The 144,179-nt window shown below is 45.3% G+C and overlaps 2 protein-coding genes across 8 annotated transcripts; one reads left to right on the forward strand and one right to left on the reverse strand.

The window, feature by feature from the left end:
• Positions 1–7,757: 7,757 nt before the first annotated feature.
• MELK (maternal embryonic leucine zipper kinase) lies at positions 7,758–74,991 on the reverse strand. Of its 7 annotated transcripts, XM_055143304.1 has the most exons (17): positions 74,934–74,991; positions 73,769–73,854; positions 73,244–73,360; positions 67,656–67,799; positions 65,190–65,258; positions 61,893–61,985; positions 60,574–60,672; positions 47,237–47,305; positions 45,376–45,474; positions 37,660–37,746; positions 30,524–30,655; positions 26,677–26,799; positions 22,860–23,091; positions 19,349–19,442; positions 18,212–18,380; positions 11,416–11,519; positions 7,758–7,935 (listed from the first exon to the last, which is right to left on the reverse strand). In XM_055143304.1, exons 1-17 carry the CDS (start codon positions 74,989–74,991, stop codon positions 7,758–7,760), a joined length of 1,953 nt encoding a protein of 650 aa, XP_054999279.1. The 7 variants fall into 7 exon arrangements, with proteins under 7 accessions (XP_054999279.1, XP_054999300.1, XP_004600299.2 ...); XM_055143325.1 differs by lacking the exon at positions 67,656–67,799; XM_004600242.2 differs by lacking the exon at positions 26,677–26,799.
• Positions 71,887–72,372, forward strand: LOC129405804 (28S ribosomal protein S18c, mitochondrial-like). Its single transcript, XM_055143353.1, has one exon. It carries the CDS (start codon positions 71,887–71,889, stop codon positions 72,313–72,315), a length of 429 nt encoding a protein of 142 aa, XP_054999328.1. The 3' UTR covers positions 72,316–72,372.
• Positions 74,992–144,179: the final 69,188 nt, after the last annotated feature.

Below are 144,179 nucleotides of genomic sequence, written 5' to 3' on the forward strand. Positions count from 1 at the left end.
CGTGTAGGGAAAGGATCTAGGTACTTCCTGAGCAAGCACGTGCCTTCCCAGACCATCAGGAAGCAAGTTGAGCCTCATGTCAGGCTCAGCCCTGCTTTTGTGGCAGCCACATCTTGGGTCTACGATACCCAGGGAGCCTGCCCAAGTTGGTCAATCCCTCACACTCACAGCTTCTGTGTCCTGAACATGTCTTGTCATCACCTTTCTGTGGGGGCCATGCTTACGGGAGCTCTGTCTCATGCCTTAACCCACTGCCCATGTCACCCACTTATCACCACCCCTTTGATCCTGACACACTTATCTGAGTGCCCCCATTTCTAATAGGGGAGGGGGTTAAGTGAACCCCCTCCCCTATTTTCATTTTCTTTTAAGTAGTTCATTTTTGCAAAGCTCAGGGAACAATTTCCAAGAGGCAGCATGACATATGATGACATAGGGACAAGGTTATGCAGCGCCCAGCACATGAGACCATCGGAGCACCCGTAAGTGAAGAATGCTTGTCGCCATGGAACCTCAATGATTTAAAAGGGACAATGACGATGGGAAACCGTCAAGGTCCCCGCTAAATCCGGCAAAGCTAGGCAATTGGGGGGAGGGGGCCTTCCCACGCCAGGGGACCCTTTGGTCTTTAGCGACATCATTATCTGTGGGTTATTATCATCACTACAAATACTAATACACTTTTATTAAGCACTGGCAATGACCCAGGGCAAGTGAGTCTAAGTTCATATTATATCCATTTTCATTATCAAGAGAAAAGTGGAGAAGGAACAAAGGACTATAATGTGAAATTCTAAAGTAGGAAAAATGAAAAAAGGTTAATTAAAAAGAAAACCCTCAGAGTAAAGAGAAGGGCTCCAACTGTTGGTGGTCAGAGCCATGAGGAATGGGGGAACTTGTCACCCTGTACTTGTCCCCATGATTTCTTTCCCTCTCTTCCTCTAAAAAAAGGACCCTCTCCATTAAAGGACTTGGCAGGGACAGGCTGGCAGGGCGAGAGGGGTAGATATTTATCTCAAGGCCCTTTTTGACTCTGAAATCTGGAAGATCACTGTAGGTTCATTCCTAGAGCTAGCCCCAAATACATTAAAATATAAAAATAACATATCAAGCCCCGAGACATCCTCTTCACAGATTTAATTTTCCGTTTCAAACTCTAAAAGTTCCCCACTGTCACCTCTGCGTCCCCTGGCCTTCTGCATGGTGACTGCCTCTTAGCGCACAGGTAAGCAATTTCCTCTTAACAACCTGACGTCTTGGACCATCTCCCATGGAAGGACACGCACCTCTTGTACAACTCTGTGCGTTGACACTGAAAATGCTTCCCCAGGCAAATTCTTCCTTCCCATCAGGGGAAGGCCTGAGGCTCTTTTGGAGTCTTAGAGCCAGGCTGGGAATAATGAGCAGGAAGCAGATAACAGCACAAACCAAAGCACAGAGAAAGGACAGCGTGGCCAGTGTCTTTCAGTGCATGCTGATGCCATGGTGTGGTGGTTTACCCTATTGGCACCACTGACCTTGGCAAAAGTCGAGGGGGCATAGTGTCAAGGATTCCAAACTTGTGGCTTTCAAGATGCCAAACATGTACCCTTTTAGCTATTCTCACACCCCTTGGCTAATGCCATTAATCCAAAACATTGGCAAAGTCAACCAGTAGGAACTGTGTGTGTGTGTGTGTGTGTGTGTGTGTGTGTGTGTGTTTGCCTGTGTGTGTCATGTGAATTGAAACAAGCCTGGGGACAGGTAGTGGGTCATAAAACAGACCAAACTGAGTTTCGGGGTCCAGACCCAGGACTCATCCTTGCTCAAGTATGTTATCTTGTAGAACAGATGCAAAAGCCTTTGCTGCTCTGAGGAAGATGTATGTATTGTGCCTCGAAGGTGGGCTAGGAGGTCAGAGTCGAGGCCCTCCTCACAGACTGAGACATAGAAGCCTCTTGGGGAGCTGCTTCAGTGTGAGAATCACCAGGAAAGGGAACCCAATCCCCACACGTGAACATCTATGCATCTTGGGCTGCCCGATGCACTTTTCATTGGTGGTCAGCTCATAAATGTTTTCTTTCCTAGGCTGGAGAGACAGTCAGCAAGTAAGTTATTAGTGGTTAAACCAAGTTTAATTCCTGGTACCTTGTGGTCCCCTGAACGTTTCCAGGAATAAGCCTCCTCTCCAGGAAACCCACACCTCTTCACTAAAATATAAATAAATGGACCAAGTGGGTAATTAACTTGTGGGAGCATCAGATTGAGCAGTGGAAGGGCAAGAGGTGGATTACAGATAAGCTTTGTGTTCTGACAAAACCACTCTGCATATAGACCAGTCAGCAGGAAAACCATGTGAGTTCATCTTCTGGGTCTGCCTATGCTCTGAGGCTATGAGTTGCATGTGATTTACTTGGGGCGGACGGGGGGGGGGGGGGGGGAGACCACATCCATTGATGCTAGATGGACTTTTTGATCCCATAGTGCCAGGGATCTCAGCACAGAGCTCCTCCATGCAACATGTGCTCCAGTCTTCAGAGCCATCTTCCTGGCCCCACATTGCACACATCTGGCAATTCTTACAACCAAGAAGGGCAGTATATTTCCTATCTTACAGCTGAGAGACTCATGGCTTCAGAGGGCAAGCAAGTGCTTAAACTTTCCCTAGTAGGAAGTAACTGGTTGTTTTTTTAAAATTTTTTTACAATAACTACATTTCACACATCTTACAAATTTAGACATGTCAATAGTCCCAAAGTCCCTTTCGCGTCCAGGTTCCTTTCTATTCATGTGGCCCTTAGTGCTGCCAGTGCTGCTGCTATTATTGCTAGCATTCCTGTGCTTCCAGGTGCTACAACATGGCCCAGATTCAACCTGCCAATTTCTAGAACCAGCCGTTTCTCTGATTGCGTATACTGCAGAATGGGATTAGAAATGATCTATGGGAGATGGAGGGTTTCCGCCTCCTCACACACCACCGAACTAGTCAGCTGCTCAGGCACAAAGTGAGCCCAGACCACAGACTCCAGCACAGTGATTCATCCTGAACTTGGGCCTTGGGCAGTGCCAGGCCCGCTGAACCCCAGGTCCTCACTCTGTCTCTGCTAGACCCACGCATCTCTGCAGCCACCTGCCTAGACATAAGGGTTCCATACAGCATGGGTTGAGGGGTGGGGTGGACCTTTCTTTTCAGGTGCTCTTATAAGCTGCTTCCTAAACTCATATGATCCCCAGTCCTTGACGTTTCAGGCTTGCTTTCCCAAAACTTCCCTTAGTTTCTTTTACCATTTCCCCACCAACAACACCAGGGTTTGTGCATCCCGAAGACCCACTTGGTGACAGGACAGACCCCTCCAAGGCTCAGCAATGAAACTTTGAGGGTTACCCAGCTCCATTCCCCACCTTCCCGCTTCTCTAAGCCCCAGGACAAACTCAGAAGCAGCCTAGGAACTTTTTAATAGTGTATTATTGACACAGTAACCTTCAGGTTCTGGCTTGATGTCACTCCAGATGCTTCTGGAAGCTGAAAGTCTTTCCATTCTGATTGTGTTACTAGGCTGTGTTCTCCTTATTCTAAAGAAAACAGTTCTAACTTGTTCTCTTGGCATAGAAGAATCTCATCACAGACTCAAATATAGTACATAAGGTCTGAATTGGTGAGAATTTCCAACATCTTCACCAGTTTGTGTAAGATTGTGCCATAAAAGCATTTTATTTAGTATCATATATAATATCATGCTAGGTGCTTTCATGTCAGGATCGAGGAATTACCTTTCCTTCCTGCACTGACTTCGCAATGTATCACATCTAGTTCTAATCTGAGACACTAATAAGTTGGATGATCTTAAAGTTAGCCTATCTGAGCCTTGTTCTCTTGAAAAAACGGAAGGCTTATTTGTTGAGGAGTCAGTGTAAAGTTTGAACGATTCGCTATGAACAGTCTACCTGAAAACACTGGCCAACCAGGATCTAAGTCAAAGGTGAGCAATTTTTTTTTCCTATAAAGGCTCAGGAAATAAATATTTTATGCTTTGCAGGCTCCACCACCTCATGTCAAGATGTCTCAGCTTGGCCGCTTTATCACAAAGGCACAAATAGCCTACATCACTGGAATACGGCTCTGTTTCAAGATCTTACCAAAAAAAAAAAAGCTGGTGTTAGAGTGGAGTATTCAACTAGGAGACAGAGAAAGGGCTGAAAGGTAAAGTGATATGCATGAAACCCTAGTGCAATAGTACTGTAAACCAGTGTCAAAAGTCCTTTAATATACATAAAATTTTCTTAATATATTTAATATATTAAAAGTCTCTCATTGAGGCAGGTGGGTGGGTAGGACGGAAATGGGGGTGGGGAGGAGGCAGCAGGGGGTGCAACTGGTGGAAGGAAGTGAACACTGAGGGGATTGGTGCTGAAACACTATTTCTAAAACTCAATCATGAATAGCTTTGAAATCTGCAGAGGGATAGAATAGTGATTCTCTTGTTATTTTTTAAAAAAATGCATTAAAGGGTATAATTCTCACAGTGAAGATTTTACCATGAAGTGGAAAAGATTTTGTCATAGAGTGAGATCATTATGTGAAGTCTTTTTTTTTCTTTCTTTTTTCAGTTGTATTAGTATTACTTAAAAGTCATTAATTTCTTGGGGGCCAAAGTGATAGTCCAGTGGGTAGGTCTCTTGCTTTGCACACAGCCAATCCAGGTTTGATTCCTGAGCCCAGCCAGGAAAAATTCCTGATTACAGAACTAGGAGTAAGCCCTGAACACAGCTGGGTATGGCCCCCAAACGAAAACAAGAGATACATCAAGGAAGTGGAAATATTGGGTCCAAGAGATAGTACAGAAGGGAGGGCGCTCGCCTTGTATGTGGCCAAGTTAGGTTTGATCTTCAGCATCACATATGGCTCTCGAGCCCCGCTAGGAGAGATCCCCGCACAGAGCCATGAGTAAGCCCTGAGCACCACCAAGTATGGCCCAAACTACTCCCCAAAAGTTAAAAGATAATGCCACAAACTCAGAAAATATCTGCAATTTAGCCAGGGATTTAGTTCAGTGGTAGAACACTTGCCTTGTATGCAGCCAGATCATCTAAAATCTGGCGCCACATGTGGTCCCACAGCACCACCGGGAGTGACCCGTAGTAAGCACTGCCAGGTGTAGCCCTGGTAGCCCCCAACACTGTTGGGTCCATGCAACACCACATCACTGTGCCCACACTGCCAAGCCGTATGTGCCAAGTATCACCATATGTGGTCTCCAGGACCTCGAAGTACTACTTGGAAGCCCTACCTCCAATAAAATCATACACACACACACTGAACAAAGGATTTGAACAATTTTTTTCTCCAAAAATGACAAATGTCCGATCAACACAAAAAGATAATGAGAAGTGAATCAAGCGACAGAGACCCCACTTCACATCCACTAGGATGGCTAAAAGGTGAAAGGCAGTAACAGAAGTCAGCATGTAGGGGGGGAAAAATCAGATCCCTCAGACATCTGTTAGGATAATAACGTGGCAAAAGGTTGGGCATCACCTCAAAATGTTTAAGGACTAAACAAGTTCACTCCAAGGTAAATGCACAAGAGCACTGGAAATAAATGTCCACAATAAAGCTCAGTACACAAATGTGCAGCTCACTAATTGCAACTGCCCAGACATAGAAACAATCCCAATGCCCATCAAGTGATGAACGGGAAACTGAGATGCGACACAGCCACACACGGAACATTTTTCAGCTGTGAAATGGGATAAAGCGTTGATACAGGCGACACCATGATGTATCCTGGAAACATTATGCTATGGGAAAGCTGCCAGCTGCAAATGACTGCACAGTGCATGATCCCACATATTTGCAAAGTCCAGAACACCAAATCCAGAGACAGAAAGGAGATCAATGGTTGCCAGGGGCTCTGAGGTAGGACACTGGCAGGACAACAAAAGGGCATAATTTTCTTTCTGAAGTGGGAAAAATGTTCTAAATAGATTGGTGAGGGGGTACGTACACACACACACACACACACACACACACACGATATGCTACAAACCACTGCATCAATCCCTTAATTGTTTTCAGTGCTCTTTGTTATGTTCTCCCTCCTCTCCTTCTTCTGCTGCTGCCGCCATGATTGGAGGTTGCGGTGCTCACTCACTGCGTGCACATGCTTGGTTGTGGTCGGAGACTCACTCTGTTGTGTGCCAGGGAACCCAAGAGCAGAGCTGTGCGCCAGGGTCCGGGAATGTGGGGTGGTGCTAGGCTTGCGAGGCCAAGTGTTTTGCCATGAGCGATACAGCTGTTCCCGTGACCCTGCCTTAAACCCCCCTCAAGGATGTAAAGTATATGGCATGGGAATTCTGTCTTAAAAAGGCCATTATAAGGAAGCGGGATATGGCCCAGCCAGAAGAGCACTTGCCCTGCGAGTGTGAAGTCTGGGTTTGATTTCTGGCCCTGCCCAAACGAACAACAGTAAAAGACTATTATTAAAAAAAAAAAATCCCGACAGCGTTTGTCAAAACACTTAGTGTAAGTATTTCGAGTTCTTTCATCACTTATGTCCAGTTAAACTGCTAACACTCTTTTCATTATCCCTTGCACCATCTTTCACCTTCTCCCTCTACCTAATCATGCCCCTTTATAACTCCATGACTTTATATGCATAGCTTAGGGTCAGGAATGACATACCCTTTCTTCTCTATCAAACTCATTTATCCTCTAAGGCTAAATACCTTAAAAAAACAACATCCCTTAGCACCCCCCACCGCCAATGCTAAGGGATGTTTTTTCATGCTGAGAACACCTTCTATGCTATCAAACCTGGCTTAAGTATATGCCCTGCTAGTGGAGTGAATTTTCTCAGTTTCCTAGGTGGTATCATTGTCAGCCCCAAGACCTAACGCTTGTAAGCACTTAGTAAGTGTTCACTGAATAAATGAATAACAAACCCTCCTTTAGTACTGGCTAGAAGGAGTACTATTTTTTTCTCCAACTAGTTTAATTGGTAAAATCCATACAAATCTAACTTGAGTTCTGGCCTTTAGAGACCAATAAATTGAAATAAAAATACAAATTCGGGGCCACTGTGGAGACTTAAGGAAAATTACCATAAAGTAACATTTCATGGGGGTTCAGAGTTCAGATACTTATCATTGTTGACCGAACACACTTACGGAAGTCAATATTCTTTTATTCAACATATTAAATGTGCTGTTTAACTCTGGTAACCACAGCTGTGACTTAGTTAACGATCTCAATAAATCCTACTTAAATCAGAGACAGGAAAAAATTATGCAAATGAATTCTTATCTGTTTTTCTGCCCAAGGCATATTTGATAACAGATAAAACATACTCCAAATAGTCTCTACTTAATAGTCAGGGAGCCATTTGAGGTTTTATTTGGATCAAAATCAAATACAAAGACGAGAAGCCTGCTATATCCACAAATGATTTTATTTCAGAAAGAAATGACACATTAAAAGGAGACATAGTTAAGAGCTTACATTCACATATGGGAGTGAATCTAGGAAAGTCAACAGTTATTAATATAGAAAAGCCACGTGATTAAAAAAGACAGTGAGAGATAACGACAGGCAGGCTTGCCTTAGAGTCACCCACAAAACACTATCTTTTGTTTAAAAAAACAAAAAGATATCAGTGTTCCAGACAGTTCTTAAAGAAGAGTTGGTGGTTCCAATGGACTTTTAAAATCAAACCTATTCCCATCGTCTTGTGTAGATTGTATTGCAGCCGTGCTCTGGCAGAATGGAAATCACCCATCAATTATACCTTGCAGCTAGATAGGATGTCTTCCACTAATCTCTTGTAAACCCAGGCATCACCCTTAAGCCTCTGCCTCCTGATACCCACCACATCGAGTTTTTGAAGCTGGCACACTTCTAGTTCAAACTGCATTGTCACTTTGCCAAAATCTGACTGTGTTTGACACTTCAGTGTATAGCTGTGAAAAACAAGATAAGAAGCCAGTTAGCGAGAGAACCATGAATATTCTGTATTACAGGAGAGACTGCTAAGCCTGCTCGAGGCGGGTGGAGAAAATGAACCATTATTTCACATTAAGTAATATCGTACTGCTTATAGTTTCCAAATGACCTGGCTATGCTTTAGTGATGGAGTATGACTGGTGTTTCCTTGGAAGCTGAACTAGGATCTGAAGAAAAATAAGCATGAAAAGGCTTTACCAGAATTTTCCCTTGCTCCAAGGAAAAGCCCTTCTTTCACAGTTACGCATGCCATTCATGCGCAAGAAATCTTCTGGCATTCTCTATGCAACTCTTTCAACAGTATAATCCGGGAACATTAAGCCATTTCCACAGCGCTCACAACAAAGAGAAGCACTGGGAAGATTAAGAATATGTTTTGCATGCACCTCATCAGAAACTTGTCTTTCGTACAGATAAAGAGGAAGCCCTGGTCTAACAGAAGGACATGTTTCCCAGGCAATTCTAAGTGGTTAAGTGGCTGTGATCATTACAACACACTGCAGCAGAATTACAGACGCAAGACAAGCAGAGGGAGAGGCGCATTCTCCTGGCTGAAACATATTTGTAATTAGAAGTGGTAACAGGAAGAAAGGCCCACTCTAAACCAGGCTTAATGTCTCTTAAGAAACAGATATTTTATTTGTTTGGCTTTGGGGCCACACCCAGCAGTGCTCAGGACTTGTTCCTGGCTTTGAGCTCAGGGATCACTCCTAACAAGTTCAGGGGACCATATTGGACGCCGGGGATCAAACCCGGGTCAGCCGCGTGCAAGGTATGTGACTTCCCCGCTGTACTGTCTCTCTGGCTCCAAAACAGATATGTTCTTAAAAGTTACTTAAACTGATTCTATGCAAATCAGATTAGTGAATTTTGCATTTTAATCTTACTTGTCTTACTCATCCTTTTTTGGTTTTTGGGTTGTGGTGCTCAGGGCTCACTCCTAGATCTGTATTCAGGGATCACCTCGGTTGGTGTTCAGGAAACCATATTCGGTGGCAAAAGAGGAGAGAGGGAGGGAGAGAAGAAAAATGCCTGCTATAGAGGCGGGGGTGGGGGAGGGAGGGAAACTGGGGACATTAGTCGTGGGAAATGTACACTGGTTCCAACACCAGTGTTGGAACATTATATGGGGTTCATAACCCCAATCATGAACAACTTTGTAACTGTATCTTTTTTTTCTTTTTTTTGATTTTGGGGTCACACCCAGAGATGCGCAGGAGTTACTCCTGGCTCATGCACTCAGGAACTACTCCTGGCGGTGCTGGGGAGAACCATATGGGATGCTGGGAATCGAACCCAGGTTGGCCATGTGCAAGGCAAATGTCCTACCCGCTGTGCTATCACTCCAGCCCCCTGTAACTATATCTTACTGTGATTCCATTTTTAAAAATTAATTAATTAAAAAAACTTTATAAATTAAAGAAAAGAAAAGAAAAGAAAAACAAGCAGTCAACACCAGAAATGGCAGACGTATTCTGAGTTAAGGGCTCTGGTGTGAAGATGAAGCAACAAACTAGCCATATGGATAAAAATATGAATTCTCGGGGCTGGAGTGATATAGCACAGCAGGTAGGGTGTTTGCCTTGCACGCGGCTGACCCGGGTTCTAATCCCAGCATCCCATATGGTCCCCTGAGCACTGCCAGGAGTAATTCCTGAGTGAAGAGCCAGGAGTAACCCCTGTGCATCGCCGGGTATGACCCAAAAACCAAAAAAAAAAAAAAAAAAAAAAGAATTCTCCCTAATTAAAGAAGGATAACCAGATAACCAGAATCTGGCTGAGTCTGGCCACATCACACTGCTGTGAACAATTTTTCAGTTTTTGTTCTTAAAAATTAGTGCTGTTCTGCTTTGTTCCCAAGAAAGTGAAAACAGACCAGGGATAGAGAGAGGCTCAACAGACGGAGGGCCCAACTTTGCATTCGGAAGGCCCAGGCTCAATCCCCCGCACTGTATGCTCCCCCAAACACCACTAGGTGTGGTTCTCCTCTTCTCCCAAGAGGAAAAAGGAATTGACTTAGGGGGGCTAGGAAAATCGTGGTCCAGGAGGTAAGGAGCTTGCCTTGTGCAGGGGGAACTCTGTTCCACCCTGGTCTTTCTGTGCTGAGCCAGAAACATTCTCTGAGCACAGCTGGGTGTGGCTCCCAAACAAAAACCAACCAACCAAACCAGCAAACAAAAACAGGGACAGTAAACAGAAAAAGAGAATCAATCTGGGTAGAGACCTCTGGTCAATATGAAGTTTAAGAGTAAATCGCCTGGGCTGAGAGACAGTACAGCAGGTGGGCTTCTTGCCCTGCATGTGGCTTATCCAGGTACAATCCCTGGCACAGCATATGGCCCCTGTGCCCCATCAGGAAAGATCCTTGAGCACTGCCTGGTATGTTCCAAATTCCCCACCCCTCTTGCCTGAAACCAAAAAAAAAAAAAAAAAAAGGTTGAGGCCAGAGAGATAATAATACCGGGATTAGGGTGTTTGCCTTGCATGCAACTGACCAGGGTTTGATTCCTGGTACTACATACGGTCCCCCAAACCAGGCCAGGAGTGATACCTGAGCAAATATTTACATACTTGTGTTAAGTGTATTAGCAGCGGCTGTTCATAGATACTTTAGTAATAGTTTTAAAAAGACATAGCTAAGCGAATTGCTTAGAATTATGAACATGCCAGATAACCCAAGCAGGTTTGGCCTCTGAGGCCAGGAGAACAGAATCACGTCTGTAGAGATGGCGGTTCACCCAGCAGAGAAGTGTGCAGGTGAAGGAACCCCTAAGGTGCTGAAAACCTAATCTTATAGGCAGCAAGACATAAAGAGAATGGTTCTATATAAACCTTGATCTGTTGGAGGTGCCTCATAATTTTAGATAGCAATGAACACATAAGGTCACAAAGAATGTCAAAATAGAGGATTTTTTTCAAAAATTGGGTGAGGTCCATATTCTCATATTTTGCAAAGTCTAACCCTGAAAGCTGTGACGATGTGGATACTTAACCAAACTTCTAAAAAAAAAAAAAACAAGTAAATGATGGTCATGCCATTACACGACCACAGATGCTTTGGTGGAAGAAATAAATTTTTTCCAAAGAGGACAGGGTGTACATCCACACCACTGTTGACAAAATATTACCTTAACCATAATAAATTTTTTTTTTTTTTGCTTTTTGGGTCACACCCGGCAATGCACAGGGGTCACTCCTGGCTCATGAACTCAGGAATTACTCCTGGCGGTGCTCGGGGGACCATATGGGATGCTGGGATTCGAACCCGGGTCGGCCACGTGCAAGGTAAAATGCCGTACCCGCTGTGCTATCACTCCAGCCCCCAACCATAATAAGTTTTAAAAATATGTAAGAAAGAGAAGGAACTCAATCCACATCTTTTTCAACATTCAAAAGGTATCAAGTAATAAAGGAGACAGTGTGTAAGTGCTTCTTACCCTTTTTGTACAAAGTCAACATGCTTCTTTGGAAGAACAGACATTATTTCATTCAAGAGTTGGTCTGGATTCACTAATTTGGTGGTAGTCACGTTGTAATGGAGCTTAAGGAAAGAGGAGAGAGATATAAATATTCACATCAAAACAAAGACTGTCCCACCTGCTGGGGAATGCCCAAATGCCTCAACAGAGCACCATTTCTGGTGCCTTCAGGCTTCCTGACATCTCAAAATTGCCCTGTGCCTTTGGCCGGACACCAACAACTTGGGACCAACTTTACCAAAAAATTAAACGGCCAAAAGTTAGGTATGTGGGAGCCAGGCCCACAAACCACCTCCAGCTCAGCTATACAAACTCATTTACTGGCCTTATTTCAGAGAAAGAGATAAAAAGCCACAATTAATCTCAAACCTGTACATGGCTGAACACACTGTGGTAAACTGGAGGGAGGTGGGTTGGCCTGGTGGCCCGCCCAAGCAGAGCCCCCAGCAGCCACTTGCTTGCACAATCCAAAATTGCCATCATACCCCTGGCCTGAATTCACTAACTCAGGATGTGCCTCACTAAGATATAATCTGTTGAAAATTCTGGTAAATGGGTTTTGTGACTGAAATCTCCAGGCTTTCTCAGAGTTGGGATGGGCTACCTGCCCTCACTTCCCAATACTCATGGAAGCACTGACAGTCACCCCCACGAACCAACTCCAGTGCCAACATGTAAGCTCTATTACTGACCTTGTTCCAGAGACCCCTAAATAAATCTAGAAAGAGATCAAAAGCTGCAGTCAAACTTAAACCCACGCATGGCTGAACAAACCGGGGTAAATTGGAGGGGGGCGGGTTGGTCTGTGCCCACCCAGGCAGAGTCCCCGGCAGTTGCTTCCTTCCACAATCCAAAACTGCCGCCATAGCCCCGGCCTGACTACACTAACTCAGGACAGAGCTCACCAAGAGATAATCTGTTGAAAATTTTGGTATGTGAGTTTTGTGACTGAAATCTCCAGGCTTTCTTGGGGGTCAGGATGGGCTACCTCCCCCCAATCTCCCTGTACTTCCAGAAGCCTTGGCAGTCACATCCACACCCCAAAGCTTTCACCCAATTGCAAGGCTATTCCAGTCGTACTGTCCCAATAAATATACTGAATGCCCTGAACAAACACAATCACCTCTTAGTACCTTATTAAAACCCATAATGTACAAAAGGAAAAGGAGAGAGTAAGAAGCAAAATGTCTCCGACAGAAGGAGGCTGGGGGTGGGGGTGGTATGTTGGGGGACAGTGGGAGGGAAACAGGGAACATTGGTGGTGGGAAATGTGCACTGGTGGAGGGATGGGTATTGGATCATTGTGCAACTGAAACTCAATTAGGAACAGCTTTGTAATGGTCTATCTCACAAATAGCCAATTAAAATTTTTTTTAAAAAAAGTAATGTGGAGTTCATGGCCACTTTAATCAGCTTAATCAATGGCTGAATAAATAGCAGCATTCCAACACTGAAAAAAAAAAACAAAAACAGAGCACCATTTCAGGGAAAGGAATGAAAGAACGTGAAACCAGCTCTTGGCAATCAGAATCACTGTGCCACTGGGGAAGCTTGGAGGCAGTGTTGGTCTGTAACCACGTCCGCCGTGTCCTCGCTGTGGGACTTGCTCTCTCTGGCCGTGGGCTAGGCGTGGAACGCAGGGCCTCCCACGGGGAGAGTGCTCTGCACCACTCAGTGACATCCCGGCCTTTCCTTCTGCTTCTCACACTTTCATTCCCTTTTCCCAGCAATATTTTACTGAATACTAAATGCCATCCATTTGCGCTGTACCTGCTTCTTCCTAGAGCGTGACAAAGACATTAGCATTACCGAAGTAGGAACTAAAATGGTAAAACCAAGGCCTTGAGACATCGGTCAGGGGTCTCTTCATCTTTTGATTAGTTAAAAGAATGCTATCGAGTTCAGGGGGTGGTTTTATGACAGTTAGGAGGGCACATGATAGTAAGTGCTCCCTTACAAATTAAGGTCAAAATATCTTTCTCTCATTGACATAGTTCTCAAGGATAATTTAATTCCTAATTTTTATCCATCTCTTTATCCAATCAACAGCTATTACTGAAGCTTGCTGTATCTGGCACTGTTTATAGGAAACCTCTGAAAATAGACAAAAATCCCTTCCCTCCTAGCAGTGCCTTCACGGTCCAGCAAAAGTATCATTTCTTTCAGATTTGAGATATTTTTCTAAATAACAGAGAGTTGGAAAAGACCCAACTACCTTATTTTTGAGATTAAGAAGTCAGACCAAAGGAGAGAAATAAATTTAAGGCAGGGCTTCAGAAGTGTGTGACTGGAACTACAGCTGGAGATATGTAAGATAACTCTGGAAGGCATATGGATATTTTTATTTTAGTATTTATATCTGTTTCAATCTGATTTAGAAAAAGCATAACAAAAACTAATCATATAGTTTCCTTAAGTTAAAAAAAAATCACTTGATTATGGCAACAATTTTCCAGGTCTCCATACAATACAATACAAATACCAATTAACTCTGTACTAAATATGTACAGTTTGAAGCATGCCAATTATGCCTTGACAAAAACATTTTCAAGAGTCAACATAAGGGCCAGAGTGAAAGGTGTTTGCCTTGCACATAGCTGACCTGTGTCTGATCCCCAACATCCCCAAGCACTGTCATGAATGATTCCTGAGTGCAGAGCCAGGAGTAAGCCCTGAGAACCAGCAGGTGTGGCCCCTCAATAAACAGAAAAGTCAACATAAAAAATGCCAGATAAATAATAGTGCAATTGAAGCACTGCTATGAAGGAATGTTAAATGATGGGAGTTCCCGGATGCCAAACTCAAGTGATAAATGGATCAGGCAACATGGCTATAATGGGATCCTCGTGACTCCAATATCTTCCACCAAATAGCTTTGTCACATGACTAATACACTGAACATTACCAAATCACCGATGTGATTTCTTTTGTAAACATACGTTCCTCTCTATATAAAGATAATTCAACTCCATGGGATTTGCTACCTTTAAAAACCAGCCATCCGGTCTCCAGGCTCGGATCTCTGGTGCCTACTCAGCCAAGTCCATGCCCTGTTGAAAGGCCCAGTGCTCCACCCAAACCCAAAGTCCACTGGCATATAAATGGCCCAGCTGCAGCACCATACTGCTGAATCATCCTGGTTCCACAGCTCCTGGAGCATGTGACCACATAGGCGACATCTCCAAATTTTGTAGCACTGACAGCCCAGTAAATTAGATGGAAAGCTGTGTAGAAGCCCACTAAGCTCAATGAATAAAAACAGTAACACGGAAGACTCAGCTAGCACCAAAAAGCTGGGTAAATTCTCAGACTTTAGTAACACCATATATGTTGTAGCAAGCAATATAAAATAATTATTTTGTGCCTGCTAAGGGGAAAGGCTGGGAGTAGGGGTGGGGTAACTGGGTAACAAAGGGACACTGGAGAAGGGGAGGTCACACTAGTGGTGGGATTGGTGTTGGAGCACTGAATGCCTAAAATGGCTGTACTATGAAAAACTTTGTAAATCATAATGCTTAGTTTCAAACATTAAAATAAATAAATAAATAAATAAATAAATAAAAACCAAGGATGGGGTGAGGTTGGAGAGATAGTACACTAGATAAGGTCTTGTATGTGGCCAACCTGGGATTGATCCCCAGAACCCCATATGGTCCTTGGGGCCCTGCCAGGAGTGATTCCTGACCACAGAGCCAGGTTTGGACCAAAACCAAAAAATAACAAAAAGGAGCTGGAGCGATAGCACAGCAGGTAGGACGTTTGCCTTGCATGTGGCCAGTTGACCCAGGTTTGATTGCCGGCATCCCATATGGTCCCCTGAGCACCGTCAGGAGTAATTCCTGAGTGTATGAGCCAGGAGTAACCCCTGTGCATTGCCAGGTGTGACCCCGAAACAAAAAAAAAAAAAAAGAAAAAGGAAGAATGGAAGGAAGGAAGGGAAGGAAAAATAAAAACCAAGGTGGCAGAGGGGTACTGGGGATGTGGCTCAGTAGTGATGCTTGCCCTGCATGTATGACGCCCTGAGTTTGATCCCCAACACTGCAAAGACAACAGCTAAAGTGGGGTCTGAGGTCTGACTGAAAGGGTTGGAGCATGTTCACTGCATACGCGGGGCCTAGAATCGGGTTCCTGGCACTGCATGCTAAACCCTCGCCAGCAGCTGAGCATGCGTGTAACCCAGTCACTCCAAGGACAAGATAGGCGAAGGGGGACATTCTTGAAAAGGAAACAAAATGAAAATACCATCACCAATAATGTGTGACACTTTCTGTTAAGTTTCTAGGATATTTTTATATTAAAAAGTAGGGGGGAAAAGGCTAATTTCCTAAAGCAAGTCTTTCAGTTCTGCAAAAACTTAAAAATTCCAAGTGAGACCAATTTTCATATCTCAGGTTTGCAGTAATTATAACAGTAGCTCTGGGGTTACAAAGCTCAACACTGATAACTATAATGATACCTGATTTTAGGACACCTTAAATTAATAAAGCATCTCATAGGCAAAGTAGCATCTCCTAAAGGTAGTCATGTGTACATCTTAGTTTTACAGGCCATTATCCTGAGTTTTTACAAATAAAGGGAGGATACTAGGGGGTTGGAGTGATAGTACAGTGGGCAGGATGCTCGCCTTGCAAGCAGCCAATCCAGGTTTACTCCCTGGTACCCCATTTTGCTCCTCAAGCACTATTAGGAGTGATCTCTGAGCACAGAGGGTATGGCCCCAAATCCAAAGTTGAGGGGGAGGTAGGGATGGAGAAAGGAAAAGAAAAAAGAAGGCTTGGGGCTGGAGTGATAGCACAGCGGGTAGGGCATTTGCCTTGCACGCTGCCGACCCGAGTTTGAATCCCAGCATCCCATATGGTCCCCTGGGCACTGCCAGGGGTGGTTCCTGAGTGCACAGCCAGGAGTAATCCCTGTGCATCTCCAGGTGCGACCCCCCACCCCAAAAAAAAGCAAAAAAAAAATAAGAAAAAAGAAGGCTTATCAGGCTACCCAATATAAAATCAAGGCTAGAATCCATGTCTTCTCATTCTTACCCTGTTGGCTTTTCTCCTACATTCTAAAAGTACTGAGAGGGTACAGAGAAAGGCTACCAATACCACAGCAAAATGCACTCAGGTTCTAAACAACTCAATGGTAAACATCTTTCAATCATTTTCCCTCAGTATTTTGTAGTTGATGAGTTTCTCAGTAATAGATAGATGTGGAAAGGTCTCCTTAATTTTATTTATAAAGGAATGTAATTCAAGGAAATAGCACTACAGTTTTTTTAAATATCAGTGCAGTGTTGGAATACTTCGTAACTGTCACCAGCTAGAGAAATATCAGAATACTGACAGTAGGTGTCCAGCAAGTAGGCGCGTGCAACCCAGAACTTCTCGGCGCAGTCCAGAGATGAACAAGGCAGCAAGTACTAATGGGTACTTAAACGGGGCACCAGCAGGCACTCAGAAACATCCCCTGGAAGCACCCTCCATGCGACAACTCAGCACTTTCTTTCCCAAACTTGCCCACACTGACTCAAAACAAGTCTCTGTGCCCAACTTAAACACAGACCAGCTGGAACCCGGGGATGAGACTCTCCGCTCCCCCTGCCTCCTCGGGGCCCCGCCTCTTGGAGCATGTCAGCACACAGCCTGACACTTTGCTGCTCTGTGAGCACCAAGGGCAGGGCAGGTCCTACTCGCCTCTCACTCTCACCCCTGCCCTTCTTCCAACTGAAACACCACGTCGGAATGTCTACGAGAATCCTTGAGAGCGGGAAGAAAGCATTTTAAATTGACTATTGGGCCAGAGCGGGGAGGGTGTTTGCCTTGCTTGTGGCTGACCTGGGTTGGATCCCCAGCATCCTATACGATCCCCCCCAAGCACCACCAGGAGTAATTCCTGAGTGCAGAGCCAGGAGTAACCCCTGAGCATCACCGGGTGTGAATAAAATTGACTATTAACTTCTGTTCCGCTGCAAACACATGCTCCACACTGACAGACTCATCGTTCATACTTGATCTCAATCAAAATGCCGAGAGGCAATGACATAGTTGACTTTTTAAAGCATATTAAGCCTAGCAAATAAAATCCTAACCTCCTAGGGGGCCCTTAAGGACCTCCTGCCTCCCTCCCAACCCACGACTTACTCACACATCACACTCGGGAGTTTAGATGGACTTTGTGCACAAATATTTACTGAGAGCTTACAGAAGTCTCCATGGATTTCTTCTTTGAGCCAGAGATGAGACAGCTAAGCTCAAATCTCGTCCTTAAGGCAGCGCTCAGTTAGCAGCTCCTAGATGGCCCAGGTCTGTCCCCTCTCCACAGACTTGGGCTTCATCCTCTACAGACCCTGAATATTCCAACTCCAGTTCTATCTACTCCTGAAGGAAGTGACTGTACCTACTTTACTTCCGTCTCCTCAAAACTCACTACTCAATAAAAAATATGGGGATGTTAGTGCAAACTAAACGAATAAATGAAAAATACCATTTCTTTATTCGGTACTTTTTCTTTTCTTTTGTTTTCTGGGCCACGCCTGACTACCTGGTTCTACACTCAGGGATCACCCCAGGCAGGACTGGGGGACTGGATGCGGGGCTGATGCTAGGGATCTAATCTGGTTTGGTCGCAAGCAAGGCAAGTGCCCTACTCCTCTATTATCTCTCTGGCCCATTGGTACTTTTCTTTAAAAAAAGAAAACCCAACCAAGAGCATCCCAGTGCAGCTGGCTTCCACAGTCCTTGCACCGGAAGTGGCCGCAGCTCACCTTGCGGCGTCTCAGTCCATCTTTGGTGGTGCCCTTCTTTTTGCTCCTGGTAAGCACGGTGATGACCTTATCCAATCCTCTCTCCAGGCTCCCGAACACTTTGGCTCCTTTTCTTTTTGGAGTGTCCTCTATGTGTATCTGGTTGAGATCCAGTTCCACTGAACGGCACCTGGAGCAGAGCACGATGAACGCCACGATTAGACAGTAAGTCCCTGCCCTGCTGGGCCCCTCACAGGTGGGGGTGAGTAGGCAGGGGGATGATAGGACTCGACAGAGCACCCCCCAAGCAGGGTCAAACTGGCTCCCTTCTGAGGGGGCAGCAAGCTGTCTCCCCAAGGAGCGCAGCCCTTACCCCTGCCCACTGCCACCGGCAACACCTTTTCCTCCCGAGCTTATTTTTATGTTAGATGACAGAAAGGCTGAAAGGCTACAAAGAACACTGAAGAACATCCCATCGGCTGTAACCGTGGGTAAACCTTTGCCACATCTGCTTTCTCTGTGCACACAGACCTAATCCAGTAAATGCCTGCATGCCTTTGTGGGGCATTATGAAAGTGAGCCGCGTAAGATACACTCCCCTGCCACAGTTCAGTATACATACCCAATGAGTACGAACACATTCCTATATTCTCACAATACCATATAGGTATTGCCACTAAGAGTAATGCCACAGCATCAGTGAATACCCTGTTTATATTATAATTCCCCCAACTGTCCTCAAAATGGATTCTGCTTAAAAAAAAAACCAAAAAAACCCAAAACACAGCTATGCAAGACAATGGAGGTTTAGTATTTCATGCAAGAGCTGTGAAATACGATTTTGTGTCTTGAACATGTGAGGGGCTCTTATCTCTCAGCAACCATCTCCGCACTGCTGGCAGAGAGGAGGGAGGGCGGGGGCTCGCAGAGGGCACAGGCAGAGCTGGGCTGGGCCCAATGGCCAGCCCGCCAGCCTAAAGGTGTATTTCCCTGTTTCACCCCAGGAGGAAAGTGGCAGTAACAGATCCTCCTCGGACAGACAGATATTCATGCCTTTAGGGTCTGAAACAGTCTATGGGATGGTTTTCCTTAACTGGGGGAAAAGGAAATCCGATTCGATATACTGATGATCCAGGAGTCCGAGACGTGAACACTTACCGCCTCTCCGGGCTAATGACTCCAGTTATTAACTTCTCCGCTCCTGAATCGAGTGGCGTTTTAGCTGGGGGTTCTTTCAGGCACTGGTTTCTAGCTATTAGGAAAATGACAATCACACACCACAGAAAGCTGACATGCCCTGGCTTCAAACTTCCTATCAACAACGCCTACATTCACCCCATCCATTGCCACAGAATTACAGTAATCACTTAGCCCTTGTGGCTAAGACTCTTTATTCTTTTTTGGCTATTGAGCCATACCCAGTGCTGCTCAGGACTCACTCCTGGCTCAGAAATCATTTCTGGCCAGGGCTTAGGGATCATTTCTGGCCAGGGATCGGGAGACCATATGGGGTGCTGGGGATCTAGGCCTTGTGCAAGATGAATGCCTTAACCCTTGTACTCTTTGACTGGAAATCTCAGTCACCTGCAGGTGAGTGCTTTAACCCCTATAATATCTCTTTGGCCCGCAGCTCTAATTCCGTAAGAACTGTTTCACAAATGCATGATTCATGGATGCAAAGTGATGTGTGGTCCTTTTCTCTTTGTTGCAAAGCTGAGGGAATGCTTATAATTTTATTATAAACATCTCGACAAATTTAAACAGATCCAATATATTGATTCTCCCTTCTGACAAGTTTTTTTTTTCCTTTCTTTAGTTCTTTACTTCTTGAAACAAATTTTATTTTATTTATTTTTTTTTATTTTAATTTATTTATTTTTAATTAGAGAATCACCGTGAGGGTACAGTTACAGATTTATACACTTTTGTGCTTATACTTCCCTCATACAAAGTTTGGGAACCCATCCCTTCACCAGTGCCCATTCTCCACCACCCGTAAACCCAGTGTCCCTGCCACCCTCCCCAATCCCATCTCCCCCCCACCCCACCCTGCCACTGTGGCAAGGCATTCCCTTCTGTTTTCTCTCTCTAATTAGCTGTTGTGGTTTGCAATAAAGGTGTTGAGTGGCCGCTGTGCTCAGTCTCTAGCCCTCATTCAGCCGCAACTCCCTTCCCCCACATGGCCTTCGACTACAATGTAGTTGGTGATCGCTTCTCTGAGTTGACCTTTCCCCGGAACGTGAGGCCAGCCTCGAAGCCATGGAGTCAACCTCCTGGTACTTATTTCTACAGTTCTTGGATGTTAGTCTCCCACTCTGTTAAGTTTTAATCCAGAATTTTAAGCTTACTCTCTGAAAGGTACCATTATGCACAGAGTTTGTGAAAACTTGAATTCTCAAATCTGGTAGCACTAATTAGTTAACTTTTGGCTCGTGATTAAAAAAAAATCACGAGTATTATTCCCCTTAGAGATAATAATACTGTTTTTTGGGGGGGTTGTTTTTGACTTTCATTATTGGGACCACACCCAGAGATGCTCAAGGGTTACTCCTAACTCTGCATCAGAACTTACTCCTGGAGGGGCTCAGAGGACCATGTGGGATGCCAAGGATCGAACCCAGTTGAGCCACATGCAAAGCAAGCAGCCTACCCGCTGTACTATTGCTCTGGCCCCAGTATTGGCTTTATAATAAATATAATATCAAGTTGTAACAGAGAAATCAAGGGCTTATTTTGTGTGTAACTGTTCAGCTTTAGTCTCCCCGATTCCACAAGAACAAGAAAGTAAGATCAATCAAAATATCTGTGAAAACAGTTTTCATCTTTGTGTACTGAGTCTATCTACTCCACGGTTACACTTTGACAAATTATCACTGTCTGCATAGCCAAGGATTCAGAAAAATGAAATTAATGCCTATGTCAAAAATGACACAGAGCAAAAGTAAAATGCAAAGTGCTAATGGAAGCTATCAATCGGGCCTTCAACCACTTGCTACTGTAGGCGGCTCTAATGTTTCAAGAAAAATGGCCAATAACAGATTTTGGCCGTTTTGGCAATATAATTTTTCTTATAGGGACAAGATATCAATAATAGAAGGGCCTACAGACATCATAGACTTAAAAAAAAAAAGTCCCTGAATTGTGCAGCAGTAAGGCCCACCATTTCCAATTTTTTTCACTTCAGCTGGTTGTGAGAATCAGTCATGGCAGTGTTGGGGCCACAAGAGCCGCACCCGGAGGTGCTGGGAGCCTGAGCTGGAGGCCTCGTCCATGCACCACCATTGGACTCCCAGGCCCAGTGATTTCCCTGTCTAACCCCCAAAGGCCAGCGGATGCTATTGCTGTCTTAAGAGAAAGAGCAGGCGACTGGTTCAGCCCTTCTGGAAAACAATATGGACGATTCTCAAAAAATTAGATATTGAGCTCCCATTTGACCCAGCAATACCACTGCTGGGAATATATCCCAGAGAGGCAAAAAAGTATAATCGAAACGACATCTGCACACGTATGCTCATCGCAGCACTATTTACAATAGTCAGAATCTGAAAAAAACCCGAATGTCCTAGAACGGATGACTGGTTGAGGAAACTTTGGTACATCTATACAATGGAATACTATGCAGCTGTTAGAAAAAAGGAGGTCATGAATTTTTTATTTAAGTGGATCGGCATGAAAAGTTTCATGCTGAGTGAAATGAGTCAGAATGAGAGAGACAGACATAGAAAGATTGCACTCATCTATGGTATATAGAATAACAGAGTGGGAGACTAACACCTAAGAATTGTAGAAACAAGTACCAGGAGGTCGACTCCATGGCTTGGAGGCTGGCCTCACATTCTGGGGAAAGAGCAATTCAGAGAAGGGGTCACCAACTCTAATGTAGTCGAAGGCCATGCGGGAGAAGGGAGTTGCGGGCTGAATGAGGGCTAGAGACTGAGCACAGTGGCCACTCAACACCTTTATTGCAAACCACAATAGCTAATTAGAGGGAGAGAACAGAAGGGAATGCCCTGCCACAGTGGCAGGGTAGGGTGGGGGGAGATGGGATTGGGGAGGATGGGAGGGATGCTGGGTTTACTGGTGGTGGAGTATGGGCACTGGTGAAGGGATGGGTTCCCGAACTTTGTATGAGGGAAGCATAAGCACAAAAGTGTATAAGTCCATAACTGTACCCTCATGGTGATTCATTAATTAAAAATAAATTTATTTAAAAAAAAAAACAGAAAAAAAAAGAGAAAGAGCAGGGATGGGGGTGGGGGGTGGGTAGCTCTGAGGCCAGATGGCACTGGCCAAGGGCAGCATCCCAGGCTGCTTCTCCAGCATCGCATACTCCCCTGGCACTCCAGGGAACCCCAGCACTACTGCAGAAGTTCCCCACAAAAAACAAAAGAGGAAAAAGGACAAATGGGTTAAGTTTTGATATTCTCTGAAGATATAATTTAACTTCATAAATGTGAAATGTGAAAAGTATTAAGAAAAATTAGAAATTGAATTTTTTCATTTAACTAATGCAAATAACATAATTTTTTTTTAAAAAAATGCAGCCTGGCTTTCACGAATTCCTGAGAGCAACGTGAGTAATTTCTAATCTGAAATATGTCTCTACAGCATGAAAAGATGAGCGGAATTTGAAGGTATTCTACCTCTGCTTAATCCACATTGCAAATACCTTTTGAGGGTGTAGTGTATCGATTTGGTGTAGTGAGTATTTCTCTTCTGTGTTGGCTCTTATTAACTGGAGTCTTTGGCTCAGGAAATATAAAGCACTCATCATCCTTTACAGCAGACTTAGGAGTGTAAACATTCTCTTTGTTCTTTACTTTATTGGCAGATGCTCTGCATAATACTGGAGTTAATGATTTAGATTCCACACCATTTGATTCTGTCCAATGCTTGGCAAACTGGAAAAAAAAGTTACTGGATAAAGCATACTGAGGAAGCAAAAAAAAGTCAATTTCTTTGCAATTCACCTTAATTATTTAAAAATAACCTTGCACCGTTTTTATTAAAATAAAACAGTATCAAGAAGAATATTATTGGAAATGCTGAAAATATGAAAATGTACACTTTTTCTTTAGTATATATAGATCATTTTAGTCTGTTTTACTGATGGTTCATTTTATTTGGGGGGGGTCACACCTGGCTATGCACAGGGGTTACTCCTGGTTCTGCACTCAGGAATCACCCCTGGCGGTGCTCAGGGGACCATATGGGATGCTGGGAATCGAACCCAGGTCAGCCATGTGCAAGGCAAACACCCTACCCGCTGTGCTACTGTTCCAGCCCCTGATGTTTCATTTTCAACATTTTTTTAGGCCAAGCATTTAATCAAACACACCAAGTCTTAGTCAATGTTGAAAATTACCACCAGAAAAATAGAAAATGACAAACACCCATCTAAGAACTATTTCCCATAGCTGGATTGCCTTGATTTGTCTCTAATGTGTACCAAAAAAATAACTTTAGTCAACAATTAGGGGTGGGGCACTCAAATATCTTAACAGAATCGAACAGAAAAAAATTGGGGAGAGGGATTGGCCAAACCCAGTGGTGCTCAGGGACTATTACTGGCTCCGGACTCAGGAGTCACCCCTGGTGGTGCTCAAGGGACCATATGGGGTGTCAAGGACCGAATGGGGGTCTCTCTCCTGCATGCAAGTGCCTTAACTCTTGTTCTAAATCTCAGGCCCCTTAGAAAATATTTTTAATCCTTCTGAACTTAACTTGGCCTTGTAAAGAGGGAAGGAAAACACCCATAGGCCAAACGGAGGAGAATCCAGAGACGCAGCCAAAGCAGAAAGCAACGCCCACTCTGACGGTCTCCCAGCTCTCAGAGAACCTGATGTGAGGGTTTGGCAGCCAGAAAACCTACACGGGACCACCACACAAGGTATAGTCAGAGTCTCCTAAGAGGCCAGGAGTGGCTACAACTAAATAGAAAAAGTGAATTCAATGTAAATCTGTCCTGCAAGGGAATTGCTGACCGAACTGTCCATCTTGACCTTGACCCCGGAGCAGAAAGAGAGGATACCTGTAATGAATTGTGAGCAACCCCAGGACAATCCTGCGTAGGACTGAGCCCAGTTTCCCAACCCCTGCAGGACACCGCCCCCCCCCCAATCCCCGACCATGCGCTGTATCTCAGGAGAAAGACAGACACAAATACAATTCCTATCTGAAAGAAAGTTTCAATCTTATAACTCAAACTCTCAATCTTAGTACAAATCTCACAGAAATCCTAGAGATCCAAGAAAAAGAGTCTGTTGACTCTTTTTCATATACATGTGCCAGAGTTCTCTGGCCTTCAAAATCCCCCACTTGGATGGAAATACATTTTAGGGGGCTGGAGACATAGTATAGAGGTTAGGGTTCTTACCTTGCACACAGCCACCTAGAGTTCAATTCCTGGTACCCTGAGCACCACCAGGAATCATCCCTGAGTAAGTCAGGAGAGGCTGAAGAGATGATACAGTGGGTAGGGCACTCGCCCTGCATGCACTGGACTGGGTTCATTCCCAAGTACCCCATATGGTTCCCAGAGTCTACTCAAAGTGATCCCTGAGCACAGAACCAGGAATAAACCCTGAGCACAGTGGGTGTAGCCCAAAACCTATCACCGTATCACTGTCATCCCATTGCTCATCAATTTGCTCGAGCGGTAGTCTCACAATGGAGACGTTACTGGTGCCTGCTCTGGTAGCCCAAAACTCTTAAGTGCATAAATGAAAATTTAAAAATAGAGGTCAAAGGTATGTCTCACGGGACAAAGCAAATGACCCTGGGTTTGATGTCCTCGCCTCACGCCCAAGCACTGGATATGGCCCTGATGGGGCCCAAGCAGTACCAGGAGTGGCACTCACAATTAAAGGGTGAAATAAAAGCTTCCAAGTCAAGAGTCCCAAGATGTGGCTTGTGTGGGAGAGGACATCACATGCTTTACATAGGTGAGGCCCAAGTTTGATAACAAAACCAAAGCTAAAGTCCCTAAATGTGCTCAGCCTGTATGTACCCTGCTGTCCAGAGAATAACAACTGAGCAAGTAGCGTGGAGGATGGAGGACGCCTGCCTGTGATGGCTGTGACTTTTCACACCGGCCAAGAGCACCTGAGTAATTGCAATGAAGACTTTGGACTCGGTCTAGGCAGCGGTCCTGCGCAACAGTGGGCACTGTCTCTGAGGTGGTCTCTCAGAGTTGAAGAAGGGGGCACTTGGTGGGGATCCCTCAGAGCAAAGTGGAGGGAAGGCATGCCATCAAGATCTCAACCAATTCTAGGAATGATAAACAGATATGCGGAGAGAGACACAGGCTGTGCTTCTGAGTTGGCAGAAAGGAGTAAGGAGAGACAGGACAGCAGAGGGGGCACTTGCCTTGCACGAGGCCGACCCTGGTTCCATCATGGCACCATATATGGTCCCCAAGCAACACCTGGAGGGGTCCAAGTGCCCCCATTCCCCATCACTCACTCACTCACTCACACACACACAAACACCACACACACACACCCCCCACCCCCACCCCCCAAAGGGACACAAGGAAAATCTAGGATGGGCTTGTGGGGTCACAAAAGAACTCTTCTTGGTCTTGCTGCGAGCACCTGTCAAAGCAGGTGTATATGAAAATGATGGGATTTATTTATAGGTATTTTTAAAAATGGGCTAGAGCAATAGTACAGAGGCTAGGGCATTTGCCTTGCATGCAGCCGACCCAGGTTCGATTCCTCCGCCCCTCTTGGAGAGCCTGGGAAGCTACTGAGAGTATCCCGCCCGCATGGCAGAGCCTGGCAAGTTACCCGTGACATATTCAATATGCCAAAATCAGTAACAAGTCTCACAATGGAGACGTTACTGGTGCCTGCTCGAGCAAATCGATGAGCAATGGGATGACAGTGACAGTGATACAGTGATTTTTAAAAGCAAAATTTTAAAAAAGGGGGCAATAAAGTGATACTCCAAAATAGGATCTTGGCTTTTTTTGTTCACCTTGGAGGTAATTTTGGCTTCCCTTTCATTCATATGCCAACAGTTCCTCACTAATGTTTCCGTAGTTTAGAAATTCATCCCGTTTTACAAAGGTGGTGGTTAAACAATGATAGGGCCAGATATCCAAACCACGTGCAACACTGAAATCAAGAGACCCAAACTTTAACAACTGAACTTTAAAAGGTGCCAATCAAGAGGGCCGGCTGCAGGGGGATGGAGGTGGGAGGATATGGAAGGGAACCAGGGAACGCTGGTGGAGGGAGGTTGACATTGGCGGGGCAATTAGTGCTGCAATACTATGCCTAAAACTCAGCTATGAGTAAGTTTGTAAACTTTGTAAACGGTGCTTTAATTAAAAAAAATGAAAAGTTAAATAAAATAAATCAGTCTTTAAAAAAAAATTCATTTAATTTATAAGGACACACCTGTATCTCATGTTAGTGCAGAGACGAGTTAGGAATTGAGAACCGCCTTAACTGCATTAAGTGGTAATAAAAATAACCGACCTGTGGGGTCTGAGGAGTAGCCACACCTGCTGACGAACCGTCTTCGCACCACTCAGAGTCGATCAAACCACTCACGCGATTCTCATCACTAGTGCTCATATCTTCCAGACTCAGATTCTTCGACTATTCAAAAACAGAAGAACTTAGAGACAACAGAACGTGATTCAATTTTTAAATCAGTACATTCCGGGGCCAGGGCAAGGCCCTGGAAGCAGAAACAAACGAGATATAGTATAACACAGGAGCTCCTCCTTTGCAGAAAGCAGCAGCAAGCCAGGGGCTGGCCAGACAGTGCCATAGGGAAGGCGCCTGCCTTGCTCACGACTGACCTGGGTTCAATCCCCAGCACCCTATGTGGTCCCCTGCTTCGATCCTCAGCACCCTATAAAGTTCCCTGAGCCCACCAGGAGTGATCACTGAGCACAAAACCAGGAGTAAGCCCTGAGCACCATGAGGCGTTAAGCAAACCAACCATAAAATAGGAAGTCAAAATAACTGGTGGGAGGGGAGGCTCACACACGGCCGTACTATGGGGCTGCTCCCAGCTCAGGGATCTCTCCTGGGGGTGCTGGAGAGACGATGTGGTACTGGGGATTGTACCTAGGCTTCCTCCATGCAAAGCATACATTTAGCTCACTGGACTTTCCAACCCAAGTGAAAAAATTTAACACAGGGCTGGAGGTGTAGCTCAGTAAGAGAGCACTTACCCTGCATGTCCTAGATTTGGTTGCTGGTGTCAAAAAAAAAAAAAAAAGAAAGAAAGAAAGAAAAGAAACACCCCATTGTCAACAGCGGTGCCTTCTCTGTCCCAACTGCCCTCTCCCACAGTGCCTGAGGCGGGCTTCCAGCCACGGACCAATCCTCCTGGTCCTTGTTTCTACTGTTCTCGGGTGTTAGTCTTATACTGTGCTGTTTTTTTATAACCCACAAATGACTGCTGCACAGACCCCATGTGGTACCTGGGGGTGGCACCAGGGACCAAACTGGAAGGCAGGCACCTCCACAGCAATAAACCTGCTGGCTGGACGTGGCATTCCAAGCTCTCGAAGTTCTTGCAAGCACCTCCCCTTCCATCTCCCTCTCCTTCCCCACACCGCTCCCCTTCTTGAACGCCTCCTTTTAACCAAAGAAGTCTGACCATGGTCAACAGAGTTTGCTGGGCACATCTGCACGCTTGACCATTTGCTAATTCCACTTGTCCTGGCTTGAATACCCCAAGCCTCTCCCAGTTTCCCTAAGCTTCAGAGTTCTGGCTATGATCAGCTGTAGTAAATGCCACTCCCATCCTCAAGTCCCTTGGGCACACCTCTGGCCCTTGGCTGACCCGAAGCAGGATGTAGCCACGGCTCTCTCTATTCCCTGTCTCGGTTCAGCCACTGGAAAACAAGTGCCACATTTTATGCAGCTGTTTCCCAAGAACCCAGGACCTGGAAAAGCCAATGGCCATGATAAAGTGTTCGTTTAGGACCTAGATCAGGCTGGGTTGTTCTGCTAAAAGTGCCACCACTGAGAGTTCAGAATTACTTATTTTCTTATGAGAAAGACCCCAGAGTAAGAGTCTTACAGAGACTGAGTGGCTTGCTTCAAGTCTCAATGAGGTGCATAAGATCCAATCAGTTATTTCTATAAAACCATTAACATGCTGATGCTGGTATGTGCCACTCATCATTTTACACTTGACAGTAGCTCAATTAACACAGATCGCAGTACTGTGATCAACATGGTAGACAAACCTCTCAGTTTATGATAAAAAAAAATGGATTCGGGGCTGGAGCAATAGCACAGTGGGTAGAGTGTTTGCCTTGCATGTAGCCAACCCAGGTTCGATTCTCAGCATCCCACTGGGTCCCCTGTGCATTGCCGGGTGTGACCCAAAAAAAGCAAAAAAAAAAAAAAAAAAAAAGGATTCAGGGGCTAGAGATCGATTAAGGTGCTTGCCTTGCAAGCACTGGAACCCTGCACGTGGTTCCCCAAGCACCACCAGGAGGGACCCCTGTGCACAGAGTCAGGAGTGAGTCCTGAGCACTGCCAGGGGTGGCCCAGAACAGAGCAGTAGTTTAGCTGTCTCAAAAGCTTATGGCCGCAATCTACAGAATGGGAAAGGATAGTCACCCAATACCCATCTGATAAAGGGTTGATATGAAGGGTATATAAAGCACTGGTTGAACTCTACAAGAAGAAAACATCCAACCCCATCAGAAAATGGGCCGAAGAAATGAACAGAAACTTTTCCAAGGAAGAGATACGAATGGCTTAAAGGCACATGAAAAAATGCTCTGCATCACTAATCATCAGGGAGATGCAGATCAAAACAACCATGAGATACCACCTCACACCACAGAGAATGACACACATCCAAAAGAACAAAAGCAACCGCTGTTGGAGAGGATGTGGGGAGAAAGGGACCCTTCTACACTGCTGGTGGGAATGCCGGCTGATCCAGCCCCTTTGGAAAACAACATGAATGCTTCTCAAAAAATTAGAAATTGAGCTTCCATTTAATCCAGCAATACCACTTCTGGGAATATATCCTGGAGAAACAAAAAAGTATAGTCAAAATGACATCTGCACTTATATGTTCATCGCGGCACTGTTTACAATAGCCAGAATCTGGAAAAAACCCAAGTGCCCGAGAACAGATGACTGGTAAAAGAAACTTTGGTACATCTATACAATGGAATACTATGCAGCCGTTAGAAAAGATGAAGTCATGAACTTTGCATATAAGTGGATCAATATGGAAAATATTATGCTAATTGAAATGAGCCAGAAAGAGAGGGACAGACATAGAAAGATTGCACTCATCTGTGGAACATAAAATAACAGAGTAGGAGACTAATACCCAAGAATAGTAGTATATAATACCAGGAGGCTGGCTCCATAGCTTGGAAGCTGGCCTCACACGCTGGGGGAAAGTCATCCCAGATAGAGAAGGGAACACCAAGTAAAATGTGACTGGAGATCCCACGCGGGAAGGGAAATGCGTGCTGAAAATAGACTAGAGACTGAACACGATGGTCACTCAATGCCCCTGTTGCAAACCACAACACCCAAAAGGAGAGAGAGAGAGAACAAACTGGAATGCCCTGCCACAGAGGCAGGGTGGAGTGGAGGGGGATGGGATTGGGGGGGTGGGAGGGATACTGGGTTCATTGGTGGTAGAGAATGGACACTGGTGGAGGGATGGGCTCTCAAACATTGCATGTGGGGAAAAACAAGCACGAAAATGTGTGAATCTGTAACTGTACCCTCACTGTGACTCACTAATTAAAAAAATTTTTTTAAAATAAATAAATAAAAATAAAATGAAATAAAGTTGAAAATGCAAAAAAGTGTTTAAAAAAATGTTATAAATTATATGGAAATCCAGAAGAGTAAAATAAAAATCTTTCCATCACAATGAGAGAAAAAAAAAAAAAAAGCTTATGGCCGCAAGTTCAATTCCCTGGCACTGCCATCTGTGCTTGAGTGTCATCCTGGAAAAAGCAACACTCAACCTCCCAGAGTCGGGTGCGTGGAAGCACTGCACAGGTGAGACCCGGTCACCACAGAAGGCATGCACACCAGCCCCTAGGCCCGCTATCCTGCCCATGTCTGCCTGTCATTCTCTCTCTCTGTGTCTCTCCCCCCGCTCTTTTTTAGGTTCCTGGGTTAACACTCCAAATTTAAAGAGTTCAAGTGCAGAATTCCTTGTTTTCCTCAGCAAAAACATTAAACCATCAACTGGCTTGCCCCTGGCTCCTTGTCACCAGCAAGGAGAACTTGCTCTGTGGTGGGTGTGCCCATCGGTCAGGGTAACAGGCGGGAACAGCAGCGAAACACACAAGCGCTTGCTTCGAGCACTTACTCGGATGCCCGTGGATGGGGTGGTGCTGGACTGTTCACAGGAAAAAGAAGGACGCCTCAAGCGAACCGGCTTCCCACGAGCCTTCTTGGCTAGCAGCAGAAGGTAAGTAGCTGTGAGGTGATCATACTGCCACTGAAAGGGAAATCAGCCCGTTAGGATTCAGGTTGTTTTTAAATGATGTTCTTTCTTGAATCATTTTTTCCCCTCAATACAAGAGACATTGAGGCTATTTTAATTTTTAAGCTATACAAGGCTATACTGAAAAATATGAATTCCCCACACCACCCACGTCTTCTACCCTTGCCCCCAGGAAGAACAACTTTTAGACACATTTAGCTCTTTCTTCTGTATTTATAAATGAATGGCTTTGTGATGCTTGAATTTTTTTTCCAGCTTCAGATACTATCTATAGATTTCCTTGTATAGAAAAAAAGATTTCAGCCTGATCACATATTGTATTGCACTGCACTGTAGCACTGTCGTCTAGTTGTTCATCGATTTGCTCGAGTGGGCACCAGTAACATCTCCATTGTGAGACTTCTTGTTACTGTTTTGGCATATCGAATATGCCACGGGTATCTCAGCCGTGTGGGCGGGATACTCTCGGTAGCTTGCCGGGTTCTCCAAGAGGGATGAAGGAATCGAACCAGGGTCGGCCATGTGCAAGGCAAACGCCCTACCCACTGTGCTATCACTCTAGTCCTCGTTCGCATATTGTTTTAAATGTATTAATTCTACTACACACCTTCCTTCCCTGCATCGTACTATAGTTTTAATCATAATTTTTAAATGAAATCATGTACATCATCATGACTGTATAACAGTATCCACAGCTAAGTAATGGCACGTCTGGATTATACCACTGGTGAGCCAGCAAGATAGCTCCAAGGGTGAGAGCACAGGTTTTTGCATGGGAGAGCTCAGGGCTTTATCCCCAGCACTGCATAGACACCCTACCCACCCACCCCCGACAATGCAGGGAGTGTTCCTGAGCACTGCCAAGTGTGGTCCCCAAACCAAAAGATGATGAGCTTTCCCAAACCAAAAGATGCTGTTTTTGACACTTCTCCTGCTCTGTCTCATCTGAGTGGCTTTACTTGTTTCTTCCCTCCAGCCCCAGCCATTTGTTTGGATCCCTGCCTTCCGCGATAAAGGCTTCCCTTACACAGCTGGCTGTTTCTCTGTGAAAGTGAAGAGTTCCACACTGCTCACTGGCACCTGCTGTGCCCCTTGGGATGTGCTGTTATACCGCGTCCAGGGAGGGACCCGAGCTCCTCAGATGACTTCCTCTAACAGGTGAACCTTAAAATCACCCACACCTCCAAGAGTATAAGCCCTCACGTGGCTCCAGCCGTGCCAGAATGGTCTGGAGCAGGGGATGTGAGTACGGCTCGCTCCTCCACAGAAAGAGCACGTGCATCAGAGACCCTGTCGCCAACTCTGGGCAGTGCCTGCAGCAGGAGAGCCTCCAGCCTGGCGTTTCCTGCTTCCACCAGGGCTGGCCACCGGCTCAGAACACAAGGGAGAGGAAGAGGGCCTCGTGGTTTCACTGCACCCCTCAGCCTGGCAACTGCCTGTCCTCCTTCCCACCCAGCTCAGCATCCTGCCTCAGAGGTTCCGAGGGCCTCTGATTCCTGAGCCTTCCGGGGCTTCGAGACCCTCAGCAATTGCTCACTGCCTTTCCCCCACGGTAGCATGCACTTGGCTTTCTGCTTTCTCCCTTGGCCACAACGTTCTGTAAGCTGCCACTGATCTACGTACACAGTTTTCCTGACTGCCAAAGCAGTGTGGACATTCATTCTGCCTCATCATTCTCTTCATTTCTTGGAATGTTTTACCCATTTATTCCTTAGTTATTATTTTAGTAGTTTTATAAACTGTGGATGTAACAAAAAACATCAAGTATTTTTTGATCCACGAAACACTGAATCGACAGCTTCTAAATAACATATTCTTAAGACTCAGATTCTCAGGCCAGAGAGATCAGCAGGGGGGTGGAGGTGCATGTCCTGGTTGAGGCAGCTGCTGGCTCAATCCCCAGCACCACACAGTCTCCGACCACGGTGACGTGCAGCCCTAGGAGCCTCGAGCACTAGAGGGTGGTCCAGGCAACCCCCAGTGCCAGAGGGCCTGAGCAGCACTGCATCCTCAGACCCTCCCACAAAATTCTAGCCACAAATCACCAGGAGGGGCCCTTGGTCCCCCAGGCCCATATTAAAATGCATTAATTCTGAGTAATATCTGACACTGTGCATCTCTTCATGAAATGCATGCTCCAGAGGTCTACCAACACTTGTTTTTCTTACCAAATTTTATCAGTTAATGTGTGTGTGTGTGTTGTTTTGTTTGGGGACCATACCAGACAGTGCTCAAGGATCACTCCTGGCTGTGCTCAGAGAACCATATGGGGTGCTGGGGATCGAACCTGGGTTGGCTGTATGCAAAGCAAATACCCTACCCACTGTACCATCACTCTGACCAAATCAGTTGTTTTCTCAGTTAATAATTTTAGATAACACAACCATAATATAGACTTTGAAATCACATAACAGATTGGGCCAGAGAGATAGTACAGCAGATAGGGTGCTTGCCTTGCATGCAGCCAACTCAGGTTCGATCCCTGGCACTACCCAATATCCCTGAATGTAGAGGGAGAGGGAGGGGAAGGAAGGAGGGAGAGGGAAGGAGGAGGGGGAAGAAGGAATGAGGGGGAGGAGAAGGGAGGGGGAAGAAGAGGGAAGGGAAGGAGGAATGAGGGGGAGGAGGAGAATGGAGGGGGAAGAAGAGGGAGGGGATGGAGGAATGAGGGGGAGGAGGGGAAAGGAAGGAGGGCGAGGAGGTAGGAGTGAGAGGAGAAGGGAGAAGGAGGAAGGAGGAGGAAGGAGGGGGCGGAGGAAGAAGGGGGAGGAGGATGGAGGAGGAAGAGGATCCCAGATTGCAGCTTAGAATCAGTCCAGTCCGTGAAGTTTCTGCTGCCAGAACACATGGGAGTTTGCCCTGTGGGGGTGGGAGCGTCTGCCTTGATCTGAATTCAGCCTTGATCTGAGTTGGTTTCCATGGGATCCCCAGTAAGGACCCCTAAGGGATGGCCAGCTGCTCTTCCAATCAGGTCACTCAGAGCTGGGAGAACAGCGGAGAGGAAGGAAGGCAACAGCTGGAAGCTCCCGCCTCATGTGGCAGCCCCAGAAGACGGACAGCAATGCTGCTCCACCTCTGCACACCTGTCACCTGTCAGCACACTAGCCTGTGCACCTTGAGTCGCAGCAAGGTGGCGGATCAGTAGTTCTCAACCTTTCTCCCCGCTCCAGTCGCCCCCTCCCACTGCTGGAGATGGAAATCAGGAACTTACACATACAAAGCAAGTGCTCTACTGCTGAATCCACACCCGTGGCTTTCGATCATTCTACACCTGAGGGACAGTGATTAAAAAGACCACCAGGCTCTAGGTGAGGGAGCTCAAAAAAGCAACATGTAGGAAAGTGGCTTTGAGGGCTCGTGTATATAGTATGAGGACCCCTTGGCTGAGTGGGCATGAAAAGTGTCTCTTTCTCTTGTACAAAACAGCACCATGCCAGGAAGGACCGTGCCAAGCTGTCCTGTCGAATCAGCCCCCAAGGGAAAGATGGAGCTCCCAAAGCTCCAAGTCACAGCTGATCTCAAAGCTAGCTATCCTAAGGTTCTCTCTAATTTTTTTGGGGGGAGGATGGAGGTTGGGGCCATACTTGGTAGTTGCTCAGAAGTCACTCGTGGTGGTACTCAAGGGACTCTATGCGATGCTAGAGCTCAAACGGGGGCCAGCCACACACAAGGCAAGTATTTTAACCCCTCTCTGACCTACGTACAGTTCTCTTCTTCTCTACATGCGAGTGCCTGGGCCCCTATAATATCAAAGATTCCCTCACCCAGGATTTCACATCCTCACGCTATGATAATTCACCCGGAAAATTCTTTGTTGTTCTGTGCAGTGTGAAATATTTAGCCGCATCTCTGACCTCTATAGATGCCATGGCACACATACATCCTAGTTGTGGCAACCCTAAAAAGTTCTAGGGGGCCAAGCACCCCAGTGGAGAACCCCTGATTCAGAGCCACACTCGCCAAGCACTCTTAAGTCAGGCTCTGATTCACTCTCAGGTGGGTCCTAAGAGTATCACTCGTGGCAGTGCTCGGGGGACCGTATGGGATGCCGGGGATGAAACCTGTGTCTGCTACATGAAAGGCAAGCGCCCTCCCTGCTGGACTATCGCTCCAGCCTCAGTGTCTACATTTCTAACAAGCACAGAAAGAATCTAGAGCAATCCTTCTCGAGCCCTGACTAAGGCTTGAGGGTCTGCACTCACTCGCTAGCGACTTCTGACAAATTCTGATGGTGAAGTCAGAACTCAGTGAAGATAAACTGCAATCTCTGGGGGTGGGACCCAAGTGTTAGGAGGAATTTTAAGTTCCCAGGCAGGTTCAGTGTTAGCCAAGGGTAAGGATATCTTAGATCTAGAATTCCACTTGTCTGAGCGTGGGAAGTCAGTATGACCTTGAAGGAGGAGAAAAGAGAACAGAAAGGGAAAAGGACTCCCTTGCCTCAGCGTTCCTGCCATTGGTCTGGCGAGCCTTCGGAATTACTGAGATCTTCAGAGATGTAGACACCAGAAGCCAACCTCTATCATGCTCTGTGATCTCTTTTGCTGTCTCTATCAGAAGGAAACAATTTCTGGTTTCCGAGATTTTTTTCACTTATAAATTTGAAAATTGTATAGAGAAACCACATAAAAGTTTTTTTTTTCCTTGAATTCTGTACTTGTGACTTTTAAAATTTGACATTTAAAAGTCTTTTAAGTCTCCTGATACTTGGAGTTTGTTGTGTTTCCCACCCCGCCCCCCCGCCCCCACCCTTGGCTGAAAGAACATGCTGTCTGGGATGTGCTTTGAAATAACCTCATTATAAAGGCTGATTAGTGGCCAGAGAGATGGGCAGGGCACTCGCCTTGGACATGGTCAACCCAGGTTCAATCCCTGTATCCCATATGTTCCCGGAGCACTGCCAGGGGTGATCCTTGAGCACAGAGCCAGGAATAAGTCCTGAGCACTGAAGCCCCAACACAGACTCAGACACACACACACACACACACACACACACACACACACACTCACACACTCACTGGCATATAGGTGAAAGTACTGATAAAAGCTAAATTGGACAATAAGTTGGTGAAGGATCACTGTTTCTCCCGTTCCATGTGTGTTTGAAAATGTCTCTAATAAAAATGCAAAAAGAGAGGTCACAGTGATAGTAGAGTGGGAAGGACAGTTGCCTTTTACACAGCTGACCTGCTTTGATCCTGGCACCACATATGGCCCACCAAGCCCCACTCCCTGAGCACAGAGCCAGGAGTAAGAACTGAGCACCACCAGATGTGGCCCAAACACAAACAAAATGTAAAAAGAAAGATCTACCTAAAGAAAAAGATTTATTGTCATTGTCATCCCATTGCTCATCGATTTGTTCAAGTGGGCACCAGTAATGTCTCCATCGTGAGATTTGTTGTTACTGTATTTGGCATATCGAATACGCCATGGGTAGCTTGCCAGGCTCTGCTGTGCGGGCGAAAAACTCTTGGTAGCTTGCCAGGCTCTCCGAGAGGGGCAGAGGAATTGAACCCAGGTTGGCACCTTAAAAAATAACTGGGGGCACACCAGAGGGATAGTGCAGCGGGTAAGGCACTCGCCTTGCACACAGCCAACCTGGGTTCAATCTTCAGCTTCCCCCGAGCACCACCAGGAATAATTCTTGAGTGCAGACCCAAGAGCAATCCCTGAGCATTGCCAGGCATGGCCCCAAACAAACAAACAGAAAAGTTGGAGGGAGCGGGGATTGGGAGCTATGTCCCACAGTGATCCAGGCTAACTTACTCCTGGCTGTGCTCAGGGGTCACTTCTGGTGGGGGTTGGGGGACCATAAGTGGTGCCAGTGGTCAAACTTGGATCAGCAACATACAAAGCAAGCACCTTGTCTTTTGTGCTACCTCTCCAACCCCTAGAACTTATTTTTTAAGTTATATAAAACTTTATCTCTCATTATAAGAGACTTAAAACCTGGCACATATTACAGCAATTTCCAATTCTTTCCAATTCCTTTAAAAGCATTATCCAGAATGCAATTATCAGAACGCTGTCTAGCCTTCGCTTATGAAAGGATTCAAAAGAATTCCTTTAGGGACTGTGGAGGTAAAGCACCAACTCTGCATGCTAGAGACTCTGGGTTCAAATCAGGCATCTCTTCGTACCCACCCAAAACTCAAAGGATTCCTTTAGAGCTCCTCCTTACTGAAAAGAATTATGGCTTGACCTTGTATGTTAGAAAGGAGGGAAGAAAGTCACAAACACAAATATAAACCTTAAGTGGAAGGAGACAGGGTGTAAAACCCTGCCCATCAGACTGCAGCTATGAGTGTGTTCTCTAGATAGAGAGAGAAAGAGTCTGATCTCGAGATTCCGCATCTGAGGGAGCGTAAATGATCCCACACTGGAAATCACAATGACCCTTTCGCTGTATTTGGTCCGTGCGTGCAGGGCTGACGTGATGCCTCAGAGCTGCTTTCAGTAAGAACACTGCTTAGTGGTTTCCTGATTTCTACAGTAGGATCCAAGGTCCATGACACAGAATTCACAGCAGTCAAAATTGGAACTCTGTCCATTCTAGAGACTGGTATGCTCTGCTTTTATTATTTATTTATTAACTCTAATTCTCTTTAATCAATGTCATTTTGAGTTGGGGAGCAGATCCAATGGTGGTACTCAGGGATTACTCCTGGCAGAACTGGGGACTGGGGGAGGGTGCCATATGCAAATGCCGGGGATAGAAGTGGACTTGGCCCCATGCATAGCAACAGCCCTTACCTACTGTACTATCTATGCAGCCACTCAATGTCATTTTTTAAAAAGGGTCTCCAACAGACATCAGAGAAGAGCTAAGAGAAATTCACGCATAAATAAGGATGGTATTTAAAATAAAGGATGGTATCATGTAAACACACATGATAAAAACCCGAGGTCTGGAAAATGCCCTACTATTCTTAATGACTGACGAAATCCAGAACAAGGAAATGAGATCCTGCTCTCAAATTCACAATGTTATTTCTTACCAGTGAAACTAAACCCTCCATCATCTGCCTGGTGTTTCTGTGATGTACAGAAAGTTCCGTTATGCAGTCTTCATCAAGGTGAATAAGCTACAAAAACAAACAGCAGCAGAAAAAGATAAAGTTCATTAGCACAAAAATTCCATTCTTAAAATTTTAAATGAATATCATTACCTTGTTAAATCAAACATCAATATGCAAAAACAACCCGAGCTGTCAAACTCTCAGATAAACATCCTCCCTGAGTTTTTTTATATCCGCAGATGACAAAAAGCATTTCAGGAAAATGAGCTCTTCCCCCACCCCTCACATCTGTAGCATCACCTGGTCCATCTTTTTTTTTTTTTTTTTTCCAATTTTGTATCTTGACATTTGTTTTGTTTTCTTTCTTTTCAAATTTTTTTTAACTTAGTCACTGTGAAATTACAGACATTCATGACTGGGTTCCAGGCATACAATGCTTCAACGCCCATCTCTTCACTAGAGCCCACTGTGCTCCACCAATGCACCCCACACTCCCATTGTCTCCTACCCACCTTCTATGAAAGGTGCTTTTTTTTTTTTTTTGCTTTTTGGGTAACATCCAGCGATGCTCAGGGCTTATTCCTGGCTCTGCACTCAAAAATTACTCCTGGTGGTGCTCAGGAGACCATATGGGATGCTAGGGATCAAACCCAAATAGAGGCCTAGCAGCCAAAAACCTCATGGTTGAACTCCACAGGCTCAGGATGCCTCATCCAGGAATGAATGTGTTGAAAAACTCAGATATGCGGGATTTGTGACTGAAATCTCCAGGCTCATGGAGTCCAGGATGGGCTACCTTCCCCATCTCCCTGTTCTTCTGGGAACCTGGCAGTAACACCCATCAACTGCCTCTGGTGCCATTTAAGTTCATTAAGGGCCATGATTCAGAGACTCACAAATCTTGGAGGAGAGCAACATCCCTCCGGACCCCGAAGTCACCATCCAGTTAAAAATTTAACTCCAGCTGTTTCACCCCACTCAAAATTTTAGAATTCCTGGGTCATCTCATACACTACACCACTGATACATCAGGAGTAGCACACCACACTGGATGAGATGTAAAGTAGAAGGCAACCAATTTTGATTAAGAAAATATTAACACACAAGGCTCAACCTGTAACAACATGTCAGTAATCTCTTATACAAGGGTTTAATGACTCCAGGATGAGACACAACAATCTTCACACACTTTCTTCTAAGGAAACCATTTTTTCTGATCAATTTTAGCAAATTATTCATAACAAGCAATGCAAAATAAATTTTTTAGGGCATGCTATTGGGGCAGGCTTGGGTGATGGTTGAGAAAATTGGAAGAACTGGTGGTGGGAAGGTGTAATGGTGACGGAATTGGTGTTGGAATATTGAATGTAATAAATCATCGTGAACAACTTTATAAAAATAAAAAAAAATAAATGATTGAAAAAAAAGTTCTGAGCTTTGGAAGGAGGCAGACTGAGGTCTGAATGTGCACATGTTCCTACACCTCTTGGAGCCTCAGTTTCATGCCTGGTGGCAGGGAGGCGGTACGTACCTGCAGTACACAAAACGTACATGCTGGGCCTGGACAAACTCTGCATATGCAGGCCCTCCCCAGAGACAGCAAACTATTTCTACTGATGGGCATGATTCTATTTCCTCTTTGGGATAGGAGTCTTTCATGAACGAGAACACCCTTAGGATGGAAAAGCTGCTTCTTTCACCCCCACGAAAGGATCAATGATTGTGACCATCCTGGTCCTTCCTTTAGACCACAGGGTTCAGGGTGATGCCACTGGCCCTCGGGGCAGGGAGTTTGGACACAAAGACAATGTCAGAAGAGGTTGGCCCCACACAAGAGAAAGCAGCGCGAGGAGCCGCCCTTCTTCTGGACACTGCACTAGGAACAAGGGGCCCTGAAAAGCCTCTTTGCTGCCATGGAAAGAGCGGCACAGTGCAGACAGTGACCCTCACGACTGGCTGGCTGGCCCGGGCACAACCTGTGACTTGTGGAGAATGCAAGACTCCAGGACTTATGTTAATGGGACAACGAAGTCCATAGGCCTAGGATGAGTTTTCCTGCCGGGAATGTGGCTCAGTGGTAGAACACTTGATTCGTAGGCTTGAGGCTCTGGATTTGAAGGCCCACGCATTGGGGGAATAAAAAACAAAACAAAACTGCTTTTATTTTGTTGCTTTGACTTTGGCTTTTGTCAAAACCTGAGATCCTGGATTCTATATGGTCTCAAGCCCAGAAACTCAGACACTTTATACCTTCTTACCCTCACTTTCATCTTATTGTAATCCATGCTCAAGAAAGAAGGGTAAGGGGCCGGAGTGATAGCACAGCGGGTAGGGCGTTTGCCTTGCACGTGGTCGACACGGGTCCAATCCCCAGCATCCCATATGGTAACCCAAGCACTGCCAGGAGCAATTCCTGAGTGCAAAGCCAGGAGTAACCCCTGAGCATTGCTGGGTGTGACCCAAAAAGTCAAAAAAAAAAAAAAAAGAAGGGTAAGATTCCTCCCCAACTATTTCACTCTCTTAAAAAAGGAAAAAAGGCAGGTTGCAGAAAACTCCACCTCGTTCCTACATTCCTGCTTTGTACCTCTATCAAAAGATGCATAGAGGAGGAGCCAGAGTGACAGGACGGCAGGCGGGGCCCTTGTCTTGCATGTGGCCCCTGGCATCACGTATCTTTCCCTGAGCACAAAGCCAGGAGTAAACCCCAAGCACCACTCGGTATGGCCCAAATCCAAACCGAAAAAGCCACACAAAGTGCCGGGCAGAAAGAGGAGGCCATGCTCTGCAGGAGGCAGGCCTGGCCTGACCCCTGCTCTGACACCCTGGGCAAAGAGGCAGGAGTAGGCCATAGCACCTCCCCCCAGAACAAACGAATAAAATAGAATAAAGTTTACAGGACAGTGCATGTCTTTTAAAGCTATTTTTCCTAAGCACACTATCCACATTTACTGAGGTATAATCTGGCATACCCTATTCTAGAACAGTAAGTACTCAGCAATCTTTATACCGAGAGAGAAGGGAAATGATACACTGTTGGAAAACTGGAAGCTACTCTGTATCTTGTCCTGATTAAAAGCAACTTCTTTGACTCTGCTGTCAGAGACCTTCTTCCTTAGCATGTGTGCAATGCCAGCAGCAGAGCACGGAGCCTAAGAGGGAAGCCTGCAAAGTCTCCCACACATGGAGAAACGATGACCCCCAATGGCGGAACACAGAATAGACTCGCCAGTCCCCACTTGGGGGGTGCAGACTCCCCACCCCGCACCTGAAGCGCACAGACACGCCACCACCCATATGGAGAACAGACTCCCATCCTCTGCGGCCCTGCTCCCCACGGCACGCTGGGGCCTCAGGCCCTCGGGCTGGAGCTGTGAAAATTAAACTGTCGTTCTAAATGCATTCATTGGAGCGTTAATAAGGTGTTATACAGGGTCTAGAGGACACTGAGGGAGAAACTTTAAAAACGGAGTCACAGGAGCTTTAGGAGGGATTTCAACACGGGTCTGAAGACCCAAGCAGCATATCACCGAGGAGCAAAAACCAATGCTATTTCCCCAGATGGTGCGGCCACTGAGGAGAGAATTTCTGTTTACTAGTATGATCATTCTGGAAAGTAAACACCTCACAGCCATACCAAGTGCCGTTACCCTGGGGATGTCTGAGCCACACCTCCAAGCTATTCTGCTGATCCATGCTCAGGTCCCACTCGACTGCAGAAGCTGTAAAAGTGGGTTATCAGAAAACATGACCCAGTGATCTGGAAAGGCATAGCCTCTAAAGTATCCAAGTATTTATTCTGCCACATGTCTGTATGGGGGTACTTTCATATATGTCAACCGAAACACTTCAAAACGTAAATGCAGAAGCAGATGAGGACCAGGTGTCTTCTTCCATGAAACCAGATTTTAAAGAAATTGGCAGATATAAACCAATGCCATGCTTCTCATTAGATTTATTTTTTTTAATAGCAATTTTTCAGGGCCAGAGATAATTCAGTGGGTAGGTTGCTTGCCGTGCACATGACCCCACTTCATTCAATCCCTGTTACCACATTTGGTTCTCCCAGCCCAATCAGGAGTGACACCTGAGCAAGGAGCCAGGAGCAAGCCCCAAAGATTGCCAAACATCAAAAACACATGCACCTCCCCCCACTTCCAAAACAAAAAAATTCTTGGCCAGCACAGTCCACAATGGCCAAGTGAGCACAAACACTTCTACACACCAATGTCTGACAGTGGCCTTAAGAAGAAACATGGACTCCATTATGAGCTGAATGACTATTTTCCTCAAAGATTACGGACAAACTACAGTTATTTAGACTTGGATACCTGGCAGGCATTTATCACTTGGAAGGAAAAAAAAAAAAAAAAAAAGGACAGTATTTGCTATTTGCTCCCTGTCCTATGAACTGGTCTTGCAAGCAAAAACTGGAACTTTGAAAAACAGGTCTGAGGGTCTGGAGCAATAGCACAGCGGGTAGGGCATTTGCCTTGCACTCAGCCCACCTAGGCTCAATCCCTGGCATCCCATATGGTCCCCCAAGCACCACCATGAGTAATTCCTGAGTGCAGAGCCAGGAGTAACCCCTGAGCATCACTGGGTGTGACCCAAAAAGCCAAAAAAAGAAAAAGAAAAACAGGTCTCTGCTGCTATGGGCTTGACAGCATCCCAAGAGGTAAAAACTTTCTGATGTGATTAAGTGATTTTTAAGGATGGTGACTTTAAAATAATATGTAACAGAACCTGCATTGCAAACCATAATGCCCATAAGAACAGAAGATAGAGACGGAGACAGAGAAAGAGAGAAGAAAAGTGCCTGGGGTGAGGGGGGTGGAGGTGAGGCAAGAGGGAAACTGGAGACATTGGTGGTGGAAATGTACACTGGTGAAAGGATGGGTATTGGAGCATCCCTATGACTAAAAATCAATCGTGCAAAAAAAAAAAGTGTATAATAAAGGTGTTACCATTCAGAAGACCTCACATAACTCATTAAGCAATTTTTCCAAATGATCAACACAGATGGCTATGTGGGGGAAAGTGCCAATGGAAAAAACAATGGATTCTCATTGAATACGGGGCAAATATGATTCATTCATTCATTCATTCATTCATTCATTATCTCAGATCCCATGTGCAACATGCCAGAAAACTACCACTGGTCAAGTTTCCATAGAATATCAAGGAATACCTTGATTACATGAGAAATTATTAAAATCCTTATTCCCAGTTCTACTAATGTACCTGCATGAGGGAGCATTTTCTTCATGTGTTGATTTCCATCGAAGCAGCCTATTGGAGCTGGAGAGATACTACAGGGAGCGAAGTCCTGCATGAGGCTGATGTAGCCATAAGCCTGATTTGTTCCCTGATACCACTTGGGATCGATCCCTGAGCACCACTCTTGCGCAGAGAACCAAGACTACCCCCTGGTACTTTTGCATATGGCCAAAGACCAAAACATCATCATTGAAGCAGAAAGAAAGCAGAAACAGGGGTCTAAGAGTCTTCTATTAAATCAGAATGTAAAGAATTTGCAAACTTTGGCTCTTCTCACTGAATTTACTTTCAAATAGTTATTTTTCATAAAAGTATTGACAGGGCTGAAGCAATAGCTCAACCGGCTAAGAGCATGTTTTGGGTGCTAGAGGCCCAGGTCCAGTGCTGAACTGTCCAGGGGAAACACCCAAGCACTGAGCCCAGCCATGCCCATGAGCATTACTGCTACCATCAAAACTCTAAGCAAACAAAAAAAAATAATATTTGGAATTTTACATAGTAATTTACTACTATGTTTAAGTGAATTAGTAAATCTGAAGGTCACCACAAAAGTCTTCAGACATATAAACATTTGAAAGCTGCTGAAATCTCATCACCACTCTGGGAAACAGAACTGGATGAACCTACATTTTATAGCTGAATAAATAGGTTCACATAACTGAGTAACTTGTTCATGATTTCCAGAGCACTGTTCACAATCCTGAATACACATGAGAAACACTGGGGAACTTATAAAAAGATCAATGCCCAGGAAGGATAGTATAGGGGTAGGGCACGTGCCTTGCACACAGCAAACCTCAGTTGGATCCCGCGCACCATATATGGTCCCTAAGCACAGCCATGAGTGATCCCTGAGCACAGAGCAAGGAAAGAGCCCTGAGGACCACTAGATGTGGCTACAAAAACCAACTTAAAAAAAAAAACAAAAAAAAACAAGTTTCAGAGATATAGATCAACAGACCAAGGACATGACTTGCATGCAGGCGGCCCAGTCTGATCCCATGAATACTTCTGGGAGAACCTCTGAGCACAAAGCTAGAAGTAGCCCCCAAGCACCACTGGTGTCCCCATGTACATGCACACAAAAAAGGAACAGACCCTGAGCAACACCAGGGCTTCTCCCAAAACAAAAGTCTGTATCTCCATTAAGGGCTATGGAGATAGCGTAAAAGGCTGGGGTATGCTGGAGTCACCGGTTCACATGACCAGATCCCCCAATTACCAATAAAGCAAACTCTCAACCGCCAGAGTAACCAAAGCAGCAACTCAGTGTGTGTGTGTGTGTGTGTGTGCGCGCGCGCACGTGCACATTCATTAAATGTATATAAATCAAAATCTATATATCTTCATTAAATATCTTGACACAGGGTACATGCAGGCTTTCTTTCTCCTAAAGGACCCAATGGCTCTGCAGCTGAATTCAGAATCACTGTCAGGGTGCTTGGGGGAGGGCTATAGCCCATGCCCAGCTTGCAAAGGCCCCAAGTTTGATTCCCAGCACTGCCTGGTCCCTGGGCATCACTGGATGTAGCCCTGGTGAGTCCCTGCAACCCAGGGCTGTGCAGCAAACCAGCAGGTTCTCTCAATCAGTCTGAATAAGGCCGACGATGGCCCCCAAGCTCCCTAAACACTGTTGGCAAGTCCCAGACCTCCTCCCACCCCCACAAAAGAAAAAAAAAAGAAAGAAAGCAGAAACCACTGTCCTTGAGCTGAAGAGGCGACAAGTCTCCTATCATTAGCCTACAAGCTTCAAAACACCAATCTGGTGAGTAAACCTACAAATATATATGTCCTTCATATTTAAAATCACATCCAAAAATTATTCGACTGAATTTTATTTTACTTACGGTATTCTTTTTTTCATGTAAATGAGAATAAGCATTTTATTATATTGGTTTTTTTAGCACAGCGGTAGGACATTCGCCTTTCACGCAGCTGACCCATGTTCGATTCCTCCACCCCTCTTGGAGAGCCCGGCAAGCTACCCATGGCATATTGTATATGCCCAAAACAGTAACAATAAGTCTCACAATGAGAGACATTACTGGTGCCCGTTCGAGCAAATCGATGAGCAATGGGATGACAGTGACAGTGACAGGTTTTTTTTAAATTTATTAGTGAATCACCATGAGGTACAGTTACAAACTTACGAACTTTCATGTTTACATTTCAGTCACACCGTGATCGTTTACATCCCTCCACCAGTGCCCATTCTCCTCCAACAATGTTCCCAGTATCCCTCCCACCACCCCCACCCCCACCCCCCCACCCTGCCTCTGCGACAGGGCAAGTAGAAGATGTTGAGAGGACCCATTCGGGTTGAAAGATGCGTGCCGAAAGTAGACTACAGACCAAACAAGATGGCCATTTCAATACTTCTATGGCAAACTACAACACCCAAAAGGAGAGAGTACTTACGGTATTCTTGCTTTGCCATTCCACGGGGCAATTGTAATCTTGCATGATCCAGGGATGGCTCAACAGATTCCTCATGGAAATTCGTTTCTTTGGGTCCACCTAGTGGCCATTAAGAAGTAGCTCGAGATTAACATTTTATATAGACAACACAGAACTGCCCTCCCCTTAACTCAAAATTCATCAGAACACATGTAAACTTTATCATCTCAAAAATGCTGTGAAAGACCTTAAAACGGCCTTGGAATAAATTCTTTAGAGGAGAGGGGGGGGGGCGCGAGATTTTAAAAAAGCTACAGCAACCAACAACAGGCTTAGAAGATAAATGTTTGACAAACACCAACTTCATTGGTATGGACATTATTCATGAGTTCAGTCAATCTATTGTATGATGTAATAGTCTTTTGCTGGAAAACCTATTCACAGGAAATATTCACCAATTTAATATTCAAGCAGCCACAATGCAGGGCTTTCTTACTGCACATGCAATCTGGACCTCCAAGGAGCTCACCGTCACAGGAGCACCATGAAAAGCACACCTTTTCCGCTTGTAATTTTCAAGGGTGAGGAGAGAAAAATTAATCAACAGATATTAAATTTGGGGGAGCTTAGAAGAAAAGAGAAGATGTTGTCAATCTTTGTATGGAAATTTGTTGGTCTGGCCCTACTTAATCAAGGTGGGAGAGCCCGTGGCAAAATCTGAATAAAAGCAGAGATGACCTAACAGATAGAAAAACTAAATAAACAATAAAAAATAACAACAACCAGGGGCTGGGGAGAAAGTATGGTGGGTAAGGCGTTGGCCTTGTTTGAAGTAACCTGGACCTGGGTTCATTGGGGCATCTGATAAGATCCCCTCAGGCAACACCAGGAGTAATTCCTGAGTGCAGAGCCAGGAGTAACCCCTGAGCATCACTGAGTGTGGCCCAAAAAAAGACAGCATTAATAAGATTCTCATTATTACCAAAGCCCTTCCTGCTAATTCCATCTTCTCCTCCTAACTGCACACAAGTGAAGCCAAGGTCAGAATCCCTTGTGGCTGATCAGGGTGGGGCTGGATGCTGTTTGCACGTGGTCATTGGGAGCGTGGAGTGCTTGCATTCAGCACTCCTCTCTTCCACCTCTGAGGCATCCTATTAAGTCTGTGATTCTTAAAAAAGTGGTCCCAAGACTAGAAGCAGCAGCATCTGGGAGTTTGCTAGCTATGGAAATTTCTAATCCTGCCCAGAGCTATTCATCAGATTCTCTTGGGGTGAGCAACCTGTGTTTTAACAATCCATCAGGCAAAACTGAGCTATGCTAGAGTTTGAGAACCACTATGGTATACCATTCAGGCTCACTCAATTCAGCTCACTGAAGCACTTATTTGGGTCTCATAAGCCAAATGGAACAACAGAAGACACTGGGGGGAAAAAGCCTTGGTCTGGGAGTAGAGTTCAATAGTGCACATAAGTTTTGCATATTTAAGGTCCTAGGTTCAATACCTAGCATTCAAAAATAAGTAAAAATTAAAAATTGTAAAAGTATTTAGAGCATAACTAAGAAGGCATCTAGCAGAGGATATTTGCAGAGTAGATACAAAGAATGGAATCTGGTGAGTTGTTAAAATATTGTTGTACATGAGCATTTGAAAGTTGGGTCAGGAGCCAGAGAGAGAGAGAGAGCCAGGGAATAAGGTGTTCACCGTGCATGCAACCAATCCTGGTTTGATCCTAGCAACACTGAGCAGAGCCAGGAATAGCCCGAGTGCGGCTTGGTTGTGGCCCCAGAAAAGTGCCTGGTGGCCTCCAAGAACTACTGGGCCAAACAATCATACTGTAGCTAATTCGTCCAAATGAATAAGTAAATAAATACCAAAGTTTACCTGTAGCATTTGTTGAAGAAGCAGAATACTACTGGGAGAGAGCCATTTAGGAACCTCGTACTTTCCTCTCTACAAATAAAAAACATGCAGACATTTAGGTTAAATCAACATTGACACAAACTTCTAAGGTAGCACCATGCTAAATTCAATTTTAAAGGCTTCATCAATCATAAGATTTGGTGACTATATTAGTAATCTAGGAAATCCAGTTTGCTGCTACGAAGCTGGATCTGGAGAGTATCATGCTGAGTCAAGATACCCAGAAGGAGAGGGACAGACAGAATGAGGTCTCTCACATGTAGGATATAAAGAAACATGCTAGAGGGGTAACAAATGCCCAAAGGTGACAGCAACTGAGAACAGATTAAATAGTAAGTGCATACTGCAGTCAATTTTTGCATGGCTGAGGCAAATTTTACCTTGCTGCTCTCTCATCCAGTACCGTGCAAGAGGCTCCTCCTTATCTTCCAGGTGCCACTATGGCCCCCTTCCCAGTCCAGGCTCTACTTGCCACCGCAATGTTCTCAGACTCACCTGCAACGCCCCTGTGTGCATCCCCTCCCCAAGAATGATTCCCCCGAATAGCAGCTCTAGCTGATGCCATCATCATCTTCTGGTCCCCTCCTGTGTATCCCTGTCACCTCTTCCTCAGTTCCCTCAAATCATTCTTACCTCCCCCCACACATCATTTTCTTTCTAGTCCTTAACTGTGTGTCTCATGTTACACATTTATTTATTTTTGTTTCTTTTCTGCCTTACTACCTGAGACTAAGCCCTCCAAGACTTTGTTCCATTCACCTCTGAGGTGACAGTACACGCGTACGGCAACTTGCCTTTCGTGCAGTCAATCCCAGTTGGATCCTCAGCACTGCATACAGTCCCCTGAGCACTGCCAAGAGCAACCCCTGAGTCCTACACTCATTTCAATGTAGATTATTCTGCCTTTTACCAGTTCAAGGGACTTGTAGCAGGCGCCTCCATGGCCCTGACCTGTTTGCTAGGAGCAGAGCTTCTAGACACAAGTTGCATAGATGAATCAGGATCTAGGGCATCCTAGTCCTGTGGTTGACCAATTTAGTCTGGCCTTGGTTTTCTTGTCCTAATTGAAACAGAGAGCACAGCGGGCAGGGCGTTTGCCTTGCACGCAGCCGACCCAGGTTCAATTCTTCCATCCCTCTCAGAGAGCCCGACAAGCTACCAAGATTATTTCGCCCCCATGGCAGAGCCCGGTAAGCTACCCGTGGTATATTCAATATGCCAAAAACAGTAACAAGTCTCACAATGGAGATGTTATTGGTGCCCGTTCAAACAAATTGGTGAGCAACGGGATGACAGTGACACAGTGAACTGAAAGAACAGTATGATTCCAGAAGCTGGTGATAGGATTCAATGATGCCACAAAGCACTGAGCCAGGCACACAAGAACTGATAATATATTAGCTTCTGCTGCTGATGCTGGCTTTAAAACAAGAGAGATGGCACAAGAGACAGGAGTACAAGCTTCCCATGCAGAAGGCCTAGGTTCAATGTCTGGTACCTGGGGGCCGGAGCGATAGCACAGCGGGTAGGGCGTTTGCCTTGCACACGGCCGACCCGGGTTCAATCCTCGGCATCCCATATGGTCCCCCAAGCACCGCCAGGAGTAATTCCGGAGTGCAAAGCCAGGAGTAACCCCTGAGCATCGCTGGGTGTGACCCAAAAAGCAAAAAAAAAAAAAAAAAATCAATGTCTGGTACCCCATGGTCCCACCGCATTGAGAGGAATGAGCACTAAGCCTGGAGCAGCCCCTGAGCAGCCAAGGGGGGAGAGCAAGAGATAGAGGCAACAAGACACTCAGCAGAATATTTTATACATAAAAGATGATAAAAGTGTCTCCAGTCTGAAATAAACAGGACAGGAATGAGCAAAAAGTAGTAAAGTGAAGGTGGGTATGTTGGCCCAAGCCAGGCATGCCTGAGTGCTAAGGGCGCAGTGTAGGAAGGAAAGCTCGAGTCATTCTGAAGACAGCCACCTGGCCCCAACATCTCCTCCAAAGAACACACCATCCGTTCACATCACCCCCTGAAACATGCTGCTCACACACCCTGCCGGGCCAGGACAGCCGTGCAGGGTGCCAGCCTCAGTCCCAAGGCCCCATCACTACAGTCTCAGCTTCCTTCTTTGCACCAAGACAATGACAGGAAGGGAGAGGAGGGCCAGTTCTACAGTTCACTTCACCCAGCCCTTATCTGTACCCAGTTCTCTAAAAATGGTTCTTTAGAAAGAGACATGGGGTCACAGAGAAAGCATAGTGGTTAGGGCACTCTCCTTGTCTGCCTGGGTTCATTCCCCAACACCCTATATGGTCCCCCTAACACCGCCAAGATGGTCTCTGAGCACAGAGCCAGGAACCTGAGCAAACCTGAGTGTGGTCCCAAAATCAAAAAATAAAACACACAAAATATGCGCGCACTTATCCTGTGCAGCAGTAGGGACTATTAGCCACATTACACAGATGAGGAAATTGGGTTTCAGCCATGGAAATAAATTACATGTTCAGTATCATAGGGCACTGGGTCTCAGCTATAGCAATTTTATCTCCCAGGAGACATCTGGCAGTATCTGTAGGCACACCTTAAGATATACAACAGAATGATTTGAAATATAAATGTTTATATAAAAATGTATAGATATAGGGCTGGAGTGATAGCACAGCAGGTAGGGCATTTGCCTTGCACGCGGCCGACCCAGGTTCGATTCCCAGCATCCCATATGGTCCCCTGAGCATGGCCAGGGATAATTCCTGCAGAGCCAGGAGTGACCCTGAACATCGCTGGGTGTGATCCAAAAAACAAACAAACAAAAAAAAAGTATAAATATGTTTATAAATGAATAAACATATATATATTTGTATATACACACAACCATATAGTTACCACAAGTTTAACATCCATCACCACATACAATTACAACACTTTTTTTTCTTGTGATGAGACCCCTTAAGACCTCTTTGTAAGTGGGGATATTTTTGATTGTCATAATTTGGAAATTACTACTAGAGTCACAGCCAGGAATACTGGCAACTACAATGAATGGGCAGACCAAAGACAGGATATGGAGAAATAAACCTTTCTTCTTTTATCGCTCTCTCACCTCCTTGGGTCAGGGATAGAAACCAAGGCCTCACACATGAGTGTTCTACCACTGAGTCCTAACTTCAGTCCATGTTCTTCTGCTGCACCGTGCCGAGAAGTCTAAGACAGCAGAGACAAGGGCTCCTAATTTAAATACTCAAAGTAGAGCCTCTGCCATGTAACCGGTAGCTCAGCTTCACAGCTAATCTTGGGAGACGCAAAGCATATGAAACACGCAGGTACCCTGGCCTCTGGGCGGAAAACTCAGGGTGGGGGTTGAGAATCATCCCAATTCTACAGATCCTGAGGCTCTCAGAAAGCGGTGCTTGACATCTCCAAATTCCACAAGACTGAGAGCCCAGCAGAAGCACAACAAATTAGAGCGGGAAAGTAGCACAGAAGCCCACTAGCTCAAAACAGCAACACGAAGGGTTCAACTAGCAACCATCTGCTCACTAAATCCTCAGATGATGACTTTAATTACACCATTGTGAGATATAACAATTTTCACAAATTTTCTTCTATCATCTTTTGGTAATTCCACTTACCACTTTGTTAGAACAAGCAATATCAGATCAATTATTTTGTGCCTGCCAAGGGGTAGCCTTGGGGGAGTGGGGTGAAGGGGCAGGGGAGGCAGTCAACTGGGGACTGTGACGGAAGGAAGGTCACACTGGTGGTGAGATTGGTGCCGGAACACTGAATACCTGAAACGACGGCTTTATTAACAACTCTGTAAACTACGGCGTTAAAAGCTTTAAAATATATAAATACTGAAAGAATTATCGGGGGAATAAACAGAAAAGATCTCGAAAAACAATTCTGGTGGGGGAAAAGCATTTTCACAAAAGGTCCTGCTTAGGAGCTGGAGTGATAGTACAGTGGGAGGGCACTTGCCTTGCACGTGGCCAATCCAGGTTTGATCCTCAGCATCCCGTATGGTCCCCCAAGCACCGCCAGGAGTAATTTCCGAGTGCAGAGCCAGGAGTAACCCCTGTGCATGGCCGGGTATGACCCAAAAAGGAAAAAACAAAAGGTCCTATTTCAACCAGGATGAACCCCTTGAACCTGGCTTCTGCTCTGCCTTTGGAGAATTCTTGTTTATAAAGGGATGACTACCTTGCAGAGGAGAGCAAGACCTGGATAGCCGAGGGAGAATTCTTGTTTATAAAGGGATGACTACCTTGCAGAGGAGAGCAAGACCTGGATAGCCGAGGGAGACACCAAGGGGTTGCGGGAAGGAGCAGAGATCTGTGGGCTAAGCATGACAACCCTGGAAGTTGCCGAGGGTTCGAATTTGATCGCTTTCCACCTGGAGCTCTGAAAGGCAGGTGATCTTACCAACACGTAATCGCAGGGCTGCAGTCAATTCTGTAATTGCAAAATACAATCTCATAAAGAGATAATGTGCTCATTTTCTTTAAAATTATAAATTGTACTTGTTAGGAAACAATTTTTACTTCCAAGCTACTCAACTCTCGTTTCCTGAATTATTTACACTTCCCTCACACTTCCATACTCCCAGAACGAGAGACCAGTCATGCTTGTTTTAGAACGCAGTGATGGCAAATGGATACAGGTGACATTAATAAGATTAATAATCTATTAGGAATCGTGCTGGAAACTGCAGCTGAGCATTCTGGTTACAAACAGCCAACAAAAGCCAGCAATAAATGAGGTCAGCCTCGTCAACAGGAGTTACAAACTCTGGGCCAAACACTGCTGGGCTTTCCCATCAAACCAAAGCAGAAGAAGAAAAAAAACACCGACACAGTGTTATTCCCAAATGAGGAATTTTAGAACACTCAAGGCAAAGATACATACTGCATGCAAGTGATACGACACCATAATTAGATTCAACCAGCAGACTGTATTACACTGCGACTCGGAACAATAGTTCTGAGCCAAGATTACAATAAATTTCAAAATCTATAATGTGTGAAATTAAATTCCACAATAATGCATAAAAGTCCTAATTTGAATCAATTTTCAACTTGCAAATACATGAAAAACTAAAAATGAAATTCAGAGTAGGAGAAACAAAGAATACACAGTATTAGTAAATAATATTAATTAGGAGAGGCTAAATCTCTGCTGAACAAGAATTACACATTTTATACATATTCATTCCACTGCAAACTATTTGACTTGCCAAAAATATCAAAACTTGGATATAGCATTTACTTTTATATTCTTTTAAGGTAATCCTCTCCTATAAAGGATTAATCCTGCAGCTACTAGTGCACTAAGATAAATAAAGCAGACAACACTGGAGCTTATATATTGGTTCATTCCCCTCACGTTAACAAAACACATTAAAGGGCAGGGTGTAGCTCACTCCTGTAGCTCAGTGGCTTGTAAGCTCAATGGCTCGTAAGTATGAGGCCCTGGGTTCAATCCTCAGCAATGCCGCAAAAAAATAGTAAGAGCATTAATGCCATGTCTAACTTGAACATGAACTTCAAGAAGCAAGTGAAGGAAAATCAACAACATAGAAGGTTAGGTCCAGGGATGGCAAGATAGTACGGTGAATACGAAGCTTGCCTTGCATACAGCCAACCCATGTTCAATCTCTGGCATCCCACTCAGTCCCCCAAGCATTGCCAGGAGTGATTCCTGAGTGTAGAGCCAGAATGTGTGGCCACATCACAGGATGTGGCCCAAAAAAAAAAAAAAAATTAAAAAAAAAAAAAGTAGTAGTAGTTCAGGTCTAGAGAGAAGAAAAAAAAAAAATTCAGCAAAGTTTATGGCCAAACCAGGAAGTGAGGCACACTTGGCTATAACATAGTTCACTTTCAGTAGGGTATTCTCACTTAATCCACAGGTTATCACCTATGGCATCTTTGCATATAAGATTACAAAAATCTCTGATATACATCAATATCCTGAACACTTAGGGGTGGTCCTATTTTCAGTTTTTCAATGGAAAGTGTGGAGTAGGAAATATCTTTTAAATGTACAAGGAGGGATGATGCCAGCAGGGACAGCTTATATTTATTACATGAGAACAGAATCAAGATGCACAGTTTCATCAAGGGAGGAATAATGAATGTGCATAAACAAACACCAAAGAAATCAGCCAGTCAGAGCTGGAGCAGACATTTGGATGTAACGTTTGACTACCACGATGCTCTAGCAAGGCTGATGAAGAAAGGAAGGACCCCCTCCACAGTGCTCTACCTAAAGTAAGAGAAGCTGAGAGTCTGGTGAGATCTGAGTATGCTCCGAAGTTAATAATGGACATGAGAATCTTGGGATGGAAGTCACTTTTTTCCCTGGGGAGCTTATAATTCTCTCATTTGTTTGGTTTTAGCTTGGGGGCCACACTCAGTAATGCTCAGGGCTTAGTCCCTGGCTCTGCACTCAGGGATCACTACTGGCAGGGCACAGCGGACCTTCTGGGATGCCAGGGATCTAACCTGGGTTGATCATGCACAAGGCAAGCATCCTATCCTCTATACTATCTCTCCAGATCCCATGGAAGCTAAGATTCTCTAAGACTACCAACTACAGAGTTGAGAAGCTGTATTTCACAGTGGTTAGATCTGAGCTTGACTACCAGGGTTTAAATCCCAGTTCTGCTACTTATTAGCTGTAAGATCCTAAGTAGTTAATTATTTAAGGAATCAGCCCTTGGTTTCTCATGTGTAAAAAGAGGGCAATAATCACAACTACCTCATGAGCGGTGTGGCAAATCAGAAAAGCTCATGAATGTTAAATATTTTTGGTACAAGGATATAAGAAAATTCACAACAATAGACATTTTTGTTTTTTTAAGCAAGCGCATGCAAGGGCCAGTAAAATACATATCATAACTTCAAAATGCTTTACAGAACTTCCTGCAGCAAAAAAAGGGGGGGAGGGAATATACATATATACACACACATACATACCACATACATATATATATACATACACACATATAAGTACATATATATGGGAATACATATATACATGAATCTAATTACATAAACTCGGCAACAAAAATATGCAGAAGCTCTAGCAGAGGACTTCAGCCCAACTCATAAAAACAGATAATCCTCCTCCTGTATAGCTACAGGTACTCAAACCTGGCCTGCAGAAGGCTCCTCAGCTAACTTCCACATCAGTTTTTGGGATTCAAACTTCAGAAAACATTTTAAGAGTAAACATTTTAGAACTGAATAATTTAGGAGAACATCAAAAAGATTACCTTTTTTAAAAAGTCAGTGTTTGAAAATCATATTCAACAAATACATTAAAGGATCACCCAAGGGCGTTTGCCTTGCACGCGGCCGACCCGGGTTCGATTCCCAGCATCCCATATGGTCCCCTGAGCACCGCCAGGAGTGATTCCTGAGTGCATGAGCCAGGAGTAACCCCTGTGCATCGCCGGGTGTGACCCAAAAAGCAAAAAAAAAAAAAAAAAAAAAAGGATCACCCAGCCAGAAGACTGGTGACGGTCTTAGCCAAACTTTCCTTGCCTTTAGCACCCTGAAACTGGGATAGGAGAGTCGGCAGCCGAAAACCTCCACACTGTATAATCGCCACCGTCATCCTGGCCAGACCCCTCTGCTTGGATGAGGCACGGCCCAGAATCAATTGGCTGAAACGCTCAGGTTTGAGGGTTTTGTGGCTGCAATCTCCAGCTTTCACAGGGCCGGAGATGGGCTACCCCCCCACCCCACCCCACCCCCACACACACGCTACCCCCGCACCCTGTGCTTCTGGAAGCTCTGCCAGGCACGCCCACGAATCCCCTCCGGCACCACGTGAGCCATGGTCCATGGTCCAGAGACTCAGAAATTTTGAAAGAGACCAACAAGTGGAAGAATTTCTTCCAGATCCCACCCAGGGCTGAGTCATCCAACGATAACCTGAAGATGCGTGGCTGAGCCCCCACACCTGCCCACACAGAGCCTCAGCAGCCGAAAACCTCCACACTCCACAATCGCCACTGTGCTGCCGGCCGGACCCCACTGCATAGAAGAGACTCATCCAGAAATCAATTTGTTGAAAAACTCAAGTTATGCAGGTTGTGTGACTGAAAATCTCCAGCTTTCACGGGGTCAGGGATGAGCTACCTCGCCCCCACCCCTGCCCCCAATCTCCTGGTACTTCTGGGAGTCCAACAGTCACACACATGCCCCAAAGCTGCCTGTCAGTTAAGAAGTTAACTCTAGCTGTTTCACCCTGTTAAAAATTTAGGATACCCTGGAGCACTTGGCCATGATTTTGGCAGCAGGACATCTGTAACACTGATAAACCAGAGTAGCACACCAAATGGGATGGGACGTAATGTAGAAGGCAACCAATCTCAATTAACAAAACACAAACACAGAAGGCTTAACCTGTAACAACATCTAAGGAATCTCTTATACAAGGGCTTAAGGGCTCCATGGTGAGATACAACAATCTTCACTAACTTTCTTCTAAGGAAACATTTTTTGATCACCCTTTTAGCAATTTATAACAAACAATGTAAAATAAATTACTGAGTGCCTACTATGGGGGTGGGCTCAAGGAGTAGTAGGGAAAATTGGAAACAATGGTGGTGGGAAAGTACAATAGTGGTAGGATTGGTGTTGGAATGTTGATATGTCGCTAACGAAACTAATGACTTAATAAAGGTATTAAAAAAAAACAAACTGTGATAAGTTCATCGGAAGCACAGACGCCTGCTACTCATACATTCAGAGAGTTTCCTCAGGATCCAAGATTGATAGTTAATACTTTTTTTGTGTGTGGTTTTATGTTTGTTTTGGGGGTCACACTGGCAGTAGTCAGGGCTTACTCCTGGCTCTATGCCCAGGAATCACTCCTGGTGGTGCTCGGGGGACCTTATGGGCTATCGGGAATCAAACCTTGGTCAGTGGTGTAAAGGTAAGCCCCCTATCCACTGTGCCTCAGCAATAATTTCTTGTCAGATCAATAGGCTACTTTCCAACAGGCTAGAAAAGACTGTTACCTTCCCCTCCCTACCCACTCACTGTCTCTTCTGTTTAACTTGCCCCTAAATCTCTGGATATTATTTGGAAGAGCTCAAGACATGCCCTCTTGCCAAGCATTCTTCTTACACCTGCACTACATCATTTTAAAACCACAAATCAAAGGTGGCAGCCTTATATAACCACCCATATAAAAAGGAGATATAATTTTTCTAAAATCAAAGCCTGCGGTTAGAAAATCCAGATGATATTTCACCTTGTCTGACGAGGTGCACATCCTCAGGGTATCTGAAAATTAGATCACTCGGCGTCAGACTGCTTTACTGGGACATGCCCAGTCAAACCAAGCATTCGGAACTCCCTGGTTAAAAGGGCAGTCCCCTTCTACTGGCACATTGCCTGACTATGACTTCCAGATTCTCCCCACAAGAAGCCAAGGGCCCTTAGAGGGCTAGACGCTCACAGAAGACTGTCAATTGCCAGCCCCAGCTCCACTGACACCGACAGTCACTGCGGTCCTTATTCAGCCTCCCACAATGATCCTAACTGCAAGGAACTTCCAGAGAGGGTCATCCCCAACTTGCCAACACTGAAGCACTTCTCTGAGATGACATCAATTTAACTGACAAACGAGGTCAAAAATGATATGGAGAGCTGACTGTGAACTCTTCTCGAAGGCTGATCTGTGAAACTGAGGCATGCATACCTCAGAGGGCATGTAAGAAGGTGTGAGAAGAACATTTCCAAATTTCTCTTCAGGGCTGGAGTGACAGTACAGTGGGCAGGGTGCTTGCCTTGCACATGGCCAAAGCAGGTTCAATCCCTAGCATCCCATTTGGTCTCTCGAGCACCACCAGGAGTGAGTGATTTCTGAGCATGTGAACTGGGATTGTTCCCCTCACTGGTCCCTGTGGAACCCCTGGTGTGAGCACCATTCTTAGATGTTTATCAGAACGGTGTAAAAAACTAATTAACTAAAAAGTTATTTGTCCCCCCCCCCATATGCTCACAACAGCATTATCCACAAAACCCGGACCACAGAATCAACCTAAATGCCCAACAATAGTGATGGGATAGAAAAATGGTGGTGCGGGGTCAGAAAGAGTACATGGGCAAGGCGCCTGCCTTGCACAGTCAACCGGGGTCCAATTCTCAGCACCCCATATGGTCCCCCAAGCACAGCCAGGAGTGATCCCAGGGTACAGAGCCAGGAGTAAACTCCTGAGCATCGCTGGGTGTGACCCAAAAAACAAACAAATCCCATTTGACCCAACAATATCACTCCTGGGAATATATCCCAGAGAGGCAAAAAAGTATAGTCGAAATGACATCTGCACTTGTGTGTTCACTGCTGCATTATTTACAATAGCTAAAATTTGGAAAAAACCAGAGTGCCCGAGAACAGATGACTGGTTAAAGAAACTTTGGTACATCTACACTATGGAATACTATACAGCTACTAGAAAAGATGAAGTCATGAAATTTGCATATAAGTGGATCAACATGGAAAGTATCATGTTAAGTGAAATGAGTCAGAAGAGAGGGGCAGGCAAAGAAAGAGTGCACTCATCTACGGAATATAAAGTAAAAGAATGGGAGATTAACATCCAAGAGTAGTAGAGATAAGGACCAGGAGGTCCGCTCCAGGGCTTGGAAACTGGCCTCACATGCTCAAAGAAAAGGCAGCTCAGATAGAGAAGGAAACAACAAGTAAAGGATGTTGGGAGGACCCATTAGGATTGAAAGATGCGTGCCAAAAGTAGACTATAGACCGAACATGATTGCCACTCAATGCCTCTACTACAAACCACAACAACCAAAAGGAGAGAGGGAGCAAAAGGGAACGCCCCGCCACATTGGCAGGACGAGGTGGAGGGGACGGGATAGGGGTGGGAGGAGGAATGCTGGGACCACTGGTGGTGGAAAATGGGTACTGGTGGAGGGATGGGTACTCGACCATTGTATGACTGAAACACAAGCACAAAAGTCTGTAAGTCTGTAACTGTACCTCATGGTGAGTCACTAATAATAATAAAAAGAGTACTGTATATACATAACAAAATACTACACTGTCATTAAAAAGATCAAACTGGGCCATCTGGGATAAAACTTAAGCTGAAAATTATGGTAGTTACCAGAGGAAAAAGGGGGGGAAAAGGGAGTAATAATAATGGTAGAAATGAAATGGTGCAAAATCTTCATGGTAAGTATGAAAACTCCAATATGCCTATAAAGATGTGAGGATACACCCTAGAAGTTAATTCAAAGTAGATTGAAGCCCTCGAGATCAAACCAGAGTCCATGAAAGACAATGGGAAAAAAGGCAGAACTCTCCAGAATAGACCTCAGAGGTATCCGAAGATTATATTCTGTTGTAAGGACAACAAAAATAAACAAGTGGGACCACATCAAATTAAAAAGGTTTTTCATGACAAAAGAAATTCAGGCTAAGGCTGTTTCATTTGGAGCAAGCAGAGGGGGGTAGGTGAGGCCCCTTCCCGTCCCAAAGGAACCCCGGCAGCTGAAAACCTCCAGAACTCAACTGCTGCCATGCCCACGGCCTCTCTCCACACGATCAGACAAGCCTCACCCATGATTGAATCTATTCCTAGACCGCGCAGCCACTTACACTTTACACCACCTATATGCCAAGAGTAGCACACCACATTTTATTGGGTATAAAGCAGAAGACAACCATCTTAGGGGGAAATGTATTTATACAGATTTTGTGTGTGTGTGTATATATATATATATATGTATGTATGCATATGTATGTATATGTATATATATGCGTATATATGTATATTAACAGTAAATAAGAATCAATCTTTAACAATGTTACTCATCTCTTATAGAAGGACTTAATGGCTCCTGGGTGAAATACAACAATCTTCACACGCTTCTAAGAAAACTTTTTTGTCTTTTTAGCGGATTATTCATAACAAGCAATACAAAATAAATTATTTCAGTTCTTTTTAGGGGCAGAGTTTGGGGTTCAGGATAGAAATATGGTGGTAGGAAGAGTGTTATGGTGTTGGGATTGGTGTCTGAATATTAAATGTAATCAAATATTGTGAACAACTTTATAAAAATAAAAGAAAAAAAAAGAAATTCAGGCTAAAAAGAAAAGACCACACCTAGGCTAAAGTGCACTTGCCTTGCTTCCCCAAAAATAAATTATAAAATTAAACAAAAATGAAGGGGCTGGAGCTATAGTACAGCGGGTAGGGCGTTTGCCTTGCACGCAGCCAACCCAGGTTCGTATTCCCAGCATCCCATATGGTCCCCTGAGCACCACCAGACGTAATTCCTGAGTGCAGAGCCAGGAGTAACCCCTGAGCATCACCGGGTGTGAACCCAAAAAGAAGATGAAGAAGGAAAAAAATAATAATAATATATATATATGCACACATATATATTCTTTTCCCCATCCTTACTGATGGGAAGAAAATAGTTGCACATAACACAACAGATAAAGGGCTAATATCCAAGACACATAAAGCACTCACAAAGCTCAACAACACACACAAAAATAATCCCCAAAGACATGGTTTTATTGTCTTTTGTTTTTGCAGTGTCAGGGATCAAATCCCCAGCCTCACACAAACAAGGCAAGTGCTCTGCCACCTGAGCTACGCCCTCAACCCTGAACTTTTCTTTTTGAAGGTAAAAATTTAGCTTTGAGATATAGTAAATTCATAACTAGGAATTTTGTAGGATATAAGGTCTTAGGTTCAGTCAATCATGGCACCCCAAATAATACCATAAGAACCTAACAATGATGTTCAGGGCTCCCTATACATAGAGCAAACCATGCATCTCATAAACTTTCTAAGCTTTGAGATACAGAGGTAAAATCAACACTCAGATCATTAACCAGACAGAGGGGCCAGAGAGACAGTAAGTGAGGCACTGCCTTATAGTCCCCAGCACAACATCCAGTCTCTGAGCCCAGCCAGGAGTGACCGTTAAGCACAGAGCCAAGAGTAAGCTGGGTGTGACCAAAAATAATAATAAGCATAAAACAATTTTTTTAAAAAGCCCCACACATTCTCCTTAAAGTCACTATCCACCCAAAAAAGAGTAACCACTATTCTGATTAATCGCAAAAATTACTTTTTCTTCAAACTAGAGAGATAGAATAGAGGTTAAGGCACATGGTTGCCTAGGATGTGGTTGCAGCTGTCACCCACATTCAAATCTGGGAACTGCATACGGTCCTCCAGCACCACCAGGTGCGCCACAAAAACAAATGAAAAAAATTCTTTTCTGTGTTTGTACTTTTAGAAGTGCTCACCATAATCTTCTTATACAAAGCCATGACATTATCATCATCAAATGGTAGGAAGCCACACATGAGCACATATAAGAGGATGCCCATGCTCCAGACATCTGCCTGTGAGGGAAATAAAAATCAGTGCCAGAGTTAGGACAGCAGTCAGGGCACATGCCCCAAATCCCACGGCCCCCTGTATCACCAGGGGCCCGAGAAGCTCACCAGCCCCTGCCCACCACTCCCCCGCCAAGAGTTCTGAGATCATCCAATTCAGTTGTTCACATAACACGGAGAAACTAAAGCCTAGCGAGGAAGACTCATCTGAGGCACCCATCAGCAGTACGTGGCCGCCCAACTTCCGGCCAGTGCATCACCCTCCAGCAGGTAACAGTAGGTAACCTCCAGCTGGTAGGACCGCACTGGGCCAAGTGGGGGAAGATGAGGTTTCTGACTCTCAGAGATGATCCTACACAGCGACTGAGGGCTTATTACGAATGAGGACTGTGTAAACAGGCATCGGGATGTCAAAACAAGCCTTAGAATTTACTACTGAGGATCGGCAAATGTGACTAAGCCCCACTGTAAAGTCTTCTCTATGCAGAGAAACCTCCATAAAGTTCAACAATTGACTTTTCAAATAGGGAGCTAGAAATGAGCCTGCCAGCACAAACAGCCGGACAAACCTCAAAATCCCAGAAAGAACTTAACCTTTCTAGAAGCTATCCATGTGTCTCAAGAGCCCTTGCACTATTTACTCAAACAGTAGTCCGCCTTGGTCAACAATGACACCATGGCAGGCTAGCAAGGAAGCGCTCCTATCCACAACCGAGGCTTGGGGAAGGGTTACAAGGGAAGATGGGCAGTCTCTAAAATAAAATATGGGGCTGGAGGAGAGATGGCACAGTGGTGAAGCGGCCTCAGCCAAGCCGTGCCAGTCTGAGCCTCCTTACAGGACTATAAGGTTTGGTTTCACGACCAAATATGGACAAAGTACAGGTTTCTCTCTGGGCTAACCAGCATCTCTGATGACCGAGCAGGCAATCATGGCCTTGTGCTCTACCCACGACTAAGCAATCTAAGTTGTGAAATTATATGACACAAAAATAACCACAGGGATAGCAGAAAGACATATCTACTTCATTAAGTGCACTAGCCATTATCACATTTATTATAGGTTATTCACTGGATTTATTAGTTTACGTAGCATACCCTCTGAACAGATTTTGATGGGCAATATTCCTTCTTACCTGCATGCTGTATCCCCAGTGCAGTGTCAGACGCACTACAAGTTTCCAATCATGTATATTGGTAATGTACTGAGCTAATTAGTAGGTAATTACCTCTGATCCAAGATATGATTTGCCTTGTATTAATTCAGGGGCTGCATAAGCAAGACTTCCACAGCACGTCTGCAGTTGGTAATCCTTGTTACCCTACCAATAAGGTAAAAATGAAAAAACTTATTCATTGCAATGCCTACGGAGAATGAAACTGTGAAAGACATTCTTTCAGAACAAGCAAAAAAAGCCTAAGGAATTACCCCCAAATACAGGGAGACTGCCACCAGCTCTAGTCTCTGCCTGCATGCATGCATGGATGGAACCGTACTCCCTCCAACACTGTCACTAAGCACAAACAAATTCCTCCTCCCCTTAGTGCAATCAAATAAAACCAGGTTCAAACTTCCTCTGGACACCCATCTGCATGATGCTCAGAAACATCCATGTCTTCCATCCCCTAAGTGCCCAGGGAAAAGGATTATTTCTTTAGTAGACCCTACGGAACAGCAGCTTCTTCCTTAGAGGGAAGAAGTCAATGTGGTACACACACGTTTCAGAAGTCTATTTTCTAGGTTCAGTTGTAAGACTCAGTTATAAATCACAACCTTAGCTTCCAGACCCATTCAAAAAATAAGGATTCTGTTTCTCATTTTCTGCCTTCCACAGAAATAGGGCAACACAATGAAGATCATACTATGACCCAACACTAGTTCTACACCTGGCAAAGCACTTGTGAAACTGCGAAATTTCATTGACAGCTACAACAGGAGACACAGCTCCTCAGCAAAAAGCTAGGGCAATCTTGTCCCAGCAAAACCTGCCTTTTGAGATAGTGTCTATGGGGGCGAGTCTGCAGCCACCACAAATAAAAGCTAGCGAGTCTCTCAGAGACACCCTCTTCTGCCTCCTGTGGAGACAGGACTTACACCAGTTTTTCTGTTTGCAGAATGCTCTATCTTTATATGCCTGCCAGTGAAAAGCAAGCCTTCGAGCATTTGGTTCCCAGACTTGGGGTTCTGCTGACAGTGTCTGAAGAGCTTGGGGAGGGAGAGGAAACTCAGAAAGACTCAAATATACAACCCAAAGGGACACAATCTGCTTCCTCTTTGCACCGAGCTCATTCTGATGGGGACAGAAAATAATACAGAATTAATTATGAAGGGTTGAGACAAGTCTGCAATTTCCACATTCTTTTATTTTTTAATTTTATTTCTTTTTGCTTTTTGGGTCACACCTGGTGATACACAGGGGTTACTCCTGGCTCTGCACTCAGGAAATACTCCTGGCGGTGCTCAGGGGGTCATATGGGGTGCTGAAAACCGAACCCGAGTCAGCCGCATGCAAGGCAAACGCCCTACACACTGTGCTATCGCTCCAACTCTTTTTTTTTCTTTCATTTTTATAACTTTTTTTAATGTTTTAATTGAACCACCTTGAATTAGAGTTACAAAGTTAGTCAATATTAAGTTTCAGGCATACAATGTTCCAACATCAATCCCTTCAGTAGTCTCCACCCTACCTCTGATACCCAGCCTGGAGGGAAACTTTCCCCTCCACATCTCCTTTGCTCCACCATTGTCCTTTATCCCCCCAATCCCACTCCCCACACATGGCAACAACAAGTGTCCTATGGAAGTTCCGATCTTTGCTTCTCTTGCCTTTGAGCATTTGTTATTCCCCTGCTAAATTTCTTTACATCCCACATATGAAAGAGAACATTCTGAGTCTGTTCCTCTCCTGTTAGCCAATTTCAGTCATCATGATGCTCTCCAGATCCATCCACTTAGCAGCAAACTGCATGCCTTCACCTTTACTTATGGCCAAGTCATATTCAAATGTGTATATGTATGTACCATAGTTTCTTGATTGTTTCCAAATTGAGCTATGGAATTTCCACATTGTTTTTTGTTTTGTTTTATTCTGTTTTGGAGTCACACTGGCAATGGTCTGGGGTTACTCCTGGCTCTGGACTCATGAATAATTCCTCTGGGGACTAAATAAGATGCCGAAGATCAAACCTGGGTCTGCCACATGAAAGGCAAGCACCCTACCCACTATAGTAGGGCTCTGGCCCCTGATTTTCCAGATTCTTAATGAATGCACAGTGCAGTTCAAAGACTGGAAGGACCAACTGTGGCAGTCAGAGGGAAGCCTCCAAAAGCAGCCGCACTGGAGATCAGGGCAGCCAGCAGAGTCAGTAAGCCTCTGGGGTGCCATGGGGAGCAAATCAAGCAAAAGCCAGGGTGCAACAAGGGGCAAACCAAGCAAATGTAAGAGTGGAAAACTTAACTGGGCATCTGGAATTTTTTTTTCTTCAGTAAGTAGATTATCCCTCAAAATCAGACTATTATATGTAAACATTTGTATTGGAATAAGAAGAGCTTTGCACTAAACTCGCAGAACTCCTAACTAAATGAACAAAGGCATCACCTCGTGGCTACATACCCTAACTTGCAAACACATGGCCAAGGACCAGGAATGAGCCTCAGTGGTAGAGGTAGAGCACTTACTTTGTATGTGTGAGAGTCTGGGTTCAATTACCAGCATACCTCCTATACACAAACAAATCTCTCTCTCACACACACATATGCACTGATATACAGAGTAATTTTGCCAGCTAAATAGCCACGACTAAAGCACGTGCTTTGCATGTGGGAGGCCTGGTTCTACCCGCAGCATGACACAGTCCTCCAAGCACTACCGAGAGTGACCCCCAACCACTGGGTCTGAAAATAGCCCCTGAAGACCACCATTAGGTATGCTGCCACCTGGCCCCCAAAAGAAAATGGGGGAAGAGAGATGGCTTGGCTGGCCAGAGTGCTTGCTTTGCAGGTAAGAAGCCTGGGTTTGAGTCCCAGCACCAGCTCTACAGGCTCTCCAAGCTCCACCGGGGGCAACCAGCAAGTGGGGGCAAACCTAAGGGCCCATGCGGTGTCCATGTGGTCATGAACTCAAGGACCCCCACTCTGCGACTGCTCTCGGGGCACACCCACAGGTCTTCAGCATCCTATGGACCTAGAACATGGGTTCTCAATCTTGCCTGACATCAGAATTATCTAGAACAGTGGTTCTAAACCTTGTCCCCACCACTGCCCCTTCTAACTTTGCTTCCTTCCTGTGGCCCCTCTCACCCTGCTGGTGGGTCCCCTCCCCATTTGATTTTTACCCATGGTCCCCTTGGAATATCCTGAGACTCCCAGGATATTCAGCTGGGAATGCAGCCAGCTGTGAACTGCTAATCTAGAGAACTTAGCAAAGTTTAACCTGGATCAGACACCTGCAAGGCAAACACCCTAACCACTATACCCATTGCACTATCTCTGGTCCAGAAAACAAATGCATTTTGTCTGCACTTACCTTGGGTTTCGCACAGAGACCAAAGTCAATCAGCTTTAATTTATGACATTCATCAAACAGCAAATTTTCCTGGGGGGATAAAAGGGTATTTTTTATAACTATACTGATTTCTTTATAGCACATTCCACCTCCAGCCAGTTCCAGAAGCTACATCAGGTTGTTTATAAAAGGAACATTGTAACTATTCCGCTTCCCCACAAGAGACATTAGCATGTTTTTTCTTGGTGCTGTTTGTTCAATTATAAACAAACACAATTTGTGCCAAAGGAAAATTTTCAACCCAAATAATGTGGTTGGAACCATCTAAAACTATTGTGAATACATAAATAAAAACTATTGCGAATAAACAGAGAGAAAAGGATATTAAAAGTGCCAAATTGTACTGACCCTTTCTAGATCTCTGACCTTGAGACCAAGAGAGATCAAAATCCCTAGTCAGGGGCCAGAGAGATGGTACAGGGGTTAAGGCACATGCAAAGTAACAATTTGACCTTTAAAATCAGAGGGTCCCCTGAGAATCACCACCTGTATTCTAGGAGGTCCTCAGGCACAAGAAGTGGCCCAGGTGGCCCCTAGCATCACAGTGCCTGAACAACACTGCATCCTCAGGCTCTTACATCAAACCACTGGTCAACTGATCAAGAATTGCCAGGAGGGGCTGGAGCAATAGCACAGTGGGTAGGGCGTTTGCCTTGCACGCGGCCGACCCGGGTTTGATTCCCAGCATCCCATATGGTCCCCCAGCACTGCCAGGAGTGATTCCTGAGTGCAGAGCCAGGAGTAACCCCTGTGCACTGCTGTGTGTGACCCAAAAAAGCAAAAAAAAAAAAAAAAAAGAATTGCCAGGAGTATGCCCACAGCCAACTCGGGGCCCTTGGCCCCTGAGCACCACTTGGGCAGCCCCAAAAGTTAATTAAATAAAATACCTATTCAGGGCCAGAGCGATAGTACAGTGGGTAGGGCACTTGCCTTGCATGCGGCCGACCCCATTTCCATCCCCAGCATCTTCGATGGTACCCTGAGCCCCACTGAGAGTGACTCCTGAGCAGAGAGCCAGGAACAAGCCCTGAGCACAGATGGGTGTGGCCCAAAAACAAACAAACAAAAAAAAACCAAACAGACAAACAAACAAAAATACCACCTGTTCAGGGCCAGGAAGATAGTTCAAAAAGTTAAATAATAATAATAATAATAATAATAATAATAATAATAATAATAATAATAATGACATCCCTGTTCCCCATCATTATTAGTCAAAGCAGACTTTGAAGTAGTCACGTCTTGGGAACTAGAGATATAGTACAGGGCTTGGTTAAGGCGCTTGCTTGCCCTGCATGTGACCAATCCTGTTTCAATCCTTGGTACTGTATAATAGTCCCCTAAGCACCACCAGGAGTGACCCCTGAATTCAGAACCAGGAACAGCCCCTGAGCACCCACCAGATGTGGCTCAAATACCCCAGCCCCAAAATAAAAGTATTCACACTTTTATTCTGTCCTTAAAAAGTGACCATTCCAGGACAGAGAGAATAAATACAGCAGGTAGGGGCTGCCTTGCAGGCAGCAGACCTGGGTCTGATCCCAGGCACCCCACATAGTCCCCTGAGCACCATCAGGAGTGATCTCTCAGTGCAGAGCCAGGAGTAAGCCCGGAGCACTGCTGGGTGTGGCCCAAAAGCAAAACAAGGACAAAAAACAGTTTAAAGTAGCCATTCCATTGAACTGTTTCTTTCTGAGGCACAGTGAGGGGTTTAAAAAAAAAAATACTGACCCGAATTTGATACAAAAAATCCTTAGGAAAAAAACTGTTTCTAAAGAGTGCTATATGTGGGGCTGGAGCATAGTAGAGCAGGTTGGATTCTGCCTTGCACAAGGTCAAACCAGGTTGGATCCCCAGCATTCCATACAGGTTCCCTGTGAGTGGTGCAGATCCCGGAGCAACCCCTGGGCACAATGGGGTGTGACCCCAAACCCCAAAGCCAAAAAATAAGTAATAAAATAAAAACAAAATAAACTTAAGAGTCTCTTGCCCGCACGCCTGGCTGTCTTCCCCGGGGGCCCCTCGGAGGGATGGGCTCCAGCTTCCCTCCCCACCCCAAGCAGAGCTCCCGGCTGCCGAAGACCACCTAGCTACAGCCATGCTGGAGGCCCCTCTCCACACGTTCGGACAGGCCTCATGCATGAAGGTACCGGCAGAGGAACCCAGGAAACCTATTAATAATAAGCAAAAGTATATAATAATAACAATAAGCAAGCCTATCAGGAATAAAGGGTGGGGGGAGCACTACCATTAAACAAAGGCACAGAGCCTGGGGGGGAGGGGGTGACGCTGTCCCGCATGGTGGAGCGCAGGCCTCATACAGATGAAGCCCTAGGTTCAATCCCCTGCACAGCCTCACCCCAGGCCCCTAAAACAAAGCCCCACAGCTGGTCATGGTGCTGTCCAGCAGGAGGGCCCAGCACTCACCGGCTTGAGGTCCCTGTGAGCGTAGCCCTGGCTGTGCACGTAAGCGACGGCGGACACGATCTGCCGGAACACCACCCGCGCCTCCTCCTCCGACAGGCGGTCCTGAGAGATGATGTGGTCGAACAGCTCCCCGCCGGGGCAGTACTTCAACAGCGACAGAGACACATGCACTCAGTGAGGGCTTATGCACAGCACTTCAGAGGGGCTGAAAGTAGTTCTAAATGATGCTTCCCTCTGAGACAGCACTCACTCAACTCACAGCGTGGGGACACTGCCTCCCAGGAATCAACAACTGCTCCGCCAAAGTCAGCAGCACTTGGTCTCAGAGCAGCTTTATCAACAAGAAGGAGAAACAGAACCATCTTCTATGGTGATTTTTGTGGGTTTTGTTTGGGGGCCACACCCAGCGGTGCTCAGGGCTTGCTCGGGGATCACTCCTGGCAATGCTCAGGGGACCGTATGGGGTGCTGGGGATTGAGCCCAGATTGGCGGTGTGCAAGGCAGATGCCCTACCTGCTGTGCTATGGCTCCAAACTCTCTACTGTCTGTAGTCTTTAAGGTCATTAAAGAGTCCCTATTTTTATGACAAAACACTAAACCTCGTTTGCATCTTAACACGTTCACCTTTATTCTAGTGACCAAAAACAAACAGAAAGAGCAGCAGTGGCAGCTTCTCCACCCCAGAGAGCACTGGTTTTTCAGGCCCTTTCGTCAAGAGCCTGCGCAAAGGCTGTGGGAAAATATCCGAGCATGGGGCTTGGGGCTTCCAGCCCTTCTCCAGAGTTCCTGCACCTTCACTTCATTTCAGTTGTAACAAAGAAAAGCACATATGGTATCGCCTTGGACCTCATCATTCTGCGCTAGGAATTATGGACATAGGTCAAAAACAAGGCATGTTCAAGGTCATTCATATTTGGAATGGAACAACCAAATGTGCTTACATTACATAAATTATGGCATAGCTTTAAGATGGGATCCTAAGGGCCAATGAGATAGTACAGTGGGTAGGGCACTTACCTTGCACACAACTGACTGCAGGTTTATCCCAAGCACTATATATGCTCCTAAGTACAAGACATGGCCAAACACCCCCATCCCAAATACTTTTTATACAGAAAGAAAACAACCTACTTTATATCTTCAAGCTCTGGGGTCTAGAGTGATAGTACAGTGGGTACAGCACTTGTCTTACACAGACAACCTGGGCTTGATCTCCTGCATCCCATAGGATTCCCAGAGCCCTGCCAGGAGTAACTCCTGAATCCAGAGCCAGGAATAGCCTCTAAGCACCACCAAGTGTGACCAAGACCAAAAACAAATATGTATATATATATATATGTATATATATATGTATATATATACACATATATATACAAAGATATATAAATATATTTGTGTGATATATATTTATATGTAAATAGATATAGTGAAAATATATTTATTTTTTTAAGCTTTAAATAAAAACAAAAACTTCTAAAATCTCTATTAAATACATAGATGGTCTCTGAACCAAAATGATAATAGGGGAGCAGGTACAGAATAAAATCAATCTCTGTCACTAGAGACAAATAAAATCTGACATTCGTAGAATAATATAAAAATCTACGACCATTTGTGTTACAAAAACTAGTATACCACAAACACATCTACACATGTGAGAAAATTATAAACACATACTTACCTGTGCAAGCAAACATACACATACATGCATAAAACAAAGGGATCTGTAAACAAATAGAATATCATAGAAAACACAAGGAAAGCAAGTGATTGGCACAGAGAGAAAGGAACTGGATTCCTGAAAGACAAGTGAGAGAGGTAACTGCTTATTTAGATATGTTTTACAGCTTTTAAATTTTGTCCTAGGTTCATAGGAATTAGAAGTTAGAAAGAAAAAGTGTTTATGTTTTTCAAAATTTGGGGTTTTTTGTTTGGTTTTGGGGGTCACACCCTGGAGTGTTCAAAGGATGCTTCTGGCAGAGTCAGAGGAGCAGGCAGTACCAGGGATCCCAGCCCCCCACAGGCAAAACGCACATTCAATCATCTAAGCGCGCTCTCTCTCTCTCTCTTTCTCTCTCTCTCTCTCTCTCTCTCTCTCTCTCTCTCTCTCTCTCTAGGCCTGGTATTTACATTTGAATAAAAGGATAAACGGTTTTTTCCCCCCAAGAGTCTTGAATTATTAGCGTATGGGCTGAAACATAGCTCAGGAGTAGAGTATTGACCTGCACGTGTGAGGTCCTAGGATCAAGGCCACACTGATGAGAGACACACAAAAGAGTCTCCGAACCCAGCAGCCCGCTGCACAGATGCCTCTGGACTTTAAGCCCAGCCGACTTCACGGGGTGCCTCAGACAGGGGCAGGCGTCATCCCTCCACTTGCACCCCAAGTACCCCAGCAGGTACAAGGGTTCAGTGACGGCAAACTCCAGGCCTCAAGGGATAGGGGATGAGCCATCCCTCTCATGCCCCTGTCCCGAAGGGACCCTGGAGGTAACACTCACAAACTATCTCTGGCTATTTAAGCTCCTTAATGGCCATGATCCAGAGATACACAAAAGAATCTCTGAACTGAGCAGCTCCCAGCAGAGATTTCTCCAGACCCTATTTGTCTAAAATATTAGAATTCCAGGAATGCATGGCCGCTATTGTGGCTGTGCCACATCTTATTTTGTTCATAAGAAGCAATACAAAAGAGTATAGGGGAGATTGTCTGCCACAAAGGCAGGGGGAGGGGTGAGATGGGGGGGATACTGGCGACATTGGTGGTAGAAGATGTGCACTGGTGGAGGGTTGTGTGTTTGGTCATTGTATAACCAAAACTCAAACATGAAAGCTTTGTAACTGTATCTCACAGTGATTCAATTAAAAAAAAAAAAAAAAAAAAGACTGCACTGACCAAAAAGTAAAAAAGAAATTACAAAGTCTTAGAGATAAAATGCTTCTATCAAGACTTGCAGCTCTAAGAATTTTAAAGTGTGCTTTCAAAACAATGTTAACCAGAGACAGTTCCATGAAGTTAAAATTTGGTCAATATGAAGGAAAATGAAACAAAGATGAATGATTCGAGTACTAAAGATTCTGCATCTCAAGTCAAAAAGGGAACTAAATCTTAAAAAATCTGATCCACAATGAATCCTGAAGACCAAATTGTACAGGGATTAAGACACAAGCGTTGCATGCAGCCGACCCTGGTTCAATCCCTGGAACCACATGATTCCCCAAGCACTGCCAGGGTTCAGTCCTGAGCACTTTGCTGGGAGTATCCCCAAAGCACTCCTGGGAGTGCCCTATTGCCCCCCTGAAAGAAACAGATCCAGGACTACTTCAAGCTATAAGCTGAACTCTGTCTCCTAAAAAGACATGCAAATCTTAATCAATGGATGGGAAAACCCCTTTCCCAGTGGCTTGAATCTTTCTATGAAGAGGGAAATTGCATGAAGAAATGAAAACACCATGTGAATGTGGAAGCAGAGAACGGAGTGTGGATCTACAAGCCAAGGAATGCCAGGGCCAAATAATGACGCAGGTAGGGTGCTTACCTTGCATGTGGCCAATCCAGGTCAGCTGCATGCAAGGCAAGTGCTTTATCTGATGTATTATCTCTCAGTCCCAACATTTATTAGCTAAATATCCCAATCTTTCACGTGAAATGTACTTTTAACTATGGATAAAGTGACTACTATGATCTGAATGTTTATGCCTTCTAACGGAGTGGAGCAGGCCAGCCCAGGGCCCACGCCAAACAGAGCCCGAGCAGCCACTCACTCTCACACTCCCAAATCACTGCCAGACTCCGACAAGACTTCATTACCTCAGGACTGAGCCTCACTATAGAACTTAACCGGTCAAAAACCTCAGGGGCACAGGTTCTTGTGGCTGAAAACTCCAGGCTTTCTCGGAGTAGGGATGGGCTACCTCCCCCGACCTCCATGTACTTTCAGAAGCCCGAGCAGTCACTCCCACAGTGCAAAGCCACAATCCACTAAAAAATTTACTCCAGATGGACTGACCAGTTAAAAATTCTGAAGCAGGGCTGGAGCAATAGCACAGCAGGTAGGGCCATTTGCCTTGCACGCGGCCGACCCGGGTTCGATTCCCAGCATCCCATATAGTCCCCTGAGCACTGCCAGGGGTGATTCCTGAGTGCAGAGCCAGGAGTAACCTCTGTGCATTGCCGGGTGTGACCCAAAAGAAAAAAAAAAAATCAGAAGCAGAGGGGGCTCCTGGGGCCATGGCGGCACTGGTGGCCTTGCGCAGGGGCCTCGGGGGCGGCCGCTGGATGCGCTTCACAGGGGCTGCCTCGAGCCTCTCCGCGCCCGGCTCACACCAGGTGCTGCAGAGTTGTTCACAGTATCAGCAGGTGACTGACAAGGAAGACCTGCCCATTCCAATGGAAAATCCTTATAAGGAGCCTCTAAAGAAATGTACCTTGTGTGGAAAACGTGTAGATTATAAGAATGTACAGCTTTTGTCACAGTTTATTTCTCCATTTACCGGATGCATTTATGGAAAGCACATAACAGGTCTTTGTGGGAAGAAACAAAAAGAAATCACAAAAGCTATCAAAGGAGCACAAATCATGGGGTTTATGCCGGTTACATACAAGGACCCTGCATATCTCAAAGACCCTAAAGTTTGTAATATTAGATACCGGGAGTAAACGGTTATCAGCAAATGTTTTACAATAAAGTGGTGTGATACTAAAAAAAAAAAAAAATTCTGAAGCATGTGAGGGGCTGGAGTGATAGCACAGCAGGTAGGGTGTTTGCCTTGCACGCAGCCGACCCGGGTTCAACTCCCAGCATTCCATATGGTCCCCCAAGCACCGCCAGGAGTAATTACTGAGTGCATGAGCCAGGAGTGACCCCTGTGCATCGCCGGGTGTGACCCAAAAAAAAAGCAAAGAAAAAAAAATTCTGAAGCATCTGGCCACATTTGCGTCTGTGCAACATCTCCAAACTCTAAAACACCGACAATCCAGTAGTAGCACACAAATTTAGATGGGATGGAAGGTAGAAGCCAACCAATCTCAACTGACAAAAACATTAACACAGAAGGCTTAGCTTGCAACAACATCTTAGTAATCCCTCAGACAAGGACTTAATGTCTTCATGGTGAGATTTCTTCTAAGGAAATAATTTTTGTTATTCCATTCGCAATTTAATGGGTAACAAGCAATATAAAATAATTTATGTGGGCCTGCTACAGGGGCAAGCTTGAGGAGTGTTTGGGAAAATGGACACAAAGGTGGAGGGAAGGTGACAGAAGTGGTGGGACTGGCATTGGACTACTGAACGCCTGTAACGAATTACAAATCATCATTGAACAACTTTGTTCATGGACTTTATTCACGGTGTTTGAATAAAGAAGCCAGGAGCCAGGACAAAGAGTCCCCAACCATATCCCCCAAAAACATTCCTGCCTTGACATTAAAATGTCCAGCACTAATGCCTCAGAGTGTGACTAAAGTCACAGTGTCTCATCCATGTCTTCACAATGATGAGAACTTCACAGCTATCCACCATGTGGTACTCTGCCCAGACAGGCAGAGACTATACCAAACATCTTTAGAGTCCGCACACACTCACCTCAAGAACCAGGAATATGGTGCTGGCTGTCTCCAGCACCTGGTACAGTTGGCATATATGCTGGTGTCTGAGGTTCTTCAAGGCATCAATCTCTGTTTTGATTCGGGGCAAATCACTCTGAGAAAGACAGATCGAGTGAGCACTAAGCCCTTATGGGAAAATGTCACAAACACCCGTATCAGAGGGTATCAACAGCCTCAAAACAAACTGCTGGATGATACAGAAACAGGCAAAACTCGTTCCTATGTACGTGCAAAAAGTTACGAGGGATCAGTGAGAGAGTACAGGGGGCAGGGCATTTGCCTTGAGCACAGCCAACCAGGGATCAATCCCCAGAGTCCCAGAAGGTCCCCCAGGCGCCATAATGAGTAATTGCTGAGCACAGAGCCAGGAGTAACCCCAGAGCACCGCAGAGTATGGCCCAAAACCAAAAGAGGAATAACTAGAAAAAAATAACTAGCAAAAAATATGAATTTTTAATTCTGAAAATTAATCTCTAAGTATTTTGAACAACTTTAAACTTACCCCTAGGGCATTTTTATCCATGATTTTTATAGCTACCATTTCTCCAGTGAGGATATGGCAGGCAAGTTTGACTTTCGCAAAGCCACCTAAGGAAAGAGATAAAGAAGACTAATCTATATATCATCATCAAGGTAAAGAGATCACATACAAAAAACCCTCCCATATGCCTTAAGCCCCATGCTACCTCTCTGGCTCAATAGGACTTTTTTTTAAAAAAGTATGCAGAGGTACCAGGAATGTTGCCTAATGATAGAGCACTATTTTCCATGTATTAACATGAGGTTTAAGATGCTTGCCTTGTATGCAATATACCCCAGTTCAATCTCCAGCTAGCTCCATGTGTTCCCCCAAGCTGGATAAAAAATATATACACTTAGCTATCTCTTTATTTAAAAAAATTTTTTTTAATTTAACAGAAGGAAGGGGAGATTCTGGAGAGATAGTACAGTGGGTAGGGTGCTTGCTTTGCACATGGCTAACCTAGTTTTAATCCCCGGTGCCCATATGATCCCCCAAGTCTGTCAGGAATAAACCCTGAACAAAGTGACCCAAAGTGTTAAAAAAAAAAAAAGTTCCTGGTAGTTTTTCTGATCTCCATGAAAGGCAATTCCACCTTTCTAAGGGCTAAGGCCAGATACTGGGAGTTATCTGTACATCTGTATACTTGGCCTCCTATTGTGCCCTGCATCCCGTATTCAACCATCACAAGTCCTCGTTCTGTCTTCAAAATACATTAATATTCTTTTCACCCTAGGAACTCTAGGAACACGATTCCCTGAGCACCCTCCAATTGACTCCAGGCACTGAGCCAGGAGTAGTACTGAGCACTGTCAGGTATGCCCCCTGCAGTAAAAGGTGGGGGGAGGTTAATCTATACTTAGCTCAAAATTCTACAGTGACTTATTTTTTTGCAGTGTCAGAGATTGAACTCACGGTTTCACACATGCAAAGCAAGCATTCTGCCACTAAGTTACATCCTTAGAGCTCCTGTTTTATTCTAAATAAAATGACCTATAAGTCTTCCCTCACTTTTTTCTTACTCTACTTTTTCTAAGTGTTTTTAACGTTAGGCTAGACTAAAATGCTCATGCCTACCCAAGTACACTATACTCTCAAAATTATTGATCTCTCCTCTGCATCCAATAAAAAGAAAAACAATGATTACCTGTGCCAATAGTTTCATATAATTCATAATATTTGAGAAGTTCATCATAATCTTTCATAGTCCTCCTGGAGTTTATTCAAAATTATAAAAAGTACCTGCAAGACAGAAATAATACATGACTAAAAACAGGACTCTTAAGGAATTATCTCCTTCATTCTTGCCTGGGGGACCAGGCAGTGCCAGGGAGAGAACCTGGGCCTTAATGCAAAGTATGTGCTCACTTTGCGCTTTACCTTGGGCTTTCTCTCTAGCCCGAGAACCATCCTTTGACTAAGAAACTCGCTTATTGGGTTTTGCATTAATGCTGTCTGATTAAGATATACGGACATAAAAAGTAGAGAGTGAGTATGGGGAATTGTCTGCCATAGAGGCAGGGGGCAGGTTGGAATGGGGGTGGGGGAGATACTGGGGACATTGGTGGTGGAGAATGTACACTGGTGGAGAAATGGGTGTTTGATCATTGTATGACTGAAACTCAATCATGAAAGCTCTGTAACTGTATCTCATGATTCAATAAAAAAAAAAAAGAGAGAGATGGGCACATGGAGAGGGGCCTTGAGCATGGCTATGGCTGGGTTCCAGAGGTCTTCAGCTGCCAGGGATCTGCTCGGGGCGGGGAGGGAGGCTCGGTCCACCCCCTCGGAGGGGCCCCGGTGAAGGCAGCCAGGTTCAAGGCAGCCAGGCTCGGGGGCAAGAGACTCGGCTAGGCGGCCCCACCCAGAAACTGCCCCCAGCGCTGTGTAATCCCATCAACGGCCAACATCCAGAGACTATAAAACCAAGCTCCCAGAAGAGAGGTACACAGAGTCTCTTGGGGGAATGATGATGATGATGATGATGATGATGATGATGATGATGATGATGATGATGATGATTTTTTTCCTTATTTTATTTATTTATTTTCAACATTTTTTTTATTTTTAATTAGTGAATCACCGTGAGGGTACAGTTACAGATTTATACATTTTTGTGCTCATGTTTCCCCCATACAAAGTTTGAGAACCCATCCCTTCACCAGTGCCCATTCTCCACCACCAGTAAACCCAGCGTCCTTCCCACCCTCCCCAGTCCCGTCTCCCCCCCCCACCCCAAACTGCCACTATGGCAGGGTATTCCCTTTTGTTCTCTCTCTCTGATTAGGTGTTGTGGTTTGCAATAAAGGTGTTGAGCGGCCATTGTGTTCAGTCTCTAGTCTACACTGGCATGCGCCACCCCTCCCCCGTATGACCTCCGACCACATTTTACTTGGTGATGATGATTCTTTTAAATGCAAATAAGTCTTAGGCATATAAATAATACTAGAAAAACAACATACCTGGCATCATAACCTTACATTATACCTTTAAGTCAGTTCCACTTTATTCTTAAGTGAAGACAAACACAAAAGATTAAATTCAAACTACAGCCATATTTCAAAACAGAAGAGGATCTTGTAAATAGATAGAGATAACCATAAACAAATTAAGCACTAAAACTGAAATTTTATGCATGTCCAAACATCATTGAAAAGAAACAAGTATTGGTACCATACAGACAGTACAGGGAACAGATTAAGGTGCTTGCCTTGCAAGCAGCTAACCTTTTTTGATCCCCATCACTCATACATATCCCCATACGTACCCCATTCCCCCGCAGGCACCAGGAGTAAACCCTGAGAACAGAGCCACGATGCAAAGCCCCTAGCACTTATTACTATCTCTATCACACAATATTTTTTGAAATGTAAGCAAATGACATAAAAAGGTATTTCACAGGGGCCAGAGAGTATAACGCGGGTAAGGTGGTAAGGTGTTTGCCTAGCATGAAGCTGACCTGGGTGCAATCCTGAGCACTCCATATGGTCCCCTGAACACCACTGCCAGGAGTGATCCCTGAGCGCAGACCCAGGAGCAAACCCTGAGCACTGCCCTGAGCACTGCTGGGTGTGGCCCCAAAACAAAAAAAGGCATTTCACAAAGAAGCACAAATAGCCAACCTGGGAAAATACTCAACTCCATTAGTCATCATGGAAACGGAAATGGAAACGATGATTCCTATGATACATAATTTTAGCATGTGTATAATGAACTATTTCACACTAATGATTCACAACTTACATCAATTACATATACACAATATGGGTCAAGTGACATGAAAAGTAGTTGAAAAAAGTTGAAGGCCAGGGAAGCGCTTGCCTTTTACTCCCGTTTGATCTTGGCATCACATATGGTTACCCACACGCGAACATGAGTGATCACCAAGCAGAGTCAGGAGTAATCCACCAGATGCAGCCACCCCAACCCTTTAAAAAACAAAACAAAAAAAAAAACCACCTAAACTTCAGCAGATCCTAAAGGGATAAAGGGACAGCACAGGGGCTTAGAAAATCTGTCTTAAAAATCATGAGTCCAGATCCCAGGGTCACCTATGAGCTGAGATCCTGAGACTTCCCCTGTCTTCGCCCCCTGGTGCTGCAATTTCTGACCACACCGCAGCCAGGTGTGTGCAAGCACCACAAAATGGTCTGACCCCCAGTAAGCACGGAAACTCAAGAGATATGAGCACATGCCAGTCAGGGGGAAACAGCTCTGGTGAACATGCCAGGGACTCTGTGCCTCAATGGAGAATGACTTGTGCAACCTCAGAGAGCACCACAGCTGAGTACAAGAGCACTGCAACCTAATACACACCATCGAGCAATCCAGCTAGAAGTACACATGTACTGAATTAGAGGTGTGCATACAATCCCTAACCATGGCAACAATCACACCAACAAGGAAGGAAGGACACGTAGAAACATGCAAAAACACACACTTACTGACCTTCATGATACACATGTATACATACACACTACCTACCCTCCCAGCACACACACACACACACACACACACACACACACCCTACCCTCCCAGGACATACACACATACATTACCTATCCAACCAACACACACACACAACCTAGCCTCTACCTTCCTAGCGCACACACACACACACACACACACACACACAACCTACTCTCCCAGTACACATGCACACACATTACCTATCCACCCAGTACACACACATTATCTACCTTACTAGTACATGCACACAGACACACAAGGGATTTTTTTATAGGAGTGGAGATATAGTCAAGCTATAGAGTACTTGGTTTGTGTGAGATCCTAGGTTCCATCCTATTAAAAAGCCAAAGTAAAAAAAGTCTCTCTTTTCAGTCTTTTTTTTTTTTTCTAAAAAAAAAAGGGGGAGCAGTGGAGGGGTGCTGGTTGGTGTCATGGTGTTGACACCAACACCATGAGCAAAGTGCCATAGAGACAGTACAGCCCTTAAGGTGCCTACCCTGTACCTGACTGACCAGGGTCCCACGAGCACCACAAAGGTCGAAGCCCCTGAGCACAGCCGGGTAGGGCCCAACCTCTTCCCCAAACTGTCAAATCAGTTTTACCTCCACCCCACCCACCGCCGCCAGGGTGCGAAGGAATATGATCAAACTTAATACACGAGGGTTTTTGTTGGGGGGTTTCTGCTTTGGTTTGGGGGCCACACCTGGAGTGCTCTGCGCTTACTCCTGATTCTGCGCTCCTGATTCCAGGCGGGCTGGGTCCATCCACGTGAAAAAAATTGTACAAGTCAGGAAGTGGGTCCAGAGTGAGAGTACAGGGGGTGGGTCCCTTTGCCTGGCGGCAAATCCCCTGGACAGTCCCCCCTGAGTGCCGCCAGGAGTGATCCCTGAGCACAGAGCCAGGCGCAAGCCCTGAGCACTGCCAGGTGTGGCCCCAAAGCTAAAAACAACACGTTAGCGGGGCTGACTGCCCATCTGCTGGGTTCCCTAGCAGAGGCACAGGGAAACACAGACCCGCTGGTAAAAAGGTGCATTCGGGGCTCTCCCGGTTCCCCCGCGCTTAGCGCAGAAACGCACACGGAAGGGTGAGCCGGAAGGTGGGCGCGTGCCGTGGCGACGCCCCTCGGGGCGCGGGACCCCCGGGAGCTGCAGGGGCCGGCAGAAAGAACGCGAGACCCTTCCAACAGAGCCCGGGAGGCCCGAGGGGGCGCGGGCGCACGGGCGCGGACGCGGCTGGCGACGCCGAGGACCCGCGCCCCGCTCGCAGCAGCATCTCCGCAAAGGTGCGAGCGAGAGTCGTCAAGGCTCTGCCAGCCGCCGGACACACACATACACACACACCTGAGGGGGCGCGGGCGGGCGGGCGGGCGGTCCGGAGCGGGCAGCTGGCAGCGGGCACAACTCGGACACCAGCTCGGCGGCGCAGCTCGGCCGCTTCCGCCCGCCAATGGAATCAAACCTCCCGCGCCGGAAGAGGCGGGCCTGCGGCGCGCGGGCGCGGGGGCGGCTCGGGAGCGAGCGAGCGCGGGCACGTGGGGCGGGAGCGAGCGGGCGCGGGCACGCGGGGCGGGAGTGAGAGCGGGCACGGGAGGGCTTTAAAGTGAGCGCGCTAGGTCCGGGAGCCCCGAATGCTGGTCTGAGAGAATGGGATGATGCGCGCCTCAGCCCCGAGGGCTGTCGAAGAGGTGACTCGCTCTGCAACTTTTAGTCCAGCGGGTAGGGCACTTGGTTTGCACGTGGCTCCATCCCTGGCACCTCATATGATACCCCAAGCACCTCCAGGTGTGACGCCCTCCCCCCCCCAAAAAAAATAAAAAGAACAAAGACCTTGCTTTTCACAATGGTGTGTGAGCTTTTCCTGCGGAAAACAGAGGGAGTGCAGCTGGGAAGGCATTTGCCTTGGGGGCTGGAGCGATAGAACAGCGGGTAGGGCGTTACCATCCCTTTTGACCAAATCCTGAGCACTGCCTGGAGTAATTTCTGAGTGCAGAGCTAGGAATAACCCCTGAGCATAGCCGGGTGTGACCCAAAAAAAGAAAAGGAAAAAAAAGGGCATTTACCTTGCCTGTAATAAGTCAGAACCAGGAGAAACCCCTACAGCCAGATGTGGCCCCCAAACCGAGCTACCTGCATACTAGAATCTGAGTTTCTTACATTCCCTTACTGCTCAATCTGAGTTTCTTACATTCCCTTTCTTTGGAATGATCCACAGAGAAGTCGCATTGTACTCATTTATCGTCTCTTCTGCCAAATGCATCTTATCCCACCCCCCACCGTAAAAAGTCACTTATTCCCCTTCAGTCTCCAAATATTCCAAAAATATGTTACCAAAGGGAGTAAACCCTCCTGCTCCGGCTCAATCAATAGTTCCAGATGACTTAAATTACTGTAAACACTCGCCTAGCATTACAATAGAAGTCTTTCTAATATATTGTCCTGTTCTGTATATAGGCAATTTTGAACTTTTTATGTAATAATAACTTGATCCAGAAGAAAAAAAAAAATTTTAAGTGGGGCCCTGGGAATTCACACACTCAGTGGCCTGGGTTCAAACCATGGAAGGACAGGACAAGGAATAAAGTTCTTGTCTTGTACTTATGGTTTTCTAAGTACCACCGGGAGTGATCCCTGAGGACACAGCAAATAGTAAGGCCTGAGCAGCAACAGGTGTGGCCCATCCCCCTCAAAAAATAATCTTCTTGGGCTGGGGAGATGATCTGGGCTGGAACACAGGTTTTGCCTGCAAGAGTCCCAGCACTGCCTGGTCCCCCAGTATCACCAGGTATGGCACAAAAACAAGACCTCGTATAGAAGGTGCTGTTTACTAAGATCAGTGAGGTCAGGAAACTCAAGGGGATCTGAGATGCCCAGGAAATCTAATAAAAGGCAGCTGTGGAAAGCCTGAGGCCTGATAGGTGAGAGGAAAAAAACTGCAGTCACTGCAGTGAGTGGAGAATCCATGGAAGGGGTCATGTGGGGTGTAGTGTGATCAATCAGTAATGCTGCAGAGGGTACATTAGTTTGAATTTAGTAGGAAATTATCTGAAGCCTGGGTTCAGGTACCAAAGCCAGTCTTCCAGGAGAAAACTTAAGCATCACTGTAAGTGGGAGAGTTGGGGGGACGCAGGTGTAGGTGCAGTATAGAGCAAAAAGAAGAGCAAATATAGAGCAAAAGTGAAGGTAGTAAGGCCACAGCATGGATAAGAGAGCAAGGGCACACATTAATTACCACAGGCAGTGATTTCATCGTCTTGGCTGTTGTAAGAAGTAAATGTGACCAAGGGCCAGGTCAGAGGAGTTAGGTACAAAGATGGTGTTAAGGAATGATAGAACCAAATATCCAAACCACGAGTCAACAGCACTGAAATCAAGAGTCCCAAGCTTCAACAACTGAACTAGAAAGGTGCCTGTGTAGAAAGAAGTTGATAGTACAGAGTGATAGTACAGAGGGGAGGAGCTGTTTCCCTTGAATGCAGCCAACCTGGGTTGGATCCCCAGCAATCCGTATGGCTCCCTGAGTGCTTCCAAGAATAATTCCTGAGTGCAGAACCAGGAGAAACCCCGGAACATCCACAAAGAAACCCCTGAGAAGCCACAAAGCAAAAAAGAAAGAGAGAAAGAAAGAGAAAGAGAGAGAGAGAGTGAGAGAGAGAGAGAGAGAGAGAGAGAGAGAGAGAGAGAGAGAAGTAGCTGGAGGGGGTTATGAGGGTGGGGGTGGGAGGATATGGAAGTGAACCTGGGAACATTGGTGGAGAGAGGTTGGTACTGGTGATGGGATTAGTGCTGTAGTATTGTGTGTCTAAAACTCAACTATGAGTAACTTTGTGAATCTCAGTGCTTTAATTTTTTTAAAGTGAGGACAAAAATAATTAAACATGATCATAGATATAAAGTTCTCAGACTCAAAAAGCATAACAGTCTCTACAGCTCTACCACCCTGAATGTGCCCAATCTCGTCTCAAAAAGATCAACTATTATTACATGCTGACTTAGCATGTTTGGCACCTGAGAGATAGTGGTACCCACGGGACCACAACTGGTACCAGGGATGGAACCATGTGTGGGGAAGTGTCTTAACCCTGCATTATCTCTCCAGCCCAGCGTTTGTTAAAGAACAACTTTGAGGAGAGTTGAAGAATCCTGGTGATCTGTAGCTGCATTGAGGAGGGTGGGTCCAGCTTCTATTTCTTTTTCCTGCTTCTGACTATGACATTTTGTTACCACCTGGTGGCAGCATACCCCAATCCTGGGGTTCAACTCGGTAATGATAAGGACAGACGTCTCTGATTGTGCTTGCCCACTCTTTCCTCCTGCCTCACTGTGTGCACTGCTGGGACATCTCAACTCCTCTTCTGCCCCAGTTCCAGTAGTCACAGGACTCAGAGCCCATAAGCTCCCCTGGTTCTCAGGTGTTGAAATGCTGACTGAAAAACACCATGGGGGACCTAGTGTCACTTCTCAGCCCTCCCGATCACATGAGCCAATTCCTCATCATCAGACTCTCAGAGAGAGAGGGGAAGAGAGAGACAGAGAGACAGAGAGAGGGAGGGAGAGGGATGTGTGGGGGGGGTGGGGAAAGAGAGAGAGAGAGAGAGAGAGAGAGAGAGAGAGAGAGAGAGAGAGAGAGAGAGAGAGATCCTGTTCTGTTTCTCTAGAGAATCCTTACCCATACCTATTGGAACACTAGCTGGCAATAAAAAGAAATGAGCTATAGAGACACACAACTTGAATAAGCTCAAAGGAATTAAGCTGAATTTTTTCCCCCTTTTTTTTGGTTCACACCCGGCAATGCACAGGGGTTACTCCTGGCTCATGCATTTAGGAATTACTCCTGGCGGTGCTCTGGGAACCATATGGAACACTGGGAATTGAACCCGGGCCAGCCACGTGCAAGGCAAATGCCCTACCCACTGTGCTATCACTCCAGCCCCTAAGCTGAATTTTTTAAAGTTATTTATTTACACAGGCTGGAGCAATAGCACAGCAGGTAGGGAGTTTGCCATGCACTCGGCCGAACCGGATTCAATTCCTCCGCCCCTCTAGGAGAACCCGGCAAGCTACCGAGAGTATCTCACCCGCACAGCAGAACCTGGCAAGCTACCAGTGGCATATTCTATATGCCAAAAACAGTAACAACAAGTCTCACAATGGAGGTGTTACTGGTGCCCGCTTGAGCAAATTGATGAGCAATGGGATGACAGTGATGACAGTGATACAGACAGTGATTTATTTATGCCCTGGCCATGCTCAGTGTTACTCCTGGCTGTGCACTCAGAAATCACTCCTGGAGGGCATATGCATACATGGGATAACAATTATAAAAAAGGAAAACAATTAGCTGCAAGTGGTTAGGAAGTAAGGAGGCAATGGAGGAAGCTATAAAAAATGCATAAGGGAGGGGCTGGAATGATAGTACAGCTGGTAGGATGTTTCCCCTGAACATGGCTGATCCGGGTTTGATTCCTGGCATCCTATATGGTCCCCTGAGCACTGCCAGGAGTGATTTCTGAGTGCAGAGCCAAAAGTAACCCCTGAGCATCACTGGATATGACCCCAAAACAAAACAATCCCCCGCCCCACCAATGTATGAGGAAATCTTGCATGACAGTACAATTTGGTATCTTGATTGTGGAGGGAATTACAAAGTGACACATTTGTTTGGAGCTATGGACGTGAGTACACACATAAACATGCTAATGATTGCAAGTAAAACCATTTAAATCTGTAAAAGCTCGTGGATTGCACCAACATTGATTTCCCAGTTTTGAATTGCGCTCTTGCTGTGGAAATTATTAACAACGACAGAGGCTAGTGTACTGGACCTCCCTGGGCACGTCTCTGAGTTCCCGCGAATCTGTCATTATTTCTAAAGAAAATGTTTTAGTGGGGGGCTGGAGAAATAGTACAACGAGTAGGTTGCTTGCCTTGTGGTGCTGCAAGCCAGGAGCCCTGCCAGGAGTGATCCTTTAGTGCAGAGCCAGGAGCAAGCCCTGAGAACAGCTGGGCGTGACCCAAAAACAGAAATAGAAAAGAAAAGAAAGAGAATGTTTTTGACTAGTCAGAAATGTTACAGACCTTTTTTTGTGGGGGCAGAGGGAGCTACATCTGGGTAGTGCTTGGGGGTCTTTCTCCTGGCTGTGCTGAGGGGAACGTGCAAGGCTGCTGGTTGAACCTAGGACCCCTGCAATGCAAAGCATGTGATCCAGTCTATTGAACCCTTTCCCTGGCCTCTGCTCCAGGCTTTTTTTTTTTTATTTCTTTTATTAATTCACCATGTGGAAAGTTACAAAGCTTTCAGGTTTAAGTCTCAGTTATACAATGCTCAAACACCCGTCCCTTCACCAGTGCACATATTCCACCACCAAGAATCATAATATACCTCCCCCCTTCCCCCCACGTCCCCAGCCCCCCACCCCACATGTGTAACTGGTAAATTTCACTTTACTTTCACTTTACTTTGATTACATTCAATATTTCAGGCTTTTAAGGCAAGGGGGTCAGGGCACACTGTCTACACAGCCAGGAACTGCCTTATGTCCTTCCTGAGTTTCCACTGTCACACCAGAGAGTCTTATACATGAAAAACCTCTTGATAATTATCTGAGCCTAGATCCTGCTTTCCATATCTCTCTTCAACCAAAAAAACTTATTTTTGCATGACTTTAACCCACAATGAAGTGTTCAATAACCAAATGCTATGTAAATAGAACAAAGACAGGACTTGGCTTTTGGGGGGAACTTACCAGAGGTCATTTTATTTATTTATTTTGTTTGTTGGGCCACACCAAACAATGCTCATCTCCCAGTTCTGAACTCAGAAATCACTCCTGGCAGTATTCAGGGGACCATATGGGGGGTTGAGGATTGAACCCAGGTCAGCTGTGTGCAAGGCAAGCACCTTACCTGTTGTATTATCACTCCAGCCCCTCATTTTCTATTTTAGAAATCAAGTTATCTTTGGTTTTATGCCTCCTGGAATTAGCCAATGCAGGATCCCTGGGTGACCACACTTTTGTAACTGTAGGTCCACATATGCCAATGCCAATAATAAAGGTCCACTGTCATCCCGTTGCTCATCGATTTGTTCCAGCGGGCACCAGTAATGTCTCCATTGTGAGACTTGTTGTTACTGTTTTCGGCATATCAAATACGCCACGGGCAGCTTTCCAGGCTCTGCCATGGAGCGAGATACTCTCAGTAGCTTGCCGGGCTCTCTGATAGGGGCGAAAGAATCAAACCCGGATTGTCAGTGTGCAAAGCTCCAGCCCAATAAAGGTCCACATATGCCAATAATAACAGAGAGGACCCAAGGCTCCTTTCAACCGAATTTCTTGTAAATATATATATACATATATATGTATATATATATGTATATATATATTTGGTGAGCAGGGGTGGGTACTGAGACTCAAACATGGTCTTCACATGGGTGGATCATATCCCCGGCCCCTAACAAACTTCAAAACCGTATTATTACAGTGACAGAGATGAACAAAAATCAAGTCTCTCTTAAATTTCATTGATGAAGGTTATTTCAATTGTGGTCAGGGGAACTGTTGAGCCACACTTAGCAGGTTCAGGAACTCTTCCCAGCTCTGTATTTGGAGGTCACTCCTGGCATGCTCAGAGAACAATATGGTATCAGGGACTGATCAGGGTTAGCCACATGCAAGGCAAGGAGTATTAACCTCAGTACTCTCTCTCTCCAGCTCTAACAAAGGTTATTTTATTTAAAAATTTACGGGGGGGGGGGGGGCGCCGAAGAAATAATGCAGCAGGTAGCATGCTTGCCTTGTATACAGCTCACCTGGCTTCAATCCCCAGCACCCTATAGGGTCCCCTGAACTCCATCAAGAGTGACCTGAGCACAGATACAGATGTAACCCCTGTGTACCACCAGTGGTGTTCCCCAAAAGTAACAATAATAAACAAAAATTAGGGAGGCTAGAGAGATAGTACTGTGAATAAAGCATTTGCTTTGCATACACCCAATCAGGGTTTGATCCCTGGCATTTCCAGAGCACTGCAGGAATGATCCCTGAGTACAGAGGTAGGAATAACCTCTGAACACCACCAGGTGTGGCCAAAAAAGATATATTTAGGGGCTGGAGAAATAGTAAAGTGAGTACGGTGCTTGTTTTGCATGTGACCAACCCAGGTTCGATTCCTAGCACCCCATATGGTCCCCCAAGAACTGTCAGAAGTGATCTCTGAGCACAGAGCCCGGAGGAAGCCACGAAACACCACCAGGTGTAACCCCAAAACAAATTTTAAAATTAAATTAATGTTTTTTTGGGTCAAAGATGTAGAGAGTACAAAGGTTAGGACATTTGCGTTGCATATAAACTGGAGCAATAGCACAGCAGGGAGGGCGTTTGCCTTGCATGTGGCCGACCCGGGTTCGATTCCTCCACCCCTCTCGGAGAGCCCGGCAAGCTACCGAGAGTATCCTGCCCACACGACAGAGCCTGGCAAGCTACTCATGCTGTATTTGATATGCCAAAAACAGTGGCAACAAGTCTCACAATGCAGACGTTGTTGGTGCCTGCACGAGCAAATCGATGAACAGGATGACAGTGCTACGTGATCACAATGATTCAAATCCAGCACCACCTATGGTCCCCTGAGCATCACTAGGTGGGGCCACTGAGCACAGAGCCAGATGTGGCTCGTAAAGAACACAATAAAAAACTGGTTTTGCCTATTTGCAATATAAATTTTTGTACATACTTGTGGCCAGAGAGACATTACAGTGGGTAGTGTTGGGCTTGAAAGCAGCCAGCCTGGGTTCTATTGAGCACAAAGCCAGGAGTAAGCCCTGAGCACTGCAGGATGTGGTTCAAAACAAACAAATAAAAATAAACCCAATAAAAGTACATACTTGCAATATACACATCACATTGTTTCATTTTAGGCTTTCCCTTTTTCAACTTCATCCAGATACATTTGCCATAAGTTTCCCATATAATTTCTCTACAGCAATGCTTTGTAGTAGAAATATAATGCAAGTCATATGAGCCACCTATCAATTTTTGTACTATATTTAAAAAGATTTGGGTGCCCTGTCCTATGCTCAAACAGACTTTTAAAATATACTCATAATAACCCCAGTATGTTTGCAGAAATATTATACTTACTATTGTTTTTCCACTGAGACATCTATAATTTATATTTTATTATGTGTTCCATGTTTTCAAGAAAGGTTATTTCTCCTTCTTTCTCACCACATATCTATTTGGTCTAATACAATATAACTCTAGTTTTTCATTCCACTGTTCATTTCTATAAATTTGCTCTTTCATTTTTCTTTTTCCCTCTCTCAATTTTCTGAAATCTTTAATTAAAGGTTTCTAAATTTCTAAGTTCTCTTCATTTGAAATTGATTCATAATAAACAGGAACAAGCATTTATTAGATGTGGCCTAAACACCACCCCTCACCACCAAAAAAAAAAAATTTTTTTTTTGTTTTTGGGCCACATCTATCAGTGCTCAGGACTTACTCTTGGTCCTGTGCTCACAGATCATTCTTGGCTGGCTCAGGGAACCATACATGGTTCTGGGGATTGAACGCAGGTCAGCTGTGTGCAAGGCAAATGCCTTCCCCGTTACATTATTGCTCCAGCCTTCCCACAATTTAAGAAATAAACAAAAACAAAATTTGGGGCTGGAGAGATAATACAGAAGTGAAAGTTCTTGCCTTGCAGCAGCTGTAGCTGTGTCAAATCCCAGCACCACAAATGGTTCCCCGTCACTGCCAGGTGCACTCCCTGAGCACAGAGACAAGAGTGGCCCCCTTCAAAAAATATCATGAAATTTCCAGCTGGGAATATAATTCAGTGGTAGAGCACTTGGCTATACGCAAGAGGTCCTAGACTAACCCCTGGCCCTGCAAATAAAGAAAGAAAACCTAATATACAAAATTCATAGCCTAGAGATAGCTCAAAGTTCTGGAGCAATGCTTTGCCTGAAAAAGACCCAGGCTCCATCCCCAGCACGACAGTCTCTCAAGTACTATCTGGAATAGCTCCCCAATACTTCCAAGACTCCCCCCAAAAAATAAATAACAAAAACTTCAGAGGAGCGTTGGAGATAACTCATTGGCAAAAGCACCTGCTCTGCAGTTTGAAGTCGGTAAGGCCACAGATTCAACCCCCATCACTGTCACTGTCACTGTCATCCTGTTCCTCATCGATTAGCTCGAGTGGGCACCAGTAACGTCTTCATCGTGAGACTTGTTACTATTTTTGTCATCGAATACACCACAAGTCGCTTGCCAGGCTCTGCTGTGCTGGCAAGGTACTCTCGGTAGATTGCCAGGCTCTCCGAGAGGGGCGGAGGAATGGAACCCGGGTCGGCTGCATGCAAGTCAAACGCCCTACCCATTGCGCTATCGCTCCAGTCCTTGACCCCCATCACCACCCCAAATGCTCAAGGGCCCTCCCAGAAGCTCTGCCGTTTGAGGCTCCTACGTCATAACCAAGTGCTTCAGTCTCCACCACCACAACAAAAGCAAAGTGAGGGAAAGAAGAAACATTTCACAAATCTTTCCCTTTTAAAAATTTTTGGGCTATACCAGTCTGTGCTCAGTTTTACTTCTGTTCTGCACTCCAGCTTCACTACAAGAGGACTTGGGGAACTACATACGGTGATGGAAATTAAACCTGGGTCAGTCACATGGAAGACAAACACCCTACCCACTGTACTATCTCTCCAGCCCACATTTCAGGAACTTAATGGCCAGAAAGAGAGAGAGAAAATTATGGGGGCTGGAATACAGGCTTTGCAAGCAGGAGGACTGGATTTGATTATTGGCTACACACACACACATATGCACGCACACAGACGCACGCACGCACGCACGCACACACGCACACACACATACGCACACATGCCAGGTTTAGCTCCACCAGGTATGGCCCTCCCCAATTTTTTTTTTCCACAAACTTAAAGCTCTAATTGTTTCTATCAAAGGATTTATAAATAGGGAGACCAGAGAGATAGTACAACAGGTACAATGCTTGCCTTATACGCTGCCAATAATATAAGCAGGGAATATACTTATTCCCTCCATGGCACCCCACATGATACTTGAGCTTGCCAGAAATGATCTCTGAGCAAGATAGATAGATAGATAGATAGATAGATAGATAGATAGATAGACAGACAGACAGGCGTGGGGGAGGTCCTTTCTCCTAGGGTTCAGCATGCCGAATGTGAAACAGAAGTTTTGTGTAATTTTATGTAGACAAGGGGAGGACGGGACAAGGTTATTTGCAAGATAAACCTGATTTCAGGTGAAGCCACCTACTCTCGGAGGAAAACTGGGGGTTCTTCTCTTCTGATTATCTAGTTATCTCAATAGTGCTGATCTGAGAGCTCCAGGTTGATCCACTTAACTTTACCCTTTGGGAAGCACAATTGAAACTACAATTAGATTAGGGATTAAGGCTGGGTGGAGGCTGTAAAGCTGCCAGTGTGGAGTGAAGTCCAGGGGTGGATCTCTAGCAATGTGTACGCATACACACACAGACACACACACATACACACACACACAACCAGGTTCCATCCCTGGTACCACATGTGGTCCCCAGAGCCCGCCAGGAGTCATCCCTGAGTGTAGAGCCAGGAGTAAGCTCTGAGCACCTCCAGGTGTGACTCAAAAACAAAAATGGAAGGAAAGGGAAAAAAAAAACTGAGGGTCAGAAAACAAAGGAATGAACCCAGAGCTTTTGACTCTTAAGTCTTTTTCCTTTTACTAATCTTTGTCCTGAGGGCAAAATCCTTTGCCTCCTATTTTTGTAGAGTTTTATAGAAATGTGCAGTCTCTTCCACTCAATTATGTATTATCTTCTAGTTTACTGCTGTAATGGCAAAAAAATCTATGTCCTGGAATTCTTAGTTAAACCCTAGGCTAGGTGACTTTACGGTAAGGTAACTCCAAGGGCCCAGGCTAATTAGCAACATTTATTTCTGTCTCACTGGTTTCTGCCCTGGCCAGTCTGAGCTCTGTGTCACCCACCTTTGCTCTGGGAGTCCAGGCTAATGGATCATCCTGTAAAGAGTCTGGTTGGATGCAGAGAAAATGAAAAGCACTTACCAAAACAACAACAACAACAAAAATGAGTTATTGGAATTTTGTTTGGTTTCTTTTTTTTTGGGGGGGGGTCACACCCAGCGATGCACAGGGGTTACTCCTGGCTCATGCACTCAGGAATTACTCCTGGCGGTGCTCAGGGGACCATATAGGATGCTGGGAATCAAACCCGGGTCGGCCTCATGCAAGGCAAATGCCCTACCCGCTGTGCTATTGCTCCAGCCCCTTGTTTGGTTTCTTGAGCCATACCTGGCAATGACACTCAGGGGTTACTCCTGGCTCTGCACTCAGGAATTACTTCTGGCGGTGCTCAGGAGACCACATGGGATGCTGGGAATCAAACCCGATTGGCTTCATGCAAGGCAAGCTCCCTACACACTATACTATTGCTCCAGCCCCAGTGGTTGGAATTTTTTTTACTTAAAAGGAACACACACACCATTTCTGCTCATGTTTCATTGGTTACAGTCTTCTGGCCTGAAATCCTGCCATTAGTGAGGCTGGAAAGAGAATTCTTCCCCAGGAAGGAAAAAGTGATGGATATCTGGGAATAAAGAGTCCACTGGACCTTATCATTTCTTGTGAGCTTATGTCATTTGGGGCCCTGGGGAGCACATAGCAGCAATATCAGGGGGACATGTGGTGCTGGGGATCAAATCCAGAGTTCCTGAATGCAAAGTGCACACTAATCCTTTGAATCATCCCCAGCTCTGCTGTCTCACATCCATTTCTTTTCCTTGGACTATTTTCTTCAGCTGTAGTTTATATAGCATGGTAACAGAAGTATCAAATGTCTATGGTTTTGATGCACAAAATTACTGTACCTTCACTACCACCAAAGTACCCAAGACCTTCTCTGTCTCTCTCCATCTCTCTGTCTCTGTCTCTCTGTCTCTGTCTGTTTCTCTCTCTCCTCTCTCCTCTCTCTCTCTCTCTCTCCACACTCCCCTCCATCCCCCGCATGCCACATGTGCTCAGGGCTTACTTCCAAGCTCTGCACTCAGGAATCATTTCTAGTGGTACATGGAAGACCCTATCTCCACCCAGGGATCAAACCCAGGTTGATAAGTGTATGGTCAGTGCCTTGCCCATTGAACTATCTGTTCAGCAGCTGCATCACTCTTTTTTTAAAAAAAATTTATTAGTGAATCACTGTGAGGTACAGTTACAAACTTATGAACTTTCTTGTTTGCATTTCAGTCATACAATGATCATTTACCCATCTCTCCACCAGTGCCCATTCTCCTCCACCAATGTTCCCAGTATCTCTCCCACCACCCCCACCCCATCCCCCACCTCCCCACCCTGCCTCTGCGGCAGGGAATTCCCTTTTGTTCTCTCTTCTTTTGGGTATTGTAGTTTTCTTTTTTTTTCTTTTTGGGTCACACCCGGTGATGCACAGGGGTCACTCCTGGCTCTGCACTCAGGAATCACCCCTGGCGGTGCTCAGGGGACCATATGGGATGCTGAGATTCGAACCCGGGTTGGTCGCATGCAAGGCAAACACTATAGTCTACTTTCGGCATGCATCTTTCAACCCGAATGGGTCCTCCCAAAATCCTCTACTTGGTGTTCCCTTCACTCTTAAGCAACATTCCCTGAGCCTAGAGAAGTGAGAATGAGATGTGTGAAGAGGGGATTGCGAGATGATGCTGAACCTGGAACTGCCCTGGGTACTTCCCTGGTCTGGAGAGGACAGACAGGAAAATAGTTCTCTGATCCCTTTTGTCTTCCTTTTTCCTTTCTGGCCACTCCCCCTGGTAGTGCCTGGTGAGCAGAAGCTCATGGTACAGAGATCTAACCAGGTCTTCTGTGGGCCAAGCATGAGCTCTGGCCCGGGGTTATCCTACAGACCCTTCACTTGTCTTTCTTATTCACAGTCCTCTGCTCTGAGAAGCTCTTCCACAGGGGCTTCTTTCACTACCAGGTGTGACCTGAAAAGAAATCAGTTTTAAAATTTTTAAACTGATTCAGGTATCAGCCCATGTCAGGGCTCCTTCCTGCAGTTGCAATTCTAACCAGACCCCAGGTTGGCCGGTTTTCATCCTTGATCTCCGGAGGACGGGAATTGAGGATTGAGCCCACATAAATAACCTAACCTCACAGTTTAAGAGTTTGGAGAATGACCAACAAAAGAAGTCCAATCCGGGGGCGGAGCGATAGCACAGCAGGTAGGGTATTTGCCTTACACATGGCCGACCCAGGTTCGATCCCCGGCATCCCATATGGTCCCCCAAGCACTGCCAGGAGTAATTCCTGAGTGCAAAGCCAGAAGTAACCACTGAGCATCGCTGGGTGTGATCCAAAAAGCAAAAAAAAAAAAAGAAGTCCAATACGAACAGGAGGAAGGAAATAATAAAACTCAGAGCAGAAATTAATGAGATAGAAACCCAAAAAGCAATCCGAAAGATCAATGAAACCAAGAGCTGTTTCTTTGAGAAAATAAACAAGATCAATAAACCTCTAGCAAGACTCACAAAAAAAGGGAGAGAGAAAACCCTAATAAACCAAATCAGAAATGAAAAGGGGGACATTACAACAGAAACTACAGAAATTCAAAGGATCCTCAGAGATTACTTTGAGAATCTTTATGCCACGAAACACAAAAACCTCAAGGAAATGGATAAATTCCTAGATTCCTATAGCCTCCCAAGGCTGAACCAAGAAGACCTGGAATACCTGAATAGACCTATCACCATCAAGGAAATTGAAACGGTAATAAAAAGTCTCCCCAAGCACAAAAGTCCTGGCCCTGATGGATTCACTAGTGAATTCTTCCAAACCTTTAAAGAGGACTTACTCCTAATCCTCTTTAAGCTTTTCCAGGGAATTGAAGTATCAAAAACATTTCCAAACAGTTTCTATGAAGCAAATATCACCCTGATACCAAAAGCTGACACAGATACCCCAAAGAATGAGAATTACAGAATGATATCCCTGATGAACACAGACGCAAAGATCCTCAAAAAAATATTAGCAAATAGAAATCAATGACTCATCAAAAAGATCATACACCATAACCAAGTAGGATTCATCCCAAGGATGCAAGGATGGTTTAACATTCGCAAGTCAATCAACATAATTCATCATATCAATAAAAGAAATAATAAAAACCATATTATCGTATCAATAGATGCAGAGAAAGCATTTGACAAGATCAAGCACCTGTTTATGATGAAAACTCTCAGCAGAATTGGCATCAAAGGAACTTTCCTCAATATAGTCAAAGCCATCTACCAAAAGCCTATGGCAGGTATCATTTTCAATGGGGAAAAACTAAAAGCCTTCCCTCTAAGATCGGGCACAAGACAAGGTTGCCCGCTTTCGCCACTCCTATTCAATATAGTACAGGAGTCCTGGCCATAGCAGTTAGACAAGAAGAAGGTATCAAGGGTATACAGATAGGAAAGGAAGAGGTGAAGTTATCACTGTTTGCAGATGATATGATACCATACTTAGAAAATCCTAAAGACTCTACAAAAAAGCTCCTAGAAACAATAGGTCGATATAGTAAAGTGACAGGCTACAAAATCAGCAACCAAAAGTCCACGGCTTTCTTATATACAAATAATGAAAGAGAAGAAAGAGACATTAAAAAAATAATCTCATCCACAATAGTACCTCAGAAAATCAAGTACCTTGGAATCAGCTTAACCAAAGAGGAGAAGGACCTATACAAGGAAAATTACAAAACACTACTTCAAGAAATAAAAGAGGACAGTAGGAAATGGAGACACATCCCCTGCTCATGGATAGGGAGAATTAACATTATCAAAATGGCAATACTGCCCAAATCACTATACAAATTTAATGCGGTTCCTATCAGGATACCCATGACATTTTTCAAAGAAATAGATAAAACACTCCTGAAATTCATATGGAACAATAAACCCCCACGAACAGATGACTGGTTAATGAAACTTTGGTACATCTACACAATGGAATACTATGCAACTGTTAGATGAAGTCATAAAATTTGCTTATAAATGGATAGACATGGAGAATATCATGCTAAGTGAAATGAGTCAGAAAGAGAGGGACAGACATAGAAGGACTGCACTCATTTGTGGAGTATAGAATAACATCACATGAGGCTGACACCCAAGGACAGTAGATACCAGGGCCAGGAGGATTACCCCATAGCTGGAAGCCTGCTTCATGAGCGGAGGGGAGAAGGCAGATGGAATAGAGAAGGGATCACTAAGAAAATGATGGCTGGAGGAACCAGTTGGGATGGGAGATGTGTGCCGAAAGTAGATAATGGACCAAACATGATGACCTCTCAGTGTCTGTGTTGCAAGCCATAATGCCCAAAAGTAGAGAGAGAGAGTATGGGGAATATTGTCTGCCATGGAGGCAGGGGAAGGGTGGGAAAGGGGGGTATACTGGGGATACTGGTGGTGGGGAATGTGCACTGGTGGAGGGATGGGTGCTTGATCATGGTGTGATTGTAACCCAAACATGAAAACTTGTAACTATCTCATGGTGATTCAATAACATTTAAAAATAATAATAATAAAATAAAAATTTTAAACTATGGGCATCATAGGCTTCCAGGTTTTTTTTCCAGGTTTTGATCAGACTCTATGTCAACATATTCATTCCAGCTCAGGAAACAGGGCATACTGGAAACAGGAATTCTGGAAAAGACCTGCCACGCCTATTTTCTCAGCCTTCTGAAATTCTTTTTGACCACTCCCATGGCTGTGCTTTATAGCAGACCACCCATGAAGAAAGTACAAGCACATACACACACACGCACAAATACACACGTACCCACATGCATGCACACACACAGCCTTCCTGGACACTGGAGACAAGTCACAGTCAAAGACATATACAAAGAGCTGAAAACTCAGTACTTTTGAGTCTCTGCAATGCAAATCATAGGCACCACTGAAGAGCTTGGAAGGAAATTCCTAGTGAAAGAGAAGGGGAGCCAATGACTATGGAAAAGACGTGCCCTCCCCCACCATCAAATCCAGTTTTCTTGGAGAACAATGCAGATTTTCAGGAGAAATTAGCCAGGGATAATCACAAGGCTTGGAGTACTGCAGGGTGAGACCAGCCCAGGGAAGCCCGTGGCCTTTACTCTTCTGCCATAGTGCCAACTGTAAAGATCACCCCGCCCACTGTATACTTCTCCATCATGTGATGTGATGAACAGAAATAAACCCTAGGAAGGCATGATCACGGGCAGTGAATGCACATATGAAATTGAGGGTCTCAGGAGCCAGAGAAATTGTACACTGGATAAGGTATTTGCCTTGCATAGGGCCAAGCTGGGTTCAATTCCCAGCATCTCTTTTGTCCCTCAAGCATGACCAGGAGTAATCCCTAAACACAGAGTCAGGAGTAACCACTGCACATCACCAGGTGTGGCAAGGAAAAAAAAAGAAAGAAAGGAAAGGAAAGAAAGAAAGAAAGAAAGAAAGAAAGAAAGAAAGAAAGAAAGAAAGAAAGAAAGAAAGAAAGAAAGAAAGAAAGAAAGAAAGAAAGAAAGAAAGAAAGAAAGGAAGGAAGGAAGGAAGGAAGGAAGGAAGAAAGAAAGAAGAAAGGATGGAAAGAAGAAAGGAAGGAAGGAAGGAAGGAAGGAAGGAAGGAAGGAGGGAAAAAGGAAGGAAGGAAGGAAGGAAGGAGGAAGGAAAGAAGGAAGAAGAAAGGAAGGAAGAAGGAAGGAAGGAGGAAGGAAGCAGGGAGAAAGAAGGAAGAAGGAAGAAGGAAGAAAGGAAGGAGGAAGGAAGAAGGAGGGAGAAGGAGGGAAGGAAGGAGGAAGGAAAAGAAGGAAGAAGAAAGGAAGGAAGAAGGAAAGAAGGAGGAAGGAAGCAGGGAGGAAAGAAGGAAGAAAGAAAGAAGGAAGGAAGGAAGGAAGGAAGGAAGGAAGGAAGGAAGGAAGGAAGGAAGGAAGGAAGGAGGAAGGAAGGAAGGAGAAAGGAAGGAAGGAAGGAAGGAAGGAAGGAAGGAAGGAAGGAAGGAAGGAAGGAAGGAAGGAAGAAGGAGGAAGGAAAGAAGGAAGAAGAAAGGAAGGAAGAAGGAAGGAAGAAGGAAGGAAGGAAGGAAGGAAGGAAGAAGGAGGAAGGAAGGAAGGAAGGAAGGAAGGATGGAAGGAAGGAAGGAAGAAGGAAGGAGGAGGAAGGAAGGAAGGAAGGAAGGAAGGAAGGAAGGAAGAAGGAAGGAAGAAGGAAAGGATGAAAGAAGGAAAGAAAGAAAGAAAGAAAGAAAGAAAGAAAGAAAGAAAGAAAGAAAGAAAGAAAGAAAGAAGAAAGAAAGAGAAGAAAGAAAGAAAGAAAGAAAGAAAGAAAAGAAAGAAAGAAAGAAAGAAAGAGAGGGAGGGGAGAAAGGAAGGAAGGAAGGAAGGAAGGAAGGAAGGAAGGAAGGAAGGAAGGAAGGAAGGAAGGAAGGAAGGAAGGAAGGAAGGAAGGAAGGAGAAAGAGAAAGAGAAAAAAGAAAGTAAAAGAATAAGAGAGAAGGGGGTTGGCTATTTAAACCAGTTTCCTGACTGTAGGGGAAACTGTAGTCAGAAAAGCCCTCCCATAACAAAACACTGCAAATTACTATGTGGACAAAATCCTTAACAACCTCTTTTAAGTTTTACTCACTTGCAGAAATACTAAAACTAAAATCGGCTCCGGATTTTGGGGTCACTCCCAGCTGTGCTCCGGAAATCAAACTGATCCCAGATGCAAATAATGAGCCCATTGAGCCACTTCTCCAGTCCTATTCTCTTTTTATTTGGGGGGGGGGCAGTGGGGGCACATCCATTGGTGCTCTGGCTTATATCCTGGCTTTGTGCTCAGGGATCTCTTCTTCCTCCTCCTCCTCTTCCCCCTCCTCCTTCTCCTCTTCCTCCTTCTCCTTCTCCACCTCCTCCTTCTCCTCTTCCTCCTCCTTCTCCCCTGGCTCTGCACTCAGGAATTACTCCTGTGGTGCTCAGGGGAAGATATGGGATGCCGGGAATCAAACCAGGGTCAGCTGCATGCAAGGTAATCCCACTTTACTATCACTCTGGCCCCCGAGTGCACTATAACCACTCCAGTCCTCCAGGCCCTATTCTGAAATATTTGTATAAAGAGTTTAAATATTTCGTTAGATAAGTAACTGTGACTTCTTTCAAATAAATTGTTAGGCTCAAAATGCCTCCTCTTGTTAGCATGAAAGTGGACTTTTTCTGAGCTACTGGGTTCGTGAGAATTGTATGAAAGATTGGCATACAAAATTCTGAAGCTTAAGAAGACAGAGTTTACTGTACAGTTCAGGAGGATGAGCCAGGGTTGGGCCACACTGCCTATGCTCAGGGGCTGTTCCTGACTCTGTACTCAGGATCAATCTTGGCAGTGCTCAGGCGACTAATATAGTCATCTATGTCAGGATAGTGCCAGTGTAGTATAGCAGAGCCAGGGAACAAACCTGCAAGGCGAAGTATCTTAACCCTCTACTCTATTTCTTGACCATGATAAACTGGAGAAGGGGTCACATTCTGTGATGCTCAGGGATTCCTCCTGGCTAGTTGCTCAGTGTCATTGCCAGTATGTGTGGGAGAGGGGGTTGGGAGATCAAACCCACGCCCCGAGTGTGCAAAGCATGACAGCCAGCCCTCTGGACTATCTCTCTGGTCTTTAAATCTCTTTCAAAGTGCAGAATTTTTTTATCTTTTTTTCCTTGTATGTATTTTTGTTTTTGTATTTGCTCCACACCCTGCAGTGCTCAAGGGCCATTCTTGGCTTTGTGCTTAGGAGTGGCCCCTGGTGGTGCTCCGGGCACCATATGTAATACAGGAAATTTTAATGGGCTTGGTCACATGTAAGGGAAGTGCCTTACCTCTCATATTATCTCTACAGTAATTTAACCTAATTAAATTAAACTAAATAAAATTTAAAAATAAATCTAATTTAATTTAAAACCAGGATTAAAAATTAAAATAGAACCTGAACCCAGGGCCAACCTTATATATGTGAGACATACATTCTAATGCTAATCTACAGCTCTGATTCCTGCTTGCATTATATATATATATAAATGTATATATATATACACACATATATATATACATACATGTATATATATGTGTGTATGTATTATATATGTATATGTATATAATGGAGCTCATTCATCTATAGGGTTTTACCATAGAACAGGCTTTTATGGGACTGGAGAAATTGTATAGCAGGTAGGATGCTTACTTTGCATGAAACTGACCCAGTTTGACTCCAGCTTCCCATATCTCAGTAACTCTGCCAAGAGTAATTCCTGAGTGCAGAGCCAGGAGTAATTCCTAAGCAAAACTAGGTGTAACTACCCTCCCCCCAAAAAAATGGGCATTTAAAATTGGCTAACTTTTTTTTTGTTGTTTTTACTTGTAGGTCATATACAGCAGTGCCCAGGGACTATCCTGACTCAGTGATCAAGGTTGCTCCTGGCAGTATTTGGAGGAGCCTGTGAGGCAGAGGTTCAAGCCTGGGCCACCTGCACACAAAGCATGTGCTCTAGCCCTTGGAGCTATATCTCTGGGCCCTGAAATTGGATAACTTGGACTCCAAGATGTATTTACTGCAGAGTGTCATCAAATCTTATCTTCCCCGGGGCCAGGGATGTGGCTTAGTAGTCAGTGTATGTCTTACATGTATGAGAGCCTGCATTCAATCCCCAGACTGCAGAAATAAAAATGTCTCTTCAAGCCAGAAAGAGCTCAACAGGCCGAGTGCATACTTTTCACGCTGGAGACCCAGGTTCAATCCCAGGCTCCAACTGGTCCTCCAAGCACTTCCCAAGCAATGAGCTGGGAGTGGTACGTGAGCACTGTTGGGTGTGGCACCCAAACCAAATCAATGTCTCGTCTTCCCTGTTGGTTTCACAAGGCCCTGGCCACTGCTGAGCATAGAGTGATCTGTGGAGAACCCGAGGTTTCTCTCACGGACTAAATAAAAAGTCTACTCTGATGGAATGAGAAACTGGATGTTAAGCTCCCAGCTTCTGTCTGGTCTTAAAGACTTTTTTGGGGTGGTGGTGGGTTGAAGCCACATCTGGTGATGCTCAGGGGTTACTGCTGGCTCTATACTTTGGAATCACTGCTGGTGGTGTTTGGAGTATGGGATGCCGGGGATCGAACACGGGTTGGACCAAATGCCCTACCCCCTGTACTATCTCTCCAGCCCCTCTAAGTCTTAAAGACTTAAGACTTAAAGACTACCCTCTTTCCCTCCCTGCTGCCATGCAGGTGCTACGAAGAGCAAGTCTTATAGTTTGTGGGAATGTAGGGGTGCCCACTTTGGCAGTGTCAGGGAACCATATGGTGCTGAATGTAACCCAGGGCTCCTGCGTGCAAAGCCTGTGCGCTATCCTGCTAAGCCATCTCCATGGCCCTCACAAAGTGTTGCTTTAAATCCAGAGCCTGGGATGGAGCTCCACAACAGAGTTCGATGAGCACTTGACTGAACAAGGTCCTGAATTCAGAGGCCAGAGTGGCCCTTATATTCTCACATTTCCTCTAAAAAAACCAGCCTAGAGGTATGAAGAACCCAGCAAGTACTGATCCTCACTCACAAGTTTATATATATATATTTTTTAATGGGGTGGGGGGGAAATGCCACAGAGAGTGAGAGGCTGGCTGTTAGGATTGGAAGGTGGGAGAGACGACCATGAAAAGATGCAGACTGCAGTTATAAGATAAATCAGCTCGGGGCTGGAGCAATAGCATAGCGGGTAGGGCGTTTGCCTTACACGCGGCTGACACGGGTTCGATTCCCAGCATCCCATATGGTCCCCTGAGCACCTCCAGGAGTAATTCCTGAGCGCAGAGCCAGGAGCAATCCCTGTACATTGCTGGGTGTGACCCAAAAAGCAATAAATAAATAAATAAATAAATAAATAAATAAATAAATAAATCAGCTCATAGTACAGCATGTAGGGAGCTTGCCTTGCACATGGATAACCCATTTTAATCCCGGCACCACCAGAAGTGATCCCTGAGCACCATCGGGTGTGTCTCAAACCCTAAACACATACACACACACACACACACACACACATATAAATGCACATACACACTCAAAATCAGCTCAGGATCACTAATGTTGCTAACGGTGAGTAAAGTTAATAATTTTACGTCGTATTCTTGAACTTTCCTGGCAGTACATTTTGTTGATTGATTGGTTCATAGATCATGATAATGCCAGGGATCAAATGCAGAGTCTCACACAGCAAGGCAAGAAATAGAACGTATTTTAGAAGGGGGAACTTTTCCCAACTGAAGGCAATGGGACCCACCAACTCATACCCCATAGGACCCTGTGCTGACCCTTCCCTGCCTTTCCCCCTGCTTGAAATCTCTGGGGTGGAGCAGCAGCACCCATTCAAGACACGCAGAAGCACATTCTGTCCACTCCACCCGCTGCCCAGAGTTTTGAAACACCCACCTCCCTCCTTATATGCTTAGACGTCACTTCTTTCTGACCTCTGACCCTTTCAGGTTTCCTGGGCCTTTGTCAAGGGGGCCAGTTACAACATGCTGTCCTGTGCTGTCTCAGTAAGCACAGTTGGAATGAAAATCTCTCGTTGGCCTGGTGTCAATTTTTGTTTATGGCGCACGCCAAAGAACCTGAAAACCCAATAAAGTAGACTATATATTCAATAAAATTTGAGGAACAGAAGAAATTGAACTTTATTTTCCCAGTACCTTAAATTCTTTCTTATTGTTGCAGGTACTGTTGGTTAACAAGACTTTACATGTTTTAGGACAACACTTTCACTTCTCTTCAAAACACGCATTACACTGATACCCACCACTTAAGTATCCAGCCCGCACTATCCGCTGGGTCCTCCCTCTTCCCCCCACCCCCAGTAACCCCCCCCTCACACACACACTCCTGTTCCAATCTCCCTTTTGCAGCCTCTGCTGGTCACCTCAGTTCTGCAGCCTGAGTTCTCGCATTTGTTTTTATTTAGTTTTGCTCTTCCCTTGTTTGCTTCTCTAGATCCCAGGCCTGGGTAAGCTCGTCCAGTGTTTGTCTTTTTCTTTAGGAGCTATTTCACTTAGCACCCCCTCAGTTCCATCCATGTCATTGCAAAAGGGAAGTTGGACTCTGTTCCTGTGGCTGAGTCTGTGTGTACATGCCACATTTCCATGAAGCGCTCTTCTGCCCTTGGGTTCTTGGGAGCTTCCACGCCTGGGCTATCACAAACAGTGCTGCAAATAACAGCATTTTGATGTGCATGTTCCTTCTGGAGGAGCCCAAAAACCACTCCTGGCCCCCTGTCTCCTGGCAAGCCTGTCTCTCTCTTCTGCTTTCTCCACAGGAGCAACCCCAGCCTGGGCTTCTCCCCAGCTGCTTCTTGGTCCCTGGCCCTGCCTTGTTTATCACAGCTTCCTCCAACCCCAGCTCTGTGGCTTCTCTGAGCCCTGCTCACTTTCACCCCTGGCAGCTTCATGGACACCATCAGCATCTCCAAAGCCAGGCAGGGTCGCTGGGCCTTCAAACAAGTGGCTTTCCTCTTTTAGCCTCCAGGCTTCTGCATGCGGAGGACGGGTAGAGCAAAACCCCAGGTGCCATCCCAGAGAGCTAGAACAGTGTGTAGGGTACTTGCCTTGCAAGGAGACACCTTGGGTTTGATCGCCAGCACCCCGTGTGGTCCCCTGAACCCTGCCAGGAATGATGCCTGAGCACAGAGCTGAGCACCATCAGGTGTGACCCAGAAGTTTCTGGGGTCTGTGATTCAGGGAAGTTTGGGTGAGGCTGGGGGAAGTGTACTTCAGACAATTTTCCCAGGGACGGGAATGCTGCAGGTCTGGGGGGCACTTGGGGGAGCAGTGCTCCAGACTTTTCACATAGCCGTTGACTCTTTTTTCTTGATTTGGGGTCTCACCTGGCAATATTCAGTGGTTACCCTTGGCTCTGCCCATAGGAGTTACTCTTGGTGGTATTCAGAGGACCATATAGGAAACCAGGGACTGAACCTGGGTCTGCCATGTGCAAGGCAAATGCTTTATACACTGTGCTATCTCTCCAGCCCCAGTTAACTCTCTGGTCTGATCCTTCTTGGGGCTTTAACCAGGAAAGGTTAAAGCCTTTCTATGTTCAGATCCCCCAAATGGGTAGTTCTGTTATTAATTACTATTTATTCCGCATCCATCCTGGATTGGGCACAGTAGAGGAAGGGGATAGATAGGGGAAAGGGGAGAGACCTCTGAAAAATCCACAAATTCTGCACATTCTTATCTTTTCCAACTTGCCTCCTCCCCCATTCAGAGAATTTTTCTGTAGTCCATGGGTCAATAAATCCTTTCTCTAGAATGTCAGATAATAAATATTTTAAGCTTTGTGGGCCATCTCATTTCTGTTACAACTAATCAATGAGCCATGGGAATACAAAAGCAACCATTTACAATATGTAAACAAAATGGGTTTTTCCCATAAAACTTTATGGTCCCTGGAATTTTATTTTCATATAATTTTTATTCTTCTTCTCATGTTTGCTTTTTCAATCATTTAAAAATGTAAAAACCATTCTTAGTGCATAAGCTGAGCAGAACCATGCAGGGTGTTGGGTGTTTGTCTGTGGGAAGCATTGGACCAACTAACTGGTCAAGGTCTACTGACCTTTTTTCTAGATGATAGCTGCTGCACAACTATTTCTAGATTTGAAATATGTCATGTGTGTATGTGTGTGCCTGTGTGTTGCTAAAGATCAAACTCAGGACCTTACACCTGCAAGAATTGAAATCTGCCCCTGAACCACATCAATGGCCCCGAAATCTGTCTCTTTGAGAGCTCAACTTGGTAATAAGTTACAAATACATGGGATGTCTCCAAAGCAACCCAAGATAAACAATGAAAATGACTCTTGGAGATGAAGAGATAGTACAGCTAGTAGGGCACTTGTTTTGTACCCAGCTGACCTGGGTTCCATCTCTGATATGCGTATGATCCTTTGAGCCCTGCCAGGAGTGATTCCTGAACACAAAACAAAATAAGCTCTGAGAACAGTGCATAAAACTGGAAGAAGGGGCAGGAGTGATGGTACAGAGGGTAGGGCATTAGCTTAAATGAGGCCAACCTGGGTTCTTTTTTTTTCTTTTTGGGTCATACCTGGCAATGCACAGGGGTTACTCCTGGCTTCGGACTCAGGAATTACTCCTGGCAGTGCTCAGGGGACCATATGGGATGCTGGGAATCGAACCTGGGTTAGCCACGTGCAAGGCAAATGCCCTACCCACCATGCTATCATTTCAGCCCTCCAACCTGGGTTCAATCCCCAGCATCCCACATGACCTCACAAGCCTGCCAGGTGTAAACCCTAAGCACCACTGGGTGTGATCCCCAAATAAAATAATAACAAATTATTTTTTATTTTTATTTTTATTTTTTTAACAAATTATTTTTTAGGACTCTTACATTTCAATTGCTGAGTGGATATATCTAGAATTATGATGGTTAGGTCCTTACTTATTTTTTTAATTTTTTAAATTTTATAAAGTGGAACACAATATTTGATTATATTTAATATTTGAACACCAATTCCACTACCATTACACCTTCCCATCATATTTCAGATGTTTCCATCCCGAACCATGCCCCAAAGCAGAACCTAAACAATTTATTTTGTATTGTTTGTTATGAAAAGTCGCTGAAAATGCTCCAAAAAAGTTTCCTTAGAGGAAAGAGTGTGAAGATTGTTGTATTTCACCCAGGGGCCATTAAACTTCTATAAGAGATTATTAACATGTTGTTAAAGATTAAGACGTGTGTGTGTGTGTGTGTATACATATATAAATGCAAAAAAGGAATATTTACCTCTAAATTGGTTGGCTCCTACTTTATTTATTTATTTATTTATTTGCTTTTTGGGTCACACTCAGCAATGCTCAGGGGTCACTCCTGGCTCTGCACTCAGGAATTACCCCTGGCCGTGCTCAGGGGACCATATGGGATGCTGGGAATCAAACCCGGGTCTGCCTCATGCAAGGCAAACGCCCTACCCGCTGTGCTATCACTCCAGCCACTGGCTCCTACTTTAAACCCCATCAAATGTGGCGAGTCATCATGCAGCTGCAAATGTGGTCATGTGGTCCAGAAATACATTTACTTCTGGGTGAGGCTCGGTACAAGCATGTGGAGAGCGGCCATGAGCATGAAGTAGGTTGAGTACTGGAGGTTTTCAGCTGCCGGGGCTAGGTCCCTTTGGATGGGAAGGGGTATCACCCGCTTCCCTTCAGGGCACCACAAATGAAAGCCTGGCGTGGGGTTCAGTGGCATGGTTATGGTGGGTCCTCACTTATTTTAAACATAAATTATGGATGAAATGAAGCCTGGAGAGAATCATGAGGTCAGAAAGGAAAAAAGAATTGAGCAAGAACAACATTCTGAAGTTTGATGCTCGTTATTGATAAATAACATCTCCAGCCTCTCCTCCAAAACTCTCCTACATGAATATTATGTCTAACATTCCATTAGACGTAAATTAGCTGGATGGCTTAGTAGAAGTGGAAAGCAAATGTCAGTAGTGAGTGAGTGTCTTTCTTTTATTTAAAACGATCCTTAACTTTAGCTGTATATGAGAATCAACTGGAAAGCTTTAAAAACTCCTGAGAAGGCTCAAAGGACTTGAGAGCATGCAATGCACATGCCTGATCTCCAGCAATGCATGGTTCCCAGATTGGGTCAATCACTGGAAATGACCCAAGTACTGAGCCAGGAATAGCCCTCCAATACCACCCTGTATGATTCCAAAACAAACACAAACAGGGCCAGAGGTTGAGGTGCTTGACTTGCAGGCAGCCACACTGATTCTATCCCCAACACCAGAAGGTTCCCCAGCGCAGGGTTGGAAATAGTCCCCAGCATCACTGGATGTAACCCAACTCACCCCTCTCTCTCCCTGCAAAAATACAGCTTCAGTTCTTTCCAGTTAAACAAAAATCTCTGAGGAATGAAAACTTCCCAAGAGAATCAAATGTATTGCCAATATTTGTGAGTTCAAGTGTAGGTGCTGTCAGCCATTTCCCTGGCCAGCCAACAGCAAAGGACAAATGAAGGAACAGGGCCACAGGTTGGTTGGCAACAGGTGACCGTTTATTTAAGTCTCACAGCAGTTAGTTATATAGAAATCATGAAGGGTTGGGGTATGCATAGGTATGGTTGAACATTATCATAACGATAAACAGATATAAAGCCCTTCCTTCATGGCAAGTTCTTCTAGGAGATAAACTGAAGGACAAAAATCTCATCTGGCGGGGCTGGAGCAATAGTACATCGGGTAGGGCGTTTGCCTTGCACGCGGCCGACCACGTTTCGATTCCCAGCATCCTATATGGTCCTCTGAGCACCGCCAGGGGTGATTCCTGAGTGCAGAGCCAGGAGTAACCCCTGTGCATTGCCAGGTGTGACCCAAAAAGAAAAAAAAATCTCATCTGGGGATTCAGCACTCTAGATTACTAGGAGATCCACTCAAGGCCGGGATCCCATCTAAGGACATATTGCTTTCTCCTTTCCTTAGCTAGAAGTCTATTTATTTCTAGTCATTTTGTCTGAACACAGTAAGAGATATACTAAGCTTAAAGGTTGGCTCTTTCTTGAGACATCTTGATCTGTATCTCAGACTATAGTCCTCAGGCCAGGTTAGTCTTTCCTAACCCCAGCAGGGTCCTTATTCAGTTATTTCTTTTTGGGTCATGATAGAGTTTGTTCAATGACTGTGCTCTTAACTTATACTTCTAATGGTGCTTAGCCTGTCCCTTTTTGATGCCAGGGTAGCTTGAGGCTTACCCTGGGTCCAGCCAAGTCCCTTGCCAGCAGCTTCCTTTTGGGGTTGAGAAGTAAGGGTAACTAAGGCTTAAGTCAGGAAAATAGATACCTAGGAGTAAATATTATTCATAATTAACTCCCACATTACAAAAGTATAACATTAACTCTTCTGGTGTCTATACAAAAAATATTGCTATACCATGCATAGAACATAAAGGAAAGAGAAAAGCAATATTTTACTTACATATATAAAATCCAGAGCCCTCAGAAGAACTCAACTTTACAAGTTACAGGGTCTGATTTGGAGATATAATTGGTTAACAGATAGGGAAATAAGAGCACAAAGGATAGGTTAAAGATAAATAGAGGGTTAGAAGTGCTGATAGAATTGGATGTGCTTCAGGAGCACTGCGATGGGTGCAACTCAATAAACCTAAGCTCCCTGCAGGAGGAACAAGGACAAACCAATGTAATCCAACAAATGTTGAGAGCCCTCAATATAGAAGAATATTCAGAATTTCTATTCTTTGTCACATACAATACCAGAAGATGCTGTTTACAAGCACCTTTTGTGCAATCCCTCTGTGAACAAGCTTCTTGGTTTTTTGTTTGTTTGGGGGCATACCCAGCAGACTTGAAGACACCTGCCTCTGTGCTTGGGGGCCACTCCTGACGGTGCTGGGGGATGAGGTGCCAGAGGCAGACCCTGAACTCCCAGCACGCATTGTGTTCTAGCCAGTTGAGCTATTTCCCCCGGCCCCAGCAGGCTGCACTTCTGAAGAGGGTCAAATTCATTGATAACAGACATCTGGCCTTTCTTTTTGTCTTACACCTGTGGTCCAGGCCATAGGTGTAAGGCAAATTTCAGGTGTATTTCTGGACTTTGTGTCTATAATCTGAGCACTGCTAGGTGTAGTCCAAAATAGTGTGAAACTTCATGAAACGGGAAACTTCATGAAATGAAAAATGTGAATAAGCCCATGAAAGCATTCTTGGCATCTTTTGTCATCAGAGAAATGGATATTAAAGTAACGGAGGGTCCAGGGAAATAATACAGGTAAGGTGCTTACCTTGCAAGTGGCCAACCTAGGTTCAATCCCCAGCACCCCATATGGTCTCCCAACCCCCGTCAGGAGTGATCCCTGCCAGGAGTAAGCCCTGAGGACTACTGAGTGTGACACAAAAACTGTCACTGTATCACTGTCATCCCATTGATCATTAATTTGCTCAAGCTGGCCCAGTAACATCTCCATTCATCCTAGCCCTGATATTTTAGCAGCCTCTTTACTTGTCCTTCCCAATGGTGCCGCATTGGAGGCTCTTTCAGGGTAAGGAGAATGAGACCCATCATTGTTACTGTATTTGGCAAATGAATATGCCACGGGGAGTTTGCCAGGCTCTCCCCTGTGCGGGCAGTAAACTCTTGGTAGCTTGCCAGGTTCTTCAAAAGGGAGAACTAGGCTATCAAATATCATGTTCAGGCACTCCCAGGGAGCTTGGTTTTATAGTCTCTGGATGTTGGCCATTGATGGGATTACATAGTTCCAGGGGCAGTTTCTGGGTATGACTGCCTAGCTACTGGAAAATGGGGAATCTGGGTGGAAGAGGCCCAGTCCCAATCTGGCGACAATACCAAAAGACTAAAAATGCCAAGCATTGGCAAGAATAGAGCAATTGGAACTCATACATGCTGTGAGAGCATAAAATTACACTGCTACTTAACTAAACTGTTCAGCAAGAGTTTGTTTGGTTTTGTTTTAGCAGTTTATAATAAATATTCACCAATCCAGTGACCCAGAAACATCACTCCTAGGAAACAAAACAAAACAAAAACATTTGTCTAGGGCTTGGGACATGACTCAAAATGTAAGCTCATGCCCTCAGGCAGAGGCCCTGGGTTCGAGCCCAGTACTGCATGGTCCCACACCACTGAGTACAGCACACAAACTATATATATACACATATACATTAAAAAAAATTTTGTCTTGGGACCTCACCTGGTGGTGTTCAGGGACTATTTCTGGTTCAGTGCTCAGGAGCCACTCCAAGCAGACCTCAAGGGACCATGTGGTGCTGGGGATTGAATCTGTGACTCCTTTTTTAAAAATTTATTCTTTTATTGAATTACCATGTGGAAAGTTACAAAGCTTTCAGGTTTAAGTCCCAGTTATACAATGCTCGAACACCCATCCCTTCACCAGTGCACATATTCCACCACCAAGATTCACAGTATACCTCCCCCCAACCCCCTGTGACTCCTTTTTTTTTTCTTTTTCTTTTTTTTCACCCCCCCCCCCGTGACTCCTTTAAAAAAAATATTTACGAGCTTTGGGCTGTACCCAGCGATGCTCAGGGTATGCCTTACCTGCTGTACTACTTCTGGCTTTGTGCTCAGGGATTATTCCTGGCAGACTCAGGGAACAATATAGGATGCTGGGGATCAAACCCAGGTTGGCCCTGTGCAAGGCAACTACACTATGTACTAGACTATTGCTCCAGCCATTCAGAGTTTCCTTTAGACCCAGAAGCAATCAAGTTAAGGAGAGGTCAGAGAATGTCAAAAAGGCACCTTTCCCCGCCAACAGTGGGTGCACAGCTGCAGTGTGAGGTGTGGAAAGGCGAAGCTGGGACATGGGAGCTGGGACTGCAGGTGAAAGAACTTCATCACTATTGTAAGAAATAGAGTCCACTGAGTTTTTAAGCAAGGAATGTTTCTCGAAGGGCCAGTGGTAGAGCATGTGTGGGACCCTGAGTTCTTTATCCAGCACAGCTAAGAGAGAAAAATGCCTACCAAAAATAAATAAATAAATAAATATGATAGATCTTTGATTGCTTTTCAATGTATTTTGAAATTCAAAGGAATTTGCAAGATCTATCAGCTGAAGTTACTTAATTCGGAATCTATTAAACTTTTTTTTTTGGTTTGTTTTTGGGTTTTTGTTTGGGGGCCATATCCAGTGGTGCTTAAGGCTTACTCCTAGTTCTGAGCTCAGTGATCACTTCTGTCAGTGCTTGGAGGACCATATGGGGTGCGCATACCTCAGCCAAGACAAGTGCCCTATCTACTGTGCTATCTCTATCTCTCCAGCCCCTAGACTCTCTCAAAGTCTTCAGGTGATGAGTCGAAACATGAATGCTACTGTCTGCTCTGAGTTCAGACTTGCTTTTCAGCCTTTCCTAGTAACTGGGAAGTGGGCTTCACACTCTCTGGCTCCATTTTCTTTTTTGTTTGCTTGTTTTGGGTTTTGGGCCACACCCAGCAGTACTCAGGACTTACTCCTTACTCCAGCCTCAGTGCTCAGGGATCACTCCTGGTGGTCTTGGAGAATCACATGGGGTGGCCATATTGAACCCAGTCAGGTGCATGCAAGGCAAACACCCGACCCATGTATTATCACTCTGGCCCATCGGGCTCCATTGTCTTCATCTCTAATTCACTTCTCATGTTCTATGATTTATTTTTTTGAGAGGCAGGCACAGTAATCCCTGTATTACCTCTCCAACAATCTACAGTCTTATTTCCCACTTGCAGGTTTATTTTTCCTCCTTTTCCTTTGCCATTGTTGCAATGACTGGGAGTTACAGGCAGTTGGGAGTCACACGCATGCCTAGTGGCAGGGTTCACAGGGTCACATGACTCCTCTGTTTTTTCCTTGCATTGCTCAGTGGAGCGATTTCCCCTCCTTCAACCTCCAGTAAGAAAACCTAAGGTTGGGGCTGGAGTGATAGCACAGTGGGTAGGGCGTTTGCCTTGCACGCAGCCGACCCGGGTTCAATTCCCAGCATCCCATATGGTCCCCTGAGCACCGCCAGGGGTGATTCCTGAGTGCAGAGCCAGGAGTAACCCCTGTGCATCGCCAGGTGTGACCTAAAAAGCAAAAAAAATAAAAATAAAAAAGAAAAGAGAACCTAAGGTTATTCACCTCCTGGTAAGTAGTGCTGTGCTGGGCCCCTTCGCACAAGCTTTGTTAAGTGGTGCTCTCTCTTTGGTAAATATCTAAATAGATTTGGCTTTCCTAGAATTTGTTTTGCACCATGAATAATGCATATTCTGCTAGCTTTTTGTTTGTACTTGCCTGTTGTCTTCTACTAAAGGTTATGTTTAATGTTTCTGCTCATTCAGATGTTGCATACAGTTGACTTAAATACACACACTTGACTTCCATCTAGTACACATATGGACCCTTTCAATTCAACATGTTCATTGGTCCAAATGCCAGTGCAGGGGGCCGGAGGGATAGTCAACGGGTAAGGTGCTTGCAGTACAGAGGGCCATCCCGGGTTTGATCCCAGCAACCAATATAGTCCCTCGAGCCTGCCAAGAGTAATCCCTGAACACCACTGACTATTATATCAAACCCCCAAACCATATATAAATGCCAGTTACAGTACTCAAGGGATGTCTGAACTTGTGTCCAACTGTCAGAGACACTTTGGATGCCCTTTGATACAATGCATGAAAGAGAGAAGGAGAAGATGAATCAGGCAGAATTCTTTGGTTGCCAGTCACAGACACCAGCTTTAGCTAACTGCAATGGGTGTCAGAGAAATAGTACAGGAGTAAGGGGCTTGCATAACACATGGCCACACCCAGTTGGATACTCCGTACCACATAAGATTCAATAAGCCCCACCAAGAGTGACCCCTGAGCACAGAGCCTAGAGTAAGCTCTGAAAACAGCCAGGTGTGCCCCCACCCCAACTAACAGAAAAGAGATCACCATTCCTTGTGTTTTTTTTTTAAAGACAACTTCTGCAATACAAGCAAACTTTGATACTCCATAATGTGAATAGTCTCCAGTCAAAGAATTGCAAAATGTGGTGGAGGGCTAGAGAGATAGGACAGCAGGTAAGGCATTTACCTTGCATGCAGCCAACCAGTTCAATCCCTGGTACCTGATGTGGTCCTCCAAGTCCTACCAGGAGTGATCCCTGAGCATAGAGCCAGGAGTAGGCCTGGATCAGGGTGTGACCACCCTCCAGGGGGGAAAAAAGCTAATCAAAACAAAAAAAATGTGGTCAAAAGCAGGAGAATTTTGTAGGCTAGAAAATAAAGAACCAAGGGTATGTGCTGCCAACAGGTCAACCTATACCTGCGGAGTGAATGCATCAGAAGCCTGATGGTAGCTTCAGGCTTTCTGATACCCCAAAATTGCTGCTGTGCCTTTGGCCAGACCCCACAACTTGGGACAAAGTTTACCAAGAAATTAAATGGCCAAATGTTAGGTATGTAGAGCCACGTCCACAAACCACCTCTGGTTCAGCTATACAAGCTCATTTATTGGCCTTACTTCAGAGACCCATAAATAAATTTCAAAAGAGATCAAAAGTTGCAGTTAATCTCAGACCTGCACATGACTGAATAGACCAGGGTAAATCAGAGGGGGCGTGTTGGCATGTGCCCACCCAAGCAGAGGCCCTGGCAGCCGCTTGCTTCCGCAATCTGAAATCTCTGCCATACCCCCTGCCTGACTCCACCTTGCTTCCACAATCTGAAATCTCTGCCATACCCCCTGCCTGACTCCACCATTTCAGGACAGACCTCACCAAGATATAATCTGCTGAAAATTCTGGTATGCGGGTTTTGTGACTGAAATCCCAGGCTTTCTCAGGGTCAGGATGGGCTACCTATCCCCCACCTCTCTGTACTTCCAGAAGCCTCAGCAACCATACCCACACTCCAAAGCTTCCACCCAATTGAAAAGCTACTCCAGCCTTACTGCTCCAGTTCCAATAAAAATTCTAAATGCCCTGAAGAAACACCATGACCTCTTAGCACCTGTATTGAAAACAATAATGCATAAAAGGAAAAGGATAGAGAGAGCAAGAAGGAAAGTGCCTCCCATAGAGGGAGGCTGGGGGTAAGGAGTAGAGAGTTGGGGGATGGTGGTGGGAAAATGGGGGACATTGGTGGTGGGAAATGTACACTGATGGAGGGATGGATGCTGGGCCATTGTGTAACTGAAACCCAATTATGAACAGCTTTGTAATGGTCTAACTCACGATATCTAATTAAAACTTTTAAATAAAAAGTAATGTGGAGTTCATGCCAAATTCAATCAGCTTAATCAATGGCTGAATAAATAGCAGTATTTTTACGTTTTAAAAAATAATAATAAGACAGTGCCTGGCTGTCTTCACCAGGGCTCCTTGGAGGGGGACAGGGTTGAGTTTCCCTCCCTGCCCCAGCAGCCTAAGACCTCCGGAACCCAGCCAGAACCATGCTCAAGGCCACTTTCCACACACTCAGACAAGCCTCACACATGAAGAAACCAGCAGAGGAACCCAGGTGTGCGGGGCTGAGATCTCCAAGCCTGCTTGGATCGGGACTGGGCCTCCTCCACCCAGATCCCCTATTTTCCAGTAGCTAGGCAGTCACACCCACAAACTGCCCCTGGCAGCCATTTAATCCAATCAATGGCCAAGAATCAGAGACTATAAAACAAAACTCCTGGAAGCGACCTCTTATTGTCTAGTTCTCTCTCTCTCTCTCTCTCTCTCTCTCTCTCTCTCTCTATCTCTCTCTCTCTCTCTCTCTCTCTCTCTCTGAGAACCCAGCCCGCATGGCAGAGCCTGGCAAGCTCCCTGTGGCATATTACATATGACGGGTCTCATTCCCCTGACCCTGAAAGAACCTCCAATGCAGCTCCGTTGGGAAGGACGAGTAAAGAGAGGCTGCTAAAATCTCAGGGCTAGGACGAATGGAGATGTTACTGGCGCCCGCTTGAGCAAATTGATGAACAACGGGATGACAGTGATACAGAATAATAAAGAAAGAACCAGGAAGAGAAAAATGGAACGCATCCATGGGTGAGAGCAAGTAATCGACCTTATTTGGCATGAAAAGCTCCAAAGAAAACTTGGACTTGGGGTTTCGCTGAATAGAACACAATTTTCCTTTTTCCTTTTTTCTGGTCAAGCTGAGTACTTACAGGGTCAAAAATTTATCTAAGTTTCCATTTGCTCAGGCAGCACCAGGGAGAGGTGGGCCTAGGAGTTTATTTCAGGAGCGAAGGAGATAGTACAGGAGGTAAGGTACTTGTTTTGCATGGCACCAACCCCAATTCAGTTCCTGGAAAGGCATATGGTCATCACCCCTCCCAGGCCCACCCCCAGCACTGCCTGAGGTCACTCCCAAACACAGAGCCAAGAATAGCCCCAGGATGCCAGGTGTGTCCCCCACCCCCAGTTTAATTTTAGCTCCTGAAACACCCAGTCCTTTGTGAAGATTGGAGAGTGATGTTTAGTGGGAACAGAGCAGTGGGAGAAAAAGAAACATTGTCTGGTTTCACCAATTTATGTCCTTTCATAACCCCATCTCTGTACTCCAAAGGCTCTTTGTTTATTTTTATTTATTTTTGGCAGTGCTGAGGATCAACCCCAGAGATTCACAGAGGAAAGGCGAGTGGTCTACAACTGAGCTACATCCCTGAGCCTCTTCATGTGTTTTATACATGCTTCAATCAACCGATACCAGTTTACATTACAATCTTTCCTTGTCTGTTTGACAAGGAAGAAGGGCTGCCTGCAATTTCTCAGAAATTACCATGCAAGTACTAATAATTGAGATTGAGATAAAAACAGAGAACAGTCTATGTATTTACAAACACTTACACATATATTAAAATCTAAAAATAATACAAAAATAATTCTGCCTGATCTCTCTCCCTCCTCTACTGAGGAGACTGGTGGAAGCTGAGAGCCTGCCAGACAGCTCTTTTGGAGAGAATAGAAACTGAAGGAGGAGGAGGGAATCAGCAGAAGACGGGGTGGGAAGAGAGGGAGACTGTCAAAAGTGTGCAACCCTGGGGAGGGCACTTTAGAAGAAGGACTTTCTTGAAATAATTTTGTTCTATGATCTAATTTTTCTGTGTTTTCAGAAGGCTTATGTAAAGATTGATACTGCTTTCCAGTGTTTGGTTTGTTTTGGTTTGGGGGCTACACCTGGAGATGCTCGGGGCTTACTTCTGGCTCTCAGCTGGGGGATCACCCCTAATAATGCTCAGGGGACCATCTGGGGTGCCAAGGATAGAACCCAGGTCAACTGTGTGCAAGACAAGAGTCCTACCCACTGTACTAATTACTCTTTATTGAGTGCTCACGACATACCAGGTTCAGACGTTCATAATCTCATTAATTGCACTTGAATTTTTCCTAATTGACTGTAGATAACTTGGTATATTGATTCGTAGATGATTGTAGCTACTATTTATCGTGAGAGTCTGATACTCATTTGCCTGCAGGTTTTGGGGCTCGGGGGATGGGAGTGAATGGTGCTCAGCAGTGTAAAGTTGATGTTGACTGTGGGGCCCAATGATAGGAGAGAAATAGCGATGCTCAGTTGAGGAGTCGTTGCCCCTAGAAGCAGCTGTCACATTCCGCCCTGAGGATAGATGACTTTATTATCACCACTAGATTTCGTGTCATTGGATTTTTCCTAGAGATGTCAGAAATGCCTTTTCATATACAGGTTTTCTTATTTTTTAATTATTAACAAAATACATCATTTATTTGTGTGTGTGTGTGTGTGTGTGTGTGTGTATGTGTGTGGTGCCTGGGATGGAAGCCAGGGCCTCACACATACAAGACATAAGCTCTATCCTAGACCTCTTACATTTTTCTTCTTGAAAATATTAAAATTCATATTTTTGTTTTGTTCAAATTTATTTGGGGGGGCACACCTTGCAATACTCTAGGGTTACTCCTGGTTTTGCTCTCAGGAATTACTCCTGGTGGTGCTCGGGGACCATAGAGATGCTGGAGATCAAACCCAGGTCAGTTGTGTGCAAAGCAAGCGCCTGTTGTACTATCGCTGTGGCCTCTAAATTCATATTTTTGCTTTGTTTTGTTGGCCTCACCTGGTGATGCACTGGACCTATTTCCATACATAGCTCTTAGGGGTCACTCTAGGCAGTATTGGAGGACCCAGAGGCTGCCCACAGGCTGAGTCTGTGCCGCAGGCCACTGAGCTATCTCTTTGGCCCCTAAATATACATTTTTAAAGTAACTAGCTTCTGACTGCTATTAAAATGGTCACGGGCACTTTCATACTGGTGGAATATTGTAACTTTGTACATCAATACCATAAACTTTAACTCTATTGCAACCGTATCACTGAAACTACAAAAGAAACTTTTGTCTGTTTTCTTGGGCCATACCCAGCAGTGCTCAGAGCTTATTCCTGGATCTGTGCCTAGGGGATCATGTGATGCTGAGGATCCAACCAGGGTTGGCTACATGCAAAGTGAACCCTTTAGCCCTTAGGCTATCTCTCTGCTCCTTAGAAACATTTTTAATAAACCAAAATTAAATGTTTCAAATAAGAGATGATAAAATGAATATCATTCAGTCAGAAAAGTTAGCAACTTTGCTCTTTAGGGCATAGAAAAGAGACCAGATGAGGACAGAGTTTAGTGAATAGGGTTTTTGCAAAAGTTTTGGTTTCTTATGACCCAGTGTATATACTTTTTTAGATCTGTGCTTCTCTAATTGAAGGGCTATATTTCTTAAAAGGGAAAGAAATTGGGTCCTGGCTGGGGATGATAAATGGAATCATGAAGAAAAGTGCTCAGAATTAGAAGCCAGGAAGAGAGGTCCAGCTCAGAGAGGCAATCAGATCTGTTCCTTGCTTCTCCAAATGCTTTGGGCTCTAGCAATTTGGGGGAGATGTTTCTTCTTCGGGGGTCCAGAGGAGAAATTCACTTACCATCCTGCATTTTTGCTGAGGTCAGAGACCTAAAGAGGAATGAGGGAAGGAAGTGGAGAGGGAACAGCAAATCCAGATTTTGTTTGTTTTGTTTTGTTGTGTTTTTTGTTTTGGGTCCACCCACACCCTGGTGGCACTCAGGGATTACTACTGGTTCTGCTCCCAGGGATCACTCCTGGTAGTGCTCAGGACACTACATTGAGTTGATGGGAATTGAACTTGGGTTGACCTCTGCAAGGCAAACGCCCTACCTGCTGTACTATCACTCCAGCCCCTCTAGTCCAGTTTTAAAGAATCCTTTGTTCCTTTGCAGGACGAAAGAAAGCCACTCTTGTGATAATAAATTGCACTATAGAAAGTAGGTTCTGGGTTGGAAGAATATTATAGTGGGTAGGACATTTTTCTTGCACATGCCCAACCCATGCTCGATCCCTGGCATCTCCCATGGCTTCTGAGCATTGCCAAGAGTAATTCCTGAGTGCAGAATCAGGAGTAACCCCTGAGCATTGCTGATATGACCCAAAAAGAAAGGAAAAGAAAAACAAATAGACTCAGAGGCCTGACTTGCCCAATTTTTTCACTGGACATATGAAATCATTAGAACCCAGGTATCATGAATCTCCTTGTTTCAAGCCCATGAATCATTTGCATAGATCCAAAACAAGCCATTGTCTGTGGCCCCAAACTCATGAACATGAGTGGTAGGTTCTTGTGCCTTGGCTGTGCGCTGTGCTGGAGCTTACGGCCCTTGGGCTGAGGATGAAGCACATCAGTAAAGTACAGGCCTTGCGCTTGTGAGGTTCCAGTTTCAATCCCTGATCCGTGGTACCATTAAAAGCAAAGGAGGGGCTGGAGCAATAGAACAGCAGGTAGGGCACTTACCTTTCATGTGGGACCCAGGGTCAATCCCCGACATCTCATGGTTCCCTGAGCTCCACAAGAGTGATTCCTGAGTGCAGAGCCAGGAATAATCCCTGAGCACCCCCAGGTGTGGGCTCCCCCAGCCCCCATTCCTCCCCCCTCAAAAGCAAAGCAAAACAAAGAAACCAAGTATGGTTTGTCAAAACAGTGGTGACTTTTTAATGACAAACCCTGGTCTATAAATTCTGTGCTAGTGTTTTCAGTGTGAAATAAGAGAATGAGAATTTGCGACACTGAAATACAGTTAGAGGGACAAGGTGGAGCAGACGGCACAGCCATGACTGTGCTGTGTTCTGGAAAGCAACGCAGGGAGGAGCCCTGGAGGTCTGGCTTCTAGGACTGTCTTTCACCGTACTCAGATTTTTAGGTTGGGTTTCTCAGATGGAAAGTAGCATAAAAATATTGAACCAAAATGAATTTTGAGGTCTACTGTTCCAAGTGGATGGATAGATAGCTAGGTAGATAGGTAGATTGCTCAAGTGGGGATGTGTTTTAAAAATCAGCCAAAGGACAAAGGCAACAGAATTGGATTAAAGAGCTGGTCTCCAGAATTGAGCTTATTTGGTGGGTGGGAGTTGGTAGGGGTCTTTGGGTCATTGCTAGAGGGAAGTGAGCACTCTGGAGGTATGTATGCTATTGGAATGACGTCTGCATGAAGTAACCATTATTAACATTCTTGTGAAGCGTGATAGCTCAAAAATAAATTAATTTTATTTTACTTTTGGCTTTTTGGATCACATCTGGAAATGCTCAGGGATTTCTCCTGGCTCTGTACTCAGGATGCTGGGGATTTAATCAGGTGAGCCATGTGCAAGGCAAAAACCCTACTATACTATTGCTCTGGTCCAAAAATAATTTAATTTAATTTAATATTTATTAAAATAAAAATAAAATCAGTCAAAGGGACCAGGGAGACAATTCAGAGACCTGAAAACTCAACCTTGGCATGAGGGATTTCCAGGTTCAATGCCCACAACCATGTAGTTTCTCAGAACCACTGGGAGTGGAGCTCCAAGAACCACACAGGGAGTAGCCCCCAAGCACCACTGAGTGTAGCCCGAAGGCCAGAAAAGGAAACAAGGCATGAATCTAACAAGAAAAAGAAATAAGACTGATGAAAAGTAGGAGATGGGAGGTAGCAAAGTTCAGTGATCCAGTGTCTGAGTCATTGAGTGGGGGAGCCTTCTTCCCCACTAACATGAGCTCTTACCCTCTCAAGAGAGGCCATGCTGTTCCTGGCCAGTTCTCATGGCTGAGTCAAGCTTGCTTTTTCTTTCTTTCTTTCTTTCTTTTTTTTCTTTTGCTTTTTTGGGTCACACCTGACAATGCACGGGGGTTACTCCTGGCTCGTGCACTCAGGAATTACTCCTGGCAGTGCTCGGGGGACCATATGGGATGCTGGGATTCGAACCCAAGTCGGTGGCATGCAAGGCAAATGCCCTACCCGCTGTGCTATCGCTCCAGCCCCCTCAAGCTTGCTTTTTCTGTCCTTGCTGTGCTATAGGGGCTGCTAAGCCAGTTCCAAACATGCTTTTTCAACATACTCCTTGAAATATTGAAAGACAGTGAGTATATATCTCCAGAGTTACCTCTTCTCTGGTTCAAATGTCTTCTAGATTGTTGCTTACCCCTTGAAAGTCCCTTGACCACCTGTGTTGGAGAGATTGCTCAACAGACTGAGTGTATACTTTGCATGCAAGAGGCTCAGATTTGATCCCCAGCACACAACAGTCCCTGCCACACACTGCCAGGAGCGATCCTGAAGCTGGAGAGTAGACCCTGGATATTGTTGGGTGTGGACCACGTGCAACAGAACAAACAAAAAGGTCCTAGGGCTAGAAGGATAGAACAGCGGGTAGGGCATTCGCCTTGCTCGCGGCCGATCCAGGTTCAATTCCCAGTGTCCCATATGGTCCCCGAGCACCGCCAGGAGTGATTCCTGAGTGCAGAGCCAGGAGTAACCCCTGAGCATCACCGGGTGTGACCCAAAAAGGGAAAAAAAATGGTCCTGTGACCCAGGTTCATTCCTTCAACAAGCATGCGTGACAATGCACGGCAGGTTCTGTGGGCAGAAGGTGAATCAGACACAAGCCCAATAAGCAAGGGATTTATTATTTAAAGAAAATTTTTGGTGAGCTGGAGAGAGTACAGGGATTAAGGCCTTGCTCATTTCCAGTTCAATCTCCAGGATCTCATTTGGTTCCCTGAGAACCATCAGGAGAAGTCCCTGAGCACAGAGCCAGAAGTAGCCCCTGAGCATCATCTAATATGGCCTCAAATTCTGCAAAACATTAAAAATATCAAAATAAAGGGAACAATGGAGAGGGAAGCAAATCATTGTACCAATCCTAGGAGGTACGTTAACAAAGCAGTGGTTCAAATAGAGCAACTTTGGTTCCCCCAGAGAATCAGAGGGCCTGCATGGAGGAGGTGTGGCTTCTGGCTTCCAAAGTCCATGCACAAAAATCACTGTAGCTTTCTCTTCATCCAAGGACTTTACCTCCTTCTGCCTTCTTTTCTTGGCATTTCTCTAACACATCCTGTTAGAGTGTTATGTTTCAAGAAAAAAATTTAAAAATATATTCATCTGTCACCTTAGAAATGTTTTCATAAGAAGAAAATCGAGCAGCTTGTGACAAGAATTACTATTTCAGCACATAAAGTCTGAGATGGTGTCACCAACTCCCATTCTTCTTAAAGTCCTCCAGCTTGGCTTCCTTTCTCCTATCACTCTTTTCTTTTCATTCTTTCCCCTCTGTCTGCCTTCCACTCTCCCTTTCGAGGTACTTTCTTTCTGTTTTCAATCATTCCTTCTATCACAGCTTTTTTGTTTGTTTGCTTGTGAATCATGCCTGGTGGTGCAGGGGCCACGCCGAGCGTGGTGCTGGGGCGAGGGTAGATAGAGCTTAGGGGACAGTGTGGTGGATAGGAGTTGAACCTGGGGTACCCACATGCAAAGCATGCACTTCTGCCCTTTGAGCTCCAACCCACAATTTTTTTTCCAGTCTAGGGATCAAACTCAGGGTTTCACACATGCAACACAGTGAGCTACATTCCTGCTCTCACAATTATTTATTTTAGTTTTAGTTTTTGAGCCACACCCTGTGATGCTCACAGATGATTCCTGTCTCTGCTCAGGAGTGGCTCCTGGAGGTGCTCAGGGGAACATGCACGTACCAGGGATTTGAACCAGGGTGGCAGCCACACGGTCACTTTAAAGGCGAGTGCCCTACCCACTGCACTCTGTCTCCTCAGTCCATTCTTTTTTTATGGGCTGGAGAGAGAGTACTACAGGTAGGGGCTTGCCTTGCATGTGGCTGACCTGGGTTTGATTTCTGGCATTCCATATGATGTCCTGAGCATCATCAGGAGTAAGCCCTAAGCACTGTGGAATTGAATTTAGTGTCCACGCATATAAGACATGTACTTTGCTGAATTATATTCCTGATCCAACTATTTTATTTATCTATCTAGATATTTATTTTTAGGTTTTGGGCCATACCCAATGGTATTTGGGGCGTGCTTCTGGTTCTGCATTTAGGGATCAAGACTGGTGGGACTTGGGGGAACCATATGTGATGCCAGGGATATAGCCTAGGTCAGCTGATTGTAAAGCAATTTATTTTGACCCATTCACCTTTTGGGGGGAGGGAGAACTGCCACACCTGGCACATACCTACGGGATAATCTCTTAGAGGTTAGAGGTCATTCAAACATTCAGACCTGCTCAGGGGGCCATGCACTGCTGAGGATCAAACCCAGGATTCCGATTTGCAAAGCATGCACGCTAATCCTTGGAGCCATCCCCCTGGCCCTCCAATTCACCCTTTCAACTAAAATGTTATCACCTAATCACTGTCACTGTCATCCTTTTGTTCATCGATTTGCTCGAGCAGTCACCAGTAACGTCTCCATTGTGAGACTTGTTACTGTTTTTGACATAACAAATACACCACGGGTAGCTTGCCAGGCTCTGCTGTGTAGGCGAGATACTCTTGGTAGCTTGCCGGGCTCTCCAAGAGGGGTGGAGAAATCAAACCCAGGTCGGCTGCGTGCAAGACAAATGCCCTACTCACTGTGCTATCGCTCCAGCCTAACTTAAATGTTAAGGATCACTATATAATTTGATAAAGTTTTAGATCCCATGTATCTGTGAAATCAATGTTTGACATGTTTTTGGATTCTTCACATTAAAATTAATGCACAATTATTAATTAATTAATATATTTTTGCTTTTTGGGTCACACCTGATGATGCACAGGATTTACTTCTGGCTCTGCACTCAGGAATTACTCCTGGTGGTGCTCAGGGGATCATATGAGATGCTAGGAATCGAACTCAGGTTCGACCCACTGTGCTATTGCTTCAGCCCTAATTAATTTTTTTAATATGTGGGGAGATTCTTCCCAGCAGTACTCAGAACCTGAGGCCACACCCAGCAGCATTCACATGGGGCAGGTTTGGCAGTGTCAGAGGGACACTGTGGTGCTGTGCAGCTCAGCACAGAGGGTCCCGTGCTACATCAGCCTAGGACAGCAGGGCTGTTGCTTGCCAATCACTGAGGGTCCCTGAGCATCATGTCCTGTCCAAGCTGACCCAAGCACAGCTGGAGGTTGTACACATTAGCCCTGAGTAAACCTATTTAAGAAATAGTAGAGAGTTGGAGAGCTAGTATAGCAGGTCAAGCACTTGCCTTGCAAACACCCATTCTGGATTTGATCCCTGGTGCAACATATGGTCTCCAGCCAGGAGTTGATCCCCGAGTGCAGATCCAGGAGGAAGTCCTGAGCATGTTTGGGTGTGCACCCCTCCCAGCCCTTACCCCCGCCCCCCGCAAAAATAGTGGATGAATGGAAAGATGGTACAATGGGCTGGAGCATCTGTTTTGCATGCAGCCATTCAGGCATCCTTTCCCAGCATCACGTGGCCTCCAGAGCACCACTTCCTGTAGGCCAAAAACAAAAAGAAAAAAAAAGAAGAAACAGTGCAAAATACAAAGTGTACATAGGGGAACTCATACCCCTGACACATAAAAAGTTTTTTTTGAAATAAAAGAATGAATAAATTAAAATATCTTATAATTATATTGCATTTAAGTAGGTGTATTTATGAGTAATAGGTCAAAGATAGATATATTCCTGGCACTGCCTCTGACTTGCTCTGTGGTTGTTGAGCTCTGGGACCACAGAGATCTTTATGCTTGTCTGGACCCCTGCCATCACCCCAGTTCCAGATGGGAAAAATGAGGGGATTGGCTTGAAAGACTTCTAGAGGTCCAATTCCATGTTACAGTCCATTTTAATTAATTTTTTTCAGGGGTCAAACCCAGCAGTGCTCAGGGCATACTCCTGACTCTGGACTTAAAAGTCATTCCTCAAGGAGCTTGGGGGGCCATATTGAAGTGGTAAGGAATTGAACCCAGATAAGGTTGCGTGCCAGAAAAGAGCCTTACTCCTGTCCTGACCTTCTGACCCACAGTAATGTTTAAAAATGGTCAGGAGCAAGAGAGGGAGAAGTAAAGAGGAAGAAGGAGGAAATGAAAGGAAAAGAATGAGAAGGAGAGGGGATGGAGCGATAGTATAGCGGGTAGGGCGTTTGCCTTGCACATGGCTGACCCAGGTTCGATTCCCAGCATCCCATATGGTCCTCCAAGCACTGCCAGGAAGAACTCCTGAGTGAAGAACCAGGAGTCAGCCCTGAGCATCGCGAGGTGTGACCCAAAAAGCCAAAAAAAAAAAAAAAAGGAAGGAGAGAGGGGCTTGGAGATTTCTCTTTTATTAATTGTAGGCTAGATGGTCTTGCTTTATTATAGGAGAGATATCTACATGTGAGAGGAAATTATTTTATTGTTTTGTGCTTACTTGTTTTAATTTTCAAGACTGTGTTATTTCACAGAAATGGCACATGTAAGATGTTTTTCTAACATCTTTATCACAATGAAGAATTTTAAGATTTCTTATATGTATCTTTGACATATCATACACCATAAATACACCTACTTAAATGCAATATAGTTACTAGATATTTCAATTCATTCATTCTTTTATCTCAAAAACTGCTTTCGTGCTCCTACTGTGTGTCAGAAATCATGCCAGACATTGTTGGAACCATGAGAAAGAATAACAAATGGTTTATGAATTCAAGGTTTTCATAGGCTATTTTGGGAGACAGACAGGTAAATTGGAATAGTCCCTTGACATTTGTGAATTGCTTCTCATCATTTCAGCTATTCAGTTCACAAATAACCTCAAAGATTCATGACATGAAATTAATTTTAATGAGAATAATTATACTGATACTGTGGACTGTTGAGTGGATTTACTGAGATACCATACTAAAGGTGGTGGATTTGGGGGTTACACCCACTCGTGTTCAAGGATGGGGACCAAACCAAGGTTAACTGAAACAGCTCTTTACAAGGCAATGCTTTAGCTCCTGAACCATCTCTCCAGTCCCTAAAGATGATGCAACTTTAAACACCTAACATGAATCAGGAGCACTGTAATAAATTTGAGTAGAAGGGAGTGAGTTGACTAGCCAAGCCAAACAATGAGTGGGTCACTGAGATGGGTTGAAGGGAGGGAAAGAGGGAAAGAACATCCCATGCTCCAGGTTTAGAGGAGGGAAGACATTTCTTGTAATCAATGAAAATAGAGTGTAACATTTTTAAAAGCACATAAAATTAGCTATACAAATTGTAAAACTCAAGTCACAGTCCAAGTTATTTTGTGTAACTATTTTTTAAAATAACAAATAATGCACTAATATGTATTACTTTATTAAATGTATTTATTAAATAATTTATTAAACATTGTATTAAATGTTTTTTAAATTACATTTTATTTATTGAAGGAGAGGAAAATTGGACCACATGCAGCCATGCTCAGGACTTACTCCTGACTCTGTGTTCAGAGGTCACTCCTGGCAGTGCTCAGGGGACCAGATGTGATATACTTGGGTTGGCTGTGAGCAAAGCAAAAGCTTTATCACTATGCTGTCTCTCAAGCCCTGTAACTCTTAATATCCATGAACTACATGGCTCATTGTTTTGTTTTGTTGGTTTTCTTGGGGGGGATCACCCCCAACTGTGCTCAGAGCTTACTCCTGGCTCTGTGCTCAGAGACCACTCTTGGCAGTCTCAGGGAACCATATGGAGCACCAGAGATCAAACCTGGGTCAGTTGTACACAACGGATGTGCCCTACCTGTTCTACTATCACTTTAGCCCCAAACTACATAGTTTTTGTATACTTTTGTGTACGATATGCATTTTCTGAAAAGTAGGTTTAAGCTTTTATTATATTTTCAAATTATTCTAGAAGAGCAAAGGATGGTGAACTGGAGCAATAGCACAGTGGTTAGGGTGTTTGCCTTGTATGCGGCCGACCCGGGTTCAATTCCTCTGTCCCTCTTGAAGAGCTACCAAGAGTATCCTGCCTGCATGGCAGAGCCTGAAAAACTACCTGTGGCATATTTGATATGGCAAAAACAGTTACAAGTCTCACAATGGAGACGTTACTGGTGACTGCTCGAGCAAATCGATGAACAACGGGACAACAGTGCTACAGTGCTACAGCAAAGGATGGTTAAAATGATTGTTAAATATTTTGTAAAATTATCAGTTTGGAGACAATTTGGTGACAATAAAAATATAATTTATCTGAGCCAGAGCAATAGTACAGCAGGAAGGGTGCTTGCCTTGCACGCAACTGACCTGGGTTCAATGCCCAGCACCTCATATGGTCCCCCAGTCCTCACCAGAAGTGATCCCTGAGTGAAGAACTAGAAGTATATCTTAAGCTCCCCGGGTGTGTCCCAAAAGCAAACAAACCAAAATATATATAATTTATCCATCAAAGTAGGCAAATCTGTAGAGAGCTAAAGTAAGTCAGTGGATGCCTAGCAACGGGGAATATGGAGAGTGAGAAGATGGAAGAGGCCTGCTGGAGTTCATGGGGTTTCTTTTGGGGGTGATGAAAAGATTCTCAAATTAAATGTGCAAAGGCCATGTGATTTATTTACATACTGTAAATGGATTCATTGTATGAGATGGGATGGGAATTGATTCCAGGGCCTCAACCAGGTGAGGCAAGGGGTCAACCACTGAGTTATTCCTGACCCCAAAGCACATCTCAAGGAAACTATTGTGCTCCAGGAAGGTCCAGGCTGGGCTAGAGAGATAGGAGAGGGGATAAGGCACTTACCTAACTTGTGGCTATGGCCACCATAACCCTGACTCAAATTCTGTCATACAAAACAGTTCCCCAAACCCTACCAGGATGTGCTGGTTGTGGCCCCAAACCCAAACAAAAAAAGACAAAATGAAAAATAGTCAAAACAAAGGGTCAGAGTGACAATACCTTACTCACTGCCAACCCAGGTTTAATCAATCTGCGACACCCCATAGATTTTCCTGATCCCACCAGGAGTGACCTATGAAGGCAGAGTCAGGAGAACACCCTGAGCACTTCTGGGTGTAAATACCCCCCAAAAAAAAGATCCAGAGCAATATAGTAGGTAGGGCACTTGCCTTGCACATGACCAATCCAGGTTTAGTCCCCAGCACCACATATGAGCCCCTGAACCTGCCAAGTGTAATCTCTGAGCACAGCACCAGGAGTAAACCCTGCGAATTTCTGGGTATAACCCCAAACAAACACCCACTCCCCACACCCCAGAAAAAACTCAGAATATCAAGAATAAGAAATAGAAACAACAGCAGAAACACTATCTGCTCTCCTATATTTATTGCAGCACTATTCACCATAGCCAGAATCTGGACAACACCTGAATGCCCAAGAACAGATAAATGGATAAAGAAACTATGGCACATCTACACAATGGAATATTATGCAGCTGTTAGGAATAATGAAGTCATAAAAGTTGTCTATAAATGGATGGACTTGGATAGTATTATGCTGAGTGAAATGAGTCAAAAGGAGAGGGACATATATAGAATGACTGCATTCATTTGTGGTATATAAAAATATATATAGCAGAAGACTAATATCCATGGCCAGGGAAAAGGGAGGCTAGGAGGACTGGTCAATGATTGGAACTAACCACAAGTATGTATGGGGGCGGAGGGTAGGTAAGATAGAGAAGAGATCAGTATGACAATAATAGCTGGGAATGGTCACGCTGGGAAATATCTGAGTGTTAAAAGTAGATAAAGGTATATTCTTGATAACCTTTCAATATCAATATTTCAAACCACAATGCACAAAAGGAAAGAAAGAGAGAGAGAGAGAGAGAAGGAAAGCACCTGACATAGAGGTAGGCAGGGGGTGGGGGTGGGGGTGATGGGAGGGAATCTGGGGACACTGGTGCTGGGAAATATACACTGGTGGAGGGATGGGGTTGAAACACTGTATGACTGAAATCTAATCATGAATAGCTTTGTAAGGGTCCATCTCACAGCGATTTAATAAAAAAGTAAAAAGAAAGAAATAGAAACAAGAGCAGACTGGTGTGAATCCAGTGAAGATCACTGAATCAGTGGCTCCTCTGGATACTTCAACTAGGCTGAGTTTCTCCTTCCTTGCTTGCACAATATACTTACTCATAGCAATACTTATTTGCACAGATTGAATCACAGAGAACACAAACATAGGATCTCTGTTGTCTGTCATTTTTTAGTTCTGATGGCCTTACTTGAACTTGTCAAAACAAGTGTTTGTGGGGTTTGTTTTCCTTTTCCCTCCTGCTCTCCTCTCAGTGGCTTTGCCCCTAGCAGCCCTGGCGTCTTCCATAGCTCTTGCTGCTTCTGCCTGCTCTTCCCACTTGCCTCACCAGAATATCTTGGTAAGATTGGTCAGGGGAGGGGCTGGAGCGATAGCACAGTGGGTAGGGCATTTGCCTTGTACACGGCTGGCCCGGGTTCAATCCCCAATATCCCATATGGTCCCCCAAGCACCACCAGGAGTAATTCCTGAGTACAGAGACAGGAGTAACCCCTGAGCATCGCTGGGTGTGACCCAAAAAGAAAAAAGAAATTGGTCAGGGGAAGTTGCTCTCTCAGAAACAGGAAAAAGCCCTGTCCCCACTTGCTCCAAAGGTTCAGGACCTAGGACAGCAACAAAGTGCCCTCCCACTTACGCACTCCGGGCATCCGTTTGTTCAGCCCTGTATGACGCACAGCAGTGGAAAAGGTCCTGGCAGGGACCTGCTAGAGATGCAGCTTGGTAAATGTTTTCCTACCAGAATATGTAAACTGCGATAGAGAAATCATCAGGAGGGCAAGATTCTTCTTAAAGAACTGGAAAGTTTCATGGCCAGAGAGATAATAATACAGGGCCTCAGGCCTTTGCATGCCTTGTATGTATTCAACCCAGTTTCCATCTCTGGCACTGCATATGGTCCCCTGAACACTTCCAGAAGTGACGCCCGAGCACAAAGCCAAGAGTATCCCTTGAGCACCACAACACGTGGCTCTAAATGTTCCACCCCTCACGCCCAAATGAATTGTGCAAGTTTCCTATAGACCATGATATCAGGAGTCTGAAGGGACAGTACAGTGGGACAGTGTCTCTCTAGATGGAAAGACACATGCTTGCCTTGCATGTAACGGATCCAGGTTTGATCTCTGACACCCCATATGGTTCCCTGAGCCTTGCTAGGAGTGATCCTTGAGTACAGAGCCAGGAGTAAGCCCTGAGCAAAGCCAGGTGTGGCACAAAAACAAAAACCAAACAAACAAAAGATGAAATCATACTGAGAATGAGGAGAATAATAGTTATAAGTTGTTTAGTTCAAAAGGATCTTTGTTATTATTTAAATTGCAGAGGTGACCCCAGAGCAATAGCATAGTGGGTAGGCCTTTGCCTTGCACACGGCTGACTCAGGATTGATCTTTGACGTCCCATATGTCGCCCAAGTACTGCCAGGAGTAATTCCAGAGTGCAGAGCTGAAGTAACCTGAGAATATCTTGATGTGTCCCCTCTGAAGAAGGAAAAAAATTAGCACAGTTGGAGAGGTAGATCTGTGGGTGAGGCACTTGTGTGGCATACAGCATACTTGGGTTCTATCCTCAGCATGATATTTGGTCCCCTGAGTCCTGCCAGGAATTATCACTGATCCCAGAGTCAGGAGTAAGCCTTGTGCACTGCCAGGTGTGCCCCCCAAACCAAAATAAATAAAAGAAAATAATTTTCTTTTGCTTAATATATCAGGTTTAGTATTGGTGCATATAACAGAAAATCCAGGGCCAGAGAGATAACATGGGCTGAGTAAATGCTTTTCATGTAGGAGATCTGGGTTCTGTTCCTGGCACCACATGATAGTAAAAGCACAGTCAAGAGCAACCCCCAAAGGAAGAAGTTTTCCAAGAGCACCCCAAAAAATAAGCCAAAAATGTCCCCACGACCCTACATAAATGACTTAAAAACAAGATTAAGGATTTCTCCCACTCCCTATAATGTAAAAGATGTCCATGATCCAGAGAGTTCTGCATTAGAGCGGTGCATATATGCTTTGCACATATGAGGCCCTTCATTCGAACCATGGCACTGCAAAAGAGAAAAGGAGAGGGCCAGAGGGTTACTATGGTGGGGAAAGCACTTTCATGCATGAGCAAACCCTAATTTAATCCCCGGCACCACATATAGTCCCTTGAGTGCCATCAGATATGATCCCTAAACAGAGAGTCAGGAGTACAGGCCGGCGTGACCCTACAGCAAATGAAAAGGAAAAAGGAAAAAAAAATTCAGTTGTGTTAAAAAAAATTCTAGATGATCTGAAAAAAGATTACCAGGCTAGACACATACTTTGCATGCTAGAGGCGAGGTCTGGTGTCTGGCACTGCACAGTACCATAGGATCAGCTAAGGGTAACCCAGACCACCAGAAATTACCCCTGAGACCATTGAGTGTGGCCCCAAACCACAGATAAGTGGGGTTTTGATAAGTAGGTATTAGAGAGACTGATACATAGACTTATTTAAGTCTAGATGCAGTTAGGATAGCACTGATAGGGACACCTATTGCCCTTACACCTCTTGCTGCCACTAACCTTAGTGGCCTCGGTTCTGATAGGCAACTCAAGTCTAAAATGGCAGTTAAACCTTCAGCCATCATGTCTACACTCCAGGTAAAAGATGAGTAGAACAGCGGTAACTCCTCCAATACTAAAAGCAGTGGTTTTTTTTTTTTGAAACTTAATTTTGGGTTTTGGGTCACACTTTGCCATGCTCAGGGCTTACTCCTGGCTCTGTGCTCATGGATCACTTCTAGTGGGGATTAGGGGGATTATACCTGAGTGGGCTGCGTGCAAGTCAAATGCTCTACGCACTGAACTATTTCTCCAGTTCATTGTATTTTATTTTATTACGATGCCAGGAATTGAGCCCAGGGCTTCACACATTTGATCACATTTGATCACATTGATCACATTTGATCACACATTTGGTCACATTTAAGATTTCCTTGAGGATCCACCCAGAAACTTCCCTCATAGCTCACTGGTTATTTGTAGCTACAAGAGAAGTTGGGTAGGGCCTTGAGCAATCGTTCAGTGGACAGGGTGTTTGCTTTGCACATAGCCAACTCCGGTTCAATTCCCAGCATCTTATATGGTCCCCTGAGCACTGCTAGTATTTAATACCTGAACATAGAGCCAGAAATAATCCTTGAATATCTCCAGATGTGCTCTCTCCCCCACCAAAAGGAGAGGACATTTGGGTAATGTAATATATAGCTGGACGTATGACAATTGATGACAAACAGAATTTTTTCAGTGAGCATGATGAGGAAAAGAAATCTCAGACACACTGCAGTCTTTGCCACACTTCTGCTTCACAAAAGGGTATCTTATGGGTTGTGCTCTGTCCTAAATCTCCAAGTCTTGCTCTGTCAGGAGTGCAGCTGTAACATTTAAGGAACAGGGCAGGTCTCTTATCCCTCTGAAGGGTTCTGCTCATTGAGCTCTGTCACTGTCACTGTCACTGTCATCCCATTGCTCATTGATTTGCTCGAGCGGGCACTAGTAACATCTCTATTGTGAAACTTGTTACTGTTTTGAGCATATCGAATATGCCATGAGTAGCATGTCCTACAATTTCCACCCACCAGTTTTTACAACTTTCTGAAGTCTCTCTAACAAATCTGCCCATTTTGGGGAAATGGAGCCATACCTGGTGGTTCTCAGGGCTTACTTCTGACTCTGTGTTCAGGAATCACTTCTAGTAGTACTCAGGAGACCAGACACAGTGCTGGGGATTGAACCCAGGAAAGTTGCACACAAGACATGCACCTTGCTCTCTCTCACCCATGCCTCTCTCATTTTTTTGCAAGTATCTGTAGATATCTCTAGATATTTAAGATATTTGTGGATATTTCTCATGTCCTGTCCTCCTCTCCCAGAAATTTGCTTCTTTTTCAATTTGGGGACATTACTAGGAATTGAACCCAAGGATTTCACACCTGCAAGGCAAATGTTCTACTGCTGCACTGTATTCCAGTCTGTTTTTTGGGGGGGGGACGGGGCGGGGCGGGGGACGCTCCCAGACAGCGCTTAGTGAACCTAAGGTGCAGATAGGACTGTTCTATCCTTGATCCAGCAAAGCTGGGTGGCAGAGACCAGGGCAACACTCCGAGGTATTCAGGGGGCCATGAGTGTGGCATCGGGGAGCAAACACCAAGCTGCTCTTTCCCATGCACGTGCTCCAGCCTCTGAGCAATCTTTCCCTAGCCCAGAGCTCTGCTTCACAAGGCACAAGATGTTCTTTAGCCACTTCTTCTCTTAGCCCGTTCTCATCTGACGTGAGTCCTGGAATCTTCCTTTCAATATTCCTGCAAGAAGTTTTGTTTCATCCAAAAGCCAGGAGTAAAGACATGAGTTTTTGTTTTGTTTTGTTTTGTTTTTGGGTTACACCTGGCCATGCACAGGGATTACTCCTGGCTCTGCACTCAGGAATTACTCCTGCGGTGCTCAGGGGACCATATGGGATGCTGGGAATCGAACCCGGGTCGGCCGCGTGCAAGGCAAACGCCCTACCCGCTGTGCTATCGCTCCAGCTCCAAGACATGAGTTTTAAGTATGGGCAAGGCCTAATTTCAGGGTTTGGTTTGGTTTGGTTTGGGGGCCACACCCGGTGATGCTCAGGATTTACTCCTGGCTCTATGCTCAGGGATCAGTCTTGGTGGGGTTCGGGAGATAATATGCTGTGCTAGGGATCATACCTGGGTGCCAAAAATCAAAACTGAGTCAGCTTTATGCAAGGCAAGTGCCCAACCTGCTGTACTATCTGTTTAGCCTTTAATTTCAGTTATTGTCTGAGCTGTGACAAGTGAAAATAAAGCCTGATGAGTTATTTTATGCAATTCCCTTGCAATTGAACCTCTTATAAAATAGATGAGGAGAAAGAAAAACACTTGAAAAAGAAAACACCAACTGAAGGGGCTGGAGCAATAGCACAGCGGGTAGGGCATTTGCCTTGCACGCAACCGACCCGGGTTTGATTTCCAGCATCCCATACGGTCCCCTGAGCACCGCCAGGAGTAATTCCTGAGTGCAGAGCCAGGAGTAACCCCTGTGCATTGCCAGGTGTGACCCAAAAGCCAAAACAAAACAAAACAAAACACCAACTGAAAAGCTGTTACTTGATTTTCACAAAATTTACCTTCCCCAGGCCAGAGTTGGTATTGCAGTTAAAGCACGTGGCCTTGCTCTCTTGGGTCAAACCCCAGTACCACATATAGTCCCCTGAGCATCACCAGGAGACACCGTTGAGCACAGAGCCAAAAATAGCCCCTGAGCATCTCCAGGTGTGACTCAACCCTCTCTCCAAAAAAGAAAAGATCTCGGGGGCTGGAGAGATAGCACAGCGGGTAGGGCGTTTGCCTTGCATGCGGCTGACCCGGGTTCAAATCCCAGCATCCCTGAGCACGGCCAGGGGTAATTCCTGAGTGCAGAGCCAGGAGTAACCCCTGTGTATCGCCAGGTGTGACCCAAAAAAAGCAAAAAAAAAAAAAAAAAAGAAAGAAAAGAAAAGATCTCCCTGTGGTTTTATTTTTTGTTTGTTTGTTGTTTAGTTTTTTGTTTTAATTTTGGGTCACACCTGGCAATACCCAATCAATCACTCCTGAGCTTGGGAGACCACATGGGATGCTAGGAATCAAACCTGGGTCAATTGTGTGCAAGGCAAACATCCTAACCACTGTACTATTTCTCTAGCCTCAGGATTATTTTTATCATAAGCAAGATAGCCAAAGACCATAGTTGACACTGTACCTTTATTAGACTTATAAGGTAATTGCAAAGGGGATTTATATAAGATCAACTCAAATTAACCCAATCCTAAATGGGGAGTGGGACACACCTAGCAGAGTTGAGGGGCTACAACCCTAAAATTTCAACCTCAACCCTCCAAGAAGAAAAAGAAAACCCTTTATATACTCAGCAGCTGATCACTGACTTCTATATAGTATAAACAATAAGATTAGGTCTGAAAATGTCATTGCTCCTTGGGAAAAAAATTATGTGGCACATAAAGTTGATACAAAAGATACTTAAATGCCTGTCCTTAAGAGAGAGAGTAGGGGCTGGAGCGATAGCACAGCGGGTAGGGCGTTTGCCTTGCACGCGGGCGACCCGGGTTCGATTTCCAGCATCCCATATGGTCCCCTGAGCACCGCCAGGGGTAATTCCTGAGTGAAGAGCCAGGAGTAGCCCCTGTGCATCGCCAGGTGTGACTCAAAAAGCAAAAAAAAAAAAGAGAGAGAGAGAGTAAAAGGGAATGCGACTGCCACAGAGGTGGGGGGCAGGGGAGGGGGGATGGGGTGGAGGTGGTGGGAGGGATACTGGGAACATTGGTAGTGGGGAATAGGCACTGGTGGAGGAATGGGTACTCAAGCATTGTATGACTGAAACGTAAGCATGAAAGTTCTTAAGTGTATAACTGTACCTCACGATGACTCATTTTTTAGAAAAAAAGCTTGTCCTTGTGACCTGAGTGGTACTATAGGGAATTACTTTCTTGCCTTATAACCCAAGTTTGATCCCTAGCATCACATGTGGTCCTCTGAGGTCCTCACCCCTGCCAGAAGTGAGCCCTGAACTCAGAGCCAGGAGTTTATCCCGAGCACAAATGAATGTGACCCAAACCCTGGCTGTTCTCTCCCCACAAAAAATAAAAAAATGTTTGTCCATGAACAAATTAATACAAATAACTTTGGATAGTTACATTCAACTACAACAACACAAGGAAAAACCACTTAACTGTTACCATGGGCAAATTTCAATTCCTTTAAATTCCCTGTTACCTCTTATAAAATGAAAGTGATCATCGTTCCCATCTCATTAGGATTGATGTGACCTCTGTCAAAGATATTATAAAAGGCTATAGTTAAACCTTATTACTAAAGAGGGGGCGGAGAGGGTCAGAGATGTAGCCCAGTGCCGGAGAATGTGATTAATATGAATGAATTCCTGGGTTTGATCTCCAGCACAATCAAAAGAAAGAAAAGAAATATGGGAGAGCCTCCCAAATGGTGCTCAGGAGGTCTTGGTAGTCCCAGTGACCATTCTTGGCCAGTCAGGGCATTGGCTCAAAGCAAAGGTCTGGAGTGTGATGTTGTTTGGCCTCTGAGGAGCAAGGGATCCCTGGGGCCCCCGGCAGTACTGGGGGCCTCCAGGGCTGCACCCATTGGTGCTCAAGGGACCATGTAGCGCTGGGAATTAAGCCCAGGTCAAGTGATGGCCTAGCATGTAACATTATCACTCTACTATCTCCCAGTAGCCTCATCCCAATTTTTTAATTGAAAAAAATAGGGCCAGAGAGGCTTGCATAGAGAGCCTTAACCAATCCCAGCACCACACAGCATCCTGACCAAGTGCAGAGCTGAGATTGGTGCCTGAGCACCATCAAGCATGACCCAAAAATTCAGGAATAAGTACTAGTGAAATAGAGGAGACAAAGAGAGGAGGCCCCCAGAGAGAAATGGAGACTCTGCCTAGTGGCAAAACTGTGCAGGTGTCCAGATTCCCAGCTCAGCTGGGGTTCATGGTTCCACATGGCTCCTTCACACCAATTGTCTGCCCACTTCACATTCAGGAAATTAGACATCACCCAGTCTGGGGAAGACCCGGTGTGAGCTTCCACTTAGCAGCACGACTCATCCTCCATCATTCCCGGCACATAGACCACACCGCCTCTTCTCCCAGTGGTAAGGGTGAAATCAAGATTTTTTTCGAGAGGGCATGAGAAAAGTGAAAATTACGTTCTCAGCTTGCTGCTGATTAGCAGATGAAGAGCAAACAGAACCTCTCAGCACTTGTTCAGGAAAGCTCTGGTTCCTTTTCCTTCGCAACAGCCACTGCAGAAAGGGGGTGAGGAAACATTAGGATCAGAATGTAAGAAAGGAACAAATCTTGCTGGGAGTCAAATACCATTGTTTGAGAGAGAGAGAGACAGAGACAGAGAGAGACAGAAAGAGACAGAGACAGAGAGGCAGAGAGATAGAGACAGAGAGACAGAGAGAGAGACACATGGGCAGAAGCCCCAAAATCAGAGGCTTCCCCTGGTGTTCTTTGAATCCTTTTTTGAAGCTGTTAAAAATGCCCTTAAATAGACCTGCCACGGTGTGAGAAGAAGAAGATGCACATGTCCCCACCACCATCTGCAGGGCTAGCTCAGCTTTAGGCTTCCTTGTGCCACACTGTCTCGTCAGACTATTTTCACAACATGTCAAGGTGAGCTTGACTATAGTCTCTCTTTGTTTTTGGTTTTTCAGCCTCACCCGTCAATGCTCAGGGGTTACTCCAGGCAGCAATGTCAACTGGAGTTGAGACCCGAAATGATGGAGTTAATTCTTCTTGCTTTATGGTTTTGTTGTTAGTGTCTTCTGATTGTGAGAAAAGGAGCACCCACAGAGAAAGAGATTTTAAGGAAGAAGTCAGCAGTTGTTGGGGATTGGATTCTATTCTATATTACCTCTCAAAGCAAATCCATGTCTGTGTTTTAGTGTGCCCATTTTTTTTTTGTTTGAGGGCCATACCCAGAGGTGCTCAGGGGTTACTCCTGACTCTGCTTTCAGGAATTACTCCTGGAGGTGCTCAGGGGACCATCTGAAGTGTTGGGGATCAAACCTGGGTTGACCACATGCAAGGCAAGTGTCTTATTCACTCTACTATCTCTCCCAGCCTCCTTATTACAGTCTCTTTCCCTACCACAGCAACATTCAGTCACGACTAACATTTGAAGCACACTGAAGAGAGATGACAGAGAGTAACTTTATTCATATGTTTGATTCTTGCAATTTCATATTCTCTAAGAATTGCGTGTTCTAAGTGCATACACACACATACCAGGAATGGAACTCAGGGCATCACACATGTAGGGCAAAGGGATGTGATAAGTCATATCCCTGACACAGCCAGTTGTGTATATCAGTCTGAGCTTACATGAGGCCAATTTTTGAACAGGGGCAGAGGCCGGGCTCTATCTAGAATTACAGCTCATTCTGTGGCGGGGGTCATGGCACAGACTGTGGTTCACCCTGTTCTGTGCTTGGGTTCCGGTTCCATCTCTGAGTCTGTTCTGTGATTAGGGGAGGGGCCTATTGGTGACTGGCAGGAGATCTCAGTCTGTGTCGGAATCAGGTTTCCGTCTCTGAGGAGCTCAGCTGTGTCTGGGGAAAGCATCAGGATTCAATCAGAGGCCAGGCCGCTGCAGAAGATTCTAGGAAAGAAGAGGCAGGAAGCGTGGGTGAGGACTCTGAAGAGCCCATCGAGTGTTGTCAACCACAGAACTGAGTGGACAGGAACCAGAGAACCAAGAGGGACTCAAGACCAGTTGTCGAGCCCTGTTAATGTGGCTCAGAGGAGGGACGTACCAAGCAGGGATAAGATGTGGAGCAACTCGGACTTTCTGACACGGCTAGTGTGAGAACAAATTGTACAGCTACAGGACCAGGGAGGTGGCTCAAAGGGCTGGACACAGGCTTTGCAGGCAGGGGGCCTGGGTTCCATCTCTGCACAACACGGCCCCCTCCGCCCCAGCGGGTGTGACCCTGCCCACTGAGCCAGAAATAACCCTTAAGCACCACCAGGTGTAGCTTCCAAAGAAGCCAAATTAATGGTTGTATACCAAATTGGACAACAATTTGGCAGTATAGATGAAGCCAAATATATGTGAACCCTGTGATACTTCACTCCTGGCTTAAGCCACCCACGGCTACACCCAGTATGGATAAGACTCTGGGCTTATTGGGGCTGCGGATATGACTCAGCAATTGAGAACTTGCCTTGCTCATTCCTCAGTGGGGGTGGGAGGTAGGAGAAAGAGATGGGGGAGGGATGTGGGGGGGGGGAGAGAGAGACAGAGAGACCGAGAGATTTAAAACAGGCAAATTCTTGGCCTGAAGTGGCTCAGAGAGCTGAACACATGCCTTGCACGTAGGAGGCCCAGGTTCAATCCTCAGCACAGGATGGTTGTCTGAGCACTGCCGGGCATGACCCCCAAGAACAGAACCAGGAGATCCTGAGCACATGGTTATGACCCCCATCAAAAAAATAAAAACAATAAAAATAAAAAAGAGGCAAAATTTATGTATGATAATAAGAAGCAGTTTAGTGTTTACATTCAGCAAGTGGTTTGGACTGAAAGGTGAAGGAAACTTCTGGAAAGATAATCTGGTCTCTATTTTAAATCAGGTGGCATTTACATAATTGAGTATACACAAACTTCACTGAGATGCCGCTTATTACTTGTACACTTGGCCACATGTACACTAGGTGGCTCAGCGAGGGAACAGTACATGGGTGTAGTTGGCTGAATACCGGCCAGAGGCTCATTCCACAGTCGGGACTGTCCCACTGTGACCTGAGGTATCTGCGGGTGCAACAGTGGACAAGGAGGTCATGCACAAAACCTCACAAATTTTGTTCTTTTTTGGGGAGTGAGGGTGTCATACCCTGCGATGCTCGGGGGTTACTCATGGCTCTGTGCTCAAGAGTCACTCCTTGCAGTGTTCCTGTGTGGGGTGGAGGAGGGACCTATGGAATGCTGGGATTGAACCCTGGTCCACTGACTACAAGGCAAGCACCCTACCCACTGTAATTTCTCTCTGGCCCTTAAAATGCCCCCAAAATTTGGAATTCAAAGTTCACAGGCTGAAGTTCGGAGTTCAGTTTAGAACCCTATTCGTGGGAAGCGCTGGTGCGTCGTGTCAGCTCATGAGGTGAATTGCATCTTATTCATGGGTAATTATAAATTAATGGAGCATTGAATCATTTTCTCTTAACTCATTTTAATTCATAATCCATGCACTTGGCTAAAAACAAATGAAAAGACTAGCCGGCAGAAAGTCCCTCTCCTTCCCCTCCCCGCCTCCACGCATCTGCCCCCCAGTCTTCCTCCTGAGAGGCAACTTACTGTCAGCAGCTTCTTAAATATCTTCCCAGCGATGGCCTATGCATATTCATGAACGATTTCCTTGGAGAACATCACAGCAGATTCAAGGTATACCTATAATAATGTTGCTTGCATACTAAGTGCTTTACTTTATTTTCAAAATGGAATTAAGTTTTCACTATAAAAAATAATTCATGCTAATTTAAAAACGGTATGAAGCAAAAGTGAACATTCCCTCCACCTTCTCTGCCACCCTCATCCCTCAATTCCAGACTTCCCTCCTGTCCACAGTCTGCTCTGCAGCCTTCTGACAAGCCTATGCATTAGAAACACACATGGGATGTTCCTATAAATAGTAAACTTGCAGTCTGACCTTTTTCATCAACATAGATCAGGTATATGATTCTACATTACTGCCACATACTCTACTTCCCCTTCATTTGTTTGGTGGGGGATGGGAAGGATTGATTCTACCTAGCAATGTTCAGGGGACCCTAGGTCACTCTGAAGGATACTAAGCCTACCTGAGGGACCAGGCAGTGCTGAGAATCGAATCCAACGAGCTGTTACTCCAGCCTGTGAGCTAACATTACAGATCCTCTCCATCACCCCTTCCTTTTTTTTTTTTTTTTTTGTTTCTGAGCCTCATCCAACTGTGCTCTGGGTCATTCTTGGCAGTGAGTTACAGTGCTGGGGATCAAATCCAGTCAGCTGCATGCATGGCAAATACCTAAACTCCTATACTGTGACTCCAGACCCAACTACTTTGCTTTCTAGTGCCTGTACAGCATCAATATCTGACAGCATCATTGGTCCTCCGTGTCGCTTCTGAACAAAGCATTGCAGGCATCTGATAGTACTCACTTGGGGTTCAGACCTCCTCTGCCCAGTGGAGAGGGCCTTGACAGTCATGAGCACCTCCCAGAATGGTGTGAGGATCATGCAGAAAGGGAGAGGAATGCAGGTGAGGGTCCTTGGAAATGGAGAGCCAGCGTGAGACTGTTATTCCTAGAGAGAATCAGGGACGGGCAGTGGTTGCTGGGTCTAAACTATAACAAGCAGCACTAATAATAATTGCTTTGCCTGCCCTCCTTAGCCAAACGAGCTGTTCTCTGCATAATAATTGTGAACATTTGTTAAGCTCTGACTTTGCTGAACATTCTTCTAAGATTGTTTACCTCCTGTGCTACGCAGATTTTGGATTTGTTTTTTGGCTTGGGGGTCACACTCAGCAGTGCTCAGTGACTATTTCAGACCTAGGACTCAGAGGTTTTTCCTGCTTGTGTTTAGGGGGCCCATGCAGTGGTGGGGAATCAAACCTGGGTCTCTCGAACGCAAAGCGTGTGCTCAGCCCTTTGAGCCATCTCCCGGATCTTTGTTAGACACTTTGGAGGCTTTTGCTATGCATCTGCTTCCAAAAGATGGTTGGGGTATGGTTTAAAGAGGTAGAGGGGGCATGTACATTGGAAAAAGAAGTGACTCTTTCCACTGAACAGTAACGAAAGAGGAGCTGGAGAGATAGTACATACAGGGCTTAAGGCACTTGCCTCACGTGTGACCAATCCTGGTTTCATCATCAGCACCACATACGGCCCCCTGAGCATCTGCAGCAGTGATCCCTGAGCACAGAGCCAGGAGGAGCCTTGAGTATGAAAAAAAAAAAGAAAGAAAGTAAATAATGAGCAAGGCCAGGGGCCGGAGTGATAGCACAGCGGGTAGGGCGTTTGCCTTGCACGCGGCCGACCCGGGTTCGATCCCCGGCATCCCATATGGTCCCCCAAGCACTGCCAGGAGTAATTCCTGAGTGCAAAGCCAGGAGTAACCCCTGAGCATCGCTGGGTGTGACCCAAAAAGCAAAAAAAAAAAAAAAAAAAAAAAAAAATAATGAGCAAGGCCAGGGAGCTAGTACAGGGTTAGACACATGCCTCGCATGCAGAGCCCCCGGCTCAATCCCTGCCATCGTATATCCCCCAACATCATTTCTGGGTACAGCCCGGGGAGCCTCAGAGCACTGTCAGGGTAGCACCGCTGGCCCAGGTCATCCCAGACCCCTGAGGGCCAGAGCAGCACCATCCTCAAGCCTCGCACTGAAGGCCGGCAGGTTGACCAAAAGTCGCAGGGAGAGGGGCCAAGGCAGGTGAAGCAGAGAGGTGGAGGCGGTGTTTTCTGGAAGCTCATCTCTTCACATAAGTCACCTGCAGCGCCATCATTTTCCACTGATCTGGGGGGCCTGTCATGGCTGGACCGGGGTTCACTATACATTTACATTTGGCCATAACAATGTAAACTTGGGGCCGGAGCGATAGCACAGCGGGTAGGGTGTTTGCCTTGCATGCGGCCGACCCGGGTTCGATCCCCGGCATCCCATATGGTCCCCCAAGCACCGCCAGGAGTAATTCCTGAGTGCAGAGCCAGGAGTAACCCCTGAGCATTGCTCGGTGTGACCCAAAAAGAAAAAAAAAAAACAAAAAACAATGTAAACTTTTAGGAACCAGGCTCAGGACAAATGCAATCTGCTCTGTTTCAGGCAGGGCCAAATAGGATGAGCACCAAACCCCCCCCCCCCCACAAAGACTGGCATTTTCTAAGAAGATAATCAAATGAGGGGGCAAATGGGGAGCACCACCCGCAGAGAAGTTCTGCAGCAGCAAGCCAGAGAGCGGAGTAAAGACCCAGGAGCAAGGAAGAGGCGAGACAGAATTGCTGTCCCGGATTCCAGTCCAGGCTTGGCAGCAGAGGGAGGGAGACGTCCCACCTGTCACTTCCTGCCGTTTGCAGCCACTCCCTGGAGACACCTCGTTACAGGGTCCCAAGAAACCAGTAGGGAGCCTCAGTCATTTAGCCCCATGCCGCACACCTGTCCCCGAGGCACCTCTCTCTGGTCTGCTACCATCCACTCCTAGCACTCCTGGCGGTTCACTGGCACCACTCCCCACTTTAGACCTTTCCACTTCTGCCAGCCAAGCAGCTCCTCTGTGGTCCGTTCTGTGGTCCATTCACTTCCCAGTGCTCCCTGCCCTGGCCTTTCCCTGGCTCAGGGCCAGCCCAGCCCCTCTGGGGAGACAGTCATGGAAGCCCCCTTCTGGGTTGCCTAGGCGACAGTGCCGGCTGAGTGCCCCGGAGCCAGGCAGCTGTGGCTGCAGGGAAGGGAGGGACTGAGGGAAGGGGGAGGGGTGGCTGTGCCTGGGTTGGGGGAGAAAAGCCCAGGGAGGGTCCTTGCAAGTGGCTGGGGCACAGCGCTGGGAGGCGAAATGCAGCGGGCAGCCTCCTGGCCGCAACCTGCATTCTAAAGCCACCGGCCAGACGTGAGCCCAGAGGAAAGACTTAGCTCAGGGAATTCTACAGAAGCCGTGTGGGTTTTTGAGTCCAGATCCCAGTCAAACCTCTGCTTTGAGGCCTTTTGACGGCACAAGACAGGCAAAGATGACAACGTTCAGGCAGGTGGGGCTGACACTGCACACTCCCAGGGCAAGTCTTGTCTAAACTGCCTTAAGGTGCAGAGGAAAGAGGCTTGTGATTTTCAGCTCACAAAAGCAACGCTTGCTCTGAGCAGGGGAACATGCGGTGCTTTGTGTGTTCGGTGGGAGGACAAGCAGGAACAAAATGTTAGACTTGCCTTCCAGCTCCCATGGGCTTCCCTCATTCCTACATCCGGATGGGCTTGCACAGGAGCGGGCTCCCACACTCCCCAGCCATTCTCTGTGCGGGGGGGGGGGGGGGGGGGGTGTCAGGGAGGGCTCCAGGCCCGTGCGGGGCCAGGTCCTCATCAGTCAGGTCAGCCTATCGCCTGTCCACACACGGGTGCGCGGAGGTGGGTGCATATTCAACTTCAGCCAGTCGCAGGTCTTGCTAGGACAGCTGAGAGGGCTGGGGCTCTGCCTCCTGAGTGTGGAGTTGCCCTCACCGGCACACCAGGGGATCCAGACAAAGCCAACATGGTGGTGAGCACCCACTGAGACACAGGGGAAGAGGAGGGCTGGCAGCAGCACTCAGCCTGAGCCAAGCCTGGCCAGATCCAGCCCAGACTGGGGTTATAGGAATGAATTAGTTCTCCCTCCCTCCCTCCCTCTCTCTCTCTCTCTCTCTCTCTCTCTCTCTCTGCCCCCTCTCTCCCTCTCCTGTGTTTCTCTATATTTCTTTCTTTCTTTCTTTCTTTCTTTCTTTCTTTCTTTCTTTCTTTCTTTCTTTCTTTCTTCTTTCTTTCTTTCTTTCTTTCTTCCTTTCTTCCTTTCTTTCTTTCTTTCTTCCTTCCTTCCTTCCTTCCTTCCTTCCTTCCTTCCTTCCTTTCTTTCTTTCTTTCTTTCTTTCTTCTTTCTTTCTTTCTTTCTTTCTTTCTTTCTTTCTTTCTTCTTTCTTTCTTTATTTCCTTCCCTCTTTCTGTATCTCTTTCTCTCTTTCTTCCTCTTTTTTATTTCTCTTTTTCCTTTCTTCCCTCCCTCTCTCCCTTCCTTCCTTCTTTCCTTACTTCCTTCCTTCCCTCCTCCCCTCCCTCCTTTCTTCCTTCCCTCCTCCCCTCCCTCCCTTCTTTCTTTCTTTCTTTCTTCTTTCTTTCTTTCTTTCTTTCTTTCTTTCTTTCTTTCTTTCTTTCTTTCTTTCTTTCTTTCTCCTCTCTCTCTCTCTCTTTCTTCTTCTTTCTTTCTTTCTTTCTTTCTTTCTTTCTTTCTTTCTTTCTTTCTTTCTTTCTTTCTTTCTTTCTTTCTTCTTTCTTTCTCACACCCAGCAATGCACAGGGGTCACTCCTGGCTCATGCACTCAGGAATCACCCCTGGCGATGCTCAGGGAACCATATGGGATGCTGGGATTTGAACCCGGGTTGGCCGCGTACAAGGCAAACGCCCTACCCATTGTGCTATCACTCCAGCTCCTCTTTCTTCTTCATTCTTTCTCTCTTTCTTTCCTTCTTTCCTTCTTTCTTTCTGGGCCACACCTCCTGGTGGTGCTCAGGATTTACTCCTGGCTCTACACTCAAGGATCACTCCTGGTGGAACTTGGGAGTTCTGAGATAAGAAGTTCCAAGATTGAGCCCGCTTCAGCCACAAACAAGGCAAGCATCCTGCCCGCTGTACTATCTCTCCAGGCCTACAAGTCACTACTTTTTTTTGTTTGTTTGTCTTGTTTTGGGGCCATGCCCGGCAGTGCTCAGAGCTTACTCCTGGCTCTGCACTCAGGGATGACTCCTGGCAGGCTCAGGAATCTCAGGGATTGAGCCTGGGTTGAACACATGCAAGGCAAGCACCTTACCCCCTGTATTATCTCTCTGGCCAGCATTCCATAATTTTTAAAACCATAAATGTTAACACAGTTGTGAATGTGTTACATTAACCACAACAATTACTGTTACTGTTACTGTCATCCCATTGCTCATCGATTTGTTCGAGCGGGCACCAGTAACGTCTCTCATTGAGAGACTTATTGTTACTGTTTTTGGCATATCAAATAGGCACGGGTAGCTTGCCAGGCTCTGCCACGCGGGCTCAATACTCCCGGTAGCTTGCCGGGCTCTCCGAGAGGGGCAGAGGAATCGAACTCAGGTCGGCCGCGTGAAAGGCGATAGCACAGCAGTTAGGGCGTTTGCCTTGCACTCGGCCAACAAGGGTTCGATTCCCAGCATCTCATATGGTCCTCTGAGAACCGCCAGGAGTAATTCCTGAGTGCAAAGCCAGGAGTAACGCCAGGTGTGACCCCCCCCCCAAAAAAAAATAACGCAACAATAATAAAAAAAAAACATACATAAAAAAGAATGTTGGAGAGATAGTCCATTGGGCTGGAGTACATGCTTTGCATGCAGGGAGGGCCTCAGTTCAATAACCAGCACTGCATGGTCTCTTAACCATTGCTGGAGTGACCCCTGAGGAGTGGAAGTATCTTCTGAGCACTGCCAGGTATAAACACACATTTATACAACCAAATAAAAACAGTTTTTATTTTTTTACTTAGTTTTTTTAGTTTTACTTATTAATTTTTTTTTTAGTTTTTTAGTTTTACTTATTAATTAGTTTATTTTTTTGTCTGTGCTAGGGAATCAAATCCAGGGAATTGTGCCTGGTAGAAATGGACTTTACCATTGCGCCACATTTCTACCATTAGAAATTGTACTGGTAAACCAAATCAGATCAGCTCTCTATTCCCTAAGATGCCAGAATACCTGTGTACTTAAGGTATTCTAATAGACTATATTCTGGTACCTTGTCACCAAATCTGTTATTTTAGTTGTGTTTATTACTGCAATAGTCTAGTTTAGGTAATTTAGTTCAATATTAAGTAAACTGCCAAAAATCAAGTACAAGACTGGAGAGATGGTACAGTGGTGCTTACCCTGTACACAACAGACCCAGGTTTAACATCCAGCATCACACCAATCCCCTGAGCACCCCTAAAAGTAATCCCTGAGCACAGAACCAGCAGTAAGCCTGACCACAACCAAGTGTGGCCCCCCAAACAAAGCAAAACAAAAAAAGTGCAAAAAGAAAAGTAGGGTTTGGAGAGATAGTATAATGGGTAGGCCACCTGCCTTGTATGTAACTGATCCAAGTTTGAGCCCAGCCACATGGTCCATATGGTCCCCCCATCTCCTGAATCCCACCAGGAATGATCCATGAGTGCAGAGCCAGGAGTAAGCCCTGAGCACCTCAGATGTCTGTCTCTCACACAAAAACGTATCTCCTAGATATAGGAAGACTAAGTTAAATGTTTTTGAAATCCTCTGGAACTATTTGATAAAATTATTTCAATATTTCCTTTTGATTCAGTATGGTATATACAGACTTTTAAATGGAGCATTCAGTAGGTAGGGCACTTGCCTTGTACATGACAGACCCTGGTTTGATCCCTGGCACCACATTTGATCTCCTGAGCATCACCAGGAGTGATTCCTGATCATAAAGCCAGGATTAAGCCCTGAGCACAGTCAGGTGTGTTCCAATGCCCCACCTCCCAAAAGAAGGAACAACAGAAGCAGAGAAGGGCTGGGGATGGCTCAGTGATAAAAAAAAAAAAGTACCGGCCTTGCAAACATGTGACTTCCATCTTTCCCCAATTCCTCCCAGGCATCAAGTGTGGTCCTGGCAACTCGATGTTCTGGGATCTATGGCACATACTTGGTAGTGGTTCTTGCACACATTCTGCTTGTAGTGCCTGCCAGGGAGTCACACGCTGTGTGTGATCTTTGCAGCACATCCAGCTGTATATGAGCCCTGTAACTTCAGATGCTTGAGCACTGAGCCCAGGAGTTCAACTTTTAGTTTTACTCTGTGACCCCCAGCAAGCACTATGAACGGAACGTACCCAAGTACCACCACCAGCTATTTGCAACCCCTGGTGCTTGCAACAACCAGGGCCACAGAGGGAAGGGGGAAAAGCCTAAGCCAGAATGGATCCGTGTTCTGCTTTGGGAGATTCTTTATGTACATTATCATTTGTCTGTAATGCTGGGGAACAAACCCAGGACTTCACACATATGAAGCAAATGTTCTACCATTGACTCACACCCCAAAGCAAGGGTCTTTATGTCTTCCTCCCCTCTAAAGAAACAAGTGCTTTAAACAGTGGATAATGCATACCAGATAACAATGAGCACATTAATTTTCTCTTTCTACAGCTTGCAGTTTCTGCATGGAA

This window comes from Sorex araneus, chromosome 1 (genome assembly GCF_027595985.1).
Source record: "Sorex araneus isolate mSorAra2 chromosome 1, mSorAra2.pri, whole genome shotgun sequence".
In the NCBI taxonomy this organism is placed as follows: Eukaryota; Metazoa; Chordata; class Mammalia; order Eulipotyphla; family Soricidae; genus Sorex; species Sorex araneus.

Coding starts and splice junctions, on each gene's coding strand:
- LOC129405804 (XM_055143353.1), top strand. CDS start 71,887: ATGGCGGCACTGGTGGCCTTGCGCAGGGGCCTCGGGGGCGGCCGCTGG.
- MELK (XM_055143304.1), bottom strand. CDS start 74,991: ATGAAAGATTATGATGAACTTCTCAAATATTATGAATTATATGAAACT. Junction 73,361..73,768: donor TGGATAAAAATGCCCTAGGG/GTAAGTTTAAAG, acceptor TGTCTTTCTCAG/AGTGATTTGCCCCGAATCAA. Junction 18,381..19,348: donor GTCATTAGCCCGGAGAGGCG/GTAAGTGTTCAC, acceptor GCTCTGCTCCAG/GTGCCGTTCAGTGGAACTGG.